The 144,179-nt window shown below is 33.1% G+C and overlaps 12 protein-coding genes, 1 long non-coding RNA gene and 1 other non-coding gene across 23 annotated transcripts in view; 10 read left to right on the top strand and 4 right to left on the bottom strand.

Annotated features, from left to right (window-relative positions):
* Window positions 1-1,474, bottom strand: part of LOC107894766 (transcription factor bHLH155) — a 6,921-nt gene extending 5,447 nt beyond the window's left edge. For all 3 annotated transcript variants that reach the window (XM_041075828.1, XM_041075829.1, XM_041075830.1), the window contains exon 1: window positions 546-1,474. In XM_041075828.1, the coding sequence (XP_040931762.1) occupies window positions 546-655 (110 nt within the window). In that variant the 5' untranslated portion in view covers window positions 656-1,474. The remainder of the gene's footprint in view (window positions 1-545) is intronic.
* Window positions 1,475-25,977: 24,503 nt separating this feature from the next.
* LOC107895078 (autophagy-related protein 9) lies at window positions 25,978-31,888 on the top strand. 6 transcript variants are annotated; one of them, XM_041075825.1, is made up of 12 exons: window positions 25,978-26,393; window positions 26,789-26,872; window positions 27,031-27,278; window positions 27,426-27,681; window positions 27,813-28,133; window positions 28,888-29,110; window positions 29,449-29,628; window positions 29,734-29,940; window positions 30,068-30,145; window positions 30,238-30,308; window positions 30,376-30,486; window positions 30,815-31,888. In XM_041075825.1, the coding sequence occupies exons 3-12, from the start codon at window positions 27,101-27,103 to the stop codon at window positions 31,641-31,643; spliced, it is 2,454 nt and encodes an 817-aa protein (XP_040931759.1). In that variant the 5' UTR covers window positions 25,978-26,393; window positions 26,789-26,872; window positions 27,031-27,100; the 3' UTR covers window positions 31,644-31,888. The 6 variants fall into 6 exon arrangements, with proteins under 6 accessions (XP_040931759.1, XP_016675955.2, XP_040931758.1 ...); XM_016820466.2 differs by lacking the exon at window positions 26,789-26,872; XM_041075824.1 differs by having other exon boundaries at window positions 25,988-26,393; window positions 26,796-26,872; window positions 27,031-27,681.
* A 462-nt stretch (window positions 31,889-32,350) lies between these two features.
* LOC107895253 (protein DOWNY MILDEW RESISTANCE 6) lies at window positions 32,351-33,832 on the top strand. Its single transcript, XM_016820573.2, has 4 exons — window positions 32,351-32,598; window positions 32,672-32,922; window positions 32,988-33,306; window positions 33,410-33,832. The coding sequence occupies exons 1-4, from the start codon at window positions 32,398-32,400 to the stop codon at window positions 33,674-33,676; spliced, it is 1,038 nt and encodes a 345-aa protein (XP_016676062.2). The 5' UTR covers window positions 32,351-32,397; the 3' UTR covers window positions 33,677-33,832.
* Window positions 33,833-48,231: 14,399 nt separating this feature from the next.
* LOC107946483 (MATH domain and coiled-coil domain-containing protein At3g58360) lies at window positions 48,232-49,953 on the top strand. The gene is made up of 6 exons (XM_016881198.2): window positions 48,232-48,423; window positions 48,520-48,649; window positions 48,738-48,907; window positions 48,988-49,273; window positions 49,352-49,518; window positions 49,594-49,953. The coding sequence occupies exons 1-6, from the start codon at window positions 48,399-48,401 to the stop codon at window positions 49,749-49,751; spliced, it is 936 nt and encodes a 311-aa protein (XP_016736687.2). The 5' UTR covers window positions 48,232-48,398; the 3' UTR covers window positions 49,752-49,953.
* A 1,280-nt stretch (window positions 49,954-51,233) lies between these two features.
* Window positions 51,234-52,107, top strand: LOC121204951 (uncharacterized). The gene is made up of 2 exons (XM_041075823.1): window positions 51,234-51,542; window positions 51,698-52,107. The coding sequence occupies exons 1-2, from the start codon at window positions 51,319-51,321 to the stop codon at window positions 51,936-51,938; spliced, it is 465 nt and encodes a 154-aa protein (XP_040931757.1). The 5' UTR covers window positions 51,234-51,318; the 3' UTR covers window positions 51,939-52,107.
* Window positions 52,108-52,407: 300 nt separating this feature from the next.
* On the top strand, window positions 52,408-60,885 carry LOC107895333 (uncharacterized). Its single transcript, XM_016820672.2, has 4 exons — window positions 52,408-52,892; window positions 52,975-53,133; window positions 60,380-60,488; window positions 60,582-60,885. The coding sequence occupies exons 1-4, from the start codon at window positions 52,557-52,559 to the stop codon at window positions 60,758-60,760; spliced, it is 783 nt and encodes a 260-aa protein (XP_016676161.1). The 5' UTR covers window positions 52,408-52,556; the 3' UTR covers window positions 60,761-60,885.
* Window positions 60,886-66,363: 5,478 nt separating this feature from the next.
* On the bottom strand, window positions 66,364-71,416 carry LOC107947316 (uncharacterized). Its single transcript, XR_005900109.1, has 6 exons — window positions 71,325-71,416; window positions 70,403-70,691; window positions 69,631-70,280; window positions 69,282-69,481; window positions 68,507-68,751; window positions 66,364-68,158 (listed from the first exon to the last, which is right to left on the bottom strand). It is a non-coding gene; the product is annotated as an uncharacterized protein (transcript).
* Window positions 71,417-71,697: 281 nt separating this feature from the next.
* On the top strand, window positions 71,698-75,009 carry LOC107895436 (probable mitochondrial import inner membrane translocase subunit TIM21). Its single transcript, XM_016820741.2, has 8 exons — window positions 71,698-71,946; window positions 72,352-72,417; window positions 72,562-72,580; window positions 73,000-73,160; window positions 73,625-73,803; window positions 73,891-73,939; window positions 74,233-74,352; window positions 74,526-75,009. The coding sequence occupies exons 1-8, from the start codon at window positions 71,833-71,835 to the stop codon at window positions 74,706-74,708; spliced, it is 891 nt and encodes a 296-aa protein (XP_016676230.1). The 5' UTR covers window positions 71,698-71,832; the 3' UTR covers window positions 74,709-75,009.
* A 9,704-nt stretch (window positions 75,010-84,713) lies between these two features.
* On the bottom strand, window positions 84,714-86,418 carry LOC107895529 (uncharacterized). 2 transcript variants are annotated; one of them, XM_016820819.2, is made up of 3 exons: window positions 85,357-86,418; window positions 85,180-85,251; window positions 84,714-85,090 (listed from the first exon to the last, which is right to left on the bottom strand). In XM_016820819.2, the coding sequence occupies exons 1-3, from the start codon at window positions 86,152-86,154 to the stop codon at window positions 85,085-85,087; spliced, it is 876 nt and encodes a 291-aa protein (XP_016676308.2). In that variant the 5' UTR covers window positions 86,155-86,418; the 3' UTR covers window positions 84,714-85,084. The 2 variants fall into 2 exon arrangements, with proteins under 2 accessions (XP_016676308.2, XP_040931756.1); XM_041075822.1 differs by having other exon boundaries at window positions 84,714-85,111; window positions 85,357-86,382.
* Window positions 86,419-94,045: 7,627 nt separating this feature from the next.
* Window positions 94,046-97,250, top strand: LOC107895611 (poly(rC)-binding protein 4). Its single transcript, XM_016820885.2, has 9 exons — window positions 94,046-94,652; window positions 94,742-94,843; window positions 95,040-95,270; window positions 95,411-95,469; window positions 95,571-95,668; window positions 95,783-95,895; window positions 96,023-96,085; window positions 96,261-96,337; window positions 96,875-97,250. Exons 1-9 carry the CDS (start codon window positions 94,323-94,325, stop codon window positions 96,885-96,887), a joined length of 1,086 nt encoding a protein of 361 aa, XP_016676374.1. The 5' UTR covers window positions 94,046-94,322; the 3' UTR covers window positions 96,888-97,250.
* A 1,683-nt stretch (window positions 97,251-98,933) lies between these two features.
* Window positions 98,934-102,449, top strand: LOC107895689 (peptidyl-prolyl cis-trans isomerase FKBP20-2, chloroplastic). 2 transcript variants are annotated; one of them, XM_016820950.2, is made up of 7 exons: window positions 98,934-99,200; window positions 100,470-100,551; window positions 100,629-100,849; window positions 101,025-101,134; window positions 101,469-101,577; window positions 101,705-101,781; window positions 102,178-102,449. In XM_016820950.2, exons 1-7 carry the CDS (start codon window positions 99,152-99,154, stop codon window positions 102,295-102,297), a joined length of 768 nt encoding a protein of 255 aa, XP_016676439.1. In that variant the 5' UTR covers window positions 98,934-99,151; the 3' UTR covers window positions 102,298-102,449. The 2 variants fall into 2 exon arrangements, with proteins under 2 accessions (XP_016676439.1, XP_016676487.1); XM_016820998.2 differs by having other exon boundaries at window positions 99,042-99,200; window positions 100,635-100,849.
* A 6,612-nt stretch (window positions 102,450-109,061) lies between these two features.
* Window positions 109,062-110,606, top strand: LOC121204950 (uncharacterized). Its single transcript, XR_005900107.1, has 2 exons — window positions 109,062-109,128; window positions 110,467-110,606. It is a non-coding gene; the product is annotated as an uncharacterized lncRNA (long non-coding RNA).
* Window positions 110,607-135,696: 25,090 nt separating this feature from the next.
* Window positions 135,697-142,982, top strand: LOC107895827 (protein ARABIDILLO 1). Its single transcript, XM_016821069.2, has 12 exons — window positions 135,697-137,796; window positions 137,947-138,105; window positions 138,192-138,272; window positions 138,398-138,529; window positions 138,955-139,082; window positions 139,553-139,640; window positions 140,228-140,322; window positions 140,589-140,652; window positions 140,750-140,925; window positions 141,812-142,033; window positions 142,358-142,442; window positions 142,565-142,982. Exons 1-12 carry the CDS (start codon window positions 136,447-136,449, stop codon window positions 142,739-142,741), a joined length of 2,757 nt encoding a protein of 918 aa, XP_016676558.2. The 5' UTR covers window positions 135,697-136,446; the 3' UTR covers window positions 142,742-142,982.
* A 19-nt stretch (window positions 142,983-143,001) lies between these two features.
* Window positions 143,002-144,179, bottom strand: part of LOC107895920 (pentatricopeptide repeat-containing protein At2g44880) — a 2,250-nt gene continuing 1,072 nt past the window's right edge. The window contains exon 1 of the mRNA XM_016821141.2: window positions 143,002-144,179. This exon is cut by the window's right edge and continues 1,072 nt beyond it. Within this exon, the coding sequence (XP_016676630.1) occupies window positions 143,200-144,179 (980 nt within the window). The 3' untranslated portion in view covers window positions 143,002-143,199.

Here is a 144,179-nt window from a genome sequence, read left to right as displayed (position 1 = left end):
GATCTCAGTATGACATTTTGGATGTTAACATCATAGGGGGGAAAAAAGAGAATCCATCCCTGAACTAATCAAATGGTATTGGCCCTTTTTTTTTCTTTCTTTCTCGATAAAAAAGGGAATTAAAAGCTAAAAAGCAAGTGTGCTAATTTCAGGAACTTCTACAACGTTGGCAACTTGAATTAAATACTAGAAATAGAGGGGTAAATGGAAGAAAACAAGCATGTGCGAATTATATCCTATGCCAATTTCCGGGGTCAAAGCCATTCCAATCCGACTTAAGAACAAGTCAACTTACAGCGAACTAAAAATAACCAAAACCTCAATTCATCTTACATAAAGAAAACTCCAAATAATTAGATGCAGATGCACAGAAACTCCAAATTAGCTGACCCCAAGGAGCGTGACAACATGTTCATACTCTTTTTTTTTTTTGCAATCTATGCTAAGAAAAAGAAATACTGCAAAATAATCAATTAAACAAATATGATGATCAACTTAAAACAAAGAACGAAAAAGAAAAAAAATGAAAGAGGAATTGTACTGACATTCGAGCACGATGCTTAAGCTTCCAAAAGACGGCGTACTTCCACTCAGTATTGAGGCAGAGACTTCTCAATAGCTGCTGCAACCGACATCCACTTGTACTGCTAGCCATCTCTATTTCCCCTCAACAAAGGATTCAACTTTTTTTTATTCTGTTCAAAAGCGCCCCTCACTCAACCTAAAAAACAGCAAATTTTCAATCAAAACCAACCCCCCACAACCTAAGTTTTTTCTCTGTTTGCAGCAAAGCCCCTAGCTTCCTCTGTAAGAACCTCTTCCAGCCTGTTTTCTCCTCAATCCCGCTCGCGGTTTAATCGACGGTCTCACCGTTGCCAACAACAGACTATCCGTTCCCATTCCCTCTCTAACCAAGAAGGAAAAGAAAAAAAGAAACAGACTAATATAACTTTCGCCGCAGAAGCCGATTACAAGATCAAACTTGTGAGATCAATCATGACACTCTCATTGCAATTAACTCCGTTTAAGCTGCTGCATTTGACCATCTTTTTTTTTTTTTTGGCTAAAGGATGAGAAACTTTTTTTTCCAGTCGTCGAATAGAGAAAATGAGAAACTATAGAGAGCGACAAAGATATTGCAGAAAGATCTAACTTATATCAGACGACATGGATTGAGGAACTCGTTGAAGATCAATTTTATCCGGTTTTTTTCAAAAATAAAATTGCGACACAAAGAAAGAAAATTAGCGCGAGATTCAGCAGGGAATTGAACTAGTAGAAGCAAAAGAAACAACAAAGAAGAGAAAAAAAAAAGAGAGATGATCAAAGCTTAAAGAACTCTTCGATTGCAGCTTTCAACAAAAATCGAACTCAAGGTCTCTGATACATTTGTCGCCATTTTTATTGGGTCAGCTTGCCTTTTTCTTTCTTTTTTCTTTTTTTTTTTTCGTTTTAAATAAATCAGCAACTTTTTTCACGAAACTGGGCGCGGCGTAACTTTATAATATCCTGCGCGTCATTGGAGCTCCTTTTATTAGTCTACGCAGTAGGCGCATTTTAGTGACTTCCACTAGGTTAATAAAGTTGTTTATTTAAAGGGTAAATTGCACCCAAGGTTATTAAACTATTAGTAAATTTATGTTTTAAATATTTAACTTTAAAAAGTTAAAAAATGGTCACTAAATAATTGGAAAATTTTCATTTAAGTCACTGAACTATTTGAAAGTCTTTATTTAAGTCACTAAGTCATTAAGTTTTTTTTTTTAAGTCCAGCTAGCTAGTTCCAAGTGACATTCAACTATTGATAGGTGAATCATTTACCCATTGACAAGTAGAATATACCCTAGTCAAAGTCGACCTGATGGTCAATTTTGGAGATTGAAGAAAAAAGTTGTTTTAATTTTGGTTCACAAATTCATGATATTCAAAGTTATATCATAAAAAAATAAACTGTAGAAGAAAAAAGGAAAGGAGAGCTTTCGATTGGCATAGGTTGTGGGAACAAAGAAAGCTATAAAATAACGATTTTAATAGGCTAGAGACTTAAATGGAAACTTTTGAATAGTTTAGTAACCATTTTAAAATTTTTTAAAATTGAATGATCAAATTGTAAATTTATTAATAGTTTAATGATCTTAGGTGCAGTATATCTTATTTAAAAGATCATTGAGGGTGTGTTTAATTCAAACTATGGTGGTAATGTAAGATTCTAAAATGATTTGGATTCCAAATATTACCTGAGCCAGATTTAATAATATAGGGATAATCTCAACATCACATCTTCCTCGAAAATAAGATTTTGGAGATTATGATGGTTTTATAACAATTTTACCTTTTTCTTTATGTTATTTATTATTATAGTTTGGCTTCTTTGGATGTGTTGTGAATAGAATATATATATATATATGTGGAAAACTAGACTAGAGGTGATCCAATTATAGGTTTTTTTTCTTTCACCTAGAATTTTTTTTTTAAATTTGTCACTTAATTATGAGTTTATTTCTTTTTGAGTCATTTAATTATGATTTTTTTTAAATTGGTTACCTTATCAATTGAGATTTTTTTTGTCTATTTCCCTTAATTGTCAATAGATATCCAACAAGAGGGTGCTAAAAAATCGGTATAATAATAAATTTAGCTATCAACTTTTACATATTATATTGATTTAGTTATAATTTTAAAAAACTAACCTTCAAATTTTACAACTAGTCTCGATTTATCCTAATTCTAAAAAATTTAAAATATATATATATAAATACATAAATATTTTTAAAAATATACAAATGATTGTTGATAAAAAATAATAATATATAAATACATATAAATATTTTAAAAATATAAAATAATAAGTTTAAATTTTATATTAATATTAAATAAAATAATTATATTGTTCCCTCTCTCTTTCCCCACCATCCCACTCAACTCTCCCCCCTTTTCACTACACCATTCTCTTTTCTTTTTCATCTACATTTCTCCCTTTGTGTTCAAATTTGCAGCACATTTCCAGCACAACATTGCCAAAACCATTTCCCTTGATCGGACTGCAAATTCAAGAACATCGGAGTGTCTTATAGAATGTGTATATATATATATATTATATACACGTGCTTTGGCTTTGTTGATTGATTTAGGGGGAGGGGGAGGGTTATTTATTTTATTTAATATTAATATAAAATTTAAATTTATTATTATATTTTTAAAAAAAATTACGTGTTTTTATATATTTCTTTAATTTTTTAGAGCTAGGATCAAATTGAGATTTTGTAAATTTTGAGGGTTATTTTTAGAAATATGACTAAATCAATATAATATATAAAAGTTGAGGGCTAAATTTTTAATTATACAAATTTTTAAATTCCCTCCCATTAGACCTTTGACGGAAATTAATGGAAATGGACAAAAAAATCTCGGTTATAAGGTGACCAATTTAAAAAATATGACCAAAAAAAAAATAAACCCATAAGTTGGTGAATATTTAAAAAATTTATAATTAGTTGCACAAAAAAATAACCCAGGATGAGTTTATCCTGTAAAATATTATGATAAAGTTTAGAAAAGATTAATGAAATATATGTAAATTATATTTTTTAAAATTGAAAAATTAAAAGTATTTTTCATAATTTTTATTATTTATATTTAATTATTTTTAAAACAATAATATATCAAGGTTTAAAAAATAAATACTCAACGTGTTATGTATTAAGACAAAAGTGAAGTCAAAAAATTAATAAAAAAAATTTAAAAACTAAAAATGTAATCTTATCATTATACTTACGAATTAACTGCTTTATGTCATCATCACATAAACCTTCCTTCAAATAATAATTTAATTATTTAAAAATAAAAGGGAAGAAAATATAAAATGTGGAATGTATTTATGAAAATATGGGGGGGGGGGTAATTGAGTACACTTCCCAACCAAATGTTATTTTGTGGCCAACAAAATGATTTCACAATGGAGAAATTTGCAATCTTATCTTTTCATTTTCATGCCCATTTTTTCTCCTTACATCTTTTAAATCAACTCCTTCAACATTTCTCCTTTTTACCACTAAAAATATTTTTATATTTAATATTATTTGAATTTTTGGAGAAGTTTTATCTTTTACAAAAGATATTTATTTATTTTTTACTTTCGAGTTTAAATTTATACAAATTATTTTAATGCATATGTATTAAATAAAATTTTCCTTTCTATTATTACACTAATAACAAACCTTATTCATATCGTAAGTTTTCAATTCTTTGTAGGACTTTCTTAAGGGTTTTGACAATTGAGAATTTAAAGAACCATAGATTTTGCTTTATATTATTTTATTGTTTTGATTATTAAGGGTAATTATGGATTTTGAAACAAATAAATACGTAATTTTAAAAAAATCGAAAATTAAATTAAAATAAAGTTTTAAGATTGATGAAATCAACAAATGGGAACGAATGGAATTTAAAAATATTATTTTGACAGTTTATAAATATAAATACATTATATTTTTTTGGGTAAACTATAAAAATAGTCAGTTTTGTTTACCTCAAATTAATTTTAATCACTTATGTTTGAAATGTTACATTTTAGTCACTTACATTATCGTTTTGTTACAAAGCAGTCACTCTACCGTTAAGCTTTGTTACCTCTCTAACAGCGGTCCTACGTGGTAGTCCAAATGAATTTTAAATGCCAACTTGGATGTCCTACATGGTAGTCCAAATTATATCGTTTTGTTACATGGATTTTATTTGCTGGGATGAAAATAAATTTTTAATTAAATAAATATAGTTTGGACTACCCTGTAGGACATCCAAGTTGGCATTTAAAACCCATTTAGACTACCACGTAAGACTAACGTTAGGGAGGTAATGGAGTTTAACGGTCGAGTGACCACTTTGTAACAAAACGATAACATAAGTGACTAAAACGTAACATTTTAAATATAAGTGACTAAAATGTAATCTGCGACAAACAAAAGTGACTATTTTGTAATTTACCCTACATTTTTTTATATAATTTTAGGTGAGATAATACAATTTAAACCTATGTTAAATGCGTATCTGAAAATAACTTTAACCATCATTTCATACAAGTTAAGATATAAATACAATATAATTATAGTATAATTATAAATATATTTTCAAGCAACTACAAAATAAATCAAACTAAGGACAAACGTACTAAGAACCAAAATAATCCGAACAAACACTTATTCATTATTAAAACCCACAAATGACAATAGCATATGGTAAAATCGGAGTCCCACTCTTAACAATTGTGTACGATAAGACTTGAACCTAAATACTTAAAGACTTATGACCTCAGTTTTTCCAATAATACCAAGGCTTCATTGAAATTTAGAAATATTATTTATAATATAATGTTGCTTTGCAATAATTATATGAAATAAAATTATATTGTATATGTCGATTGAGCCTTAACTCAATTGACACTATTGCTATTGTTGTAACAAAGAGAAAGTCAATTTAAGTGCCCTTAAATGTTTTTTTTTTCTTCAATTTAAAAGTTGAGGAGAAGTTATGGGTAGAATTAAGCTTTCTAGTTTATATAAAAACAATTATATTGATTAAATATGTCAAAATAATTTAATTATAATTTAAAATTTATTATTATAATATACATATTGTTAAATAAATTAATATATTTTAATTATATTTAACACTTTGAATAAAGAATATTATTTTACAATAAAACTATATCAAATATTATTTCTAAAATTACCACTATAAAATTCAGGGTGAAATGAAATTTAAAAAAAAAAGTCAATTAATTTTTAACTTTATTATTTTTTGTCAAATGCTCTTCTTTTAACTCCTAATATCATCTTTACAAAGATTTAAGATTGAAAGAGTTTTTAGAAAAAAAAATCACAGAGTAAATTATATTTAAAAATGACATGTTCATGTGTTTTTTAACTTGATGCACCACACCAACTAAACATCATTTTTGGAATGCCATCATATGTTTTGGCAATGCCCATCTTTAGTGATTATTGCTTGCAATTGATTTCTAATCATTTTCTTTTTTAAAAAAAAAGAAATTATTTCTGAAATTAAATAAGAGAGTCAGTCCAAAATTTACTAAATATGATGAACAAAAATACAAATTAACAAAAGAAGAAAAAATCACTAAACATTGTTGCTTTAGGCTAAAAGATATTACCCACTGTATTAACAGGCGTAATCATGATTTATTTCTATATCATTTTTATATGCATGGCATTCTAAGAACCAAATAAATAAATAAAAAGTTGTCTTTTGACAACAACTAGAATAATTGCCCCGCTCTGCATGGGGATTTTTTTTTATATTTATTAAAAGTATAACAAAAAAATAATAATATATTTAATTTTTAATTCCATTCTCTTACTTTGATTGCATTTTTCATAACTTAGTTTGAAATTGTTGGAATTTCTTAAAATTCTAATAATTCAATTTATTTGCTAGAATTTAAAACATGAGATTGAGCTATTCATCTTTTAACCAACTTGTCTGCACTGAATTATTTTTTTTTTCTAATTACTTACATATAAATTTATGAATGATTTTCATGTCAATGATTTAAAGGTAAAGTTTAATAGTGTAATTCAATTAGATTAATTATTCAAATTTTGTAAAGTATAAGGATCAATTTCTAAAAAAATTAAAGTAAAAGGGTATTAACATGAGGACAATATACAAAGGGTATTAACGTAATTCATGAATAATTTTATTAACCAATCTGTTCGAAAAAATTATAAGTGTACAAACGAATATACTACACTTAGGGCACCTGATCCAACAGTTTCTCACTTGCCCTAGTGAATTAGATGAGTCATATTCCACATTCTCATGCTCTCCACATGTTTCTCAAAACCCTCAATTAGTAGAATCTTAGTACACGGGTCCAAAAGGTTGTACTCTGATGTGACTTTTGACTTCATCCACAAATTCGTCTACCACTACCTCCCTTATGATACTTTCTATCAATGTGTTTTATCCTCATGTGGTTTCTTTGGAGTTTAGCTATATTTGCACTATTATAATGCCATAGCTTTTTTCATACCTCATATTTGACTCTTTATAGTGAAGTTAGTAGTGTAACTCTGCTTGACACTTATTCACACTATGGACCCAGTTACCCTAATTGACTCAGAATTGGGGAAAGCTAGGATTAAATTTAAAAGGACTAGTAAATTGTTGGACTCCATTGGGAAATTAGAAAATTTTAGTGCTTGAATTATGAATAGTCATATTTCAATTCCAGTTCAGTTAAATTGAAACTGATTGGTTCAAAAGTGGGAGACAAAATGATTAAGAATGGATGGTGGATGGGCCGGTCAGGACAGTGCCTAAGAAGTATATATATGGACGTGAATGGAGATAGAATTTTCTCAATTCTGTTTATAAATCTTCTCCTTCCCATAGCATCATCTTCTTCAATTGTTTTGAAGAAAGGGATGCATATGAAGAAAGTTTTACATGTCGCAACAAAGGTGTGAATTAAAGTTTGGTGATGGAGAAATTGAGGAACTGATAAACTTCCTTATCTCTCTATTTATGGACTGAAGAAAGGAGTAGAGTAAGACTCTCAAAGCTTCTAAATAATTTAAGGTATTGGGTTTTTAGGATTGACTACTATTAGATTAACCGATGAATGGTTTACATGCTTAGTTGCAAGAACGAAGGAAGCTCTAGTGTTGGAAAAGCTAAACTATCAAGGGCAAGGAAACAAAGTGTGTTTTTGCACCCTACCTTATGGTTGATAAATGATGTTGTGTGAACTTGCCAATTATTTGCAAATCGTTTAATAGTAGATAGTTGTGGAATGGTTATTTGGCATGAAGCATGCATAATGATAATTTGTGTGGTATGTATGATTATTGTATCCATGGTGTAAAAGGGAAATTATCAATGGGTTAGATAAAGTTAGGACTTGGGAAAGCGTGATTCTGTTAAATGTCGCCATATAGTGTTGCTAAGTGCACCGTGATGTGCGAAGCTACGGGCTTTGCGGAGGGGACACTATGGTGTTTGAGCATTGAGGTTAGGAAAAGTGTAATGGATAAATGGGCAAAGGAATCGAGAAACTGGAATTCCCTTAAGATTTCACTATCTGGGATTACTAGGAGCAAATCGCAATGCGCGAAGCTCCAGGCCTTGTAGAAGGAACACTTCGGTGTTCGAGCATCAAGGTGAAATATGAAACAAGTCTTTCGGAACCACTCCATGACAACGATATTTACGTTCCATAGAGCATCATCGCGACGACAGTCAACAAACTCTATGGGCTGACATCGTGATGACGATAAGGTCTTACAGAACGACACCTCAAAAGAGGTCTAACATATAAGAGCATAGTTTGACTATGACAATGGGGCATAGTATACATAAATACTAGTCTGCCAGGGAAGCTGTGAATTTTACACAGTTTAAACAGGCATGGATTAGGTTGCAGTAGAACACAATCACATACTGGTAAGCTAACAACGAGTCAGTCAAAAGATTGACTAGACAAGTAAAGGTATTTTGGGAGGAAAAAGTATGCCCAAGGCCGAATGGCCAGCAAAGTCAACCAGAGGATATTGGAAAGTAGAGATCAGACGTAACCATGAATAATTGGCAGGGTTACCAAAGGTATTCACTGCATAACCAAAGAAATCTCTTAGGGAAATAAACTGATTGGGAGAGTACAATAGTGTTGTGTGGTAAGATCTAATACTCCCAAGCAGTGAGGACATTGAAATCTAGTAAAGACTTAATTGCAGCAATTACTTGAGTAGTCGCCAAGTGTTGCCAATCAGAATTAAGGAATGTGATTAACAGAGAGTTAATCCTGAGCCAGAAGTCTTAAATCTTTGAAATTCTATATGCGAATTTCACTAAGTTCTTTTGAACTTATAAAGTTTCTGCTTGAGTGCAAGTTAGTTAAAGACTCAAAAATCTAAAAGGACCAAGCCAGATTCCCCTTGGTATTTTGTGAAGTGCGATTGCTACTATGTGTATAAAGGGGTACCCGTAGAGGCTTCGCCTCAAGGTTTAAGTTGTTTATATGTGATAACAAGTCTTTGACCAAAATTGTAAACTATTGTTGGATATAAAGTTATAAAATTATATTACTAGCTTAATACGAGTTGTACTTTCAATTGAGTTTCGAATCTTAGTTGTTTAAGTATGTAATTAAACAAAAAATAGTAATTGTGTCAAGTCATTTGGTTAGTGTAGTATCTAATACCCGGACTTGGCAATTGGGTTGGGTAGAGGGTGTTATAGAATCGATCATTACATAACATTCTAATATCTTGTCTATGCATGAAGCTTATGATAATGCTATCATTTTGTTCTTTCGATCCCTTAGGCTCCGAATGCCTATAAAAAAATTAACTTCTCCTAAGTCCTTCATAGTAAACTTTTGAGTTAACCACAATTTAACTGATAAAAATGTCCCTATATCATTTCCAATTAGTAGAATGTCATCAACATATAGAACGAGAAAGACCACCTTTCCATCCTCAATATGTTTATGAACACAATGTTCATCTAAGTTTTGCTCAAATCCAAAAGTTTTGATTGCTTGATCAAATGTTTAATTCCATGAACGATATGCTCGTTTAAGTCCATATATGGATCTAAGCAATTTGTAAACTTTACTCTTGTTTCCTTTAGTTATATATTTGGTGGGTTGCATCATATAGATGCTCTCTTAAATATAGCCATTTAAGAATGTTGTCTTGACATCCATTTTCCAAATCTCGTAATGTAGAGCTGTCGTAATAGACAACAATATGCAGACTGACTTGAGCTTAGCCATAGGAGAGGAAGTTTCTTCAGAATCCGTACCTTCTTTTTTTGAATATAACATTTTGCTACAAGTTTGGCCTTGTAAGTTTCCACTTTTCCATCTTCATTTCTTTTCTTCTTGTTTACACCCTATGGGTTTTATCCCTTCTGGTAAGTCTACAAGTACCCATATTGAGTTGGAATTCATAGAATCCATCTCGGCTTTTATAGTTATTTCCCAAAGCTTGGAATCAGCACTCTACATCACTTTATCAAATAAGAGTGTGTCATTATCTTCTTGTTCGGCAAATTCAGTGTTTAAAGTACTTTCGCCAGATTCGAAAAACTCAGGCCTGCAAGAGACCCTCCCACTGTGACGAAGCACCCTATGTTGTTTATCATTTTTAGATCTACTATTAGGAGCCGGTTCTAGGACTGTTTCTATAAGGCTTTGTATATTTCCTAAAAATTTCTCAATTAGTTTTTTACTTTGAGGTTTGCAGTTATTTATATAACTTTCCTTAAGGGAAGTAGCATTAGTTGACACTATCACAGTTTGATCTTTCGGGTTATAAAACAACTCACCCTTTATTCCTTTTGGATATCCCACAAACATGCATAATTTCATCCGTGAATCCAACTTCCTTGCATCTTTATCCAATACGTGGTATGGACATTCCTAAATCCTTAAATGATTTTAGATTTGGCTTCCTATCGTGTCACAATTTGTATGGAGTTTTTAGATGGTGCCTTAGTTGGTGCGTCATTCAGAATATAACAAGTCGTTTGTAATACATATCCTTAAAAGGAGACTGATAGCTTCAAATAACTTAACATCGAATGAATCATGTCTAAGAAAGTTTGATTTCTTCTCTCTACCACGTCATTCTATTATGGAGTGTTCGACACAGTTAATTGGGATATAATCCCATTCTTTATGAGATACCCTAATAATTCATCTGGTAAATATTCCCACCTCGATCAAATTGAAGTGCCTTCATGGGTAAACTCTTTGAATTTATCAAATGTTTCACTTTTACAGTGCATTAGGTACACATACCCACATCTAGAATTATCATCAATAAAGGTTACATAATGCTCACACCTCTTTCTTTGACGTTCATAGGGCCACATATATCAATGTACATATATTTTAAGGGTTCCATTGTCCTCATTTCATTTGCATAAAAAGATTTGTAACACGCCAAACTTGGCCTAGATGTTATGACTGAATATAGAGGAATTACATTAGTTTGTTTTAGAACTTTTGATTTAATCAAACTTGGTTATGTGTTTCAAAAGCATAAAACTTGGTGGGACTCTCACAAATGTTCAAAAAAACTTAAGTCCGAAAATACTTATTTCAATGCTAGAATTTTAATTCAATTTCGTTGGTTTCGAAAGTACCAATTTTGGATAAATCTTTTCCAGTTAATGCTAACATTTGTTAAAAACTATTTAGTTGTTTACAGAAAAACACTTAAGAGTTACTTACTTTGCATTAAAAAAATTTCAGAGTTTTATTTTTGAAAACTGGAATCCAATTTGTTAACCCGTGCAATTTTGCAGTTTAACAATCGAAAATAGCAAAAACTGATAAGCTAAACAAAAACCAAAAGACAACCCAAAAACATATTACAATCCCAAAAGTCTGGAATAATTAATTATGAAAACATATTACAAAAACTTGTTGAAAAAAACCAAACCAATGAATTCAATATAGGTGATAACAGGAGTTTGTACTTTCAAAACTGTTTATGCGTATCAATACATTCAGAATTGAAAAAATAAAGACATTCTACACGAATCTTACAATAGTACTTATACGATGTATCATGGAGGCAATAAAATGTATAATGACTTGAAATCGTTCTATTGGTGGTCGGGAATGAAAAGAGAGATCATTGAATACATAGCAAAATGTTAGGTATGTCAGCATGTTAAAGCAGAACATCAGGTTTCGTCAGGTTTATTACAACCTCTAATGATTCCTGAGTGGAAATGGAAGCGAATCATTATGGACTTTGTATTAGGATTATCATTAACATAGAGAAAGAAATATGTAGTTTGATTGATAGTGGATAAGCTGACAAAATTGGCTCATTTCATTCCTATGATAATAGACTATTCACTTGAGAAATTGGCTAAAATTTTTATCTCTGAGATTGTGAGATTTAGCTCCAAATTTTGGAGTAAACTACATGAAGCTCTAGGCACTAAGTAAAATTTTAGTACGATGTTTCACCCTTATATTGATGGACAATTAGAGTGAGTGATTCAAGTACTTAAGGATATGTTATGTTATTGTGTGATTGAATTTGAAGGCAACTGGGAAAGACTCTTATTGTTAGTGAGTTTGCTTACAATAATAGTTATAAGTCGAGCATCAAAATGGCACCTTACAAAGCTTTGTGTAACCATAAATGCCGAACTCCTCTTTGCTGGTTAGAGTTAAGTGAAAGAAAGTGGTAACATATTTGATGCGTGAGACAGAAGAGAAAGTTTGGGTTATTCAAGATTATTTGAAAGATGCTTCTAATCGACAAAATTCCTATGCTGACTTGAAAAGAAAAAATATTGAAACAACAATAAAGTCTTTCTAAAATTTTTACCTTGAAAAAGGTTCTGCGTTTTGGAAGGAAAAGGGAAGCTTTGTTTGAGGTTTATTAGACTGTATAAAATTCTCGAGAGAAGTAGGCATGTAGCTTACCGGCTTGGTCTACCTTTGGAACTGGACAATTCACAATGTTTTTCATGTTTCAATGCTAAGAAGATATCCCTCTCATGTGTTAACTCTCTATGAAATTGAGTTGCAACCTGATTTGACATATAGTGAATAACCACTTAAGATCTTAACTCTGGAAGTAAAAGAATTGAGAAATAAATGTCTAGAATTAGTGAAAGTAATATGGCATTGTCATGGTAAAAAAGAGGTTATTTGGGAGTCAGAGGAAACTATGAAATCTCAATATCCTTATCTTTTCTCAGGTAAATTTCAAGGACGAAATTCTCTAGGGGGAGTTGTAACAGCCCAATTTTTAATGTTGTCAAAAAAAGGTAGTTTCTGAACCCTATTTCCGTAAATCAAGTATATTTACGGAGTTGGTATAAAATATATTTAAGTTTGGTTTAGTAATTTTTTCAAATTAATAGTTAATTTAGGTATAGGGACTAAATTGTAAAAGTTCAATCGCTATAGATTTTTAATTGACCAAAGGCTTAGGGACTTAAATTACAATTACCAAATGCCCAAAATGGTAATTAAACCATTTTTAATGAAGTGTTAGTAGATGATGGTGGCTTAGGCATTAAAACATGATTAGAATTTTAATTAAGAAAGATTAATTAAATAAATCAAGTTTAAATCATGGTATAAAACAAAAATTAAGTGGAAAGAAAGAGAATTGTCATCTCATTTATCCTTCATACCTGAATTATTCAAAGAAAAGAAAAGAAAAGAGGAACAACAACTTAGAGCTTTAAGCATTCGATCACTATTAGGTAAGCTCAATTAAGTCAGTTTAGGTATACTTGAGAATTTTAGAAATAGATAAAATAGGAATTTTTGAGTGTTAGTATGGTAAGTAGTTAAGATCGATAAAAAATTAAAAATACTATTGAAATAAGAGAAATAAATTCGGGATATTGACTTAATTGTAAGAGAATAAAAGTATTGGGGCAAAAGTAAGAAAATTAGAAATTTGACATGATTGCATTGAATTGGAGGAAAAAGGAGGAAGGACTAGAAGTGAAATTTTACAAAAATAAAGTATGATTGGTATTATAGAGAAAGTTGGAGGATTAAATGGTAATTACTCAAACAAGATAATTATGGAAAATGTAATGATTAAGGACTAAAATGTGTAACAATATGATTGGTGGGTCATTTTGATAATTTTAATTTTAATTATTAAATTAATTAAATATTTTTATTAGAGGAAATCATTCATCTTTCTCCTACATCTCATGCCACCTCCATTTCTCCACCCTTTCAACTTTTGTTTTTATTACAAATAGGTCATTTCCACCATTTTTAAGCCTTTAAGCTTAATTTCTCCAATTTCTTTTATGAATCCTTAGTGAAATCAATAGATAAGCCTAGTATTCACCTTAGTTTCATGAAAAGAGTATCAATAATTGTCTTAGAGGATAGAGAAAATAAGAACTAGGGTTTAGTTACAAGTGCTTAAGGTAAGAATGATAAGTTTCTTCATGAAATTCATGTTAGTTTCATTTAAATAGCATAGGTATGTTATTTGATTATGATTTTAACAAGTAAATGTTATATGTTTTGATATGAAAATGAAGAAAAAGAGTAGAAAAGTGAAGGATTAGTTGGAAAAAAAAGGTAATGAAGTAGCCAAATGGTGAAGAAAGAAGAAAAGATTTCATCTAAGCCTTGGTTGTAAGTACTTCAAGAATTTTACTTTATTTAATTTTAATCTAAGTATAAATTATGTTAAAATAGGCAAATTAATTAAAATATGTTAGTATTATGTGCAAAAAAAGTAGTGATAAATATAGTTTGAATTCTAATTATGTGATAAATTGATTTGATATACTGAAATAATAGTAAAAAGGACTAAATAGTAAACTATACAAAATTTTTAAGAGAATTGAATTTCTGATGAATTGGACAATGAATGAAGTGTAAAGAATTAATGAATGTGTGAGAAGTGAAAGAGTGGTTGAATTACAAAGTATAGTAGATGTATTAAAAGCTCATTTAGACAATATGAGAACTAGTAAGATATGAATGGCATGCCACTAGAAAATTCTATGTGTGAAAATGAAAGTGACACTTCGGTGCAACTGAAATGTGACACTTCGATGCAATACTATGATTGTTCGTATATCTTATATGTTCTATTTAGTCTACAATGGGCTATACCAATGAAACATCATACGTAAAGATTTTCAATGAATCTGATAAGTGATTTAAGCCTTGTGAATTGATACTTATTTATTAGTATTGGCTTTATGAAATTATACATATCCTAACATTAATTATACTTTAAATATAAAGTTTAATTCTTGTAGTACTAATTAAGTTGTCACAAGCTTAACGTGTTATTTTCTAACGCATAGGTAAAGGTTAGACTTGAAGTGCTAGAGTGGAGAATCGACGTCATATCATCTCATCACATCGCAAGCTTGGAAGAAAGTATGGTTTGGATATTTTGGTACTAGCTATGGCATGTATATAGGTAAAGTCTAGTTGTGAATATAAGTCTTTTGGTGAACCTATTGGTAACACTTGAAACTCTTTGTTTATTTTATAATCTTAACCTTAATTAGATGAGTTTATGATGAATTATGTGAATCTTGAGTTTGGAATTGAACTTATAGGAGTGGTATGTTAATTGAATTGGCTAAAATATGATGTTTGAATAGGGTTTTAGGTGATGAAAACTGAAATAATGAAAATTTTATGAAAATAGAGTGCATGCCACGGCATTGAAATTATCACATCGCGACGGCATAAGACAGTAAGTGACGTGACAATGATATAAGACAGTAAGTGACATCACAACGTGGAACCCCCAACGTTGCAAAGTTAGCCTGAAACTTTATAAGTTTCACAACTTAGTCCCTGTTCAATCTTAGACTATTAAAAAAGTTGTCAAAAGCTCATATAAAATTTATACATTAGTTTGAATTATTTTAGATATGTATAATGATCCTAATAACTTGAATGTAATGATAAAATGAATTGAATTGTCATTGCTTCAGCAAAAAATATAGTATTTGATATTTTGACCCGATGATCGGGTCGAATATGAAGGTGTTATAGAAATGGCATATTTCAATATGAGCTGGTATAGGTAAAAGTTGGTGTTTGAATGGTTTGGATGTCAAAATCTAATGACATTGAAATGTTTAAGTTTAATTGAGGTAGTGAATGACTTGATGAGAAGTTGAACATAGATGTTGAGCTTGCTTGACATGTTTTTTTGTATGTTTTAAATCAAGTGAAGTTGGTACTTGGTGTATATATTGAAAGGACTGGTTGAAAACATTGAAATAGGTACCAAAATGTTCAGTTTGCCAAAAGCAGAGGCTACATTGCGACTCGAACTTTTGATGTTGCAATGTTGCCATTACAATAGTGACGTCGTGAAGAGTTTAGTCTTATCGTCGTAATGTGATATACTGTGATGACTACATAGTGACGAGAACCAAAGTCGTGGCGTCGATCCATATATTTTAAAATCCTTGCAATTTGGTCCTATTTCATGTTCAAGTTGACAAAAAAGCTTTCATAAGCTCGTATAAGACCCAAAAATGATTGTTTAATGCAAATGAATGTGAATAATGTTTAAACACATGTATAAATGATTATTTACTGTTTATTTGATCATAGTTGCTCTAGCAACAAATGTAGCAATCCATAACTCAAACCCGACGATTAGGTCAAGCAAAGGGTGTTACAGGTTTGCTCATTTTCGATTACACTAAATGCATGTTTAGGTTTCATAACTCAAACACTAAGTACATGTAATGTTTAGGTACATTTATCAAAACGATGTAGTTTTGTCTTTTCTTATTTGGATTTTCGGATAACTTGAATTGTGTAATTCATATTCAAGTTGAATCGAAAAACTTGATTTTTTATTTGAGTTTATCCGAATAACTCAAATAACTCAAATAACTCAAACTATTTAATTCAAAATTTAAATTTTTATCGAATTTTTTGAATCGAATTAGATTTTACTCACCCCTAATAATAGGTTGCTTTGAGGAGATAGTGGCTAATAATTGTTTGTGATTATCTTTGGTGAATGACAGAATATTAGGAAACCTTTTACGATTCGATTTAACTTGATATAGGTTATTAATTTCGACTAAGTGAAGGTGATCTTTAACCATTACATTAGTGAATTGAGGTAGCCTTTAATTATTTTGTTTATTGCATTTTCGTTCATTTTACTATTTATTGACTTCAACTTGATTTTTACTTTATTGTCTTTATATTTGTAACTTATTGAATTAGTGAGTAGTAGAAATCTGGGTTTGATCCTCAAAATACTTCTTAACAAGGATACTATATATTTGTAGTTATCGAGTGAATAAGCATTGAAGAATGTTTTGGAGTAGAAATTCCTGTGCCATCTCACCTTTCAAACCACAACTAATCTTTTTTCTATTCATCCACTACAAATAGACCTTATTAATCTTACTCATAAACTCCTCAATTTTCATAAACTACAATCATAAAATTTTGAATTAAAAATACCTTTTAAGCAAATTTCCTCCATTGTTGCATTTTGGTTTGGGTCAAATCTTTTACTTATCAATATCATCATCAAAATATTAGACCATCAATTATATTTACTTTTCCCAATTAAAGCTTTTAACTAATATTTATTTAATAACTATTGATTTTAGATGGGAAATCATATTTATTTCCGGTTGCCAATTTCATGTTTGAATTTAGTTTTCATATTTGATTTTTTAAATTTTATTTTAGTATTTAAATTAAACAATATTATATGCTCTAATGAATGATTTGTGTGCTCCAATAAAATATATATATATAGGTACTTAATTAGAAAAAAAAAGCTCAAGTATTAAATTGAATATTGGAATCAAACTTAGGTATTTATTTAGGATAAAAAAAAACTCAAGTATCAAGTTAAAAAAATTCAAGTGTCAAAATGAACATTAAAACTAAACTTAAGTACCAAATAGTATATTAACCCAAATATAGTCAACTAACTTATATCTTAAACCCTATATGATAAAGTATTGAAGAACTTCTATTAACTGGCAACTAATATTTTTAACAACTTAATTTTTTAAACACCTTTAATAACCCACAAAGAAATTTACTACATAGTATTTATTTCAAAAAAAAAGTGAAAAAAGATAAGTAGATAAGGAACTTACTTATTACTTAATAGAGAATAAATTTAATTGTTTTTTTATTTTATTTCATTTAAGATTATATTATATTTTACCAAACAATCTAATTATAATCAATGTTTAATTTTAAGTAATACACCAAACCGACTTTATAACTTAAATTCAATATTAACTCTTAAAAGAAAGTTAACTTGTAAAATAGAGAAAGAACAAGAAAAAAAAAGAGAGAATATAATTAAAATGAGATACAAAGTAATTCAAAAAAAAAGGTTAAGATAGGCATGTTGAGTTTAGCCATATAGGGTATAATAAAATATTAAAAAATAAATATATAAAAGAAATGTGACATATGAAAAATTTTTAACTCTGCTTGTGGAGTTAAAAAAGAATGTTATAAGTGTATCAAATACTACCCCATTATACATTGGTTTTATTGAGTGTTAATGAAACTCTTGAACTATTGCTAGTGATTTGATTTAGTGTTTAGAAAGAGTGACAGTGAAGTAGACACTTTCTTTGGCACCAAATTGAGAAACAATAAGCAAAATAAAAACACACAAGAATTGTTCACATAGTTCAGTTTTCCTATATCTACAGAGCCTAGTTCAGTGAGAAAAATTAACTCTCTTCAACAGTTACAACAAGTGAAACAAACCTATCACACACCATGTGACAATTTTCCTCACTTTTGAACCTCGAAGACTAATACTTTCACCCCTATGAGCTCAGTAAGTAAAATGACAATACAAACAATTTTACTAACAATTTGTACTTTAAGAAAAGTTTGTTATTTGAACAAGATAAGTGCTAAAAACTCTCTATACCATAACCTATACAAGTCTCTCCCTTAAATAGATTATGTTTGAGACTTGCTAACATAAAAAATCTATAACAATCCCATTAAAACAGTAATACAATAAATTGCTTACAATATAATAATAGTACGTAATGCAAATATAGACTCTTGGCAGCCAATCAAATAGAGTTCCAATCTAATCCAAATGTCCATAGTTAAGGGATCGACTTGGGTGACTTGTTTTGATCCAATCTTCAATACGAGTTTCTCAAGCAATATGATATTCGTGATTGAGCTAGATGTCCTTTAAATCTTCAACATAGCCCATTTAAACTGTTCAATAAATTGCCAATCAATCAAATATGCAAATTGTCACTAAACAACTCTAGTGCTAGGGAAGTGGGCACATCCCTAACACTCAATGGCTGATTTCATATTTTTTAACAGTTAATATATGCATTAGTTTATATGAATTTTCTAGACCTTTTAATCTTTCAAAATTTGATCCCACTATTCAATTTTTTTACTTTGCTTCAACCACTTAAGGGAAAATGAGCAAAATGGGGATGGATGTTGCCAAATTCACCACCGCTTGATAGTTGGCATACTTCACCCCACTATCCGCCCATTATACAATGAGTGTTTAATCTTAAATACCACTATTACATCTACGAATATTGGATAAATTCTTCATTGCCCTACCTTAATTTAAACATATTTCTTCGAAAAAGATTAAATATAAAAGTAAAACATTTTTATCCTTTTAATGGTTATATAAAGGTAAAATAGTAATATCATATAGCAAGCTAGGTGGAGCAGAGCAATCAATTACCATAATCGCTTTATACCTATGGTCCAAAAAAATTCATCCCGCCCCACATCTACTTTAAAAAAACCCATTTCATTTGAGGCTAATCGATTTAGAATATATTAGATGGTTCGAGTTTAGTTATCTCTAATCACACCATATATAAATACTAAATGTAAATTATATTTTAAGTTGTATTTTATTCTAATTATAATTATTTAAACATGTATGTCTATATTTATATTTGTAATTGTAAATTGTAAAACACCCTAGTTTATGGATGAATAATTAACCCCAACCCCAACCCCAACCCCCTCCACAAAAGAACACAATGCTTGACCATAATTAATTAAAAATTTAAAGTTTATTATTTGCCAAGATAGCTAGATTCCAAGGTTGCCTTTTATAATTTCTAATATATATATATATATTCATTTTAATTATTGGGTGAGGGGTTGGGAAACCATAATGATCCTAAGTAGATATTGTAGCCTAGCTTTTTACTAACATGTAATCTAGGGGAATGACTCGTTAGTCACCTGAGTCATTAAATATGATTTCTAGTGGCCGGTAGGATTCAGTAAATATAGTGTGAGAATTGAAAATCCATTTCAATATATAATTTATTTTTTGTTAAATTAATTTTACATTCTAGTTACATCATCGTTAAAATATATTTAATTACATATAATAATAAATTTAGTCTTCCATATTTATAAATTTTATTAATTTAATCTCACTTTTAAAAAAATTTAACAAATTTAACTTTTAATTACGATTATAGAAAACTCAAAAAATAATAAATATATTTGCACATTCTCATACACAAACGCCAATAATGTTACATATATTTAAATATGATTTAATTTCAAGTCTTAGATTTCTTGAACTTATTTCAAAGAATGCTGGGTTGAGCTCTCTCTCCAGTGAGATGATAGTTAGGCTATACAAGGAAAACGACAAGGGCTAATGGTGTGTCGTCTTTTCCTTAGTTTATTTGGGAAATTCAAAAATACACAAAACCCATACAAATTCTGACCAAAAATAGAAGAAACTCAAGAAATTTGATCAGAATATTAAAAGCAAAAACATATTCTGAAATGATTTGTGATGTACTAGACCTCTAATTAAATTTATGATACTTTAATGTTCATTTTTGGATTAAGAAAGACAAAAATTTCTATGGTTAAAGGCTATACAGCCTACAATTACAGTACTCCATAAATGGTCATTTACGATGGGTCTCATGAGACCGAACGGTGGTAATGAAGAGGGAGGTACGAGGAGGCCCCAGTCCAGTTTGGAGTTCAATTCGATGACTGACGGAGGAGATCGGGCCAAGGGAGATCCAGATTTCGACTTGGAGGTTTGTGGTTTTCTAGTGTTTACCAAGACAATCTGATCGTAGTTTTGAAGAGAGAAGAAAAAGAGTAGCCCGATGACGCCATTCAGAGACGAGATCGGACGGTGGCGGTTAGGGCTAAAGAAGGAGAAGAAGAAGAAGAGAGACGGGAGAGAAAAAGATAGGATAAATGTTAAAAAAAAGTTAAGGTTAATTAGTTAAATAAACGAAGAAAAATGAAAAAAAAAGGGGAAATAATAATGTGAGAAAAGGAGAACAAATAAAGAAAATGAAGAAAAAGGAAGGTGTTAAAATATATTAAATTGTAATAATTTCTAAATATATTTTTTATAAAAATTCTATAATTTTTTAAAATTTTATGTATTTTTATTTATATATTTTTAACTTTTAGAATCATGTTTAGATTGATATAATGTATAAATAATGTGAGTTAAATTTGTTAAATTTTTTAAAATTAGAATTAATTTAACAAAAAAAATAAACATTGAAGGTTAAATTTATTATTATATTAGGTGTCGTCAACATTCATTTTAGTAACTAAACACATTTTTAATTGTGAAGTTAGTAGAATGTGAAATTGGCTTAATAGGAATTAATTATTATTAGATCAGTGAGTTAATATAAATATAAATAATAATTATTTAATATATATAATAGTTATAATTATTTTTTACAGCATAGGTCAACAAAGTTTGCTCAAGGACTAACCCATATAAAAAATAAGTTTTAAATTTTATCCAAATTAATTTTTCGAACATCTTATTTTAGCTAAATTCTTTATATTTTGAGCAGACTTTCAGACTTGGACGAATGACCTAATCCATGAGTAGATTACCTAGCACCATCACCTTTTGCTCTTTATTTTGGTAAAAATCTTTTAACAATATTATCAATTAAAATTTAATTATTAAATAAGAAATAAAGGAATTATATTTAAAATGTGTGAAAATTAGAGAGAGGAAAAGCATAAGCTTTTTTAAGGGAAGGAAAGTAAAAAAAAAGGTCCAAAAAGCAAAAGGGAACCCTTTTGATCGCTTATCAGTAGAATGTGATATAGAGTTATAGGAGTGGTAGCCAAAAATCAAAGATGTTTATGATTTTCAGAATATTTTTTTGCTGAAAAAAGGTATTGATTTCCTACCTACCACCATGGAAGGTAGAGGATGCATGAAGACCACTTGTAATTTTGGGTAAGATTACGTGCTTTAATTCCGTGTGAAAGTACACTTCCAACTTAAAACTAATATCTTAGTGCAATACTACCATTTCCCTTTCATTTCATCTTTACCTTTTCAATTGGTCGGAAAGTTTGGTAAATCATAACAACAAAACTCATAAGTATTTTACCTATTTAATGCAGATTGGATCTTAGCTTAATTGGCATACGTATTATTAATAATGTAGAATAACATGAATTTTAGTATGCTAAAACGTATTATTCTCCTATTTATAAATTTAGAAAAATTATGAGTAATTCTAAACATTATGTAAAAAAAATTACTTTTACGATGAAAAGCATCAAAAATTGTACTAATAACAATGCTAAATAAGATCTAAACTCAAAATTAGACGAGATTATTAAAGAAAAAACCCTAAAAGTTGTAAGAAACTTTCCACATCAAGAAACCAACAAGTTGTAGTAAGGGATAGGAAAGTAACTATAGTGTCCTTTCATTCACAATAGTACTAATTAAGACAATTGTTTCTCAACCAACCCATAAGCTTTTCCTTCCTTTTTTTGTCCTACAAATGACATGACAAAATAATGACTCAGTTTTGCTGTGTTTTTTTTTGTTTTTTTTTTCATATTTGTGCACATAACAAAAAGGAAATCAAGTCCCAAAGGGGATCATTCATTCCATAGCAAGAACTAAATTAAACAAAAGGTGAATGAGTGAATGTGTTCCGGCAGATATGTGCCATCAGATAGATTGAACAACCCTAGCATCATCTGTTGTCCTTTCTCAAAACTGGCGTTGGTTTAACGACAATAATAAAATTTGACCGTAGTGAAGTTAAGAAATTGATGGGAAATAGAGCTAGGTGAAAGTCAAGCATTGACCTAATAGTCTAGTGGGGGAACACGCCAGCCAATCCAATGCACTTTGCACATATTTCTGTTTTACAGTTCACACTATAGACATCAAAATTGCACAAGTCCACTATCTGATTCCCTTTACATCTTCTTTGATTACAAATCATTCACTTCTTTGACTTTTTTCCCCTTTTTCCATTTATATTATGAGATTCGTTTTATTTAATAGGGCATCTATGTATTATAAAAATACATAAAAATTTAGGTTATAATATGCTTTTAATTTTTCTACTTTTATAAAATTCGAGATTTAATTCTTATATTTTAAAAAATTAAAAATTCAACCATATTATTTTTTTAATTTAAAAATTATAGTCCAACCATTATTATCATTAGTAGGTTTTACTTAAATTTATAAAAGTAACATGTTTATTTTTGTCAATTATATGTCATGTCACGTAAAGGTAGCCTAATTAACAAATTTTGATGGAAAATATTTATATATAATGATTGGATTGAGATTTTTAAATAAAAAAAGTAAGAGAACTTATTTTTTTATTTTTTAAGCACATGGACTAAATAAAAAATTTTGTCAAAGTAAAGAACTAACAACATATATTAACCAAAAATTTAAAATTAAATATGTTGCTATACTTTGGGGTTGGACGTTAAGTGCGGTTTATACCATATTTCAAGTGCTAAGAGTAGCAAAGGGAAGTTATCTTGTGAGAACCAATGGTAATATCTTTTGGTAGGACTGTAGGAGTGGGATCCTTTGATAGGAGAAGGATATTGGAGACGATGTTTGTGAGTTTTAGCGAACAATAGTAAATAGGGCTATAGACTCCTGCTATGATGTGACTAGTGAGAAAGGTTGTGTAGTAGTTGGGTGGTGGTAGGGAGCTATGATGTTTGGGATGCGATGGGCATTACAAAGGAGGCATTTAACAGATCTTAAGTTGAATAGGCGTGGTTCCTTAAGTGGGCAAGATCTCATGTTAATAAACCCTTGAATTGGGCAAGACTAGTGGGGTATTGGTTTAACAATTGCCCCTCCCAATCCAAAGAAAGGCTATACCTTTTTTTAAGTCAGATGTGGAAAGTTTGAAAAGGTAAAAGAGGGAGGTGAACTTCATAAAAGTAGCCTAAGGATCAAAGAAGTGATTGGAGTTGGTAAGCTTGACAAGGTGAGCTCTAATAGTAAGAGACAAAGGAAGCTAGCAGGCTCTAGTCTAATTAAGAGACCAAATTGACGAGTGATCCTAGTGAAGTGAACTTTAATCGTAAGAGACTAATGAATGAATCAACATGATGAGGTGAGCCCTAAATTAAGTGTGTGGATGATGAGGGGAGCCCTAATCTTAAGAGACTAAATGAGCCGACAAGCTTGAAATATACCCTAATAATTTTTTCTACCTTAGAAACTTCTGGGGATTGTGAACTTTATTTTAGGGTGAGTTTAGATGAGTGATTGGGTGCGGTGCAATGCAATGCGCTTAGCTTACTTTTTATCTTATGCTACAGTGTTGTTATAGTATCTAATCTCATCGCTACCACTGTTTTTATACTAACTGTAAGTAAACGTACTGTCTATCTAAACCCGACTATTTTACCAAATTGATCCAAAAAATTTTGATATTTACAAAAATGACCCAAGTTCAAAAACAATCACCAAAATGACCTGAAATGAATAATAAAATGGGATTTTGGGCACCTAATGGCCGGCATCACCTAGTATTTTGGCCCCATGATTGCCTGATGATTGTGTCAGGCTTTAAAAAATTAATTTTTTGGACTTTGGGAATCCAATGGTCAGCATCAGGATATTTTTTTTAAATCGTATCGTACTGGTATACAAAAATACTAGTATTTAAAAAAAAAATTTGGATCTGGCCTTGTAATGGCCGGCACCACACTAGTAATTTTTTTTTGGCCTTCTAATGGCCAGCAGCAGGGACTATGGTATTTTTTTTAAAATCGTATCATACTGGTATACAAAAATACCAGTATTTAAAAAAAATTAGTTCTGGTCTTGTAATGGCCGGCACCACACTAGTAATTTTTTTTTGGTTCTGGCCTTCTAATGGCCAGCCCCAGGGACTTTTTTCGTGTCCTATTGAATTTTTTTTTTACTTTTCTACACTGATTGTTGACACCAAACCAATAATTTTTTTTAAAAAAATTCTTTTTGGTTCTAGCATTCTAATGGCTCCACACTAGTAAAAAAAACATGGTTTTGACCTGCTAACGGCCGGCACCAGACTAGTAATTTTTTAAAAAAATTTTTTACTAGTGTAGTACCAACCATTAGAAGGCTAGAACCAAATTTTTTTTTACTAGTGTGGTGCCAACCATTAGAAGGGCAGAACAAAAAAAAATACTAGTGTGGTGCCGGCTATTAGAAGGACAAAATCAAAAATTTTTTTTACTAGTGTGGTGCTGGCCATTAGAATGCGAGTACCAATTTTTTTTTTACTAGTGTAGTGCCAGCCATTAGAAGGCTAGAACAAAATTTTTTTTTTACTAGTGTGGTGCCGGCCATTAGAAGGCTAGAACAAAAAAAAAATTACTGGTTTGGTGCCGGCCATCAGTGTAGAAAAGTAAAAAAAAATTGTATTGGGACACAAAAAAAGTCTCTGGTGTCGGCTATTAGTGTAGAAAAGTAAAAAAAATAAATTGCATTGGGACATGAAAAAAATCCTTGATGCTGGCTATTAGAAGGCCAGAACCAAAAAAAAAAAATTTCTAGTGTGGTGCCGGCCATTACAAGGTCAGAACCAAATTTTTTTTTAAAATACTGGTATTTTTATATACTAGTATGATACGATTTAAAAAAAAAACCTAGTGCCGGCCATTGGGTTTCCAAAGTAAAAAAATCAATTTTTTAAAGCTTGACACAACAATCATCAGGCAATCATGAAGCCAAAATACTAGGTGGTGCAGGCCATTTAGTGCCCAAAATCCTATTCTACTGTTCATTCAGATTATTTTGGTGATTATTTTTAAACTTAAATCATTTTTATAAATATCAAAATTTTTTTAACTCAGTTTGGTAAAATAGCCTCCAAACCTACATTTAATTATAGATTGGGAAACTTTGAAGCTTGGTTAAAAACCAGCCCATATACCCTCCCAACAAAATGATAATATAAAGAGCCCAACAAAAGAGTGAAGAGCCCGAGGCCCAACAAAACTTAAGTTCGTTCCAATTTGTTGGGGGAAGGCCGTTGGTGTTGTGAATCATTTGACATCTGGTCTGGGTTTTTGGTCGGCACCTGACATCTGCTCTTTCACCGGTCCCCTTTAAATTACAATTCCGTAACGAACCGAATAAAATTTAGAACTTGAATTTCATATCCACCATTATAATAAGAGAAGTTATATATTATTAGTAAGTATGGGCAATTTTTTAATATAAAAAATATACATTTGGTCTTAGGAAATTACTTTTAAAACATAAAAATATTTTATTTTATTTTTTTGGTATTTTTCATAATTAGCATAGATAATTAGAAAATATCTTAGAGGTGAAGTATTTCATTAGAGAAAAAAGTTCTGCCATTACCAAAATAATATAAAAAGTCCTTCCTTTTTCTTTTCTGCTGCTCAACCAAAGCTTTGGGCACTTAATCTACTTGTTGTTGGGGTTTTGCGTCGTTTTTTTCGCTGTTATTCTTAGTGGGTATCGGCAAAATTCGCCCTTTTTGGCTATTTTTTCCTTCTTTGAGTGATATTGGAGCTGCTCGTTGGTGGTTCGGAGGTAAATTCAGAAACTTCTTTTCCCTCGTTTATTGTAATAAATGGATGATCTTGACATGTTATTTGTTTCAGCTACTTTTATTTTTATTCTATTTTTGGAGTGTGGATAGTATTCGGGTTAACGTATGGTTTTAAATAGTTTGTTTTGATTTGAATTGATATTGGAGTCCTTGATTGACTTAAAATTCTCCAAGATTCACCTTCCCATATTTTGCTGCTAAGCAGAGTACTTTCAGTTGAACTATGAATGGGCACCTCACTTATCCGCTCAAAATTTATCTCCTTTCATGTTTTATTTTTCAATGTATTTATTCATTTATTAATCTTTTATGGTTTGTACATTATGATTTTGCATAAAGTTGCTGCTATTTTCTGATGAAGAATCTGCAATTTAAGTTTTTAGGTCCAAATTGTTGTACTTGTTGCCTGCTGGTTCATTTAAGAAAAGGTTTTGGTTTTGTTTCAAGTTACGATTAGCAGGTATTTGGACTTTCTTTCATTTGATATCAAGTTTTGTGCAGTCCTTACTGTAGTTTAGTTTCTTTTTTGGTTCAACTTCTGCATCTTTCTGTTCCTGCAAGCATGTGCATACATTCACCATCAAAAGGGAATTTGTCTAATTTTCTTCTTATGGGCAGAACCTTGCCAAAACATTTACTCACTTTGGGGAATGGACTGGCACTTTTTCTCTGCCATCAAGCTTTACAAATGATGTTCAGGGGACAAAAGGCTGCAAATGCACTTGGCATATTTAAGTGGAGATGGGGCGGTGAATCGTCTTTGACAACAGGCTTACTAGGTGATGTACCTTCTGTGATTGAGTTGTCTGACTATGGAAGAGTACTACCAAGTCCAGGTAGTGAGAGCCCTTCGGGGCTTCTGAATGGTGAGACTCTGAATGCAGAACCAATTGTTGATTTGGACTTATTCTTCGAACGTCTGTATAGCTACTACTGCGAGAAAGGGCTTTGGTGCATAATTATAAAATGGATGGTTGAACTTCTGAGTGTGGGCTTTACCATATGTTTCTCAGGGTTCTTCCTGTTATTTGTTGATTGGAATGGTCTCCGCAACGCAAAGTGTGGGATGGATGCATTTGAGTCTGGAATTAAGCCATGTGATCTTGCTAAGGAAGCTCTTCACCAGCATCCATTAACCCCTTTGACACTTTCAAAAGCTATTATTGTTGGATATTTGGGGCTATTTTCCATCTATTGGATGTTCTGTTTTTTGAGGTTTTTTGCTCAATTAAAGGATACCCTTGGCATACGCCATTTCTATTATAACAGGTAAGTTCATCCTGATAAGTTAAAGGATGCTTTGTAAGCTTTAATTTTGCATTGAGATAAAGCAGTTACGGTGGCAGTATCTTATAAACAGTTAATGATTTTATTATCATTGTTTGTATTTTATTTTGCAGTCTCCATGTTACGGATAATGAGATTCAGACCATGCCATGGGCAACAATCCTTGAAAAGGTTGTCCAGTTACAAAGTTCACAACAATTGTGCGTGGTCAAGGATCTTTCTGCTCATGATGTGGTTATGCGATTGATGCGGAAGGAGAACTACTTGATTGGAATGCTTAATAAAGGAGTGCTTGCTTTTCCTATATCAGCCTGGGTCCCAGGTGCCGGTCCAACTGTCAAATCCGGCCCTTATAGAACACAGCATTGTCTGATACTAACAAAGACACTTGAATGGACCTTAAATTGGTGTATACTGCAGAGCATGTTTGACCGGTATGTTTAATTTTACATAACATTTGACTTTCAGTTGTATGTATGTTACTTTCTTTGATAATCACTGTTATGGATATGGTTCCAACTTGTAAATTTTGCAAAACAGTCAATAGAAGCAAGTTTCGGAACTTTCCACTTTCAGACTAATGATAAAATTATTTATTTCATCATTTTTTTAAAGCATAATATTTCAATTTCAAGAATATTATATAATTCTTATTGTATGAAGAGGGGTATAATAAAGTACTTTTTCTGGGGATGTTTTAGATAGCGCTGGGAAAAATTGATGGGTTCTTTGAAACATACATTCTTGTAATCAAGACGCAATGTGTTTTCCTTTGCAGCATCTCTAACATAGTTATGTTACCTGCCGGCTGACTTTGGTGCTGTAGCTTTAAGTTTTTTTCATTTTTCTCGTGAAGTATTAACTTTTGGTAGTCCTGCTTGAGTTGGTCTTTAATGGTCAATTCATGATGTAACTGGAAAGAGTTGCATAAATTACTATTTTATTGCTTTTTTTTTTGTCTCCCATTGCTGCTTTTTTGCACCTTCTTGACTTGCAACTATTTGGAATATTTCAAAATTCTTAATAGGTTTTACACTTTTAATATTCCGACGTTTGTTGTATGATTAGGGAGAAAATATTTTATGAAGTACTTTGAGTTTCAAATGCAACTTGCTATTATTATTATTTGCAGAAAAAGAAAAACAACTAAATTTTGGGGTTTATTGCCAACTTCATTTTGGGATGCAGAAACTTTTGTGTTAGAAGGGACTTCATTTCTAATCCTAGGACATTGAAGAAAAGACTCATGGTTGTCGGGTTTGCTATGCTGCTTCTCTCTCCATTTCTTGTTATATTCATGCTGGTTTATCTCTTCTTAAGGCATGCTGAACAATTCTATAATCATCCAAGCACAGCATCATCCCGCAGATGGTCAAATTTGTCAAAGTGGATGTTTAGGGAATTCAATGAGGTATTTCATACCCCCTTATCTCCGCTTTATTTGTTAGCTAAGTCTTTTGTTTTTTTCTTTGGTGCTGTCAAGTCGAGAAGGATTTATCCACTATCTATCTTCACAAGCTTGTGTTATTACTTTTATGTAGTCATCATAAGTGTTAGTCAATTGTTTGAAGTTACTTATATTTTCTGCGAAAAAAAAATTATCATAATAAAGAAAAGTTGTTAAGAACATACTGTGAAAAACAAGATGGCACAATTGTTTCTTGAGATGGATATTTATACTTATAGATTCTCTTGTTTTCACATACTGTAGTCTGTATTTGTACATATACCGTTGTCTTTGTCTTACAGGTTGACCATTTATTCAAGCATCGGATTAATAGCAGTGTTATGCATGCTTCTGAGTACTTAAAGCGATTCCCCTCACCAATTATTTCTATCATAGCAAAGTTTATCTCATTTGTATCTGGTGGTTTTGCTGCTATCTTGATCATCATTGCCTTTCTAGAAGAGTCTTTGCTCGAGGGCCATGTAATATTTTTGAATTTCAACCGTTTCAGAGTCTTCTATTTCTTTTCAACTCTTCTATATTTCAATTTTGTTTTTTTTTTTTTACTTCTTTTCCCAAATGTGTAGATATTTGGCCGGAATTTGTTTTGGTATGCTGCTGTTTTTGGAACCATAACAGCTATAAGCCGGGCTGCTGTTACAGATGAACTTCTGGTCCTTGATCCAGAAGGAGTAATGTCTATGGTGGTTCAACATACACATTACATGCCAAAGAGATGGCGTGGCAAAGAAAACACTGAAACAGTCCGGAAAGAGTTTGAAACTCTATTTCAGGTAATCCCCCTTAATTCCTTTTTTTTGTTTTTTTTTGTTTTACCTATAATCTTCAAGTTGCATTCATAAATGATTTTGATTCTTTTTTTTAGATTTTATTTTTTATTTTTTAAATTTTCTGATGTAGTACACTGGAATGATGTTGCTAGAGGAGATGGCCTCAATTTTCCTCACTCCATTCTTGCTTCTATTTGTTGTTCCAAAGGTTCTTTTCTTTTTCATCTTTTTTTGGGTAAGTTATTTCTATTGTCATAGATCTTAGCTTTTCAACTAAAATGTTTTGTGTTGATTTTGCAGCGGGTGGATGACATTTTACAGTTCATTGCAGATTTTACTGTGGATATTGAAGGTGTTGGTCATGTTTGCAGGTACACTGTTCATTTTCTTTTAATTTACGAAATGATGTGTTTGATTGTCCCGTTTTCATTTTTGTAGTTTTAGTGCCTTTGATTTCCAAAACCACGGGAATGGCAATTATGGCTCTCCAAGCAATGCACCTCGCGCCCAGAGGAGTTCCCAAGGGAAAATGGAAAAATCGTTCTTGAGGTACGATCAATAGCAAAGATTAATTGGATTTATATACTTCCTCTATCCTAAACCCTGCACATAACATTTTGCTGTGAATAGAGTTTGAGAAACCTGAAACAGGATCACGTAAACTCTTATCCTAATTTTCTTTGTTAATATAAAGCTGACAACAAGTTTTTATTTTCATTTTAAAATGCAAATGATGAGACATAATATCCCGACTCTAATAATTCCATTTCTGCTTTAAGGGTATGGTGTTTCTTCTGTCTTTTTATTGTGCTGGATATCCCTTCTACTTTTTCCTTCTATAATAGTTCCATCTTGAATAATTCTATTCTGATTTCAGTTTCAAAAGTAGCTATCCTTCATGGGAACCAGATTCTCAAGGCAAGCAGTTCCTGTCGAATATTAGAACTTTCAGAGAGCAAAAGTTGCAAACGCAGGGAACCAGACATGCAGATTCTTTGGGTAGATTGTGGCAAGCAAGCCCTCTGAGAGGTCATGTAGATAGAAACGGACTTTTTCCAAGGGAAATGCAGCAGAATATTCCCGACACTTCCCGCGATTTGGGTTCTTTATTGCTAATTGACGCTGAACAGCAGAATCACCCATATCTTCTGGATTGGTATTATACCTCTCGAACTCGGAGAGACGCTGCTACAACAAGGCCATCTGAACCAGGTGAGCTACAGCATGAAGATTACTGGATGCCAACCAACATGACACATGATGAAGCAAGAGATGAAGAATACTGGCAGCCATACCATTATGATGGTCGGTCACGGTTGCAGTCACATCTTGATGCTTCAACATCATCTTCTTTCTTCCACGAGAGTGTACTTCAGCATCATGATACAAATGAACTACCGCACCAGGCAAGGAGCCATTGGTGGGCCAGAAGTGGTCCACATGGTATACAGCCCCAAACAAGCTTTCTCGAGCCTCCTGATTTCAACCGTTATTCTTCAGCTCAGCGGTATGATAACATGTCTGAGAGAAGTGTGGAAGAGCAAGATCAATCCCTTGACTGGAGGGATTCTCAGAGGTTATCCCGGACAACACACATGGAGGACGATCTTGAAACCGGAGGGGATATAAATCTTCATTTTGATGATGTATATAGTAGACCTCCTGAAGCTCTCACAGTAAATTTGAGGCTCCTGAGCTTAGATTGATCGAAACGAACAGAATACAAATGAGTTTCCGTTGTTGGAATAGGGTTTTATTAAAGGAAACTCTGTATTCTTTGTTGTATATAAGATTCATCATGAGATTAGATTGTAGAATGTCTCTAACTCAAATTTTAGAAGGTTACATGCTCCAATGAGCCATTTTTAGCCTTGTGATAATGTATAAACAATCTCAAGCATATTTTGATCATTCTAAAATTTCATTCAAATTCCATATATTTCTTTAAGCACATTTTTCATGTTCAAGCATATCATTCAATACCAGTCCTCCATACACTGAATCAATCACATCTCGAAAAAAAAAAAAAACCATATGCAAGTCTCTTGGCCCTGCATCAGCCAAGCTTCCATTCTAGTGGATTAATTATGGCAGTAGATCACATTCCCTTTGAAAATGAAAATCATTCGGCTGATGACGTGATCAACTATCAAGTGTCAGTCATAATCATGGGTTATATCAATATACATGTATCATTAATACCACCGGTGAAATGTGTTGAGGATTTGTCATCCAGCTATTGCAGAATCAGATTCCATCTTCCTTTTTTTTGTTGAACTTTATTTGAGCTTAGAAGACTTTTGCAGTTCAATAATGTTTTGAATATTACCATATATGTGTTCTCCCTGATTACGATGGTTCACTCATCTATTTCTCTTCATCATAAATATATATGCATTATTCAGAGAGTTATAAATACCTCTCTTCATAGCATAAAATTCACTAAGATAGAATTAAAAAATGGAGCGGCTTGTTTCAAACTGGTACAACCATCGACCTTTGCCCGAGTCTTATATTTGTCCACCAGAAACAAGGCCCGGCAAGCTCAGCATTCCCAGTGGTGACACCATTCCCGTTGTTAGCCTCGGGGAAGCTTTGATTAATCGAAGTAATACCATTCTAAATGTTCTCAGGGCTAGCCAAGAGTTCGGGTTTTTTCAGGTTTGGACGTAATTATAAATATATATATAATGGCAGTCATAGCTGTTTTTCATTTTTTGTTGCATTGAAACAGGTTGTTAACCATGGGGTTTCAGAGAAAGTATTGAATGACACAATGAATGTGGTGGAGGAGTTCTTTAAGATGCCAATGGAGGAAAAGGCAAGCCTCTACTCGGAGGATCCAAATAAAGTCTGCAGGCTTTACACAAGCAATATTAACTATGGTACTGAAAAGTATCACTTTTGGCGTGACATTCTGAAGCACCATTGTCATCCTTTAGACGACTGCATTAAACTTTGGCCTCAAAAGCCAACTCGATACAGGTAAATTTAATTAAATAAGGCCTGATGATGATCAACCGTTAAATCTTAATCCCGTTGGTTAACAGGGATGTTATAAGGACATTCTCAGTTGAAGGAAAAAAACTGGGTTTAACAATCCTGGAGTTGCTTACTGAGGGCTTAGGGCTTGAATCTGGGTACTTCAAGAAGGATCTAAGTGAAGCTATGCTATTGGTGGCTAACCATTACCCACCATGTCCAGATCCAAGCTTGACCTTGGGGTTACCTAAGCATTGTGACCCTAATCTCATTACCATCCTACTTCAAGGACATACCTTTGGACTTCAAGTCTTCAAAGATGGACAATGGATTGGTGTTCAGCCTCTGCCTAATGCTCTTGTGGTTAACATAGGCCACCAATTGCGGGTACATACTAATAGCATGCATGAGCATGGCCTGGGATTAATATGGTTGCACCATGGCATCATTTGTGAATGTAGATTAATTTGTTGATTTGGCTTTGATATAGATTGTGAGCAACAACAAGCTGAAAAGTGCCGAACATCGAGCAGTGACCAACTCCAAGGTTGCTCGAACAACTGCCGGATTATTCATCAGTTCCTCGGAAGACAGCATTATAGAACCAGCAAAATCTCTGACCAATGCAGCACAGCCTCCATTATACAGAGCTTTTCGATACAAAGAGTTCCTAAGTTACTACTTCTCCATGATGGGAGACACTGAGTTAGCTCTTCAGCCTTTTAAGTTGCCATTTAATCAAAGTGTGATTTCGTAGATTGATATGATTAAACATACAAATTACCTATTATTCTTATATGTATCTTTCATGATTTAAACTGATTCAGCTGTCAAGTATCAGTCGTGATCATGGTTTGAAATATAATTTGTAATACTATAAATGTGATAATATATGGTATGCGAGTTTGCCAGACATAGGGAATATTAATGGTATGAAAAGGACTATAGCTCTCTGATTTCATGGATGAGGTAAGCTAACAATCAATTCCAAAGCATAGCCGGAGAATTTAGTGCATGATTAAGTATGCAATATGTAAGCTATGACTGAATAATTAAAATAAAAAATAGGGTTAATTTGGGTCTAAACTTAACAATAGTTCTCACATTGGGTTGTAATATTTTTTTTTATCTATGTTAACTTCTAAACTTAGCAATTGTTCCCACATTAGGGTTTAAATCTCTTTTAGGTCCAACCTTTTTTCAAGAAAATATCTTAGACAAAAAAAATTTCAAGTCCCAATTTGTAAACAGTTGTCAAGTTGAAAGACTAATTTGGAAAAAAATTCTATGGCTCAATATGAGAAAATTGTCAATTTCAGAATAAATTTGGACAAAAAAAGTTCAAGTGAAGCATTTTCAAATTTCTGCCCAAATAATACATTAACCCTAAATATATATATATATAAAAGTTATTTTTAATATTTTTTAAACATATATTATATCATTATCTTCTATATTAAATTTCTCTTATTGAGTTGATATCACATGTAAATAAATTATCAACTGAGTTGGAAAGTGACTAAAACAACTTCTATACTTAAAAAGTAATAAATATTATCGTGAGGATATTTTAATCTTTTTGTGTATATTTTTATAAAATCTATAAACCTAAAAAAAATTCCCAAATTGAGAAACTTAAAGCCTAAAACATCCTCAAAGCCTTAATTTTATTATTTCAACTAAAGTTTTATTTTGTTTATTTATATATAAACTTTATATAAATATATTTTTACATGGAAAAATTTTACTCACGTAATGAATGTGTCATTATATTGGAAAATGTTCAGAAATTATGTCAAAATTGACATAGTGAAATTTTAAAAAAATTCTAAAATTGTTTAGAAAATTTCGTACGTAAAGGGCGTTCGAGAAAGTATTTGAACATTTCAATCAATTTGAACCAAAGTTTAATATCTTTAACCTTGATTTTCTCCACTATTCTAGAACTTTTATATTTCTAACCGATACTCCCATGAAGAACCCCTTGTGCAAATCCCTTGTATTGTCGAAGTTGAAAATCAATTTTTGGATTTAAATTATAATTGTTCGATGATTGCAATTATAATTTCTAATTTATTTAAGTGCAAAAGAAAATTACTCAAATAAGCTTTTACTAGCATGAGAATTATATAGAGAAAAATATGTAAAAAGTTTAATTTTCATTTGAAATTCTTAATTAATTAAACTAGAAAAGCTTGAACTTAAGTACGACTTACTAGAACATCGAACGACCACACCCAAGGGAGGATACTTTTTGCATGCCACAACACATATGCCTTAATGGACTTATTGGGTTGATCCAAATCCGATCCAATTTCCCAACGTTACTTCTATTAATGCGCTTAAAAATCAAGCTCATTTATTTACTTAACTAAATAATTAAATATTCCTCTAAAATTAATAATGTAATTAAGTTTAATTAAATAATTTAAATAACCTAATTCTAATTTCGTTAAAATCATGACGACATTATCGTATTAGAATTTATGTTCAAATTTACTAAACTATCTGAATATAATTAAACTTCTATAACTACATAATTTAATTTTCACTTTGGACTTAATTATTTAATTTATTCATCTAATTACATAATGATTTAAAGAAATTAAATTAATCTTAATTCATCTTCTATCTTATAAAGAAGTGGAAAGTAATTTATGCAATATATTTCTCTTTTGTCATTTTTTTCATTTTAATCAAAGTTCTTATTATGCAATCCATTCAAAGTTTTTGAGCTAGTAGAGAGGCTAGTTGGACATATATAATTAGAGCTAAAATAATTTATAATTAAGTTTTGACTCTTCATCTATAAAAGTTTATCCAATCATGGAGTCAATTTACTAAAAGTACCTTGGCTAAACTTCTCATTATATATCATTATGAAAGTAACTAAATTAAGCTTTTATCTAATGACCTTGTCATATGTGTTTTTCCTTCAGAGGAGATCTTTGATCCCTTCAGGTTAAATTCCATCACATAATTCGTTCCATTTTATCTCATGGTCACCATTGTATCTTCCCTAACGAAAATAATCATTACTTAAACTAGTAATGATAAAATCATTTATCCCAGACAAATAACCCATGACCATGTTCCACTGTCTTGAGAGCACAAGTTTTCAATATATCAAGGCACACGAGTTATACATTGGGGCATTCACTTACTCAAGATTTAGATAAGACACACTATGAACGTCACAAATGAATAAATCCATAAACAAATCTGGATAAATTAAATTAAGGTATTATCCAATCTATACTTCTATTTCTAGAAGTCAATCTACCTTCAGTTGGGCCTATTAGCGACTTAATATTCCTAACATGAGTTATTTTCTCAATCTAATTCATGGACTATGGGCAATTTAGATTACTTACTAATATAAGTTGTCTTCTCGCATTATAATTCTTGACCATATAATATAACTTAATATTATTTAGACCTTAGATAATCACCAAGTCAATATTTTCTTATCCATGTTTCTTTACATACAAAAAATCATTGAGGACAATCATATAAAGAATATGAAATAAACATGTGGTAATTTTTATTTATTCAATCAATTCAAAAAAGTTCAAGTAGATAATGACAAAATTAGCTACACCCAGGGGACAAATCTCAACAGCTAGAGATCTCATCAAGTAGGTTATGTTAAGTGGTTATAAAAGATTCCAAAAGCAACAACCTCCATGGCTGGAGCATGAGTTTATATAAATAACTTATGAGAAATTAATGAAGGCTTTAGCGTGTAACTATTTCTTTAAGGTTCTATTTTCCCCCACTATATATGTTGATGCGCAAAAGAATTACTGTAAATGAACCTTAAGGATGTTAAAAATTTTGAGCCCTTAGTGTAGTAATTTTATCATGTTTGATAGGTTACTGAAATAATATAATAGATTATTCATGGAAATAAACAAATGCTATTTATTTATATGCTAGATTGTCCTTTAATTGCTTTTGCATGAAAAACTAAATGTATAAGCAAATATTGGTTCATTGGTTATATAACGTTTAACTAATATTAAGTTACATTATATAAACGAATTATAATGTGAGAAGGCAATTTATACTAGTAGTTAATCTAAATTACCGACAGTCCATAGAATTAGATTGAGCAAATGATTTAAATAAATAGGAGACTATTATGTCGTTTATGAGTCCAATTGGAGAGATAGTTTTTCTAAGCTATCAGAGTCGGATTGATTCTTAGAAATAAAGACATAGATGTGATTGTTCAGATTAACAATACATTGGATTGGACCCAAGTTCAATTTATCCTAGATTCGTTTATGGATTTATTCACTTGTGATGTTCATAGTGTGGCTTACCTAAATTTTGAATAAGTGATAGATCATGTGTGTATAACTTATGTGTTTTGATGTATTGAAAACTTGAGCTCTCATGACAGTGGGCCAAAATTTGGTACGTTAAGTTCATGATTTGTGCATGGCATAACATTACTTACAATAGAATCATAGCTTTAATAAGAGTAAATGATATCCTCTCTTTGACATTGTATATATTATGAAAATGAAACTTGACCAAGGTCATTTGTCTTGGATAAAAGATTTTAGCATTACTAGTACGAGTAATGATCGTTTTCATTGCAGAAGATATAATTGTGACCATGAGATAAAATTGATCGAATTAGGTGAATGGTATATAATAAGGAAATTAGTCACAGTGCTTCAGTGGAATGGCTTAGTGACTAGATAACTTGTGATTAATAGAAGAAGAGTCGGGACTTTTTTAAAATTATTTAAGCCCTAATTATATATGTCCTATTTCATTTTATCTAATTGTTTGGAATGGAATAAAAGTAATTACTTAAAATTACACGTGCATTTTAATACGATTGTCTTGACTTTAATATGATTAAAATAAGACTTGTGTAAATTATTTAATTAGGTAATTAATTTTGGTTTATTTACTAAAATTAATTAAGAGCCTAAAATAGATATCCGGCCCTTAAAGTGGCTCAATTGGGGTCAATTAGGTGGGTCGACAAATATGTGGAATGCTTGTCGTTGAAGCAAATGTGGCGCAACAAGAAGTCCTTATAGGATGTTTGCCACCTATAAGGTGTTGGAAAAATTCAATTAAGAAAACAGTTTATTGTAATAGTGGAAGTTTGAAATTTAAAAAACCGAGCTAGTTTGTGATATTTATAGTAATAAACTTTTAACGAAAAGTACATGTGCTTTTTGCGAGACGAATTCGAGTCGATCCTAGCTTATAATCGATTGGCCTTCTCTACTATCCTCATACCATGAATAACGTCGAGTGTGGGCTCGAGCAACACGAAGAAACTATAGAACAAGAAACTAAATTGTTGCTTTCAGTGGGAAAGTAATTCTCTTAATAGAGAGCGATAGTAATCGTAATCCACAGAAAATAGAATTTATTTTAAGAAAATAAACTTCCACAGCTTTCTTGCAGAATAATGATATATGAAACTTATGTTAGAACCTCTACCAGTGTCATCTATTTATAGGAAAAGTGAAGAGAATTTTGGTTGAATAAGACTTACATTAATAATATTTATTTAATAAAAAACAATCTCCTACTCCAACTGGAGTAAGGGTGGACGCAAACCCATAAAAACTACTAGGGTTGTCGTCATCTTGTATAAGAGGATTTGGACCTACCATGTCTTGAGTCTAATTATATATGCTTCTTGAATTTTTAACCCAACACTTTATAATTTAATCAAACCCAATACTTGATTTTCTATTTCCCAAAATAAATATTATCCATCCTATTAATTTAATCAACTAAATTAGTTTTCAATTAAATATTTTTCTTAACCCAATTCTAAGACCATTAAAGTTATAAAAACTTTACTATAAAATAATTTATGAGAAAATATATTTAATTTCCTTATTTAACAAATTCATAATGATTAATTAATTTCATTTCATTTATTTAATTATAGTTAATTAAATAATAATTCGAAAATATTAAACTAATTCTCAAGTCATTTCTATACTTAGTGAGAAAAAAACATTCATTTGTGAATACAACTCATTTCTCTAACTTCATCATTTCCATTCATTTTTGTTCATTTGTTTCTACATACAATTCATTTCTGGTTTCAACAAGCTAACAGAGGGACTGATTGGACATATATAATTAGAGATCAAATAATTTATAATTAAATTTCAACTTTTCCCCTATTTATTATAAACTTATTTAGTCACAAAGTCATTCCACTATAGTATCGTGACTAAGTTCTCCCTAATACATACCATTACAAAAGCTACTTAATAAATGTTCATCCAATGACCTTGTCATAAGTGTGTTACCTTCATTGGATATCCTTAATCTTTTAGGGATAAATTTGTTCTCCTAATATTATCCTATTTTATCTTATGATAACCATTATATCTTCCTTATGAAAAGTCAATTACTATCAAATAGTAGTCAAGTCATTTACCACAAAGACAAACGAACTATGGCCATGTTTACTTTTCATTAATCATGTAATGCCAATGAAAAGATATCATTTACCCATTAGTTGAGCTAGGAATTCCACAATTGTGAATGATGCTACATATTGCAGAAGTCATATACTCAACACACTAGCTTTTAGTTCCTTATCTATTTGAACTTAGACTTTTACTTATATTAAAGTATACAAGTCACCCATATATAATTTAGCATCCACTCAGGATTAATGTATACCACACTATGAACGTCACAAGTGAATAAATCTATAAACATGGATCTAAGATCTATCCTACTTGGGCCATGTCTGATGTACTATCAGTCCAGTTAGTCACATTTATGTCTCTATCTTTTAGGAGTAATTCGCTTTGATGCTTAAGACAAAACATCTTCCCAATTGGACTTGATAAACTATATATTATTCTTTGAATTGGTTTACTCATTTCCAATTAAATTAAGGACATGTTTAAATTTATCTAACAATACATATTGTCTTTCTATATTACGATCCAACCACATAACATCATTTAGTATTAGTTAAATGTTAGATAACTAGTGATCCAATATTTTCTTTCATTGCTTTGCATGCAAAAACATCAAGGACAATATAAAAATGGTATTGATTTAATTAATAAATATTTTTATTAAACCAATTTGTTCAAAAAATACAAGGATACAAAATGAATATAATACACTTAAGGTACTATATCCAACATAAGGTATGTTCAACATAGGACTATTTATTTTATTAGTAATTCCAAATAATTAGAACTCTAATAAGTTCTTTATAAATATCTCACATTGGTTGAAGAGAAAAGGTTGATGATTGATGAAAATCCTTAGATTGGTGAAAACTAAAACTCTTTACTTATCAATTTGTTCATTTAGCTGTGTATGTGTAAGAAAGAGAGATTATTCGAAATCGTTCTTCTTTTCAAAGTTTTAATTCAGTACTTCTGTATGTGTTTGAAACAATGCTAACACTTTGTACGATCCGTGAGTTAGAGAGTAATGTGAAGACGGTTATACAAAGTATATTAATATAATCAATGAATTTGTTTTATTAACCAATCTGTTCAAAAAAATTATAAGTGTATATTGACGAAAATATTAAACTTAAGGAAGTAGATCCAACATTTTGGACTATCAATTATGGAAGTTCACAAAGGGGGATCGAAGAAGGAGATAATCCTTTGGAAACTACCTACTATTGGAAGTGTCTTACTAAAAGGTTCTGAAGAGGGAAAATCTTATGACACTGTCTTACAGGTACAAGTTTGCAAGGAATAGGAAGTTTATGTATCCCCCAAGCCTCTTATTCAAGTCAACAAACGAGAATATTAATAAATGGATTTGCCTTAGAAGTCAGGTTTTAAGTACAGGTTAAGTTATAAGAAGAAAATTTTGGGGTAATATAATGAGTCTTTACAAAGTTTAGTAAGAATTTGCATTGGTAATAAGACATCTTCTAGTCTACCATTAGAAGTCGTTAATTTGTATAACTTTACTAAAACCCTAAACCCTAAACACCCTAAACCTTAAACACCCCAAACCCAGCCTAGACGTTATGGCCTAATTTGGAGATGTCACAAAAAATGGGTTTACTTATGTTAAATTATTTCAGTTATTGTACTCATGTACTTTATTTCTATTTTCGAAAACGTTGATTAATTAATTTATTTACCAAAACTTATTTTTTAGCAGAAGTTTAACAAACCGATACATTTTATAAATCCAACTCGTGCTCTTAGGAAAACTTTTTTTGTGTGATAACCGTCAATTTCATGAAATAGTTTTATCAAGCATGCAGAAAAAAAAAACAAAACCAAAAATCAACAGTTGAAAATCATAAAGTCTGAAGAGTCCCAAAAATACAAACTCTCAGAATAAAACCAAAATCGTAAATAAACCATAAATTAATGACTTTAAATAGTTTACGAGCGAGTGGTCACCGCTGAGTCTCCGCCACACCGATTCGCTTAAGTCTGTGGATTACCTGTACAGAACAGACAACAGATGTGAGTTTTTGTAAACTCAGTGTGTAACCCAACAGAATTAAGCATGCAAACATATAGAATTATGTACATAGTTAGATACAAATTCAGATTTAAATTCAGATATGCAAAATCCTACCCCCATCCTCTATACACCAACTCGGACCATCCCATCACACCATGTAAGGTTAAAACACCCACCCATCCCTACACACCACGTTGTGCCATTAAGACACATATTAAAATATATTTGCAGCTAAGCTACTAGAATATAGGCGTTTAACGCCGAGCAGAATAACTCCTCCTTATATACAAATCCCACCTCAAAACAGATACAGAAAACATATACAAAAATTCAGAATAAACATGCTCAACATGCTTATATGCAGATAATAAAATAATCAAACATACATAACATTTAAATACTCAGAATAGAATATCAAACCATCAGATCCATAGTTTTAGGGTTTGGTTAGCCCTTACCAGCCCCACAGTCGATCGGAACGACCCGTGTGACCCTAGGGAAAATTTCAAATTAACACGCCCGTGTGGCCCACACGACCTAGCTCAAGAACCCACATGTCCGTGTGGGCCACACGCCCAACTCGACTTGGCCCGTGTCGCCCATATGACTACACTTGAGCAGGGGCGAAGCCAAGGGGGCTAGCATGGGCCCCGGCCCCCCCAAAAATGAAAATTTTCATTTTAGGCTGTTAATTTTTTTTTTAAAATTTTAAATTAATAAAGGTAAAATTGCACTTTAGCCCCCCTAAAATTATAAAAATTCGATTGAATCCTTTACAAATTATAAAGATATAAACTATAAAAAATTAAAATTTCATCCGGCCCCCCTAAAAATTTTTCTGGCCTCGCCCCTACACTTGAGCCACTACACGATAGTGTCTTGTGCACGACCGTGTGACCATGCCTACATCGATCACACGGTCGTGTCTCGTATATGGCCAACCACACGGATGACCACATGCTCGTGTGGCATCGACAGAATAATTTTTTGGCTTTTTTCAAAACTCATTTTTCTACATTTTGGGTACACACCTAGTACGAATTCAATGTCAAAACACTTCTGAGACCGCCAACACCTAAAATTGACCAATTAAACCCCGAATTAAACACTTAAATTGATATAATACCGAACTTCCTCGAAATAAACAAAGGCAACATTCGAGTATTCAACGCTTACCCAAATCCTCGAATGACTCCAACTACGATTCCACGAGAGATAAGTCCCCTTCTTCACAATTCGTTGCTGTCAAAACACAATTTTAAGTCCACGAATAGATTCGAGAATACGAAACACGGATTTAAAGAACAACTCCCAAATCGAGTAAAACATTAACCCTTACTTACCAACATACAACCACCTTGAATTGAACACCAAAAACAGGAGATAATTATGCCCAAATGAGGAGAAGAAAAGGAAAAAGGAGGAGAGGAAAAAAACATAGAAAGGGGAATAAGAAAACGTCAGATTCAAAATGGAGAGATTTTGGGGAAAAACTGAGTTATTTACCCAAATCCCACTACATCCACTATCATAACTACCCACTACTCAGAATTTAAATTCCATGAAAACTTTATCACAAAACCGAGTAAAAATAATACCCTCATTCGTACAGGGATTCGAACACATGACCTCCAGCACATAAACTTCCTTACCACTCGAACCAGTAGACTCATTCTGATATAAATATACAGATGATTTAATATAAGCTCACTGAACAAATATAGGGCTTGATTCCAAAAACCACAAAATTTAGCAAAGATAAGACTTGAACCCAAGACCTCATTCACACACCCAGAACACTTAACCACTGAAGCGGATAGATTTTGTGTTAAATTTTATAGAAACAAAAATAAATTATTCAGGGCGTTACAACTGAGATGTTAGACAAGGACAAATCCCAGAAGAAAATATTATTTGGAAGAATACCTCTACGTTTAAATCGTTGGATGTGTCCGCCAATGGTTAACTTAGAGAATACAAGGCATCAGTTACTCCAGAAAATCTGTGGAGCACTCAGTGATATACAGGAAGTTTAAACTCTGTGCTTTTATTCTTATTCCCTACCAACATAGAGTCTTAATAATACACTATTGTATAGAATCTCACTAAGTTCATCTGGACTTACGATTGTACTACCTTGTTGCAGGGCCTATGGATGAATCGAGGTTCGTGTAGAGGGATCAAGCCAGACATCGCCAAGTCCTTACGAATGGTGGTAGTTGTTTCATGCATATATAGAGGGGCACCCTTAGAGGCCATGCCTTGGGGATGTATTAAGTATATCCATATTAAAGTTTTAAGCCTCAGTATTTATTGTAATATTTTTTCATGCCTAATAAGGATGAAAGGTTGCAAAAACTTAGTACATGATATAATCAAAATTTAAGTTTTGAAATCAGATATCATCTATGGAATTGAGTAAGGGTTGTATAGTAGCAATGGATGTATAATTTAATATTAACTAAGGTTGTGAGTAATTGAATAGAAGCCTTCTTAAGTAAGCCAGGTTAATGGTGATACTGGGTACCGAAACCCGATGATTGATTCGGGTATAAGGTGTTACACATGCCCCACAAGAAATTGTCCATATCCTTGGCATCTCTCTAACCCTTGAAGCCTTTAGGCTTCAGAATGTCCTAACAATGATTCGAGGTACCAAGCACGCCTTCCATGGTTTTAAGTCTCGTGAGGTCCGTTTTAAGCTCTATGATTTCGCTGCACATAGCCTCTACCTAGGCTATAAGGTCTTTGTTCTTATGGGCCAAATCGCTTATCATTGCATTAAGGGCCCCTTAGAGCTCCCCCTTTAGCTCTTCCTTATGCTTTTCACAAGACTCTCTGCTACCCATCTCTAGCCCATCCATGTGACCCTAGATGTCCTCCACTTGATCAAGGACATTCACCATGGACTTTTGTACCTTTGCAAGCCTATTCTTCATAGACGACACCACATCATTTGAGTTTCCTCTTGAAATGCCTTTTTTGCCTCTTGTTGCAGCACCTTGGCTCTTCACCATGCATTACTTTTTTATAGCAAATAATGCCTCTAGATCTCAATCTTCTTCACTAATGGAAGCAACAACATTTCTCTTTAAAGGATTTTTTCTTCAACCAACGAGATCTTGTTATGTGGCCCCTTTCCCACAATTATAACACTTTCCTTCAAAATTTTTATTGTTGTCGTGGTTGTTCAAGCATCCCCCTTCACGAATGCTCATTTCACCTTAATGACCTTTTGACTTTTCATCATTTTTCTTGGACTCGACATTGTCATACTGCTTGAATTTCCTTTCGCCCTTACTAGCATAAAGTGCCTCTTCTTCATTCTTTAGCAAGACTTCTATTTTTTTGGCTAATACTTATTGACTAGCTAACAAATTTTCAAATTCGACAAGGAAGGTTAATTTTGTCTTCCTTGTATAACAATAACAAAACTCCTATATTCTAGTTTCAACCCGTGGATGATGATCCGTTTCATTCTAGTATCATCAATTGGAACTTCAAGATCCAATTCAGAAATCTCATGACATAACATTTTTACTTTGTGAAAATATTATGTTATTGACATATATTTTGTTATTGACATATTTTATTGTGTTACTGACAATAATTCACTTTCTAGAAGTTAGAGCTTCATATCATTCGTTTTATAAATCAGCTTGGCGAGTGTATCTCAAGCTTCCTTATTGACTTTTATTTTCTATTTTCTTAGTGTGCCACTTGCATCATTGGCTTCCAATTGTGTCACTTCATTACTGTTGATAACCTCCCATAGGTCTTGTCCTTGTATATAAGACATTATGCAAGTTGACCATGTATTATAGTTTTTATTTTAAGCTTCTTCATTTTGCTGACAACTTGTATGTTTGTCATCGTGTCGACAAATGATTCTTGCAATTGAATGTTAACATAGTTAAAGTAGTTTGTGAACAATGCATTAGGTAGTTTACTAAGAAAAGAGAGGTGGGTCACAGTGGACACTCTTAAGTACCAAGTCTTTCCTTAGCCAAAACCTTTCTTAGACATACAATTTCACACTACCACACTTCCTTCCAACAACTATGCAGTCAAGGATAATCTTGAAGAAGCTATGAAAATTTCATTTCTGATGCAAAAGATCAACAATGCTGCAACCAAAGAACCACTAAACTGATATTTAGCTACACCTCCCAACACTCCAAAATAAGAAAATAAATGAGGAATTTAAAGAAACCAAATAGAAAACTTAATATTTGGTTTTGGTGCAAATAATACTTACAATATAGATTTTTATAAAATCCCAAGGTCCCATTACCTTTATTTTCTAAGAAATGCGGGATATGGGTTTTTATATAAACCCATAATCCTTTTGTTGTTTGCACGTAAGTGATGTGGGCTTCATTCCCATACTAACAAAGTACTTAATTTCTAAAGACTACTCACAAAAGGTAAACTTTTTACAACATAAACAATGACAAAATATATCTTCCAATAAGTTGGTGTTGATATTCAACAATATCTTGTAATAGTTACGATTGCTAGAAAGTGAAAAACTTTACCATATAAACAGAGTTCGATACAAACTACTAGAGAATATAAGTTTGAATGTTTTTAACATGTTACATATTTTCACTATAAAATTTCATATCATAATAGTAATCTTATTATATAAGTCAATGATTTCCAATATTTTACCTTAACTAGAAAAATTAACTATGCTTCAACTAGATGAAAGTTTGTTTGACTAATGTTTGAACAATGTCATCACTATTTAAAACAAAAATTATTGTTTTTGTCTATTAATAGAACTTTTTCCATCTATAAATTTGCATTCCATCCATTTTTGTTCTTTCTTCATTTCATGATTGTTATATATGTTATATATTATATAATTCTATACCAATCATAACTACACATGTTAAAATATCATGCATATAATAAACTAGCATGCAATCTTTTATCAAAGAATTGATGCATGAGAAACCCATACTTTTTACATGTCATACTTCAATAAAAAAATAACAATTGAAATCCAATTCATGAAATAAGAGTAAAGCAATAAATTTGATGTAGATTTTCTTACTACAAAAATTTCTTTTAAATCAAAATTTAACAAAATAACTTACTTTTATGTGACTCAATTGTCAATAGCCTTCCTTATAATACCATGCTTGTTGTGCCATGCGAAGTGTGCCATGTGAAGTGTGGTGAAGCGACATGCCTTCTTTAGTCTCTTATAAATTTACAAAGATAGAACATTGAAATTGTTGATACGTGAGGTTAAATAAATAAACCTGTGAGAAATTAGTGAAGGCTTTAGGGCGTGTAACAATGCCCATTTCTTTAAGGTTCCATCGTATACTTGGGTGTGCAAAAGAGCAATTGCTAAATGAATCCCAAAAGATATAATGAAGTCTAGTGATAGTTTAAATTTGCACTAACGAAAACAATCCACTAAGCATTGATCAATGTATAACAAGAATATTAATTTCTATAAATAAATAAAAAACTTCTACATTAATTTTTTATAAAAAATTTCTGAATATAAAATCTGGTGAAATAACAAAAGGAAACTTTGTCGTCATGTTTTTTGGTTATGCCTTACGAATGATATTTAACTCCTATTGATAAAAGTTCTACTATCTAATAGGCACTATTAAGATAAGCATATATATTATGAATAAACTTTAATTTGACATAACTTTTAATATTTAAGAGGCATAATTCATCACTTGAAATAGTGATAATTTTTAGTTATTAATTCAGTGATATAACTTTTAGATCACTCATAATTTTTTTATTTATAATTATTAAAATATTTAAAACATTAAATTGGATGTGCATTTAATTGGTGTTCTTAAGTTTCTTGTATTTTTCTCAATTGAGTTTTAACTCGATTGGTATCGACATTGTTGCTAATACAGGAGGACAAGGGTTCAAGTGCGCTGAAACCTTTTATCCTCCTATTTAAGAGTGGAGGAGAGGCTATGAGTAATTCTAAACATTGTATCAAAAAGAGTAGATATGATAATAACCTAAACTGAAATTAATGTTAAAAAAAAATTATGTTGTGTTATTTTGAGAACTTTTCATTTTTGGAATTGTCTGTGTTGTGTTACATAAGATTGTTTTGCGCCATCTTGGTATTTTAACTTTTTTGTGATGGCTAGTGTGGGTTGATATAAAAAGATATTTATTTTATCTTTTTAATAAAGTACTTTCGATATGGCTTAGATAAAAAATTAATATCATATATAATAATCTTTTTAAAGAAAATATATAAAGAATTATAATAATTTCTATTTTTTTTTAAAAAGTGATTGTATATGGTAAAGAATCCTCTACATCTTGAATGGGTTTCAGAATAATCTGTCAAGAAAAAAGTTTAATTTTGAAGTCATGAATTTCTTATATTCCACATAAAAACTCATTCTTAATTACTAAGAATTTTCTTTTCTCAAAAAAGGAAAAAAAGAAACTAAGAATATTTTTGGAAGAATCTGGCACTCCAATAAAAGTTATTACCTTTTTCCATTTTGAGAGTAATGTGTGCTTATGTCAAAAAGAATATGTAACCTTTTTTTTTTTTTAATGCTCAATCCTTCAGTAAATAAATAAATAAATAAACTCAGGAGCACTAAATATTGAAAATTGTTTATTTCATTTCAGGCTTCTATACAAATAGAATCTTCATTGTTGAGTTGAGGTAAAAAACATGTTTGGAAGGCAAAGTTCTGAGATGGGTTTTCTTGCAGATAATGTAAGAATCAAACACAATCCTCGTATCAACATTACGTGTCCCCCTAACCAGTGCCTGTCTCTGAGGACAAGTATTCATATTTAACGTAAACCTGGAAACCCCACCATGGGGGATCCTAAAACGTGTTCAAAGTTTACAAGTCAAGCAAATGTTCATACATATATATTGTAGGACAATATATAATTTCTTCATCTTCCATTCATATATAAAATAAGAACTTTCTTAAAAGAAACGACAAAAAAAAAAAACCTTCACAGTGTTAATAGCTCAGCTAATGGAGGATAATCCCAAGAAACTTGGTTTGATTTCATTTTTCTTCTTCCTTGAAACTGTCTTTTTATAATATTGATTAGTAATGAAATAGACTTGTTTTTTTTCTCTTGTATGTTTTGTAGGAATCAGAAGAATAACAAGAGATTTCCCACCAGCTCATTTCTTATTTAAAGTTGAAGCCTTCTCTTTGTTGGCCAAAACAGGTGTTGAAAAGTATGAATCTGATGCTTTTGAAGCTTCGGGTTACAAATGGTATGCACACATATATATATATATTAAAGAAGTCGTAGTTTGAGAATATTGAATTAAATCTTGTATCTTGGTTTAAAAACTTGCCTAGGAGATTGTCATTGTACCCAAACGGAGACAATAAAAGCAATGGAAATGGCTTCATCTCCCTTTACTTAGTAATAGAGGAAACAGAAAATTTACCCCTAACATGGGAAGTCAATGTCAGCTTCAGGTTATTTGTGCTTGACCAGATTCGAGACAAGTACTTAACCATTGAAGGTTTCCATTCTATTATACATTTTTTTCATGATCATATACGTACATAATTCGCCACTAATTTGGTCTGGTAAACTTGGTAGATGGTGATGGAGCAGTGAAGAGATTTCACTGGATGAAAACTGAATGGGGCTTCGCTCAACTTATCTCCCTCGACTCATTTAACGACACATGCAATGGGTACCTTGTTGGTGATTGCTGCATATTTGGGGCAGAGGTATTCCCATTGGCACGCAATTGTAAATGGGAATGCCTTTCCATGGTTAAACAACCTGAAGACAACACCATAATTCTCAAGATGGATCACTTCTCCAAATTAGACAGGAAGTATTACGAATCTTCTGTTCATACAATTGGGGATTCAAAATGGTATAATCAAATTATTTCCCTCACTAAAAAAAATTGATAATATAATGGTATAATCTTGACCCCATGAACATTAAACAGGAAATTGACAGTTTACCCAAAGGGAAATGTGAAATTCAAAGGCAAAGCTCTATCAGTGTTTTTAGAGCTACTTGAAGCTAATAAGCTTCCTCCTAAGCGGAAAGTCTATGCAGAATACAAGCTACGAGTAAGGAACCAAATGAACGATAATCACATGGAATTTTCAGGTACTTTTTTAATCAAAATTTTCAAATCGAAACTCAAAATTCACCTGTAACGTTGGGTTTGTGTTGAAATTATAGTTGAACGTTGGTTCAGTGCAACAAGTGTTAACTGGGGTTACCCACAGTTCATGACGCTCAAGGTTCTTCATGATCCATCCAAAGGCTATATCGTGTGTGATAGCTTAATTGTGGAAGCAGAAATTAACCTGGTTTCTCAAGTCAAGCGTTTATCATGAATTATTTTTATTTATTTATTTATGAAAATTTAAATGGTAGTTGAAGGTGAAATTGCTGCCACTTTTATGACCAGATTTCTTCATTAGCGAGGATGATGCATTGTTACCATGTATTGCTCTTGACAACTTGGATTTTATCTGTCTATTTCTCAGCTTACCAATTTATTTATCTAATGAATAATACCAATAAAGGCTAATTTCTCAAACATGAAGTTATAGTGTTTTGTATTTTTATCAATCCACATATCAGTTTCTAAATAAAACTCGAAATAATGAATGTGGACATATTTTGGTTTAATTTCTTTTCATTTTTCAAATTTTTAATTTCTAACTTGATTTAAATCATAATCATTAAGTTTTATTTCTATCATCTTATACGAAAAATATATTATATGTATAATACTATGTCAATTTATTATTTTTACATAATATTTATAAAAAAAACATTCAAAGATTATTATTTGAGTCAGGATTAAAATTTCAAATTTTGAAATACATAAAACTAAAAATAACCAAATTGAAGAATAAGAATAAAATTCATAACTTATGCATAATATGAGACTAATAGCAAAATTTAACCCGATAAATTTAATTGTTACGGTTAAAATTTAAAAAAACAGAAGGACTAAATTTGACCAAATTAAAATATTTAGACTACATTTACAACTTACACATAATACAATGATTAATGGAAAAATTTGACCAATAAAAAAATTTATTATCAAAGTTGTGCCGTTATGATATGTACGTATTTAAATACCAAACTAAATAAGTAAAAATATAGAAATTAAGTTGATGAAATGTTACCAAAAATTCAACAAGAATACATGACATGATATAAATATTAAATAGAACTCTAAATAAAGAAGTTTATTATGAAAGTTGAGTTGCCGCATATTTAAATATCGGTGTTTAGTTTTTAATGCTGAACTATGGGGTATTCTTGATGACTTGAGAATTTTAAAAAGTCGAAAATATGACGGAGTGTTAATTAAATCTAATAGTCAGGAAGCTATCCGAGTTATTCAGGAATTCTTTTCAAAGACATCTTTCTCAGCACTTATCCGACGCATTTAACAGAACTTATTAGATATTGATCAATAGAGGCTTGAATATAGATATTGTGAAATGAATTTTAAAACCGATTATATTACTAAAATAGTTTTTGATTAGAATGAGAAGCTTCAGTTAATTGAAGATATCCCTTTAGAGTTGATACATACATATTTAAATACCGAACCAAAGAATTAAAATTATAGAAATTAAGTTGAAGCATAAAATAATATAGAAATTGAAGTCGCCGCGATAAGTACATATTTAAATGCCGATATCGAATAAATAAGTAAAATCATAGAAATGAAGTTATGAAATGTCAGTGGAAAATGTAGCAAAGTTGGTAGGATTTGGAACCGTTGCGCCCCTAAACGAAAAAACCCTACACGGATACATCTTACCTTTTAAAGCCAACGTGCCTGAACCATTGCCATTGCCCTATATATACCCACTGTTTCTCTCAATTTCCTCACACCCTTCAGATATACAGAGTTTCTTCTCCAACTAACATCCCATGGATGCACCACACTGGGCCTTGTCTTCTGATGGCAGTGGGTGGATGATATATCATCCTCAGCCGTGGATGACCCAACCGGTTGAAACCAAACCACTGGATCCTACCGCTAAGGAGTGGTCTCCTCATACCGACGGTGCTCCTGAGGAAGATCGGTGCTTGTTCATGACCTTCTCCAATGGACACCCTGTAACCGAGCAAGAAATCTCCAGATTCTTTACCCTGTAAGTATAAATAAGCCTTTAGCCATTTGTATCCAACATGGTATGTATCTTATACGGATATTATTAGATTATGTTAAATCTTTTTCATATGGAAGATATTTGAAAGTCATATTTTTATAGACCGATAACTTCGAAATGATTTGTTTTTGGTGCAGTCATTATGGGGATTGCGTGGAGAGGGTGTACGTGCATTGGCCGCAGCACAAGGATTCTGAAGGGAACAATATAACAACACCGCAGTTTGGAAAGGTTGTATTCAAGACAAGTTGGATTCCATTAGTGATGACACTGTGTGGAAAGAGGCAAATCAAGTTCATGCTGGATGGGAAGACGCTTTGGTGCAAGATGTTTGACCCCCAAAAGGCTCAAGCTTTTAAGAGGAATGGGGCTTCTTGATTTCTTTAATTGTGTTTTTCGTACTTTGGTTATCATCTGTTTTACAATGGCATTGTTGCATGCCATTTAAGATTTTCCATAAATTTTGAAGACAAAAAACCATATGAATCCTCTTCTTTAGAGGCAGACATTTTTATTTTGTTATTATATATGTGGTTTGTTTTTCTTTTCCTTCATTGTTTTCGCACCAATAATGAAATTCAATAATCCAAACTTAATTAAGTTTTCAGTTGATCTCACACATCAAATTTATAAAAACTGAATTTAATTAGTTGAATCGAGTTTATAAAATAAATAATCGATCGATCTATAAATCGATACGCATCAAATTAAATAAAATTTTATAAATTATTTAATAATTTCAATATGAAATAGGATTTGCGTTTAAAAAAAAAACTAGACTAAGCATGAGAAAATTTCTCATTTTATATGAAATAATATTTTATTTGAAGATCTAAAAAAACGGACATTTTCAATGCACCCATCTCCAACGTTGTAACACCTGCATTTTTATTTTGAGGAAATAAAAATATAGGATGGCAATTGTTCTAATGGTGCTCGCTCTGCCTTGCAAATTCCAATCTCCACGCCATTCATTGCAGAATTCTAAATCATTCCATGGCTTCGACTGAGACGGAGACAACAACGTTTTACCAAAACGTCGTCGTAATGAGGCACGGCGACCGCAAGGATAACTTCGATCCCACGTGGATAAAAACGGCGGAGAGGCCGTGGGACCCTCCGCTTGTAGACAACGGCATGGCTAGGGCTTTCCGAACCGGTCGAACTTTTCGCACCATCCTACCCTTCCAGATCCACCGAGTCTTCGTCTCCCCTTTTATCCGCTGCGTCCAAACCGCATCAGAGGTCGTCGCCGCCTTGTGCGCCGTCGATGTCGAGGCCAATGCCAAGTCATCAACCGACGTCATAAAATTCGACCCATCAAAAGTCAAGGTCAGACCAATTTACATAGAAAAACGATTCCTTCTTTTTTTTTTTTTTGTTTCTGCAAAGCTTTTTGTTGTAATTTTTACAGGTTTCTATTGAGTGTGGTTTGTGTGAGATGTTAAACAAAGAAGCGATTAGGGTTGACGTAGCGCCGAAAGATGGAAACTTCGGTTTCGATATTCCACTGCTTGAGAATATGTTCCCGATTGGGACGTTGGATCCTAGTCTTGAAAGAGTTTACGGAAAGGTAGTAATCGTGTTGGATTTTCATCTTTATCCATTGCCTAACAATTTAAGAATTTTGTCAATGTAGTTTGCTTTTTTTTTCCTCGGCAAGTCGACATGATCCGGTTTATCGTAATTTTTTCTAACTACGTATTTTCATTTTCATCATTCATCGTTATATTATTCAAAAGTTTTAAGTTAAATCATTAAAAAAAATAGGGTGAAAGCATTATGAACACTTTTTTTTCTCTTTTATAGTTGAGTTTTATAATTTAATTTTAGACATTATGAATTTATGAATTAAAATTCAAATAGTTTTTTCTTTGATCTCCGACACTGTTCATAAGATCAATTTGGATATAAGATATATTATTCTACTCGCCAATGGGTGTTAATCCATTATATTGATTGTTAAATCGTTGTTAGGAGCTCATTGGTAGAATTTAAAAGAAAATTTAACAATCTAATCATATAAATAAAAACTTTTAAATAGTTTAGTGACTTAAATGAAAATTTTCAAATAATTTAGTGACTAAATTGTAATTTATTTTAATCAAGTGGCCAAAATGAAAATTTACTCTTAGTTTAGTGATTAATAGTGTAGTTTAATCTAATTTTTCTAGTGTTACTTTTAGAGATTGGTAAAAAAAATTCAAACATGAGCCAATTTGATAGATAGTTTTTTTTTTTCATTTGGTTTCGAGATGAGTCAAGATTAGTATAGTTCTTCAATGAATTGGGTCGAATTGTGTTTAGGAAAAAAAGACTTGGCCCAACCCGAGATAATAATCAAAATACTTTCATTATATATAACATTAGTTTAAATTATTAGTATTTGGTATACTGGTACTTTTTTTATTTCACAAGCAACCTTAAAAATTTGTTTTTATTTTTCAGAATATTTTTTCTTCTTTTTTTCCATATTTTTATATCCCTATAGAACACTTGCTAACCCCTGACTCTATTTGTCGAAGCCAAGAGGGTCAAAGAGAATGAAAAGTAGTCAGTGAAGTGTTTCTATGTTGTGGTTCGCATAGGATGCGAGACTATCCAGAGTGATCTAAGTTATCCGCAGTCACTAAAGAAGATAGAATGGAGCTAGAGAGAGGCTTTAAAGCTTGGATTAATGATATTTAATTATGCAAAAGTCAAGAGGGATTGCAAGCAGAAAGGATTGATGTATATGGACATCAACATCACAGGTCAAAGAAAGAGTGCTCTTATTGATACGGAGGAATCAAGCTTGTTCATATCAGAGAAAGTTGTGAGTAAGCTTGATCTCTCAATTAGTAAACTGACTAAGAGGATCAAGTTGGTCCCAATTGTGGGAGTAGCACAAGGAATTGAGGTACAAGTTGGTTAATAAAAAGATAATAAAGGTTTTGAGGTCGTTCACTTGGATGATTTCGACTTTGTTCTTAGCTTGAATTTCCTTGATAATATTAATGCTTTATTAGTTCTTTTTTTCTATTGTATATGTATCTTGGATTCCCGAAAACAATAATGTGTTGTATTGGTGAGTCAAGACATAAGGGGTGGAATCAATGTATTGTTGGCAATCCAGCTAGTTAAAGATGTTTTGTGTTGTAGGAATATTGACAAGCTTTTGAGGTCATTCACTTGGATGATTTCAACTTCGTTCTTGGCTTAAATTTCCTTGATAATATTAATGTTTTATTAGTTCTTTTTGTTGATTGTATATGTATCTTGGATACCTGACAACAATAATGTGTTGTATTGGTGAGTCGAGACATAAGGGGTGGAATCAATGTATTGTTGACAATCCAGCTAGTTAAGGATGTTTCGTGTTGTGGGAATATTGAGTTAGTAGGTCACAATGTTATCAAGACCCTATTGGAAATGCTATAGGGATAGAAAACTTATATGAAGTCTGTTGAGTTATCAGTGGGGCTACTACCTATGAGAGAAGTGAGTTGTCCATAAGACTTTGAGAGAAGAGTAATTATGCAAATTGGGCAGTCGTATTGAGTAAATGCTATGAGCGAGGTACATCTCAAACACTTTTCTAGTGTTTTAAATTATGATTTATCGTTAGCTTGGCAAAGACACAGGGGCACTTTCAAATTTCTGAAGCAGGTAAGCCGAGGGGTTTACAAACCAGAGTTAGTAGCTATACTTAAAGTTAACCCGCTATTAAATGTGAGTGTGCTAAAGTCTTTTTATGTGGATAAAGAGGATCTCAATCGAGGCAAGTCACAATAGAGGCAAGTAAGAGCGGTGACTTCTCACAATCGAGATTACAAAATAAGAAAACAGTTTGAGTTAGGGGGCAGCAGAGACATAAGCTGAGGTAAATATTTCAAGGGGAGGAACTACTCGATAGAAAGATTATTTGGGAATCAACTGAGGCATCAAGACGAGTTAAACCACTATGATCCCGAAGACACAATAAGGCGTCGCAAGAATGGGCGGGCGAGGATGTCACAGGCCATGGATCAAAACTCATGACAAATACATACGGAACGTCCCATAGAGATTAACTGATCAAATGGGGCTCATTTAATCTACTTGAACCGGCCTCATTCGTGAAACACATGAAGAAACCCATCTAATTCAAGCCTTGGTAACCCAAAGCAACACTCCAATAAAATTAAAATTAGAGTTACCAACACAATTATTGTAAATCCTAAGGGATAAAAATGTTTATAGTTTAAATCCCTCTGAACTATCATTTTGTAGATAGGCATAAATCTCAATCCTTGATGAGTATTTACTCAAATACTTCGTGTACACTATTTTTCTGTGGCTTTTCTGTTTGTTCGTGGTTTCTTTTTTTTTTAGTTTGCTTTCACTTTATTTGTGGTGCCTTAGAGGATTTCTACGAGAATTTTCATTTTTTGAGACTAAGGTTGAATTAGGCAGATTTGAACTCAAGAAATCACCTAAGGTTGCGCGGTTTGTCAGAATAAAGTTCTAGCCCCGTGATACTAGCATAAAAATGAATGATGTTTGTTTATTTCTATGAATAATCAATTTGACTATTTCAGTAATTTAAAATATGATAAAATTACTACACTAAGTACATAAATTTCCTAACACTTTTTTATTTTTATGGCGATGACCAATCAATAGGAAGTGCACTAAATTGATTTAATTAATATTTTCCTTAATGGAAAGCTAGAGGAGGAAGTTTTTATGTGGTAACCTTCAAGATTTAATTTGTTCGCACCTCATGGTTCTATATCAGCGTCCAAGCTTCTGCAAGATATTTATGGGTTGTGGCAGGCTCCACGTAATTGGTTTTTAACATTGCGTAACGACTTGTTGGAGCTTGGATTTTGTCAATCTAAAATTGATGTTTCATTATTTTCTAAGTTTGGTGATGGTTATTTGACCTATCTTGTGGTTTATGTTGATGATGTTTCGGTTATAGGGAGTTCTTTTGTCGAAGTTGTTGATGTTATTACCAAGTTAAGTGCCAAGTTTTCTCTCAAAGGCTTGGAACTACTCAATCATTTCCCTGGAACTGAAGTGAAAAAGAATGATGGTTGTTTGTTACTCGCACAACAAAAGTATATCTATGATCTATTACTTCGAACCAAGATGGATGGTGCCACATCTTGTTCTATTCCGATGGCTACTTTTATAAAACATATTAAACATGTGGGCTGAGCTATTGATGATGTACAAGGTTTTCCTAGTTTTGTAGAGGCATTACAGTATATTTATCATACTAGGCCTGATATTGTGTTAGTATCTCAAGGTTGCAGCTATTTTTAAAATAATAAGACTAAGTCTTAGGGGGATTTATTAGCTTGTTAGTAGGAGGAGGAGTTGTTAGCTTGTTAGTAACAATTTGAATTTATTTCTTGTTAAGGTTGTTATTTAGGACTTGTATATAAGGGCTGCTTTGAATGATCCCTTCATTCATATTTTGTTCTATACTTCAATTAGTTCTTTGCTAAACCAACAGTGGTATCGATAGTCATTTTTCTTGAGGGACTTGTGAGAAAACTTTTGTGAGAGTTCTGAGAAAAAAATTTTGAGAGATACACTTGTGAGTTTTTTTTTGAGGAAAATAGAATTAGGATCGAGTAACCTGTCCATCTTAGCCCCACCTATGTTTGATGGAGAGAATTATCAAGCATGGGCCGTGAGAATGCAAGCATACATGGAGGGTTGTGATTATTGGAAAGCTATCGAGGAAGACTATGAGGTGAGTCTACTTCCTAATAATCCAACTATGAATCAGATCAAAATGCACAATGAGAGAACTACTAGGAAGGCTAAGGCAAGGTCTTGTCTTTATGCTTCGGTTTCGCCAGCCATATTCAATAGAATTATGGCTTTTGGATCAGCGAAAGAAATATGAGACTACCTCAAAGTTCAGTATCAAGGAGATGAGAGGATCAAGAGCATGAAAGTGTTGAACTTGATCAGAGAATTCGAGAGGCTACAAATGAAGGAGTTTGAGTCAATCAAAGAATACTTTGACAAGCTGATAGATATTGCCAACAAGGTAAGAGTTCTTAGAGCTAATATCTCTGATTCTAGACTGGTGCAGAAAATACTTGTCTCCGTGCCTGAGAAATATGAAGCAACAATTACCTCTTTTAAGAACAATAAAGACTTGACTCAATTGAGAGTAGTGGAGTTGATTAGTGCTTTACAAGCACAAGAGCAGAGGAGGCTAATGAGGCAGGAAGGAAGCATAGAAAGAAGTATAGAAAGAACATTGAAGGCTAAGATGCAACAAGGCGAAAAAGGAGAGGAACGGAAGTGGAATGGGAAAAAGAGTGATTGTAATAGTGGTTCAGAAACTATTGCAAAAGGTAATAGTACTGAAAATTATAATAAGTATTCTTCATGTAAGTATTATGGAAAACAGAATCATCCCCATTTTAGGTGTTAGAGAAGGCCAGATATGAAATGCAGAAGGTGTAACTTGATGGGGCACATTCAGAGGTTTTGCAAGGAATCGAGAAATCAGCAGCAGGGTGAAGTACATGATACAGTTGAAGAAGAAGAGGATTATTTGTTTGTCGTCTCTTGCTTCTCATCAAGCATTTTATGTGATAGTTGGTTAATTGATAGTGGTTATACCAATCACATGACTTATGATGAGAAGCTGTTTAAAGACCTTGACAGGTCATTGAAGTCGAAAGTCAAGATAGGAAATGAAGAATACCTAGAAGTGAAAGGAAGAGGCACAGTAGCAATAGAGAGCTGTGCTGGAACTAAGTTAATTTCAGATGTTCTGTTTGTACCTGAGATTGATCAAAACTTGTTGAGTGTGGGTCAATTGGTAGACAAGAGATTCAATGTGATGTTCGAAGAGGGAATGTGTCTGATCCTTGGCTCTAGTGGCAATGAATTGTTTAGGATCAAGATGCAGAAGAAGAGATTCTCATTGAATCCATTTGAAGAGGAGCAAGTGGCATCCAAGTATCAGGAAGATAATCCTATCGTGCAAGAACAACTGCAAATCAAGTGTTTTGAGAATGAGGAGTTGCATACAAAGGTAACTCTCTTGGAGCATCAGGTGACATATCTCTCTGATAACTATCATCTTTTGCACATGAAATATGTGAAGAACATGCTGAGGAGCCATGGAAAAAGAATCTATCTCCGGAGATCAAGAGTAATGTGCAACTCTTAGAAGAGAATAGTGGGTTATGTTTCCAAAATCAAAAGCCGACTGAAGAAGCTTCATATGCGAAAGAATTGACATCTGTAAATGTTGTTGAGTTTAAGAATTTAGTTGGTGAGGTGATTAAGCTTTCAATGCAAAATACAAAATTGAAAAAGGAATTATTAGTTGCGAGAAGATTGGTTAATCAAACAATAAATCGTATCAATCGCAAGTATAGTCATAACATAAGATCTTGGAAGAAGGGAAAGCATTCTGGCCACTATTATGACTTTTCTAGAGCAACTTGTGATGATTTTGAATTATGGAATTTTGATTTAGATGGCATTGTATGCTAAGAAACAATTAGAGGCAACTCTTGAAGCTACACTAGTCGAGAAGGAATTCATAGAAGACGAATATTGAAGAAACTGGTTTTCAGAGATCAAATGACCGATATTTTACTACATTTTTCATGTTAGTCATTTTGAGTTTCTTAAGAATAAATTTGGTGTCTGCAACACTTAAGTTAGGAGGAGAATGTTAGTATCTCAAGGCTGCAGCTATTTTTAAAATAATAAGACTAAGTCTTAGGGGATTTGTTAGCTTGTTAGTAGGAGGAGGAGTTGTTAGCTTGTTAGTAGCAATTTGAATTTATTTCTTGTTGAGGTTGTTACTTGGGACTTGTATATAAGGGTTGCTTTGTTAATCAATTATATGATCCCTTCATTCATATTTTGTTCTATACTTCAATTAGTTCTTTGCTAAACCAACATATTGCCTTTAATGTGAATAATGCAGTGCAGTTTATACATTAACCGTTGGATACACATTTGGTTGCAGTAAAATGTATTTTGAGGTCTTTGAAGAGCACCATTGGTCATAGCTTGCTTATTGCACCAGGGGAGGTATCTCATCTTTTAGCCTTTTCTGATGTTGATTGGAGTAGTAACATTGATTATTGAGGTTCAACATCTAGATACTATGTTTTCTTGGGTTCTAATTTTATTTCTTGGAGTTCAAAAAAGCATAAGACTATATTCTAGTCTACTATGGAAGCAGAGTATCATAGTATTACTGACACTACTTTTGAGGTTCTTTAAGTGCACACAGTTCTTAAAGATCTCAGGGTTTCAGTTATAGGCATTCTAACTATCTGCTGTGGTAACCCCAACACCATTGCAATGAGTGTTAAGTTGGTGTACCATGCTTGCAACAAACATGTGGTTCAAGACATACATTTTGTGTGAAAGAGAGTGAATAGTAAGACTTTACAAGTGAATTATGTGCTAGCAGGTTTTCAGGTTACAAATATTTTAACTAAGCCATTAGTATCATCCACTTTTTTTGGGCAAAAGAAAAAGTTGTGAGTGTTTTCTTTGGAAGAGTTATCCAGTACTTAAAAGGAGGAAGTGAATAACTAGTTGTTAGTAGGTTATTAATTAGTTGTATATTGTACTTAGAGTATAAATACGTGTGTTGATACTAGTAAAAAATAAGACTGATGGTTGTTCTATCTCTCTAAAAAGTTTTTTTTTTTGTTATATTTTCTCTAGTCTATGGTCTTCTTCAATTGCATTGCTTTTGTTTCATGTTCATGCATTTTTTAGTCTTTCCAGCATAGTTGGATGCAACTTGATATGTCTAATTCAACATCTTTTGTCTAAAAAATTCACAGATGCCACAATGGGAAGAAACGGTGGATGAATCTAGAAGTAGATATAAACAAATTATTAAGGCATTGGCTGATAAATACCCCTCTGAGAACTTGCTATTAGTCACACATGGTAAGCTTCATCCTCTATATACCAAACATAATTATAGTGATTTCATTGCTTCTAAATGTTTGAGTCCTATTTGTTGTTTGTGTCATATGGTAGGCGAAGGAGTTGGAGTTTCGATATCTGGGTTCTTGGAGCACACAACAGTGGTTGAAGTAGAATATTGTGGTTATGCAGAGTTAAAAAGAATAATGACATGCAAAAATGGGTCAACCACTGCTGGAAACTTTTTGGTGCTTACAAAAAGTGGCCAGAGTGGGATTACTTATTTTGATTAAAGAATGTTTCAACAAATAATCAATTCTTCTTTCATGAAAATCTTGTCTTTTTTACTTCCCTTGCATGACAATGAACCGATGCCTTTCTTTTCTTTGGATGATGATATTGATTCAATTTTGCTAAAGTTGGTGTCTCAATTTGAATATGTACTTTAATCTGCCCAGCAAATTAGCGTGTTGCTCAAAAAGTGTTTATAATTAGGGTAATAAGAAGAGGTAAGCCTCAAACACTTAGAAATAACAATGATATACAATGAACAAATTCCTCTGGCTCTACTTGGTATCTCACTCATATCTTTATTTTATTTTCAAAGAGTTGTAATTGGTTTAATTTGATAAAATATTTGCCTCAAAATTAATTCTGAACATAATTACATATTTCATAAAATAAATCCCTAATTCACATAACCCCTGAAATCTATAAACAAATTGAAGAAAACCTAAATTCAATGCCAAAAAACATAAATCTTGCTTAAGAGAAACTTATGACAATGAAAACAGAGATATGCACTAAGATAAGAAAATGGAGCTATAAACAAAAATAGCAATGAAAAATGAAGAATGTAAGAGTTAATTATTACAGTAGAAAGAGGGAGAAAAAACAAAATCAAAATCCCAAAGGAGCAAAGGAGCAAAGCTTCGAAGATTTAGTTCCATCATCTCTAAAGGCTTCAAAATCCCCAAAAGAAAAAGCAATTTTACACAGTCCAATTTGATTCCATTATCCTCCTCTTATTACAAGGCTTTAAAGGCAAGAAAACGAACCCAACAGAAGAATTAACTTCCCCGTTAAGATCGGTAAATTTCAAACACAAAAGGCAAGATCAAATGCAATAGGTTTCACAATTGGATTTGTTGTAAAGGCTCAATAAAATGCTCCTACTTGAAGAGAAAATAAAGATATGAAGGGAAAAAAAATAGATAGATGGAAACATAATGAAACTACGAGGAGAAAGAAAAAATAAAAAAAGGAGATTATTTTTTTTAAACTTAGTTATGCTATGTGGCATATAATTATTGGTGGGCAAGGTGACGCAAAATAGAGACTGAGGATTTTTATTCGAAATACAAGGGACAAAAATTTGCTTTCTGGTTTAAGACAAAAACTTCATTGTGTTTGATTTACTGAAGTCAACAAGCAAAAGATGTGGAGCAATGGGGTTGTCAGTTTCATGAACCAAATCATCTATTTTTCACTCTCTTGTTAACCGTCATCCACTGGTGCAAAACACTAGTGAAAATGTAAGGATCCTCAAAACCCAGTCAAAGGGTTTGTTTGGTAGAGTGGGAAGAAGATTAGAAATAAAATTGAAAAGATTGAAAGAAAAGTAGGAAAAATGAAAAAATTAAAGAAAGAAACAATTTTCTTTACTTAGTAGAGTTGAAAAATGAGAGGAAAAAAATTAAACTTTTGAAAGAAAATGCATAATTTTGAACCTAACATACACAATCATCTCTTCTATTTTCTTTCTTAATTTTATTTTTCTTTCTACGCTTCCATTTTCTCTTTTCATCCTTTTACTTTTTCATTTAACCGTCTTGGCTTTCTAAAGAGAAGGTGGGTATAATTAGGGTTGTGGAGTTTTAAGGGAGAAATTTCGATTGAGCCTTAACATAATATCACACTAAAAAACAGAAATTTTCAATGCATGATGGTGAGCAAGGCTGACTCTCATTCCTTTATTGATGAACTAAACTCTAGAGCCTAAAAATTGACAAAAAAAAGAATTAAGTTTATCAAGAAAACTTTAATTGATTCTATATAATTTTGAGCAATTGGTTGGATCACAGTATTACAATTAAATTTATTATGTACAAAGAAAGAAATAAGGAATCCATGAAAGATGAAAATGTGTGTCTATTGTTTTCTAGAGCCAGCACTGGTTATAGAGTCAATGGTATCCTCTTCCAAAACAATTTCCATATCAACATCGCCATTCTAATTATTAATCACCTGTTTGTAAATTTCTTATTACCAAATGTTCCATCTTCAATACTTTTTAAGCTCGGATTTAATTGTATTCTCGCTAGGATCATATACTTCTGGAGTACTGCATCTTTGTTGAATGACTTTGGAATGTTTCTAAGTGTTTAGCCATACAGCATTAACCGCCTTTGCTTTATAACCAAGACTAGCAATAATTCTCATATTGACATTATCTACATCTGATGGTAAACTGGTATCAGTAGAATGATTCCTACTTGTTGGAGTCTTTGAGAAAACTTGTTGTAAAAAAAATAAAAGCAAGAATAAAGTAGAAATATTTTTTTTTATGGAAAGTGTATGTTTCATTGAACTGAAAAAATAATGCTTATATAGAGAGAAAAATTCAACAACTAATGACTAAAAATAAGCAACTAAAAAATTCATAATCAATAAATCTCTAAAAATTAACAACAAACTGAAAAAGACTAAAAATAGCTAAATTATTTTTACTGCAATAGCTTAGGCAAGTCTTCAACACTCCTCATTCCTTCAGTACTTTAATGCAATTGAACCTTCCTTTTATACATCTCTAAGAAAGAATAATTTAATATTGAAATGCTAGGTTTTCCAATGAAATACGAGATTATTTGATATAACAATAGTTGCTTGATTATCTACTAACACTTTTGTGCACTTTCCTACTATAAATTCAAATCAAGTAACACTTTTCTAAGTCATAAGGCTTGATTTGCGGCAGTTGTTGCTGCAATAAACTCAACTTCAGTTGTAAATTGTACCACACTTTCTTGCTTTTTGGAACACCAAGAAAATACCCCTGAACCAAGATTAAAATAATAACCAAAAGTGTTCTTCATATCATTTGATGAACCAGCCCAATCACTGTCAAAATATGCTTGCAGCATGTACTTTTGACTTGCATAGAACTTGATTCTGAAATTCAGCGTTCCTTAACATATCTCATCACCCTTTTAGTTGCTCTAAAATGGGTGTTAGTTTTACAATTTGTGAATCTAGATAAAAGACTTACAGTATGTAAAATGTTAGGTCTAGTAGTTATAAGATACATGAGAGAGCCAACCATTCTTCTGTAAAAAGTCTCGTCCACTCTTTCAGCTTCATCATTCTTGCTCAACTTTTCCTTCTGACATGCTAGAGTAGTTGTTTTTTTACAGTTTTCCATTCTGAACTTTTTCAAAATCTCACTTGCGTATTTCTTTTGACAGATGAAAATTTCATTTTGCTTTTGCTTGATTTCTATTCCAAGAAAATAAACCATTACTCCCAGGTCTGTCATCTCAAAAGTATGTTGCATATCTCTTTTATGCCATCAATCCTGATGTACTAGGCTCTAAGCACCTGCTTTAGTCCGTACAAAGATTTCTTGAGTTAATACACTTCATCTTCACAACCTTAGACTGAAATTCCTTCAAGTTGCTCAACATAAATCTTCTTCTCAAGAAATTCATTCAAGAATGCAGATTTAGCGTCTATGTAAAACACTTTCCAAACCTTTTGTGCAGTTATATGCAATAATAATCTCAAGGTTTCTAATCTAGCAACAGATGCAAAAGTATCAAAAAAATTGACAACAGAGATTTGTGTTTGTTTGGTAAAGTCATTCACATTCAACTTGGTTTTAAAAATCCACGTCACTTCAATGAATTTTCTATCTTCTGGTCTTTTCACAAGTTTCCAAGTTTGATTCTTCTCAAGCATGATGATTTCTTCCTTCATTGCAGCTATCTATTTAGGATCCTTTTCTGCTTCCCAAAAATTTGTTGGCTCAAAGATGGCCTATTTGCACCTGTGTTGTAACCCACAAAGATTTTGACTTCTATCTTTTTGTCCAGCTTATCTCTTTTGATTTATGGCATACAAACATCCAAACACCTTGAGATTTTTTAAAGAAGGTTTATAAACATATCGGACTTCAAATAGTGCCTTTCTTTCCACTACTTTTGTTGGAAGCCTGTTGAGTAGAAAGACGGCAGGATGTGCAACTTCTGCCCAGTACTCTTTACACTTCTCAAATAATAAACATCTAATCATCTTTTTTATGGTACGATTCTTCCTCTCACTAACTCTATTCTCTTGTGGAGTATATGAAAAAGTGAGTTGGTGTTCAATCCCAACTTCTTCCCAAAACAAATTGAATTGATCAAATGTGTACCTCTTGTCATTATTAGACTTTAAAGCTTGAATCTTAAAGCCACTTCAAGTTTCAACCCATTGCTTAAATTTCCAGAACATACCAGCAACATCTAACTTAAATTTAAGGAAATAAATCAAGCACATCCTAGTATAGTCGTCAATAAAAACTATGTAATACTTACTCCCTTTGAGTGATGTGAGATCCGGCTTGGTCTGTGTGTATTAATTTTAGTTTTTCGGTAGCTTTCTAGGTTGCTTTTTTGAATGGAAGTCTTGCTAGCTTACCAAATTGACAAGTTTTCCAATTTGGTATATTAGCTTCAAGGTAAGGCAGACTCTGAACCAAATCCTTCTTTCATAGGTTTATTACAGCAACATGATTGAAAAGCCTAAACCTTTTGTGCTACACTTCTGCATTGATCTTAGCTACAACACAGGCTTTTTGCTTCTGCTCTAAATAATCCAAAGTAAATCTCTTTCCCTTCATCATTATTTTGAATACATCCTTACCTTCTGCATACTTGATTTGGCAATGATTGATGCCAAAAATAACTTTAAAGCCCTTTTCAAGCAACTAACCAACACTTTACAAATTTTGATTTATATTAGGTAGAAATAACACATTATTGATTAGCTTTGTACCTAAAGGGCATCTAATTGCCACAGTGTTTCGCCTTAACAGCAACATAATCTCCATTATAAATTTGTTCTTTGGAAATTATCGAAGTATCTAACTCCCCGAAAAAATCACGATCAAATGTTATATGGTTTGTGTAACCACTGTCAATAAGTCATTTGTCACTAGATTTACTAGTTGCAAAACAAGTTGCAACAAAAAAGTTGCTCATCCTCTTCTTGATTAACTACCAATGCAACTTCTTTTTGCTGAAAGTTGTTTTTGCAAATCTTTTGATGATGTCTTATCTTTTGACATTTCTCACACTATTGATCTGGCTTTTGCCAACATTTGAATGGTGGATGACCTTTCTTTCCACAATGCTTGCAAAGAGGAAAATTAAATTCCGTTTCCCTGTTGATTTTAGGAGAATCAAAACCTGAGTTGTCCTTCTAGCATTTCTTTTTTCTTCTTTCCTTTGTCTCCAGGGCAATCAACTCTTAGACCAAATCATCTTACTTCTCGCTGGTTCAAGGATAGTTGCCCCACACATTCTCCCTTGTCAAGACCACCCATTGGTGCAAACACTAATGAAAAAGCAAGGATCCTCAAAATTAGCCGAAGGATCTTGGCTTTCTAAGATTAAGGAGAGGTACAATTGGGGTTGTGGGATCTGAGGGAAAAAGTAATTTGTGGTAGAGCCTCAGCATAATATCACACTACTTCATATTCAGAAGATCTGGAACTTACTCCATTTTAATAGTCTCCAGGTTCTCAATGTAGGATGGTGAGCCAGACTGACACTCATTCGTCCATTGATGAACCGTACTTTGGAGCCTAACAATTTGACAGAAAAGATTAACTTTATCATGCCATAAGAAAACTGTGTACCATGAAAAAAAAATTCTGATTGATGCTATAATTTAAAGCAACTGGCTGAATCACAAAATTACAATTAAATTTATTGAGCATGTACAAAGAAAGAAATAAGGAATTGATGAGCTATCTTTCTATTGTTTGTGAGAACCAGCACTGATTGTAAAGTCAATGGCAGCCTCTTCTGAAACAATTTCCATATCAACAGCACCATTTTGATCATTAGTCACCGATTCATGAATTTCCTTACTATCACATCTTCCATCTTCAACACTTTCAGAATTAGTTGTAGAAGGTTCCTTGTTGCTAAGAAGTTCCTTGTCACCAGAATCATCTGTTTCACGAGCTGCAACTTCAGTAGATGGTTGACCATCACCATTAGGTGTTGTTGTTAAATGATTTTGGGATGTTTCCAAGAATTCAGCCATACTGCTATCGACTACCTTTGCTTCATGACCAAGATCAGCAACAATTTCCAAATTAACATGATCCTCTGATGTATCAGTAGAACAATTCTTGCTTGTGTTCTCATTCTCACTTTCTAACACCACCGATATATCCAGATTCAGAACACCTGAGGGTTCAGCAGTATCAAGCACTTGTGGCTTCAAAGTACAGCACAAGGATGGGGATGACACTGAAGGTTCAATATACTTTCTGCCCAAATGATCTTGATTTGTCACTGTGCATGGCTTTGAAAGCTGTTCTGTTTGGGGAACTTCATCTGGTTGTGGCTCAACAGCCATTGCACTTTCGTGACAATTTATGTTAAATATTTCTTCTTCACATTCGTTATCTCTTAAGGCATCGTCTTTGGGAAGTGAATAACCATCCATATTAGGGACCTTGTTAATAAAAGCACTGTCTCCATGCCCTGGAAAGGCATTACCAGCTAGAATTTCCCGATTAAGAGATGGTAATTCAGGTCGACAAATACTGGAGGGTGGGTCAACATCCATCTCAGAACCAAATATTCCTTCTCCAGCAGTCTCACCGTTTATACCAACTCCCTGATCAACCGATTCACTGCCCAAATCACTTGCAATACCAGCCAGAGACTCAGAGCAATCTCCGTAACCATATTTATGATTAGGCAATATGTTCCTGTTCACACAGTGATCCTCATCAGCTAATCCTCTATTTTGTTTAGCAGAAGATACTGGTGCACTTTCTTGCTCAATAGCATCCTTAGTTTGTTCCTGAACATGACCAACTAGTGAATTTAACTGTTTCTGCACAAAAATTGCTAAAGAAACAGCATGATCACGGATCAAAGAATCATGAGGTGGGCAATGTAGCATATCAATCAATGCCTTGTTGTACTGAAATATGGTGACAGAAGGTGAAATAGACCCTTTTTCACGATAGACCTTTATAACCTTGAGGACATGCTCACAAAGGTAGCCCATCTCTGCCCAGGAACAATCACAGATCCCAAACTGAGACCCAGGGTTCCAAACAACATAAACTGTATCTCGATCAAGCTGATCGGTCACTTTTGCAAATCTCCTCTCACTGGCCACATCAGAATCAGGAATCTTCAATGCCTTCCTCCAAGATGTTAAACCACTTACCCACTCATCCTTCCAATATCGTGCAAAATCGTCTTTCCCCGAATATTCATCCAGCCAAAAGTACGAATGCACTTTTGTACCCAACTTATCAACCAGCCAATCAGTACGTTGGTAGACAGCAGGATCCTTCTCATTCAACAATCGGAGCTTCAGTTGATTATGGTAAAATTCCATTGCCGCACAAGTCTCCAGGCTTGCAAGTGGAAGCGTTTTAAGGGCAGAGACCCAAGTCCCTGAAACAATGAGAAAGTTATAATTTCTTTCCCCACAAGTTAAAAGGCTTTCACAACGGGAAAAAGTGCCTTCATCTGTTAGTGAAATATAAATCTCTGTTCACTCAATACAATAACCGTCTGACAATCTGTTTTCAATTACAATTATATACTCTGCATCTGTGTTTTATGGACTGGAAAATATAGAGAGATGATATGGACTAAAAAAAATGGAAACAAATTTGAAAGTGCAACATTATATTCAGAAGAAATAGTTCAACGAGGTGGCTCCCTACTGATAATTTAAAACAAGAATTCGGGAACAGGTGTAAACCAGATAAGAAAGAAAAGGTAAATGCAGCAACGAACCTATTCTAGGATACCAGACTGCTTTGAAGTAATCCATAAAATCCAAGCAATCAACAAAATCTTCCATGAATTTCTCAAACAAATCAACATTTCCACATCCTCTGCAAATATCATCAACTGTCTGCCCAAGTCGTCTTGATATCTCAACGCGCATCTCTGTCTCTGAACATCTCTTCACTAAGTTTTTATGCCATGCATGGCGGACCCTCCAAAAGGATATCAATACAGTACACTCAAAAACATCCCTGAATACAATGCAAAGAAAGATAGTGTGACATGGAGCACATTCCATCTATCTATAAAATAGAGCAAAAATCGTACCCTTCTCCATGCTTGAATGGCATAACCATTATAATATGCCACTAAAGAAGCTCACCTAATCAAGCTAAACTAGGTTCCTCCTAGTTTAAATCAAAAGAAAATGGAAAAAATCAAACCCCTCAGCTTGTTCCACATTTGTTAGAATTCAGCACAGGAACTCCAAGGCTAGAGAAGACATAGGAGAAAAAACCAAGCAAGGAGCTGATGAACAAAATATACAATCTTGAATTAAAAGGCATCTCATCAGATGCCTGGATTTAGCAAGGGAGTAGCTATTCTAGTGCTAGAAATCAGTGGGTCCTAAGTCCTAAATCTAATAACTAAAAGAGGACTATTGAAGAAATCATATGAGCTCAAGCTCCTCAGTCCTCACCTAACACAATAGACAATGGAACAATATTCTTCTAAATATAGTAATGTAAAATCAGCTCAGACAAAGGACTTCAAAGCAAACCTGACTGTATGAACATCAATAGAAGGATCGTCCACAATAAACCCAGCCAACTTCCAAGTAGGATCTTTAGTGCGAACCCTGTTGTATAGAGCCCTCATCCATCTATGAGCATCTACACTAGCAAATCTTGGGGTTATTATCCAAGCTACCGGGATTGCTTTCTTGTCTGAATTGAAGACAATGACACTATGTATAGGATACTGAAAATAAATCATAGAGAGAACAGTTAGATTCAAAGACATTAGAAGAAGTCATGGACTGATAATGACAGCGACAATTAGAGGATTGAGTCATACAACTTAAGAGGTAAGTGGTTGGGAAAAGGCAAAGAAAGGGAAAAGAGACAAACCTTAAGTTTATTTGTTGCAAACCTTGAATCAGAGATAATGAGACTGTGATTTCCAAATCGAATCATTTGTTGCAACTGCCACTCAGTTTGAATGCCCAAGATAAAAGGGTCTGAATCAGTGAAATCCTTGTAAAAAATACACAATTCTGGTGGCTTTCAACCCACATGCTTACACTGACTGCATCATCTGCATCCAACTCGTATGTAGAACGTCTAATGCTCCTCTCCTGTCTTCGAACATACCTGTGGGTCAAAAGGTCATCACGGTTGTATGGACCACCCTGTTTCTCTACAGATTCATTGTGCCGCTGCATTATGGTCTCCACAGACACACCAACATGCAATAAAGATAAAACACGGAGGCGCAAATCCTCTGAGATGTACGGTGCAAACATAGCACGTGTGCCTGCTGCCTTTTTGTCCTGTGGTCCATGGCATGGCAACCCTTTCTTATCTACATGCTTATCCTGGTTATATATTATCAGTGCTACTGACGGTTCAGCAATTAAGCGTTTTACAATAAAGTGACAGGTGCAGCCTCTTTTGTATTAGGTCGACCAGCATTTGTCTTCTTAGGAATGTATGTGTTCCGGCTGGGACGAACAAGACCCCCTTTCCTATGGTCATCAGGACCAAATGAACACCAATACCTACAAGAACAGTGTAAATTTAAACAAACAGATCATGGTGCAAGACCATTGAGCACAAGCTATCAAAAGATTAAAAAAAAAAAACTAAAAGGAAAACATGGAAGAAAAGAAGCAGAACCTACAGAATATATTCAAGAATACCATCAACCTTTGGCTTGTAAGGTGCCTTTGGCGACCTCCGCCTTCTTGCTTCAACATGAAATCTAGTTGGACAATCTTTGTTAGAGGATTCACCCCTAACAAAGTCATCCACTCTAGCAAAAGGGATCAAAGCAACTCTATCTATATTGTCACGCCAACCTTCCACCTTTGACCATACAATATCATGAGCAGAGAACTCCAAGGTTGGTGGGTTTTGTACCGGAAGAGACAGAATCTCATCCCATCTAGCCATCTACATTAGAAGAACCACTGATTACACTACTTATCAGCAAAGGTTTTGCAAACTAGGGCAAAACCCCACTTATCAAATAATAAACCCAAGTTGCCACAACCCCTTTTCCCCAACGCCCACGAGAAAGCCATTCAAATAATAGAAAACATCAAAAATACCACATCTTATTTATATAAGTTGTTCGTATTCATAGGTCACAGCCAAAATGCAAACAAGAAAACAGAAACCTGGAGCAAGAATAAGACTTAACTCAGGCGGCTTCAACCAAATTTCAGTGAACTTGAGGCACAATAGAATAAAATACACACACACACACACACACACACAGAAAAGGTATCGATATCGATAAGTATCCTCCGAGGTTCTCTACTATCAAAATAGAAAAGCCATTCAATTAGCCTCTTCAAGAGCAAAGGTTTTAAATTTTTAATGCCCCAACACTCAAAAGCTTTCCATTAATTCATTCCACCTCTATCATTACTCCCAGGAAACCAAAGAAACCTTAAAAAGCTCCAGCTTTTGCAGGTCACTTTGCTGAACTGAAAGTACAATAACATGACAAACCATATTTTTAGATACTGTTAAGCTTTATTTAGGAATATGGTAGATACATAATTATATGCACAGAAATTAAGGCAAGGGATGGTTACCTGACAAAGGCAGCTAAAACAAGCCCCTTTGTTTCCTCTCTGTCCTCCTTAATCAGACTACAGACGCAAGGAGAGAGGGAGGAAAATGAAATGCCTATTATGCGCCGTGATTAAAATTTTATATTTTGCAGTAGAGAAAACCCTTTTTATCTCTCATAATTACTCTTCGACCCCTCTATGTTATCAATGTTTGTTCATATATCCTTCTTGATACTGGGCCTTGAGGGAGGTTTTTTTTATCTATTTGTGGCGACTATTGGGCTCGTAAAAACACAGGCGGCCTTGGGTGGCATTTTCCTAGAATAAAACCTCAACGGCTGGGGTTTTCTCCTTTCCCCGAATTGCATCCCGCTGTATTGTCCTTACTGGCTAATACGTTTTAAATTGATTTTGTTTTGTTGGGGTTTGGGTTTTTTCTTGTTTTGATTTATTGTTCATTGGTAATTCAAAAAGAAAGTGTTTTTTCATAGAGTTGTAGAAGAAAAGGTTTAAGCTTGTATAGTTGAAGATGCAGAACATTAGGCGGTCTATAATATCTAGTAGGAGCAGATGGAGTGGTTCCTTCAGATCATTTGTGGAATCTAAGCTTTATTTGGATGATTTTGCATCAGCTGGTAAAAGGGTACGATGGTGTATTCCCACTATTCCTTGCTTTGTATGGGTAGTTTTTCTTTACGGACGTTACTGTTCTTTCATTTTGCTTTTTTGAGGTCTTTCTTTTTTGCTTGCCTACTGAATATATTGACTCTTTTTATGTGTGATATTAGCTGACAAAGTAGTTTGCTATGGTGAGTTTTTATATGAAATGTAGGGATATAGTAACATAAGTTCTATAGTAGCGAGTACTTATTAGTAAAACAAAAGGGTCTATGACCCAATCAACTTTATTGGAACTTCTTCTGCTTTTATGACTTGGTTAATATGATTGCATTATATTTTTTTGATAATCTTTTAAGAGTATTTCTTAGATATGATGAATCTGTATCAGTTGCTAAACCATTTGCTGATGACTTGCTGATTACTGCAGTTTTCAGCGGTGGGGAATTCTAATTTTACAAGACAGTATGTGACAGGTGCCAATAATATGTCAAAGGTGAGGCAGTAGTTCTTATTCTATTAACATTTTTTTCTCTAAATTTCTGTTGGGTGCAGAGTAAGTGCTTTATGTGTTTGTGTGTGTTCCTCTCTACATTAGCTGCAAAGTGCAAACTAAATGCCTTTTTCTTTCATTTTGCAGGGTGTACTTGGAGCTACTGGTTAGTTATTTCTCATATATGTTTATCTTTCAACATTTATGTTTAATTTATTACTGTTTTAGCCAATTTGTGATACCTTTATAATGATATTTTGGACTCTTTTTGGAAGGGAACCCCCCCCCCTTTCTCAGTTTCATCTAATTTTTCTGAAAGTTATGGCCTATGGGATTCTTGTATTAGTGATGCTGATAAAGCAGAACTTTACAGTTATTATCACTGTCCATTTTGGTATCCATAATGCTGAAATTCCATGTTGGCCTAACCTTCTTTTCATTATTTCGTTGCATAGAATAGTGCATCATGCATAAGTGACCTACTTTGTGGAGTGCATAAAAGGTTTATGTCAAGTTGGATTAGCATAAGATTAACTATTACCTTCTTTTTTCTCATATGTTTTATTTGACAATAATGTCCAACAGGCATTCCTCTTCCATTTAGAGGACACTGTGGTAGAGATTGTATAGTTCGCTTTCAAGCATCAGTCCCTCACATAGAAAATCATGGATCGAAGATCATCTCTACTTGCTTTGCTAGATCCTTTGCATCAAGAACCTCAAAGCAATCAAAAGAAACATCTGAGGTTTAGATCTTAACTTCAATTTTTGGCCTTTTGTGTTCTCATCTCTATTAGTTTAAATGATTGATAAATATAGTTTTCATGTTGCTTGCTTAGTTTGTTATTCTGATATGTGAATAAACGCATGTTTTATCCACTTCTATGGTGAGGCTATCAATACCTTAATGCTGAAAGGATGCTAAAGGGAATGTTTTGAAAAGTGTGCAGGATTTATCATCATCCTTCTTTCCTAATTGAGCATGAAATGACTTGCATTACTTCATCATACTTCGGTTATTGCATAGCAATAAAGGTTAAACAAAATATTGAAGTTTATTTTATATTAAGTAAATCCATTATCTGAGTTGTACTCATCAAATGTTATGCTGATCAATATATAATTGCTGCATCTTTTGTTCTCTGGCCTTTATGGTTACTTCATACTTCACATCAGTTGGGCTGAGTTGTTGTCTTTATCCCTTCGGCAGACTAGAAAAGAATTATCTAATGTTGAGGATCCATTTGATGCTCCTACATATAATATCCCAGACAAGCCTGTGACGTTTACGGAGGGAGCTAGCTACAGTCTGATCATCCTTGTTGGGCTTGGGATTGCAGCTGCTGCAGGATATGCTGTCTTCAAGGAGTTGATATTTCAACCAAAAGAGTAAGTGTCAAATGCCTAGTTGGTGATTGGGTTACTAAGTTTCTCCCTCTGTTATTTGCACCCTAATTCAAAACTATGGTTTTATAGGTATAAGATATTCAACCAAGCTCTAGAAAGAATTCAGAACGAAAGCCAGGTTTGTGAAAAATAGTTATTCTGAAGCATGAGCATCAAAATGAGATGTTAGGGGCCCTATTTTGGATGAATTTGACATATATTAGCTTCATAAACTATAAGTATGTTTCTGTTTTTCTTAGATGCAGCAATAGTGCATGTTTCTGTTTTTCTTAGATGCATCAATTCGTGCCCTGAGGCTTGAGACGGTTCAACAGACAGCCATGTTTTATATGACTCTAAGCATTTTGAAGTACCAATTAGGGGTGGTCATTGTAATTCTATGTCACATGGGATTACATTTGTTTCTGTCAGGTTAGGGTGAGAATTGGACATCCTATTACCGGCTATGGTCAAGAAACTAGAAATCGTGCTGCCCGCCAACGTATTCCAAACAGGATATACACGGACGAAAATGGTGTAGAGCATGTGGAGGTCATTCTCTAATCTTTAGTAGTTTATCGAAAAAAGAGTTTCGTATTTGTTAGCTGCTTATAAGCAACTTTGTATTACTGCAATTTTTTAGCGTCCTAGATCACTCGTATGCAAATTTTGATCTGGTGATTGCATCCCATTATAAAATAAAAAAAATAAAAAACAAAAAACAGGTTAATTTCTATATTCGTGGACCCCATGGAGCCGGGAAAGTATTTGCAGAAATGTTCAAAGACAAAACAGACAACAAATGGAAGTATACGTACTTGATAGTTCAGATCAATTCCCCTTCACGGGCAGAACTAATGCTGGAGTCTTATTTACCGGCAGCTGAGATGAGGTCTTCCACAAACTAACATGGGATTGAACAATTTTCTGGATGTTGAGCTTTGTTTTTGTGTCCCTCATTTAATCATAGTCATCTCTAGTTGCCCTCTACTGGAATGAGGTAAAAAAAAAAAAGTGTTTGGGGATTTTATAGATTTGATTGAGAATTGTTTGTCCATTCTCCTTCTAATTGTGAATGGAGTTAGGTTTTTGTTATTCATTTTAACTTTACCCCTTAGTGATGGTGGATGCATGGCATGGATTGATTCTATACAAGTTACAGTGAATAATATACCAGCAGTGCAGCCCCTCCCCATGTTTCGGATATTATTTGATGGATTTGTCTTATTCTTACCAGATTCACAGCCTCGTAATTTGCTGTACCGAGCTAAACATTTACTGTCAGAAAATGGCAATACCAGTCATTACAACTTGAAGCTTATGTTTCTGGTATATTCTCTGTGGAACATGTTAGATGAAGTCAACTGCCATAAGAAACAATTCCCATTGATTTTTTCTTCAAAAATCTGTCCAACTCTCCTAATAATTTAGTTATTGAAAATGAGTCGCATACACTAAAGGGCAAAGTTACAATAAAAGACGGTAAATAATTCAATTCAATTATTTATACAAAAACGGATTCATTTGAAGCTTCATTTTTATATATGCATTAGTGAAAAGAGGAAGCCGGAAGTATGGAGCACTGAACGTAACAACTAGAATATGATTGAAAATAAAGTTAAAAAAGTTTAGCAATTAATACGAATAATGAAATAGATGCCATTTTATCACTTGTCTTCCTCCTCCTGCAACCTTTCCCACACCCAGACTACTGCTTCCTCAATTGGGTTGGAGCTTGGAAGGAACATGCCACTTCTATAAATGATATGATCATATCTGCTCCGCCCACTATCACTTATTTTTATCCAAAGTTTATGTTTGACATGAAAATTAAATCACAGTTATTGATGATATTTGCTACTAGGTACATGTCTACAAGATAAAACTAACAATGCTTAGAAACAAAGCCAATAATGTAACGCCCTAACCCGTATCCGTTGCCGGAATAGAGTTACAGAGTATTTCCGAAATTTACAAATCAAATAACAGACATTTCATGTCTTCTAGCATTCATATCAGAAACCAATCAAAATCAATTATATTGTCCCTTATAAGAACCCTCGAAGCTCAAAATATACATTAGAAACAAGTCGGGACTTGATCGGGTACTCAAAAAATTTTTCAGAAAACATCAAAATTTTTCTGAGGTGCAGGGGACGCAAGCCCGTGTCTCAGGCCATGTGGGCTTACGAAATAGGGGCACACAACCGTGTCCCAACTTGTGTCCAAACTTGTGAGCTCTCTGACTTGGGTCACACGGCTAAGCCACACGCCCATGTGTTAAGTCGTCTGAACAATTTGAGCATACTGACTTGAGTCACACAGCCAAGCCACACGCCCGTGTGCTAGGCTATGTGAGCATTCTGTTTTGTGCAAATTCAGGAGACATGGGACACACGGCCATGTCACCTAGTCGTGTGTCACACACGGTTGAGACACACGCCCGTGTCTCTACCCATGTGGACGAAAATATGCCATTTTACAAGCCAAATTTTTCACCCAATTTTGTGTCAACCTACAATCAACATTATACATATCAACAAGCCAAAATTAGGCATCCAAAACAAGCCAAAATAAGTGGCTAAACTGAACAAATTACATATAGACCACATTAAACAAAATACCTATACATTCCATTATAACCAAAATCAAAACATTTGAAAGCACCGATAGAACCGATGGATAGTGTGATATAACTCTTACAAGCTTCCAACCCAATCGAGTTTCTAATAATCTAAAAAGTAAAGGAAAACAACTACGTAAACAATGAATGCTTAGTAAACTCGTATAAACTTTAATCATATCAATCAAATTCATTACGAAATTTACACTTACCAAGAATAAACATTTACTGATACCACACGATTCAAGAAACCATATTCAACAACTCACAAAATGAGTAAATCCATAGCATCACTTATACATATTATCCCAAGTATAGTGGAGTTTTAAACAATTTTATATTCTTCCAAATTTCTCTATTCTCATTTGTATTTCTTTACTTATCACACCTATTCCATATGCATAACACACAAGTCTTAAGCATATCATACCACCATAGCAACAAGTTAGTGCATGCAAACACAGCCCTTTTAAATTAATCACATGATAAGTCATTTCATAACAAATTGTATAACTTAAAACTTACCACTCTTTCATGAGTACAAGTATATTTTCATTTGAGCACTTACCATTTCAATGCATCTTATAATTAAACATATTGCCATTCAACCAACAGCTTGGCACTTGCCTAAGCATCAAACAACAACACTTGTTAGCGTACTTGAACATATTTCATATAATTTCAACATCGTTAACCTTATAATCTCAACATGTCACACTTGAGTTTATTACTCGTCTCAACTTACATAATTTTCATGTATCAACATATCAAAATATTGATATATATATATACACATATCATGATACATATCATTCTCTTACCATTTCTTCATATACATATATCATCCAAGAAAACTACCAATATTTTACCATTCGAAGAACAACTTACGGATTTGAGTTCATCGACTCGAAAGCTAAACAGAAACTCATAAGAGCTAAACAGAAACTCATAAGAGTTGAATAGAAGCTCGTAAGAGCTAAACCAAAACTCATAAGAGTTGAACAGAAGCTCGTAAGTGCTGAACAAAAATTCGTATGAGTTAAACAAAAGCTCATAAGAGCTAAATAGAAAGTAAAACACGAGAGTTCGCAACAAATGCTGAACCCCGGTTTACTTGGGTAATTTGTCAATATCTTCCTCCAATGCCGTCAATGCGTCAAATCACAATTGTACTCAAATCCCGCGTTCAATCCAAACTGAGTATTAAATTCGATAATATTTTTCCAACAATAATTCAATTCCAATAATAGAACACACATATATATATTACCAATTACCAATTAACATTCACTTTAATCAAAATTATACAGAATACAGTTCATACGAACTTACCTGGATAAATTGTAGAAATACCAAGATTTAGGGGCATTTTAAAATTTTTTCATTTTCCTCGATTTTCCACTCAACCTTGATATAAATTAATAATTTCATTCAATATATTAATTTAGACAATAAAACAATTCATTTAATGCAATTTTGGTCTTTTTGATATTTTTACAAAATTACTCCTAAAATTTTACTTTTATTCAATTTAATCCATGAGTCCAAAACATGCAAATTAACCATTTTTATTGCAAATCCATGCTAGCTAAATATTCATGGCATTCATTATAGCCCGTTTTTGCAATAATTTCATGAAAAATCCTTGTATTTTTACTAACTTAACAAATTAATTCTTAATCAAAAAATTCATCAAAATCACTTAACAAAATACTTTTAAATAACAACTAATATCTCAAATTTATCATTTAGCATAAAAAATCATATAGATTCATCAATAGAAACATCCAAAATCTTTAACAAAATCAAAAATTAAAGTAAGATTGAATTGGAGTTAATTACAACAATCTCAAAAACATAAAAATTATAAAAAAAAAAGCAAAAATTGAACTCAAATAAGGCAAAAATATTAAAAACAAGCTTGAGCTCTCTCCCTTGTGTTTTTTAACAGAAAATTGGAGAAGAAAAACCTAGAACCTTTTAAATTTCAATTTGTCTTATTTAATTTCAATATAATTACAATATTGCCATTATTTCTTTTTATTTTATTATTTTTTATTCATATGCCGTCTCATCCATTAATTTAGGCATATTTATCATTTAAGTCTCTCCTTATTTATCAATCAAACCATTTAGTCATATTATTATAATTAACAAGTTTTACACCTTTTTCAATTTAATTCTTTTTAATTAATTAACGGTCGAAACGTTAAAATTTTTCAACAAAACTTTAATACTACCTTAATAACACTCCATAAAATATTTATAAAAATATTTACAACTCAATTTATAGAAATGATGTCCCGATACCTCATTTTTTAAAATCACTTGAATTAGGATTTTATCACTCGAACCTAATAATTCATTATAAGACATAAATTATTAATTAAAAAAAATTTAAACCATATTTGACTAGTAAATATTAAATAATAAAATTTACGAGTTTATTCGCCGAATTTAATCACCTCGAATCACTATTTCCAACACCACTAAAAATCGAGCTATTACAAACAATATATATTATATTATATATATGATAATTGATAACAATACTTGCCGTGCCGACCACCATTTACTACAAACATCGTTTGGAATGGCAACTTTCCCCACCACAAATTTCTTTCATTTACAACCAACATACAGCAGTAAAAAGTTGAAACCTGGACCACTTTTTCAAGTGGGAAATACATGACCTAAGCTTCATATTTTACTACCCACTCTTCTTCCCATCATTGCCTAAAAGAAAAGCAGCCGCAGCAGCGGCATCCAAGTATTCACTGCACTACAGAGACCAGATATATACCAGAATGTAGCACTGTTAGTTGCATCAGATCGCATCTACATATAGTAAGCATGCCAGGTAGTCCAAGATAGTCGGTCCTTTGCTGGGAACCAGCCAGGATGCTACCAAACAGCAGGGAGCAGTTTGGTGTTTGATCCACATCTACAATGCTAACAATTATCCCTTTCTGTTAGTCTGCCAACACATATTCTGCTGGAAACTGAAAATTTGACACTAAGTGGAATAAACACAATATAAATCTTACCCACCAAAATAGAAAGCAGGAACCAGAACCGAGCATGATACCTGCCATGTTGTCATCAAAACGCATGTGCTCGTGAAAAATTTTCAAGAAGGTGAGAACAATCGAGGTAATGCCATTCAGTTAGGCTCAAGCTTTAAACAGCACAACTCAGCATTTTTCAATGGAACACTGAAGCAATTAAAACACAGTAGAAAAAACATAAATTCTACGGCACTTAATGATCTTCCTTTCATATGAGCTGAGAATCTAACCTGAAACAGCTTTGCATTCAATGTTCCCAGCCAGATGCATGTATAAGTCATGGTTCACCAGAGATTTCCAGTAGAAATATCAAAATAACAGATCAAACCATCATTTATCTGAGAAAAAACACATCCTAACAAATTTAAGGCCCATGCTCTGCTAGAATATGTGTGCATGCGCGCGTGTGCTCGTGCAAGTTTTGCTGGCTTGAGAAGGAACTAACAGCAGGTACAGCTGGCAACCACACAGCAAATCAGATAAATTTAAATAATAAAAATAAAACCTCATTATATGCCCAATTAATATGTGTGCTATAGTAGGATTAGCATTCATAGAGTTTCCAAAGTGAAGCTTGTCATGAGGTGACCAAAAGCAGTTTTTTCTTTAGATGGAAACATAAACACCAGATACACATGTAAGGCATTGAGGTCAATCACAGAAGTCTAACCAAACTCTTTAGTCTCGGACACTAATATTTTCCATGAAATTCCAAGCCTAAGCAGTCATTCACATCTTGCAATTACACACAAACAAATTTCCCACATTTCAAATAGGCAATTAAAGAATGCCAATATTTTCACAAGAGCATCAGGCCGATTATTTGGCTTGTGGGCTACCATACAGACAAGAAGGTGTGCCTTCTTGAGCTGATCAGAAACACACATCTGAGAAAAAACAGTAAAACTTCCAAGTAGGGGAGGTAAACAAGTAAACTAATTGAGCTTGACATGTTTCTAAGATCTGGTCAATAGTGATAATCGGATCACTTTTACTTTTCAGAAATGCAATTTCAAAGCAAGAGCTAAACTCAGTGATAAAAGATTTTAAGTCACGCAATGCAAAGCTTCAATGACAAGCAAGTCATGCTGATCGATCAATTGTATCAAGAAATAAGGGTGAGACATCTAGCTCACAATCTCTTCAACAAAAATGGTGCACAAGAAAAAGAACTTTTTCTTTTATAGTTCATTTAACAATTGAACTTCATCTCAAGCCAATCATAAGCCAGTGAATTAACCTTTTTCCATCATGTAAGTTTGCTTTCAACAGCATGTAAGAATATAAAGATACAATGCATGCAAGCGGATAGAAGGGCATTATAGTCAACGTTTCAGCCTATCCATAGGCACAAACGGCCACTGACACATGTTCACTCGCACTAAAGATAAAATAGAAAGAACAAGCAAAACTACTTTCACTTTTCACAGGCACGCATCTTGCCTTCAATGGCCGCTAGCATGTGTTTAACGAGATAAAACCAGAGAACAAACGGAACTACTTACTTTTACTAGATAACCACAGTTTCCTCAATAAATTGAAGCCAGTAAACTAACTGTTTTTGCTTCAACAAAAGTACATTTAAGAAGAAAGAAGGAAATGGAGATTCCAATGTTGCAAATCAATCATAACCATAGATTCCTACCATATATGATTCCATATACTCTCATCAAGCAATCTGTATTCTTAACATAACAGACAGTAGCTTGAGCATGGTCACGTGCTCATAAGTACTTAGTCCATCAATTACTATCACATGATCGGAACTACTCAAACTGTTAATTGCTAACACGTGCTCAATACTCGATCATTAATTTCAAAAAAGTGCTCAGAACTACTCAATCCATTAATTACTAACATGTGCTCAGAGCTACACAATCAGTTGATTAGAAGCACGTGTTCATATCTACTTAATCGGTCAATAACTAACGAAGCTCAAAACTACCCTCCAATAATTACTAACATGTTTCACCAATCAATCGTCAGTGAACTAGTACAGTTTATCTGAGCGGTGCATATGGAAAGAACAAAATGAGAAAGAAACACATGCACGACAAACAAGAGTATGCATCCCGAACTTTCTGGATCAGTAAACAGTTATTATGCTCTAACATTTAACCAGTTCCATGAGCAACTAACAAGTACTGATAGTTCAAGGATAGTAGCTCAAGCATGGTCATGTGCTCATAACTACTTAATCCATCAATTACTACCACGTGATCTGAACTACTCAAACTGTTAATTGCTAACACGTGATCAGTACTTGACCATTAATTTCTAAAAGGTGCTTGGAACTACTCAATCCGTTACTTAATAACAGCGCTCAGAGCTACATAATCAGTTGACTACAAGCACGTGTTCATACCTACTTAATCGTTTGATTACCAACACGTGGTCATATCTACTTAATCGATCAATGACTAACAAAGCTCATAACTACTATCCAATAATTACTAACACGTTTCTCCAATCAATCAACTGTCAGATAACTAGTACTCTGAGCGGTGCAAATTGGAAAGAAACAAAATGAGAAAGAAACACGTGCACATCAAAAACAAGTATTCATCCCGAGCTGTCTGGATCTGTAAACACTTATAATGCTTTAACATTTAACCAGTTCCAATAATTACTAACAAGTTTCACCAATCAATCAACTGTCAGTGAACTAGTACAGTTTATCTGAGAAGTGCATATGGAAAGAACAAAATGAGAAAGAAACACATGCACGACAAACAAAAGCATGCATCCCGAACTTTCCGGATCAGTAAACAGTTATTATGCTTTAACATTTAACCAGTTCCATGAGAAACTATAACAAGTACTGATAGTCCAAGGATAGTAGCTCAAGCGTGGTCACGTGCTCATAACTACTTAATCCATCAATTACTACCACGTGATGTTAATTGCTAACACATGCTCAGTACTTAACCGTTAATTTCTAAAAGGCGCTTGGAACTACTCAATCCGTTACTTAATAACAACGCTCAGAGCTGCACAATCAGTTGATTACAAGCACATGCTCATATCTACTTAATCGGTTGATTACCAACACGTGGTCATATCTACTTAATCGATCAATGACTAACAAAGCTCATAACTACTATCCAATAGTTACTAACACGTTTCTCCAATCAATCAACTGTCAGATAACTAGTACTCTGAGCGGTGCATATTGGAAAGAACAAAATGAGAAAGAAACATGTGCACATCAAAAACAATTATTCATCCCGAGCTTTCAGGATCTGTAAACACTTATAATGCTTTAACATTTAACCAGTTCCAATAATTACTAACAAGTTTCACCAATCAATCAACTGTCAGTGAACTAGTACAGTTTATCTGAGCAGTGCATATGGAAAGAACAAAATGAGAAAGAAACACATGCACGACAAACAAAAGCATGCATCCCGAACTTTCCGGATCAGTAAACAGTTATTATGCTTTAACATTTAACCAGTTCCATGAGCAACTATAACAAGTACTGATAGTCCAAGGATAGTAGCTCAAGCGTTGTCACTTGCTCATAACTACTTAATCCATCAATTACTACCACGTGATGTTAATTGCTAACACGTGCTCTGTACTTAACCATTAATTTCTAAAAGGCGCTTGGAACTACTCAATCCGTTACTTAATAACAGCGCTCAGAGCTACACAATCAGTTGATTACAAGCACATGTTCATATCTACTTAATCGGTTGATTACCAACACGTGGTCATATCTACTTAATCGATCAATGACTAACAAAGCTCATAACTACTATCCAATAATTACTAACACGTTTCTCCAATCAATCAACTGTCAGATAACTAGTACTCTGAGCGGTGCATATTGGAAAGAACAAAATGAGAAAGAAACACGTGCACATCAAAAACAAGTATTCATCCCGAGCTTTCTGGATCTGTAAACACTTATAATGCTTTAACGTTTAACCAGTTCCAATAATTACTAACAAGTTTCACCAATCAATCAACTGTCAGTGAACTAGTACAGTTTATCTGAGCAGTGCATATGGAAAGAACAAAATGAGAAAGAAACAAATGCACGACAAACAAAAGCATGCATCCCGAACTTTCCGGATCAGTAAACAGTTATTATGCTTTAACGTTTAACCAGTTCCATGAGAAACTATAACAAGTACTGATAGTCCAAAGATGGTAGCTCAAGCATGGTCACGTGCTCATAACTACTTAATCCATCAATTACTACCACGTGATGTTAATTGCTAACACGTGCTCAGTACTTAACCGTTAATTTCTAAAAGGCGCTTGGAACTACTCAATCCGTTACTTAATAACAGCGCTCAGAGCTACACAATCAGTTGATTACAAGCACATGTTCATATCTACTTAATCGGTTGATTACCAACACGTGGTCATATCTACTTAATCGATCAATGACTAACAAAGCTCATAACTACTATCCAATAATTACTAACACGTTTCTCCAATCAATCAACTGTCAGATAACTAGTACTTTGAGCGGTGCATATTGGAAAGAACAAAATGAGAAAGAAACACGTGCACATCAAAAACAAGTATTCATCCCGAGCTTTCTGGATCTGTAAACACTTATAATGCTTTAACATTTAACCAGTTCCAATAATTACTAACAAGTTTCACCAATCAATCAACTGTCAGTGAACTAGTACAGTTTATCTGAGCAGTGCATATGGAAAGAACAAAATGAGAAAGAGACACATGCACGACAAACAAAAGCATGCATCCCGAACTTTCCGGATCGGTAAACAGTCATTATGCTTTAACATTTAACCAGTTCCATGAGCAACTATAACAACTACTGATAGTCCAAGGATAGTAGCTCAAGCATGGTCACATGCTCATAACTACTTAATCCGTCAATTACTACCACGTGATGTTAATTGCTAACACGTGCTCAGTACTTAACCGTTAATTTCTAAAAGACGCTTGGAACTACTCAATCCGTTACTTAATAACATGCGCTCGGAGCTACACAATCAGTTGATTACAAGCACGTGTTCATATCTACTTAATCGGTTGATTACCAACACGTGGTCATATCTACTTAATCGATCAATGACTAACAAAGCTCATAACTACTATCCAATAATTACTAACACGTCTCTCCAATCAATCAACTGTCAGATAACTAGTAATCTGAGCGGTGCATATTGGAAAGAACAAAATGAGAAAGAAACACATGCACATCAAAAACAAGTATTCATCCCGAACTTTCTGGATCTGTAAACACTTATAATGCTTTAACATTTAACCAGTTCCATAAACAGCTAACAAGTACTGATAGTCTAAGGATCTAAACGATCTACCGGAAAAAACGGTTTCCTTTTACATAATCTGACAAAAGGTTAAAACCCTATTATGAGTCTGATAAGTCATATTTACAATCTGTAGCTATTCATAACAAGATTCATAATATACTGTCTCCAGCCATCCCAGTAACCTCTTCTTGGATTAGACAAAAAGGCACAAGAACAAGATACATTTGTTACCCTTTCATCTCTACAAGCTCAATCTACAACTGCAAAAAAAGGTGTTTAGCAGTCACTCTTATCCCCACCCTCCAGAAGCACTGGTTTTAGCAGCACTCCATCTAACCCTGCAATCACAAAAATCAAACCTTAACCCGGAATCAGTTAAGCACGTAATTAAAAAGATTAAACATTTTGAATAGCCAAACCATCAGACCTTTAGAGGAGGCTCGGGGACTCTGTAGCTATCAGGCGTTATGGAAGATAACCACAATCCAGGAAACACGCACTGTACAGGATTCAAAAAATAGAAAAGAAAAGAATACGAATTTAGGAAAGAAAAAGAAAATCCATAATTCAGAAGAAAAGATAATGAAGCAAATCAAAAGCTTACATCAAGTTGTTTCTGAACATTCTTGGCTCGCTTTTTTGGCCTTCTAGAAGCCTTTGAACCGGTCATGGCAAAGATATCCTCATCAATTTCTTCCCTAGTAAGCGAAATTGAGAACTTCTGTTTTTTTGCCTTCTTCTCAGCTGGTTTGGACTCGGTTACATTCCTAGACCGACTCGACTCTGGCCTCTGAGTTTTGTTGTCGTGAGCCGAAGTCACCATCTTCGGCGCACCTCCATTTTGATTCCGAGGCTTTGATATCGGCTTCCTAGGCCTCAGATTCCACGTCTTGGGAACAAACTCCTCAACGTCTTCCACATTCAAGTTCTGATCTCCTACGTCTACGACCTCCTCAACAGGTTTCTGATTCTTCGTTCGCAAACGTATGTAGATCTTCGATCTACCTTCCGGTGGAGCAACTTTCTTCCCCAAGCTGTCACTATCAACCAGAGAATCAGGACCGTTGATAACTTTCTTCTCCGATTTTCCAGTCTTATGATCAAGAGAAGAACCAGAAGAAGCTCCGTTATTGAAAGGAGGTTCCCGCACTGTATTCCCCTTCCGGTTATTGTCGGAGTCGGTATCGGTATCGCTGCGCTGAGGAGATTTCTGAGAGGAATCAGCGAGCTTTCGAAGGCGTTGATTGTTACTGTGGTTCATGGCCCATTTGAGGTCATGTAATTGAAAGTTATGAAGAGGCTGAGATTTCAAGGTCGAAGAAGAAGCCATCACCACACCTTCGGTTTCGGTTACGGTTTCGTTCGAGTTATTTCTCGTTTCTGAGATTGAATGAAAGACCATTGATTGATAAAACAGAGAAAAAAGGAATTCTCCGTCCTTTATCGGACTGAGAAGAAATGAAACGCTACAAAAAGAAAAAAGGGAAATTTGAGAGAAGAGAGAGAAATAGAGAAATGGAGGACAAAGTGAAAGAGTGTTGTTTGAGGCTTTTATTGTGAAGAAAGGAGAAGGAAGAAGGAAGAAGAAAAAGGGCAGTTACGATACTCTCCAACTACAAACAAAACAATGGAAGAAAACAAAGATTTATTTTCTTTTGGTTTTCCGGTTTTATCCTTTAGTGTTTTTCTTATTACCTTTTATGTGTGAAACCGGTTGAGTCGAGTGTGGTCTGTTCTGTCGTTGGCCCACAATTTAGACGCTAATATTTTTTAATTTGTTTGAGCTTTTTTTTAACATTTATATCTGTTAAAAATGTAATGTGTCTTAACATTTGTATTTTTAATTATATTTCATTTTAAATCTTTAAATTATCTCTTCTGATCCATCGGGTGAGTATATTATTGTTCACAAAGTAAATTATATTATTTTGATTATATATTTATACCGTTTACATATAAATAAAAATAAATATACATAATGAAATTTAAACTTAAAATACTATTTATTATTTTATTTTTATATCATGCTTGTATCATATTTTAAATATTATTTAAAAATTATATTTTTTATTTTTTATTTACTTAAGTTTTTAATTAAAATATTTTAAAATTTTATCAAATAATATCTAAAAATTATAAAATAAAGTCTATTTTAATAAAATAAATCCAAAAATCAAAGACCCTAAATAAATATAAAAATGACATAAATTAAATTAAATCGAATAGAATTAATACAAACAGATTAAACCAAACTAAACTTACCCACACATGATATATTTTCAAAATTCAAATGAAAATTTCGCTCAATTCACGTTCTCTAGTAATCAAATTAACTAGTACTCCAACAATCAATATTTTCTAGTTATTTAAATTTGATTTAAAAAAATTATATTTTCTAGTTATTTAAATTTGATTAAAAGAATTTTAATTAAATTATGTTAATGTAAAATCAAGTTATTCTAATATTTCGATGCTTATATTAAATAAATTGACAGCTTATTAAATTTTTTTAATTAAAATTTAAAAAATTAAGTTAAATTCGGGCACAAATATAAATAACTGAATTTATATTTTTATTAAATCAACAAATTATATCTGAGTATGAATATAAATAATTAGCTCCTTATTTCTATATATAAAACTGAGGAGAATTTTTTTTATTTTTCACTAAATTATTAAATCTACATTTAAAAATAATTATAATATTTAATTTAAAATTATTAATATAATAAAATAGAAGTTGAGATAATTATATATTAATTTTAAAAAAGAGTTATTACTTGAATAAAAAAAATTGTGACAATTATAATTATAATTTATCTTAAAAAAAATTTACCTTAAAAAAAATGTCCCTTTACATTGATACCTAAAGTAAAACTATATTTTATGTTGAATTTGCTAAAAACACTTTAAATATTATTATAATATTTAAATTATTTAATATAATTAAAATGAGGAGAAATGAATGTAAAATATAATAAAAATAGATCTGGAAAATTTTAGAAAAAAACAAAAATGGTTAGAAAAGGTTACAAACTTCGATGGTATCATAAATATATTTGGCATGTTTACACAAATGATAATTATTGTGATTATTTATTGAGAATCTGGCTTTAAATTTTTAGCTTTATTTGGACTATTATTTTTTAGCATCCTACTCAGCATTCATAAATATAATTTTCAATGTCAGATAACTCAACTTTACCACTCATGTGAATAACAATAAATATTCCAGATATTGAATAATAATAATGTAAATTTTAATTTGCTTGCCATACTTTATATTTTATTTTTAAAATCGTCAAAAATTGAAAGATTTTCCAAAGAAAAAAGAAAAAGGTGTTGGTGGTGAAGAAAAAAAAACCAAAGGGGCTTTTAAATAGAAGCTAAACCATAGAAAATCCCGGGTGTACCTACTCAATATTTGCATAATAATGTTTTGCATGAAGCACACGTGTCCTCTTTTAAGATTCTTTGAACAGATTTTGACACAACCCACAATCTTTTCCGAAAATCAGCAAATATAACATTTTAATTCTTATTTTAAAATGTAAAAAAAGGAAATTTTCAGTTTATTTTTGTAAATTCCACCAGTATTATTTTAAGCAATGTTTTTAGATTTTGTCTGATAATCAAATAAATTTGTTCCTCAAAAATAATACAAATAATTAACTTAACAATCCAACTAATCATAGTTGGTTACAGGTCTACACACATTGATAATTTCAAAATTCTTGACACCTTAATTTTACTATTGAAATTAAATCTTTAAATTTTAAAACAAACACAAATACAATTTGATATTAATATTAATATAAAATTTAATTTTATTATTATATTTTTTTAACATATTTATGCCTTCGAATTTTTTAAAAATATAGGATCAAATTGAGATTATTTATAAATTTTAAAGTTTTTTTTAAATTTTGACTAAATTGATATAATATATACAAATTAAGGGCTAAATTTATTATTATCTTAATTTTTTAATTGACACGTCAGCTTGCCGTTTGTAATTTTAACAAGAATAACTAAAATAGTCAAATTATGTAATATGAATGCTTTTTTTTTTTGGGTGCTTGGAATGAATTGTTTTATAATTAAATAATTTACCCTAAAAAAAAACTCCACATGACATCTTGGTATGTTGCTCTTTCTTCATCAATTTAAAAATGATTAATTAGCATATTTAAAAAGAAACATGATTAATTAACATCTTTTAATATTTGTAGTTTGAAATTTTATTTATTTATTTCAAAATTAAATATAAGCTAAAATGTTTATTATAATAAAAATAATAATTTACTTTTAAATTTATAATCGATGGTGGACCTCTATCCTAAAATGTATTGATTTTTTTTTAAATTCAACGAGTTAAAGTTGTTGAGGCGGATTGACTCCTTCGAATTTTGAAAGAAGTTTTCGAAGCGTCGTTAGTTAAGTAATCGACGTTGTCCTCAACAACTAAAGGTATTATCCCTATGTCGCAGCATAAAAGCTATATATGCCTTAGTTGGTGGTTTGAATCCTAGCACGCACATTCACCATGATTGTAATTGTGCACAACACTAAAGTTTCTCTATTGGGCTATTGCTGATCATATTTCCACTAAATGAGGCGTCCTCCTCCATGAATTGTTCACGACTCTCCACAGAGATTGAGGACAAAATCCCAAGTGGTACCATGGTTGCAAGGTAAATACTACATATGCCTTGATTGGTGGTTTAAATCTTCGCACGCACGTTCTCCATGATTATTATTGTGCATAATACTAACACTTTTATTTGGAGCTCTTGCAGGCCGTATCTTTATCAATCCAGGCGCCCCCTTCTATGAATCATACAACGGATCTCCACAAAGGTTGTGGACAAAACTTCGGCACAATAACAAACAATTGATTGTTGAGGGCTACATTGGCTACCTGACGGATAACACTTTAAAGACCTTTATCGGAGGAGTTAATCCCTCTTAAGATATCAAATTGAATATTGAAGCCAAATTTAGGTACCAAATAGTATATTAATTCTTTTTTGTTATACTTAAATTTAAAATTTTTAAAATTTATATTTTATTTTGACATAAATTAATCATTTTATTTTTATTTTATTATTAATTAGTTTAAATAGGTAATAAAGTTAACCATTTAATTTTAAAATGTTGAAGTGATTTTTTTAAATCTCTCTATGCTCATTACGTTGAAATGATATTTTTTAATGTTAAAAAGTATGTTTTAAAAAAATTTTGTGTCAACATTTCGAATAGAATATTCAAATGAATTAATTATTTAGATTAATTAACGATATTATAAAAATAAAAATTATATTATATTAAATTAATATAATATAGTAAAGGCTTAATGGTATCATAAGTTCTTAATATATTTTGAAAAAAATTAATGGTAAACTACACCCAAAGTCACAGAATAAAAATTTTCGATTGGTGCAGGTGATGCGAATAAAAAAAGGCTATACAACAATTATTTTAACAACTTAATGACTTAAATGAAAACTTTTGAATATCTCAATGACCATTTTGTAATTTTTTAAAATTAAATGACCAAAATATAAACTTAATAATAATTTAATAAAATTGAGTATAATTTACCTAAAATTCAATTAAGCACCCTAATATATACGTATCAATATATGGTAACAAATCAATTGATATATAAGGTAAAATATTATTTTGTATGGTAAAATATAGATATATACTGCAACATATCAATTTATACGGTAATATAAATTTTGATTTCATAAAATATATATAGAAACATATTAACTTTAATTTGCACTAAATACATGGGGTCAAATATATATGGTAATATTTATTGCAAATTTAATATATTCTACATATACTTTTCCATGTATATGATAATATATTTTGGCTTCATAAAATATATATGGAATCATTTCTCAAAAAAATATATATGGAAATATATTAATTTTAATATATAAAAACATATATGGTAATTCGCAAGTTATTCGTTAAAGTTAAAATGCTTGTTCGAAATAAAGGATTTGGAAAAAAAATTTTAAAAAAAAATTGTGTTTGGAGAAAAATATTAGGTCCACTCAAATATATCTTGAGCTTGGCCTTCATTCGTGGTCAGGGCCTTGTTGATTTCACATTTTTATAATATGTTTTTATTTTTAGGATAAATATCAAAACTATACATGAACTATAGTTTAATGTACAAATGTATGCATAAACTTTGATTTTGTACAATTTTATACATAAATTTTTTATTTGATCTAATTCTTGTAATTTATTAACACAATTATTGATATAACATTATTTTATGATTATATATTGCATACGTAAATAATTATATTATCCAATATAAAAATAAATTGATGTATTTATTTCTTTAAATGTGTATGATTAAATCAAAATTAAAGTTTCAAATATATATTTGAACAACAATTAGAGTTTCAAGTGTATAATTGTACCAAATTAAAGTTCATGTATACAATTGCACATTAAATCAAAGTTCATGTACAATTTTGAGATTTATCCCTTTATTTTTTTAGTATAGGCTTAATCGACAAATTGATCCCTAAAGTATACTCATTTTTCTACTTTGGTACTTAAATTTTTTTTGTCCTAATTTGATACCTAAAGTATCAATTTCTTCTATTTTTGTCCATTTTGTAACGACTATTAAAAAATTGGGCAACTTTGGTCAATGGAAAAGAGCCACGTGGCATGTTTTGCCCAATGAAAAATGTCACGTGACAATTAGGTTAATTTAAAACAATAACATTAAATTTAAACTTAAAAAAATATAAAAATATAATATTAAATATTTAAATATTAAAAAATAATTTTAACTTTGACTGATTGTTGATTACCTGTAGACTGGCATTGACCGAGTCTTAACTGATCATTGACAGACCACGTGGCACTATTAGAATACTGTACGTGTCTTTTGTAAAAATTATATATATATTATATTGATTCCTAATTTTTATTTTTTGATACAATGTTTAGAATTACTTATAGCCCTCCTCAACTCTTAAATAAAGGATATTACGTTTCAACGCACTTAAACTAATACTCTCCTGCACTGGCAACAATGTCGATGCCAATTGAATTAAGACTCAATTGGCATTATTTTGAATTTTTTAAATTAATAATTATATATTTTAGAATTCTATAAAAAATTATTTTAAACTTTTTTTAAAAGTTATACATATAATATATGATTATTTATATTTTTAACCAATATAGTATATATAATATTTAAAAAAAAAACATGTAGCATGTTCTAATAATGCCGTGTCGCCAGTCAATGTTGGTCAATGGTCGATCAAGGCACTCAATGATCAGTCAACATCAACTAATGCTCGACCAATGATTGATCAATGCTGATCAATTATTAGTCAATGCCGGTCAACATCATGTCAACACTGGTCAATAGTCGGTCAAAGTCAAAAGTGTTTATTAACAGAGAATGACAATGATCCGTTTATTCGAAACACAATTACAATTTCGGTCTAGAGTTTATTGCTATAAATATCACAAATCAAGTCGGTTTCAAAAGTTTTTTTTTCATTGTGCAAGAAAACTGTTTTCAAACCATATTTTTTCCAACACCATCGTGGTGTAAACTATCAATGACACATTCACATGCTTGATATCGAGATTGACTAATAATTCGGATGAGATACATTGTTGAATTCTCAGATCAGAATATGGTGTTTATTCAAGTTATAGTATGAAATAATAAAGTTTATTATTTAGTTAATATTAATTTTGAAATCCTTACATAAATATTATATAATTAAAAAATGTAAAAAACTAATCTAGGCTTCCGATCGTTGGCCTAACAGTAACTGGATATCTTCGAGCTCTTCTAGTAGTCCCACATAACTCGGGCTATGGTTCCCCCTATTCAAATAATATTTTTTTTCAAAAATCGGCCTAATTAAATAATATTATGATAATTATATTATAGAATTAATTTTACCCTGTTATGAGTGAGAAAGTATAATGATAGTCAGCTTGGGGACGTAAAAATGGTAGTCTAAACCATGCCCATGACTGCAAAAAGAGTAAACAACCACCAATTTTAATTTTTTGTGGTTGTGTCGCCTGACACATCTCTCGGTACAATGTTGCCAACACAACTGACCCCAAACTAAGTAGATCCACTTCTTTTAAGTCGATGAGTTGTAGCAGACACCTTAAATGTACAAGAGTTCGAGATTTATTAGGCATTAGAACACCTCCAATTAACCTCAGGATGTAAGCTTGGGTGTGTCGTTCTCTTTCAAGGGGACTCGAACTCTCATGGAGATTTTGGAAATTTTCTTCCAACCATTTCATCTTTACCGACTGCCGAAAAACTTGTTTGACACCTTACCTAACAGTTGCTCTCAAATGCCACTCCAATCGTCAACAAACACTAATCTCATAACGACTAGCCTATCCACCGATAAATCAAGCTGTAATTGTACATCCTCGAGTGTGATTGTACACCCATCGTATGTAAAATGAAAAGTGAGTGACTCGAGTCTCTATCTTTCCACCAATACTTTGATAAGTGTGGGGTCCAATTTACACCCTTGAACATACAAGACACGTGTCAGAATCTTACATCTTCCAAATAGGGTTCAATCATACGTGATGGCCTCGAAAATAGATTGTGTATATGTCTCCAAAATCCGAGCTTCGGCCTAATTATAAAAAAAAATCTTTTTAACAACTTAATAATAAACTTAAATAAAATTATAAAAGTTAGAAATATTTTGTTACCTTTTACAACTGGAATGCGAAGATGTGGTTGTCATCGAAATGAATAAGAGTATTTACCATTCCCAAAATTAAGTTAACACAAATAAAAATCGAAAAACAGAATCAAATCAAGACGAACTTGAGAGAATTTAAATTTAAATTTTATAATTAAAATATTGAGAGACTCAAAAATTTTGAAAAAATTAGATTTGAATGAAAAAAATGAGGAAAAGATTTGAGTTTATATAAAAATAAAACTAGCTGCTTTTTTATGACAGATAAAAATTCGACTATTGGAGAGATTATTGTTGGATGAAAATACGTCCAACTCTTTTTTCAAAATCGATCTATTCCATTAAATATATAAATCATTTTAATCTGACATTTTTTTTGCTAATTTAGCCGTCAAATAAATAGTAATAGCAAGAATATTAAAAAAAAATGAACAATATTAAACCATTGACACGTGGCGTAAAGCCAATTATGACAACAAGCCAAAAATTTCAAATGTAAGTAAAAATCTAGCTATAATATACACGAATGAGACATTAGATTTCAAAAAAGAAGTCATATATGCATTATTTTTATTTTTATTTAAGAAGAAGAAGAAGAAGAAAGAGAGTGAAATTAGGTGAAAGATTTGTGTTGCGGGTTGTGGCTCGGTGCTCGTGACTTGTTGTGATCCGAGTCTGAAGTTCCAAATGCCCTTTTAGCGGGGTATATATGTAAATCCACACTCTGAAACGATTAAAGCCCTTGACTTCCAAGCTTCTTACGGATTCGTTCTTTTCTCTTTTTCCATTTTCTTGCTCTGGTTTTGCCGAACCAACGGCGATGGCTCAGCCTGGTGAATTCCCTGTAAACCCCCCAATGCGACCCGCCTCCCAAATCGATGTTCAACCTCTCACCGCTGTCCAATCCCAGCCTATTCCCCCAAAAGACCTTTTATCCACTGCCAAGCGCCGTCGCGACGAAGATGACCCCACGGCCGCCTACGATACAGGCGAATCGGCTCCCAAACGACAGGCCAAAGCCCAGGACGTCATTTTCCGAATCGTTGTTCCTTCGAGGCAGATCGGTAAAGTCATCGGCAAAGGAGGTCATAGAATCCAAAAGATTCGTGAAGACACCAAGGCCACCATCAAGATTGCCGATGCAATCGTCGTAAGTTTAGGAATATCATGAATTTTGTTGTATTTCCTTTTCTCACTTAATTATTCCTTTACCCATACTTTTGTATTTGTTAATGTCAGCGACATGAAGAACGTGTCATCATTATAAGCTCTAAAGATTGTGAGAACATGGTTTCTGATGCGGAAAATGCACTTCAACAAATAGCTACCTTAATCCTAAAGGTAACCCTTTTTTTCTCTATAATCTCTCAGTTATTTATTTTATTGCCAGTTTAACTTTGGTGATAACTGATAAACAAAGATGATGAATTTCAAGACACAATTACACGCAAATTTTTGTTTTATTGTTAATTCTTCATCGGGTTTATTGTTGTTTTTTGAACTGTGGATGTTTTGCTTGGATTGTATTTCTTAATAGGAAGATGATGGTAGTGCGGAGGCAGCAAAGGTAGGTGCTGTCAGTGCGGGACATGTTGCTGCAAATACAATAAGACTTTTGATTGCTGGGTCGCAAGCAGGCGGCTTAATTGGGATGTCCGGTCAAAACATTGAGAAACTGAGGACTTCCTCAGGAGCCTCAATCACAATTCTTGCTCCAAACCAGCTGCCATTGTGTGCATCGGCTCATGAATCTGATCGAGTTGTTCAGGTTAGATTTTACATGGTTGAAGCTTAATGAGATAAGCTTGCAAATTTTATTTTTTAAAATATTTGAATCCTATCTTTATATTGCTATACTGTTTGTTTGTTCTGATGGCTGGATTATGATTGAATTCTTATTGGCAACAGATATCAGGCGATGTTCCTGCTGTATTGAAGGCTCTGGCTGAGATTGGTTATCAACTCAGGTATAAGTTGAGTTTTGCTTGAGTTTAGTTCCTAAATACGATGAACTAGTTATCATGCTTGAAGATGAAATATTCAAAACTTTTGTTGGATCCTTGTTCAGGGAAAACCCACCACGTCAAGTGATTTCCATTAGTCCAGCATATAATTTTAACTTGCTTCGCCCAACCCTTCCACAGCCATTTGTGGACCCAACTTCAGGTTATTCAATATTTTACGTTACTTATTTTTAGCTTTCAACCGCTACATTATGTGGCTATCAAGTTTTAATATTTTCTTATAACCACATCATCTTTAGGACAACCACTCTTGCAGCTGATTATGTAACTTTCGAGATGGTGGTTTCGGAGACATATATTGGTGGATTGATTGGAAGATGTGGCTCCAATATTTCAAGGATCAGAATCGAGTCTGGAGCAACCATAAAGGTAGGCAGATGGCTTGTTCTAACTTTCTCTGTGGATTCAATCTTTAGTTATTCTTGGTCAAGTATCCATGTTTACGAATTAGGAGTGACTTTCTTGAGTTCTAAATACATTAGTTCTACTGTTGCAGGTTTATGGCGGGAAAGGAGAGCAAAATGTGAGGCATATTCAGTTCAGTGGTAGTTCTCAGCAGGTAATTTTTTTTATAAAGGCTGGAAGATTCGGCATTTTTTACCCCAAAGATTTGTTGAGATATGCGGAGGTTGTTGACATACTAAGATTGCATGTTAAAACCAGAATAAAAGCTCTGCTCAGCTGGATTTGTTTGTCATGTTTCTCATCTTGTTTTAATTATGGATGTCCCTTAGGTTGCCTTAGCAAAGCAGAGGGTTGATGAATGCATATATTCTCAGATGATTCAACAAGCTGGTACTCAACCACCAGGGTAATTTTTCCTACTATATTTGTCTTTCCATCTTGTCATTTGGTTGGGAATATATTTAACAATTAACACAAAGAAACACTCTTACATGATAATCATTAAAACTCTGTTTCTATATGTCATTGTTTGCAGATTTAGTTTACAGTATCCATGCACACTTATGAAACTTGGGCATGTATAATGAGCACATTAGTGCTCAAAACTGGGTTTTAGGCTTTTAGCACCAAAGTGGTACAATATTGCCTGATAATCCATTAAACACCAAGTATTTCATCTCAACATGTGTTTAAGTAGAGTCTGTATTTGAGGAAGTTGCTTATCATGGTATCATGTTCATTATAGGTATAATCTATGGTCTTTACTATCTGTACTATTGATACATTATCTTATTTGTCGTTATGTTTGACTATTAGATGTTCCTTTGATGACAAAATCTTATGATGTAAAAGTTTTAAAGATTGTGCAATTTGTGTCTGCTTGTTTAGATACATATCCAAAGGTTTTCTGGTTCTTCGCTAAGCTAACACATATATCTCTCAGTTTGCAGATGTAATGAAGGTGCAACTGAATATCTTTGGGATCATTAACAGTTGAAGGCTAGTATTGTCTCAATGTTGTTTCACCTTCTGACCTTGTAGCTAAGATTGCAAAGTCATTAAATATTGGGTGGCTTTTGTTTCTTCATGGATGAACAAGTGATTTGCCAGATTATAATTTGCTGTTTTTCACATATAGAGCAGGCTTGTATTCTACTAATTATTGAAACTAGAAGCGGTGGTGGATGAAGGTTGAAAGATCATAACATCGAAATTGACATAACATGATTAGAAAGTCGGAATGGTTCATCATAACTGCTTTGGTTGTCAATATTTTTGCTTCAAAATTTATCTATTCCCTCTTCCTTTTGAACACAATAGTTTTGGATTTATATACTATATATACATATATGTACGAGCCTTTGTGTGAAGTGTTTAGTATAATTATTCTTTTTAGTGGTTCATTCCATTGCTATCTCTTGCAACTGTTTGGAGGCTGCTGCTGTAAATTAGTCATGCTGCCGATAGACCCAAAGAACCCTTAGATCCGTTGGATTCACGGCCACCTCATAGTCTCAAGCCATCAGTGTGCTGTGAAAAGCCTTTAAATTCTTCCTTTCACGGACAATAACAAAAAGTCTCTTTTCAAGCCGCATCCAGAAAAGAGCAAATGAAAATTACGTTTTCAAAAGATCAAACTGTTGCCACGTCTCGGACATGCCTCATCAACTGCCAGAGCAAAACGCTCCGTGACAAGTTGTCTCTTTACTTTTTTTAAAGTGTTAATAACAAATTGGAGCACTTTTATCAGGAGCTGCAGTAGTAAAAGTTTTTTCAGCTTCAGCTTAGAAATTTCCTTTAACAAAATATACAAGGATTTGCTAATATTTTTAAGGATATATCAATATTTCTAGAAATATTGATAAGTTTTTTTTTTAGCTCACCTCAGAAGTTCGCAATCCAATAAATTGCTTTTGAATTTAACATTGCTTTTTTAAAGGGTTGCTAAACAAGTGTTTCTGAACTCAAAACATAAAAGTTTTTAGGAAAAATACTTTGAATCAAATGTCGGTATTTAACTCTTATTTACAATCTAAATTCAACTGAGACTCTGCCTAAATATCTCTAGATTATCCTAGCTTCTTTAGAACTCATAATAGTAGTTCTCAACACTTCCATGTGAACTGGTTCTTTTTGGTCTCCTAATAGCAACTCTTGACATTTTCGTGTGAATTACTTTCCAAGGTCTTTCTCCAAATCTGACATCAATGATTTTAGATTTGTTGACACTGAGTATCAGCAAGGGTAAAACAAAGAGGAGATGGTAGTGATGACAAGGAGGTTGGTTCACCTGTGATAGGTGGAGAGTTGGAGTAAGGAAGTAGGGGGAGGGGAAAAGAAAGGGAGATAAGGAGAGGAAGAGGCGACTGTATGTTAAGGTGTATTGCTAGGGTTGCTAAAGAAGGAGAGGATCTCTTTATTGTTGTGTCTTGGGGTATTTATAAGTGGGGAGTTTCTTATCTAGTTATGTTACGTCACCGATAATCTCAGAGTATAGAAAACATATAGTCAACCAAGTGGCGAGGCCATTAATGCACTGGTTGTCATCAAATGTAGTACGACTCTAACATTTCCTTTATTGAAGTAGTATGTGATAGGCTTCAGTGGTCACATAGTGATCTTTTCTTGATGAGTGCGTACCTGCTAATAGAATTATAAATAGCATACACAATTCAATGCTGGAAAGCAATTTAAAGGGACCAACGATAAAATTAAACCCAAATTTGGTTTGCTAGACCTCAGACAGGATGGAATTTCACTTGCTTGTTAATTGTGACTTATTGAAACGTACGAGACATTGGTCCCAACACTATTATATCATGTGAGTTGCTCCTTGAGATTTAATGTTATGCTATTAGCATCTGTGTTGATTCTTTTGCTCTCCTGCTATTAATCTTTTACAACTCCCTTTTGTGCTTTTTTTATTAATTATATATAAGATATTTTATAATAGCCATTTTAGACCCTTTTATTATTAGAATTTGTGGGTATGACGATGGAAATTCAGTTGATTGAAAAGTTAAAACGATTTCATAGTGGAAAAAGGATGAAAACAAGAAAACACACTAAATCGAACATATAATAAACCTTTTGCGGTGATGAGAGAAATATTAAGAAAATGCAGGGGTTGATTTGATAATTTGGCATTTTAGTCACAACTGAGGATAACATGACTGCTATGGGCAAAACGGCTACTCGAGTCTAGCCCGGAAAACAAGCCATGCCCATGATTCTCTCAACTCCTCTTCTGTCTGAACCATCGTTTCTCTGTAAGTACCTAACATCCATTTACATTTACATTATCTCTACAGAAACATGTCTGAGAAAGATGGAATTGTTCATGTTGTTCTTGAAAAAGATTTTTGCTTTCCATTTTTCTGGGTTTTTCTAATTTGACCTTTTAAATAATTTCTTAGTTCTTTCTCCCCTTCAAATGGACTCAGAAGAACTTGTGTTGACGAGTTAAGTGGAAAGTAGTTGACCTTTGAGGTGATTCTGGAAAGAACACGCACGTATATATATATATATGTATATATGTATTTATGTTGATAATAATAACTTAACCACTCAACGTGCCTGGAAACAACACTGTATTTGATTTGATTAATCTTTGTCAGTCTTTTCCTAATTTAAAGATGACTGCTCAGTCCATATTATTACTGTGTTTATTGGAAGGAATTTCTTACTTATTTAGAATATGCTTACTATGTCCTGCAGTGATTCCGATAATTGAATTTATTCATTTACTAGTGATACTAGTGACCTTGTTAATCAAGGCCCCCCAGTAATTTTCCTTAATTCCATAAAGCCTGAATCTAACAACTTTAGAAGCATTAGTGCTAGAATGGCAAACAGTCCAATAAAGCCATTATGGCAACTAAGGCATGCCTGGGGATATGAAACTGAAATCAAATTAACCTGTGACAAGCAGCCTTGTCTAGTTTGTGCCTGGTCTCCTGCCAGGTAAAAGCAACCGATTAGGTGTTACCAATAGCCCCTGCAAACTATTTCTCCATTCTGATGCTTAATGAGAAGGGATATGATAGCTATTCCCCCAGCTAGCATTTTGTGTTGGCGAAACCTGTGGAATACTTCTATCCTTTAAAACATAAGAATGTATCCGTGCCACCCAAGTAGACACCTTGTGTGTAAACTGCCCAAAGGCTCCTCAATATGCAAGCTTCGTTCCATGCAGATTAATCCTTGATAGCCAATCTCCATTCAGACATGCGATAAGATGACAGATACACTGCCAACAGACTCTAGTCACTTTCACAGAAACCCTCTTTTCCAATCTGGAAGAAACTTGAGCATAATTGGGTGATCTTCTTGATAGCTAATTGAATGGTGGTGCCTTTCAGTTTATTTTGATCTTTGAACTGTTATCTACAATGGATCTTGACAACTCTTGCCTAAAGATGCTTGTATATTTCAAGAATTTCTTTTCTCAATCAAGCAATGAACTCTGATGTTTTCTATGCTTTACTGTTTTTATATTAGCATATCTTGTTCGTACTTCTTGACATATTACATTTCAGCATATGCCAGGGTAGGAATTGTTTCCACTCAAAGGAAGAAAACTGCAATTTTCTGCTCGAGTCACAGCTTAAAAGACAATGGGTGAGGCAGCTTTATAATCTCTTTCTTTGCTTTGTTTTAAATATTGCTTAGGTCCTTACCCTCAGCATTTTGTTTAGAGCCAGTCTGCAGAGTGGATGCGTATTGCATAGGAAGGAAAACTTGAGCCGTAGGTTTCTTCTTTTCGTTTTAGTCTCATCAGGCTTGTCTCCGACCTTGCCTTCTTCTGGAAAGACCAAGAGCAAGAACCCGTATGATGAAAAACGCTTGCTAGAACAGAATAAACAGAGACAGAAAGAGAACAACGCTCCCGAAGACTTCCCAAATTTCATCAGAGAAGGTTTGTGTTGCAACGATAGGAAGTCAAACTGACTTTTAATATCTAGCAGGATGAACTCCATCTTCAAATATTCATCCATTTCTGGTGTTTGAGATTCTTTCCGCATCTGTTATTCTCTCTTTTTTGTTTTGCAAATCATTTCTAACCACCTCTAGTTTTTAAACATTTGATTCAGGCTTTGAGGTTAAGGTTGTAACTTCAGAAGATTACAGAAAGAGTGATTCAGGGCTTATATACCGGGATTATGAAGTTGGTAAAGGTGATTGCCCAAAGGCTGGTCAACAGGTTTTTTCTTTCATTGTCTTTCAACAATCTCTTCCTCTCCATTATTTGTGTTAGGATACCTTAATAAATTTTCATCATACGATGGGATTGTTATCGACCTGTACCTCGTTATCTTGGCACGTATCTTGGCTCATTCATTAAGAGAAATAGAATACTTTTGGTCTCAACATTCTTCTTTCTGCAAAAAATGATCAAGTCCACAGTGGCTTCTCTCTAAAATCTTTTCTTGCTGTAGCACCTAGGCTACTTTAATCAAGCACATTTTACTATTGCGGCTACCTCGTTTATTACTGCTATATCCATTTATGCCTGCCATCTATAAAATGGTTTTCAGGTCACCTTTCACTATATTGGTTATAATGAGTCCGGTCGGCGCATTGATAGCACCTATTTACAAGGTGCTCCTGCCAGAATCCGCATGGGAACTAATGCAGTGGTTCCAGGTGAATAGATTATAAATCTGACCTTCATGACTATCTGATAGTGGCAGTTTGCCCCTGCAAAATATAAACAATAAATTGTGCAACCAAATGTGCACGTAGAAATGATTGAAATAGATGATACATGCAGGATTTGAGGAAGGAATTCGGGCCATGAGGCCAGGGGGGAAGAGAAGGATAATCATTCCTCCGGAGCTTGGACCTCCGGTTAGTGATTCCTGTTTCTTATTTCTGCTTATTTTAGCATGATGGGTACTGATATTACTCCTTCAATATGCTTCTGCCCACTGTATTATGCTTCTGAACATTAAACAGCAATTGCTTACGAAAAAAACTACGAAGTCGTTTCTTAGCATGCAGGGTCAGCTACATAGGTTATTGTATTATGTTAGGATCATATGTTCATTAAGCTGAATAAAGTGAGGTCCTTCTTGAGAGTTTAAATTCCCTTTTATTAGTGGGAAGAACAAAGACTGACCGAAAAACTCTGTTGAGAAAACTGTAATAATTAATGTGTTTCAGTGTTTAAATCCCCTTTTATGCTTTGGGTTGAATCAATTTGGATTAATCTTGATTCATAGGAAAGTATGCTTCCCTGTGCAGGTGGGACCTTCAACGTTTTTCAGCTCGAAACAATTCGAAGTATTCGATATAGAGTTACTCAGCATACAGAACTGTCAAAGGAGAACCATAGCTTTTTATTCAGATGTTGTATGCAATTGAGTGATTGGGAAAAATCTTAAGTCCTTAAAACAGGCCTCTTTTGAAAAGTTTATTATGTAATATATCATGAGTTTTTCTTAACAAGAACTAATCCCCATGCTTGTTTCTAGTGTTAATTAAGAAGATTAACTAAAAGAATGCATTTGGGAATATCATTGAATTGTTTGGATTACAATCTGGTCAGCACTTCCTCGAATCGAGACTCCATTATCGTCAATATACGGGTAACTTTACGGTGAAAATTGAATTATAAAGTTTAGCGGCAACAACATTATGTTGTGAGGAATCCTCAATTATCAAAGAAAAAAAAAACACATATCAAGTATGTTCTTTGTTTTTCTAATTACAAGTTTTATTCATTGTATTATAAACTGTCATTTTAAATATTTTATTCTATTAAAAGATTTTGCTTAAATGACTTTATTGTTAAATTAGTTAAACTTTTTGTTTGGTACTTACGATACAAAGTTCAAACTTTGTCTTTAATATTGCAAAGATAAAAATGAATTTATTTTGATAATAAGATTTACCATGATTATAAATAAAAAAAATAGAGCTGGCAGGCCCTCAAAAATTTCGAATATGAGGCAGGTCCAATTTAAAATTGATAGATCTGAAATGATATTTGCAAGCAAAACCAAGCAATGCTTAAGAGCATTGTCAACTACTTTACACATTGGTGATGAATTGGCACTTGTTAAGAGCATGGTGTGCAAATTTCAAGTAAAACTGAATTAATTCGGTTAAACGATCGAATTCGGTTAATCGATCGATTAACCAAATTAATTTTGTTGGGGTCGGCTAATAATTTTTTAGAAGTTCGGTTAACGGTTAATTCGGTTCGAAAATGGTTAATTAACCAAATTAATCAAAAATTTATATTTTTTATATACATTTAGCATATATTAAATTCGGTTAATTTTTTTATATATTTTATACTTGTTTTAACCAAAAAACAAAAAAAATATAAATTTTGGTAATTCGGTTAACTGACCGAATTAACCGAAAAAGTTCAGTTCGATTAATTTTTTTTTGCAAAAATTTTGGTTTGGTTAACGGTTAAGGGTTTAAAAGGGTCAGTTAATTCGGTTAATAGTAGTTCGGGTCGGTTAACCGATTGAACACCCCTTGAGCAAAGTAAGAAAACAATGAACACTCAAAATGTTTACGCAGTTTAGTTTCCCTACGTCTACCAGGCCTTGTCCAAAGTGATAAATCACTATCTTGGCATCTTGTACAAGAAGTGATTACATTTATTAACACGCACTAGATTAGAACCTCTTTTTTGTAACTAAGAGCTAGACAAACTCTCCTCTATGTTTTTCCCCTAAAAACTTCGACAAAAATCAAGTAGTACACTTGATTTTGCACTCAATGCACCCACAATAAATTTTCCTCAATGAACAAGAATAAGAGCTCGCTAATTTGTATATCACTTATACAAGTCTCCTCAATATATAAGGAATCGAGACTTAGTAACATACTATATCAATTATAATCAATTTTCCTAATAAAAACAACAAGATAATCAGCACTAGAATTTCTTCAATGAGTCTAGGACAAGTCTTCAAATCTTCAAGATATAATTTCAAGTTTACCCTATTCGACCAATCTCTTCAAAGTAGGGAAGTCGATTTCCTTAGTTCGATCTAAACCAATTTTCAGGATATATTGCTATAAAATATTTGGATATCATAGATGGGCTTGCACACGTTCAGATTATCAATAAAGATCAATGCTCGAGGATTTTGTTACTAAATTTTTCCAACACAAAAAAATATGACAAGTTTTTGAGCTGAGCAGTGCCAGGCACCAGTGGGCACTTCTCAAAAACAACCATAACAATCTCCCCATTTAAACAAAACCATAATAGGAGAACATATACAACAAATGAAACATGTATCCCCCCTAAGAAACTCTCCTAACCAAACAGTCTCAAAGACTAATATAATCAAGTAAATAAACAATTAATGCTTTTGAAAAAATAATTGCATTAATAATCAAGATACTTAGTGTAACACCTTTCCCCGATCCAATTGCTAGATTTGAGTTACAAGATGCTACAGTCGTTTCTGGAGCAACTACGAACAAATAAAACTCAAATTAAACATAATAACAATTTCAGTTCATAATCACCATATTCAACCTTTCTTGGGTCTTATATGAGTCTATGTATGCTCTAGAATTAGCCTAGAATTGAACAAGGACCAATTTACAACAATTTTAATATTTTAAAACAATGTTGCACCATAAGGGGTTTCCTCGTCGTGACACGTCACGATGTGACATGCTGACTTGCCTTGTTGTGATGATGGGGTTCTTCGTAACGTTGTGGCCTAGAGTCCAGGTCTCGTTGCGATGAACATTGCTTGACATCGCGACTTGAATTATGTTTTTGGCATAAAATAGGCATTTTGATACCTAATTCAAGCCATCAACAACATTAACTCATTTGGTGCCTAATTGCACCTTTGTTTTTACACGAAATCAACCAAAATACATTCTATAACAATCATTTAACCATTTCCAAAATCAATAAATCCAATACGCCTCAATTTGGCACCATTTAATACCAATTCAACTTATTCAAACATTACTTATACAATCATGTTTTTAAACCATTCAAAACAACATTTAATCATACCATATTAAGCTTAATTATGTTATTCAAAATGTCATACACAAAATCATACAATTACAAAATTAAACATATACAAAACTTGACATTAGTTTTCTCAAATCAAGCATTAACCAAAATTTCAAGCCAAACTAACATTTTTAAGTTAATAAAGCAACACCTATGTACATGCCACAAAACTGAGTCTAAAACGGTCCAAAGACTACCAAAATTGATGATCTGCAAGGAAAAGGAAAAGTAATGGGTAAGCATAACGAATGCTTAGTAAGTCAATATGAAATTTACTTAACTTACCTTGACATTTATAATAATTTAGCAATTGAAACACATTGGTACCAACATGACATCTTTTGGCAACCTTATAATTTCATGTACAATTCAATCACACAATCACTATGTTGGTTCATTTGCATATCAAACCATAATATCAAAATCATATATATAACCATTTCATATCATAACATATACTATTAAACTATGCTCAATTTATAAATATCAAAATTTCCAATCCACGATCAATCATTGCATTTTCGCTTTTAATTACTGTTTTCATTTTTGTTTCACTCGAAAAACTGTAGCAAATGAACTTGGATACATGAGAATAATTTGCACACACGAGTTGTCATAATTGGGCTGTTAACACTAGCTTCAGACCAGTGTTGCTCATACGAGCTTAGTTCAATGCTTCTAACACTAGTTTCAGAGAATCCGTAACATATGCTAGATCTCAAGCCATCTTATTAATCATTGATCAAACACCCTTTTTCATTCTTTTAGATTGAACCATTTACTTTTTCCATTTGGACCTTGATGGTATAACATTCGTATCCTAATTGTTTATTAAGTTCACATAGGCGCTGTTACTATTTTCGTACCATTTCAAATATTGTAATATCATAATATACATATCATTCAATACTATAACCATTTCACATTCATTCAATACATTGTATCTGTATATATTCAGAATAACTATATTTTTTTTACTTTACGATTTAATCCTTTAGATGCCAATATTATCAAATTACAATTACCCTAAACTAATAGACATTATAATATAATTCAAACATAACACAAATAACATAGTAAGTTTCATATAAATTTACTTTACAAAAACAATAACAAACAAAACATCGAGGACTAATTCACAATTTTGCCTTTTTTTAATTATCCTCTGATTGATTCAAATCCCAATCTATACGATAGTTCATTTCAATTTATAAATCCTAATTACCTTATAACATCCTATTATATGCTTATGTCAATTCAATTTCATTTTTCAAATGTTCCCTAAACTTTTTCATTTTATTCCTTAAAACTTAAATTGCAATATCTTTCAAATTTGAGCCTCTATTTCGAAACCGATCTCAATTTCATCCTTCTACAGTCCTTTATTATCTATAATTATAGAAATTTAGCATCAATATTTAAATTTATGCATTTAGTCTATATGCTTAAAAATTAACAATTAACCTTTATAAACTAGTCCTTTTTCATATCTAAGCTTAAAATCTAACAAATTAACACCAATTTCATCAAGTATTCATCAATAAAAACTTTTGAAAACTTCAACAGTTTTATACATCGGTACATGAGTTAGCTAAATCAAGCTCCCTGGACCACAAAAACATAAATATTACAAAAAACAAACTCAAATTACCTATTCTATTTGTGATCGAAAGTTGAAATGCTCCAAAACCTATTTCCTTCTTTTTGATTTGTGATGATGAGGATGAAGCATATGTTTTTGTTTTATTATTTATACTAAGATTAAAATATAATTTATTATAATTAACCTAGTTAACATTTAATTAACTAACACTCATCTCACTTAACTAATTTTGGTGGATAATAGTTGTCCACCACCACTGTGTGATATAATAATGAATGTCCAATTGCTTAGTTGGTCTTCAATTAATTACAAATCCATAGTGATTAATTTTTACCACTTTTATAATTTAGTTCTTGTACCTTAATTAACTATTCGATTAACAAAATTAGTAGACCAAACTTTAATTAAACTTTTTACTAACATTATAAATATTTAATATTTATGAACTTGAATATAAAAAATGGGGTTCTCAAACCATCGTTTCTGACACCACTGAAAAATGAGTTGTTACACTTAGAATTATATTATAGTAAGTTAATTTGAGCAATAGTTCACAAAATAACCACCAAAGTAATTATAATCCATCAAAAGCAACCCCAAATAATAATTGTAATGAAGTTTGTAGAAAAACAACCAAAACAATAGCAGAAAACAAGAAAACAAAAATAGCTCCGATCTCTAAGCTCCACCCCCTTTTGATCAATAACTTTGCCAAAGATGTACTGTAGTTGTTTGACCAGCAAATTATTCTTCAAGGCTTTAACTCGACGCATATTTTATTGAAGTTTTTGAATAGCTATTTCTTGAGAAGTGATCTTAGCATCAGGGTTTTGTAGCATTCTTTGCTCAAAGGCTGAAAGATGCCCAGAAATGCTAGTCTCAGTGCCAACTGTCACAAGCACTATTGTTCCAAGACCAACTTCATTTGCAAGCACAAATCTTAGATTTGCCTTAGTATGCTCCCTTCTATCCATTTGTATAAGAACTTCAATTTTTTGGGCATCTTCACAAATTTTTTAGTGGCATTGACAAGCTTAGAGCTTTGTTTATAAAGAATCTAAAAAATTAAAGAAGAGGAAAGAAGACATTGCTTGGGGTAAATTCTCTCAGTATGCTTGATTTATTAGAATATAAACTCCCCCAAATTGAACTGAATTATATCACATATTTTTCTCAGAAATGTTGCCATCTTTTTGGTAATTATATTCCTTTGTTTGTTAAGAATCCAGTTCATGGTTGCAATGGAAAAGAGGCTAGTATAGGTAGGTGGATGCTTGAAGTTTAGTTGCCTGTGGCCAAGTGAGATGAACGCCATTAGTGATAGTCTTGGCCATGGGGTCAAAAGACTTATTAAACTTAAAATTAGAGGAGCAATAATGAAGTAAGAGCTTTTTAATTTGAGATGTACCAACATTATGTCATTTCCCTCTGACATAGGCCTTGTGATATAGTTTTCTACTAGGCTTGTTAACATAATTTAGAAGATTTGCATAGAATTCATGAACAACCTTTTTTTACATAAGGTTGTATAAAACTTAAAAATAGGAGAAGATCATTCTTCTTAAGGATAACTATAATAACCCTAAACCGAATCCGTCACTAGAACAGGATTACAGAGCCTTACTGGAATTTTCAAATCATTTATAGATAATTCATGTCAAATACTATATATTTACCAAAATTATTTATAACGTCCCTTAAATGGACCCTTGAGGCCCAATACGAGTATTAGAATTGAATCGGGACTAAATTAGGAACTTAAATTTTTTTCATAAAAGTTCAAAATTTTTTCTAGGTACAAGGGTCACATGCCCGTGTGGTCCCATGACATGCCCATACTCCAGGCCGTGTCTTTCCTCGTGTAACTCCCTGACTTGGGTCATACGGCTAACCACACGCCCGTGTGCTAGGCCGTGTGGCCAATTTCATTTTCCTAAAATTAGGTACAGTTTTCACACGGAAAAGCCATACACCCGTGTTGTAACACCCTGAATTTGGGCCTAGAAGTTTTGGGCCTTGAGCATGGGAGCGGTTGAAGGCAGCTTATAATATTTTGTTGTGCATGTAAATTTCGTTAATGAAGGCTTGTTTTAGTGGTTAAGTGTGCTGAGAAGTGTTGGAGAAGTCCTGGGTTCAAGCCTAGACTCTAGCAAAAATTTTGGTTTAAGGTGAATCAAACCCTGGGTGTAGTAGGTAGGCCTTAAGAATATTGTTGGAGAAATTGTGCCACAAAAAGCCTTGTGGTCTAGTGGCAAAGTAGCGCCACATAAGAGGCAGGAAGGTGGCGTCATAGAGTTGGCAAGGAGGTCCAGGGTTCGAAACTCATGGCAATCAAAGAGCATTGATTTTGCTAACAGGGGGCGGTAAGAGTTGGTGTTGAATTTAAACTCTGATGATGGAGGGATCCCACATCGGGAAGCTAACATAAGAGTGGATGCGAAGCTGGCTTTAAATAGAGAGAACCATGAGGAGAGTAAAGGTACCTTTCTTGGCTGATCCCTTTCGCTTTATGGCGTGCTCGTTTGGGTTGGGCGTTGGCTAAGAGTGCTCGGAGCGCGAATTAACTCCAGTCTCCTATCAGGTGTGTATTTCTCACTACTCCAGCTGTAGGATGGCTACTTCCGGCCGAAATGGGTCATGTGGGCCCAATTGGATAAGTTGTTTGATTGTGTAGTAAATATTGGACTAGGCTAGGTGAATTTCATATATGTGGCTAGATTTGGGCTAAAAGGGCCACACGAGCGTGTGGGCCCATTTGGGCCAAGAATGGGCTTTAGGCCCATTCGTATTGTTATCCCTGTTTAGAATACTTTAGTTTACCAAATTACAAAAGTACCCCCGATTTACAGAATTATCGTTTTACCCTTAATTAGTAAAATTACCAAAATACCCTTGGTTTGTAAAATTACCAAAATACCCCTAGTTTGTGAAATTACCAAATACCCCTGATTTATGAAATTACTAAAATACCCTCAACTTGTAAAATTACCAAAATACCTTTGGTTTACAAAATTACCAAAATACCCCTGGTTTGTAAAATTACCAAAATACCCCTATAGGGTAGAATTACTGAAATACCCCTGTAGGGTAGAGTTACTGAAATACCCCTGTAGGGTAGAATTACTGAAATATCCTTGTAGGGTAGAGTTACTGAAATACCCCTATAGGGTAGAATTACTGAAATACCCCTATAGGATAGAAATACCGAAATACCCCTATAGGGTAGAATTATCGAGATAACCTTGTGGGGTAAAATTACCATTTTGCCCCTAGGGTGTTAAATGACTGTTTTGCCCTTATGGGCAAGTGACTAACTTGGACTGTGTGGTTGACGGATGTGATTATGAATATGATGTATGAGATATTGTTATACATGATAGGACATGATATGCACATGATATGTTATGATATGCACATGATATGCTATGATATATTCAATATACGCATGGGTTGGGTTTTATATAAATGGAGGAAGTGCAAAAAGGGCTTTGCCCCAGTTATTAAAAGAGGCTAGGCCTCCAGTTATATGATAAAGCAGCTATGCTTCCAGTGGAGAGTTTGGTTGGGTGGGTTGAGTTATTCCCCACATGGAGAGCTTGGTTAGTACGGATGGAGAGTAGCAGATGGTGGGTTGAGTAGTCTCCCCAAATGGGCTTGCATACATCCATTGGTATTACATGTGATATTGAAATGGGCCTATGGGCCATACCATTTACAGTAAAGGCTTCGGTCTAGTGATATGATTTATGAAAAGGCTCCGGCCCAGTAACCGTTAAACGAAAGGCTTCGGCCCAGTATATGTCGAGACTGAATAGGGCTTTGGCCCAGTTTGTACTGATACCGTGTTATTCACTGTTTGTTTGTTATTGGGATTACACACTGAGTTTTCGTAAACTCACCCCGTTTATTAACCTTTCAGGTAATTTTCAGCCTTAGACGAATCGGAGTTGCGAGGGGCTCGAAGATGGCCACACTACTGTTTCTATTTCTTTTAATTGCAATTAGATTTCGTTTTGGGTTTTTTTATGTAATAAGGCCATTGGTGGGTTTTAAGTTTTATTTTGGATTGTGCTTTCTTATACTAAACTGCTAGTCTAGGAAAACTCGAAATTTCAAAATGGCATGATTTTTTTAAGGAATACGAGCTTCCAACATCAAAGTTTTCAAAATGCTTCCGCGATTTTAAATGAGGTAATATACCAAAGGCAAACAAATTGGTAAACATTTTGATGGGAACTGTGGTTTAATAATAAATTTAGATTCAGTAATAGATTTTCACTGGAAAGATCAAATTTGAAAAATGGTTTGATGTGACGCACCAGATTTGGCCATAACGTCTAGGCCGGGTTTGGGGTGTTACACGTGTACTCGGTCGTGTGCTTCACACTGCTGAGACACCTGCCCGTGTCTCTGACTGTGTGCTCAATTCTGAGCATTTTGTTTCTAAATTTTAAGATGCAGGGGACACACGACTAGACTATACGCCCATGTGCATGGCCGTGTATCATACACGGCTGAGACACACGTCTGTGTCTCTGCCCGTGTAGACAAAAATAGACTATTTAAAGGCCACTTTTCTCACCCTTTTCACAATCAACCTGCATACAGTATTCTCATATATCAATATAAGCCAATCAAACAACCAATACAAACCAAAATCTACATGCTATATAAACCTTAAGATGCATAACAAAATCTACCAGAGTTATCTGGATAGTGTGAACTGATGTGTTGATCTGATCCTCTAAACTTCTTGAAAATCTACAAAGAACATTGAACAACTAAAGTAAGCTTAGTGAAGCTTGGTAAGTTCGTTGGCTTTAAACATAAATCTTACCGAACATACAAAAACAACTCATTTAAATAAAACATTCACTATACATTTCCTGCCAATCTCAACTTCAGTTTATGAATTCACTTATTTCATACCAGAATCAGCACTATCATTGAATCATCAACCATTAGTATCAAATATCACATACCGAATTATCAACCTTTGTCAGACTAATGAACATCTTATGGATATGAGTACATCGTAAACAGAAGCTCGAGGGCTGAACAAAAGTACATAAGTCCTAACGAAAAACCATAAGAGTTGAACAGAAGCTCATAAGAGTTGAACAAAAACCCAGGTGGGTTAAACTGAAACTCGTAAGAGTTGAACTGAAACCCATTAGGGTTAAACTGAAGCTCAAAAGAACTAAACTGAAACCCAAAAGCGTTAATCTGAAACTCATATGAGTTAACTAAAGCTCATGTGAGCTAAATGAAAAGCAATCATAAAAGTCCGCAATAAATGCTGAAACTCGATTTACTTTGGTAATTTGCCGTCAATTCCTCTTTTGCCAAACGATTGTACTCAATCCGGCGTTCCATCCTTTTCAAACGTTTCAATTCAATTTTCATAATTTCAATAATATTTTATTTTCAATAATAGATATGAATAAATATATATAATACCATTCATCAATTTAACAAATAACATTAAAAATTTAACCATACGAACTTACCTAGACTAGTTTGTAAAATTTGTTGTAGCTTAATAACTATTCAGATGAATTTTTTCCTCGATTTTCTTTGAATTTAGTGGGTTCCTTCGCCGTATTATAATTTTAACCCTATCACATAAGGGAAACATGAGTAAAATAAAATAAACCTAAATACTCTTTGTTTGATCATGTTAAGCTACCTTGTCAGGGTGGCGGACTCCACCCGATCCTTCGAGCTACCTAGTTCACCATAAGACCACATCTAGTCGAACTCTCTACGTGACCATAATCCAGGTACCTCGCCATATTAGTGACACCTATCCTCATCTCTTATCTATCATTACTTACCTATTTCCTCTTAAATGGGGTATTTATTAACCTATGTCTGACCTGGCTATTTGCTAGCTTCCTACCATGAGCCCTTATGAAAGTTTTTCAACTATCCACCCAAAGATTCTTAGAGCATACCTTAATTGGAAAACTTGATTATATCAGTCATTGTCAGACTCTTTCTATCGACTCATTGACGTTTCTGTATTGTGTTGACCTACAATATGACTCACCATTCTAGCGAACCTATCTTCGTCCTACCTTATTGTTTACAGTAGGGATTACTTCTGGTAATCCACCTTTTACACCAGCCCTTACTTAGGTTTTCACTCGTTTCATACTCGAGGGTTGATCTTACTTGTTAGACTAGCAGGTTGGCATCTATACATGTATACAAGCTTACCATCCATACTTAGGCCAACTCCTACACTACTTATCTTTCTTTAATTCCTATCTGGTTTTCACTTATACCTTGTTGACTTTCACGTTACCCTTATCGCATTCAACATTTTGGCGGATACCTTATAATTCGCTTGTCTTACTTATGTTTTCTTTCAACTTTTCTTCCACCTACATGGATCCTCATGATTGGTACATAAGCTTATACTCCCCACTTAAGGTTCTAGTGTACCTTCTACATCTATTCCATGGTGAACCCTAGGGTTGTCGTAGCTGAACTATAGTCTTATACCTTTCTTTGTTGCTTTTTGCATTCCCTTAGACTTACCTTGTATTTACTGTCTTGGCAGACTTACCTCGTGTTTGCTGTCTCGATGGACTTACTCTGATTTGTGTTTTCTATTCCAGCGAACTTACTCTATTTCGTGTTTACTGTCCTGGTGGACTTTATCTTTATGGATGCCATAGAGTTTTTCATCCATAATCTTACTCATCATCCTTGGTTTCCAAAACATCTTTCATCTATGGTCTTACATCGTATATCTTATACCTTGTACCCTACTGCCATGGCATCTTTTATCCATGGTTTTACACTACGTACTTCATACCAGACTTTCATAGCCTCTTTTATCTATGGTCTTACACCATATATCGTTATCACGATGTTGTTTCGAGGGATAATTCGATACCACTGTCACGATAAATACCATTTTATTGTTTCATTTTGTGAATCCTGCTTCTATTACCTCATTTATTCCACTTAACTTTGATGGTCAAACACTGTAGTGTTCTCTCCGTAAGGCCCGGAGCTTGGCCGAGGCAGTAATTGATTGATTCACTCCCATTTTTCTATCCTAACTTCATCTATCCCCTTAAGGTTTATCCCACAGACATGCAATGCATGCTCATACAAACATGGCATACAGAACCTAACGATAGGTCTGGAGTCTAGAACTCGCCTGAATCCTTATCGTTTCCATAGCTTATTCTTTCTTTCAAACACTAGAGCTTCCATTCTTTAGGTAGTAGCTTACAACAAAAAATCATGGGTTATACTCGATATCTTAATCTAAACTCATTTTTCCAGAAACATGCAAAACTTTTAAAATGGTTTTGATGTCCATAACTTTATCTTGCATACACAGAAAAGTTAAGAACCTTACTCACTTGCTGGTTTCCCTACTTTTCCTACTCTATCCGCATGAAGTTTGGTCCATGTAAAACCTTCCATAACTGCTCCTTCTTTGAGCTACCGAAGAAGATAAAGAACAGGAGAAATTGGAATAATGTCAGGAAGAAAATCATCTTTGGGAGCAATTTTCCAGCTATTTATATCCTTTCCCATGCTATCACCAACCTTATGAGAATAGTCCATTGCTAATTTTTATGTCTCCCACTAAGGAATTGCCCGGTTCCATTCTAACCAAACTAGATTTGATTTTTAACCATGTCCAATCCAGTTTCTAGCTTTTCCATTTCTCCAAATATAGGCTGCTAGCTTGCGGTGTCTTTCAATTTAGTTTCATAGTCATTTTAAATTTTCAAGTTATTAAAAATCCGGGTGTTACAACACCTTATATGAGATTTAAGGTGTAAGAACATAGCGCGGCTATGACAACTAATAGAGTTTGTGGGGACATAAAACATGGGATAGTCCGCCAAGAAATTAAACATGGGTCTATACTGAGTAAAACTATATCTCAACTATGGCGTCAGGTAAAGTCTGCCAAAAAGATGTACATGAAAGTTGATAGGACACATTAATGGAGATCAAGGTACGACTCACATGAAATAATATGCATAAACGAGACAAATCAAAGATTCTAAAACATGTAAAGATAATGAAAAACGGATAGAAAAGCATGAAGTTGTAGGTAAGCCTCTTAACAAGGATTAACTATGTTAAGTTATATGAGAACCTGTAGATATTAGGCCGTAGGTCTTGCGCAAGTAAACCCAAATTAGGGGTTATAATAGATGATCAAGCGAAACATAATCTAAAGAGGTCTGTGGAAAAAATGTAGCAAGAGACAGATAAGTCTGCGAGGTCCATATAGAGGTAGTTATTACCCGAATGGTCTAACTATTAGAGTCAATTAGGAATCTCTAGAGAAGAAAAATGTTGACTAGAACTAGTTAACACTGGTTAGACCATACAAAGCTAACAAGAGAAGGAATCCGCCAAGGACTACTTGGGACGGGTAATCCACTAAGAATAAGTGGTAGGATACAGTTTGATAGAAACTAGATGCTAATTCCAGTTATCCGAAAATTGGAATGAGATCATCCAAAAGACTTAGACTAGTCTGTAAGGGTAAGGTTCTTAAATTTAGTTGAATATTAGTGAAATATAGCCAGTGGTAGGCAATGAACCTGTTTTCAAGAGTGTGAGGTAGCTTGGTTAAGGTACAAAAGAATCTGGGATGAGGCTAAATCAAGCCAAGTCTATAAAGAAATCGTGTCAAGAAATGGGGCGTCTCTGTCTAAGTTAGGGAATAAGTTCATCAACGGCGAACTATGAGAAGTGGTTGGACGATGACCATGCCGATGAGATCTGTTGAAGGCCAAGAATAGACAATGAGTTGGAAATTTTTGATTAAAAAAATATTTCCTAAAAGTTTATGAAAGAGTGATGTGCACTATTTTCATAGAATCTCACTGAGTTCAATTGAACTTAAGAAATTGCTACTTATTTGTAAGAAAAAAGGTTTAACCTGGGAATCGAGGGGAAGGACCAAACCAGACACCACTAGTTTGAAGGGTGAACGTAGATGTCGTTCATGTGTATAAAGGGGAAAATTCCTAGAGGCTACGTCTCAAGGATTAAATAAGATATTTTCGTGATATAAGATGAAGCCTGAATTATATATATGTACTACCATTTCTGTTACTGTAATGTAATTGTAAGAAATGTGAAGTTAGATTGAGAATGATTATTTTTACTGAAGCAAAATCTTATAATTCATCAAATTCAAAATATTCAAACAAGTCAGTTTAGAAGTCTTATTATGTTATTCAATTTGATTCTTACATTCGGTACTCGAACCTGTGGATCAGGTCGGGTATAAGGTGTTACAGGTTGTGTGCAAAACTAAGTGATCATATCTAAAGTACTCACACGGATGTGTGGCCAACCCGAGTGAAATTTGAGAATTGTGTGGACCATAAAATAACTTACCTGGTCATACGATCATGTCACCAGCCCGTGCGGAGATACAGAACCGTGTGCTAGACCATGTACAACAAAAATGTTCCTTTAAATATAACTTATCAATTCAACCATTCCAAAACTTACACCAACACTACTAACCAATATTACACCTATTCAAAACATGCCAAAACACACTCTAAACCATAGCCTTAATAAACTAACCAATATGCCTCAATGACACTAGTTCACAACAAAACTTTTCAAACTATCACACATGGTTTTGGTACCAAAGCATAGCATTAAAATACTTCAATTCAACATCCCAAAATGAATCATTCAAACCTCTCAATACTTACCAAACATACCAAGCATATACAATTCAAACTTCATTTCATTTTAAACAATGAAAACCTTATTTGTACTACCACACCAAAGCATGCTCATATACCATACTTTTACCGCTTCAAAGTATCAAAACATATCATTTAGAACCTACTCAAAGTACTACATAACGCATACGTTTACATGGCTTAACTAGCCTAAATTCATAACAAGAGAACTAGCTTAAAAGCATTAAGTCTAACACATGTACATCTATCCATTTACACCTATTGACATTCCACTTATAATCGAGCTAAAATGATTAAAAGTCTACCGAGTCGCTAGGTGGATAGTGTGAGCTCCGACTTGATCCAGTCGGTTGTACAGTTTCTGACAATCCACAAGAAAGAAAACATGACAAAGGTAAGCATACTTAATGCTTAGTAAGTTCATAAAAAAATTAACACAACTTACCCGACATTAACATAACTCAAGAATTGAACACACACAAACATATAAGTATGAAACATGGTATTCCTTGATACCCTATGCAAATCCACCATCCAACAAGGTTAGTTCCATCACAATTTAAACATAGAATATAATCCATACCTTTATATCATATACATACTAATCATATTTGATTCATGTAACAAATATTTTCATAATTAAACCATTTTACCATTTCCAATCGCTCGAAGAACTATAGCAAAATAACCACGGATACTCTAGATAGAGTTGCTCACACGAGCTGTGAATATAAGTCCTCACATGAGCTGTGAATATGGGCCTACTCACACGAGCTATTGGTCGGGATGATAACTTTACTCGATGCTACTCACACGAGCTGTGAAGGATCCACAACACATACTAGACCTTAGTCATCGGTAAAACATCTAAGACCAACACCGAATACCTTATACACCCTAATGATATGTCATTTGTATCCTAGTTTTTCACTAAGCTCGTATGGGCATCAATTCATATTCATGCCATTTTAGTACTTCAAACATCATCATATCATTCTCATATTCATTCACAGTCATCAATTATACCTTATTTTACAATTTAGTCTCTCCAATACTCAAAATCATTATTACATAACAATTCAATTACAAAAATATACATACCATACCAAGATGAAAACCAAAAATCAAAATAAATGTTATAAGAACTTACCTAACCAAGAATGACAACAAATATGAAGCCAAGGACTATTCTGCAAGTTTTCATTTTCTACATTTATCTTCCGGTTGTTTTAATTTTTGATTTATATAATAATTCATTTCAAAATTTTAGCTCCAAATACATTAAAACCCCTATTACTATGCATATGAAAACTTAATTCCATTTTTCATAATTTCATTAAAATTTTGCATTTTATTCAATTTAGTTCCTAAAATCGAAACAATTATAACTTACACATTTAAACCCCGATTTTCAATCTAATTTCAATCTTATCCTTAAACAACTATCAAGTACCTATATTCATAAAAAAGTTCATTTCATCTTAGTCCCTAAACTCAAAACTAACAAATATCACTTTACAAATTAGTCCTACTTACATCTAAACTTAACATGCAACAATATACCACCAAGAAATTCCACAAATCATCAATGGTAATATTAAAAAAAATAAAAAAATTCACGAAATAACCCTTGGGTTAGCTAAATCAAGCTCTCAGGATTCTAAAAACATAAAAATTACAAGAAATAGATTAAAAATGACTTACCAATTTTGAAGAAAAGCTTGGCCAAAAGATTTGTCTTTCTCTTCAGTGGATTAACGGTAGAGGAGGGTGAAAAGATAATGAAAAATAACCATTATTCTTTTTGTTTCACTTTTATATATTTTATTTTAATTAAAATAATAATATTAACATTGTTTTAACATATATTCACTAATAAATCATGCATTATCCATCCACCATACTTCAATTGTAGTTAACTTCCACTTAAACCCTTGTACAATCACTTTTTAAGCCTTTTAACTAATAAAAATCTATAGTGATTAAATTTTATAATTTTTACGATTTAGTCCTTGTATCCTAATCAACCAAATTACCAAACCAAAATTTAATATAACGTTAATTAGACTTGTAAATATTAATAAATAATATTGACTAGATCGTTAGAAAACGAGGTTCCAAAACCATTGAAAACAAGTTGTTAGAAAGGGTATGTTAGGCTTTTTGGTACGGGCCACACATTTAAGATATAACTTTTTTACGGGTAAATCATCATTAGATCCTATCTTAGAAGAAGAATTTGAGACTAGACTGGATCATCTTCTTTTGGGAGAAAAAGGGAACAATAGTGCTTTCCCTTTGTCAATAACAACTTTTCCTTTAGCTTTTTAGTGAAGTTGTTTAATCTTTTTGTTGAGCAGTGATCGTGTTTTTCTGTAACCGACTGGGCCAACATCATTTTTAGGACCAGTGGTCAATCTTGTTAGAACGAATTCTCTTCAACACCCTTAAATGTTTCCTTAGTAGCAAGGTTTTCATCAACAATAGGATTAGCAATATGATTGGCAATGTTGGTCACATAATCACTAAACAGAGATGAAGGGCTAGTTTCTAACTCATTAATTGAAGGATTAGCAAAAATATCAAGAGAAAAGATAAATCAAGGTTACCTTGTTGAATGGTGACCTGAATGAGTGATTTAATACGATCAAGAAGCATTGGCTCATGTTCAAGATCAAAAGGGTTTGCTAGTAGATCGTCAATTTTAACAATGTCCATCAAATATCTGTAGAAGATTCCATTTCATGGTTAGATTTTACAAGCCCTTTCTCACTTTCTCATTGATATTCTTTATTGGGGGTATTTTTGATTTTATCAACTTGATCGTCTCTCGAAACATGATTGGGTAATTGTATTGGGAAATGTGCCTATATTGTAGTAAACATGTAACTGTTTTCTATTTATTTGAACGATGAATAAATAAATAAATAAATTTAATTTCACATTTCACTATTATGTCTTTTGTATTTTCTGTCTTTTGTATTTTGTATGCATAGCAAAATTGTGATAATCAAATATTAGTTCATTGATTGTCTAAGTTCAAACTAAAGATAAGTGGCATTGTGAGAATGTTTACATTACGAGAAAGACAACTTACTTTAGTAGATAATCTAAATAAGTCTGTAATCTTGTAAAACAATCAAAGTAAGCATTTGCTTCAAATACTGAGAAGGATTATTATATCGTCTATAATTCCAATTAGGGAGATGACTCTTGGTTATCGGAGCAGTTGACTCTATGAGTAGAGACATAGATGTATTCATTGGTAGAATGATATATTAAACTGGACCCAAGATGAATTAATTTTGAATTCGTTTGTGAATCAATTCACTTGTTACGTTCATGGCGTGGTTTACCTAAATCCTAAGTTAGTCACTAATCATGTGTATGCAACTCATGTTAGGTACATGACTTGTGTATGACATGGCTTTACTAGCAACAGTGGAATTCATAGCTCAATTAAAGAGTTGATGATATCCTCTCATTGACATTGTGTGGATTGATAAATATAGAATGTGACCACGAATTGTTAGTTCTTGAACTAGTAATATATCACAGTCATTTGTTGATAGTGATCATATTAATCATTAAAAAGACATAATGGTGACAATGAGATAAAATAGGATTGTATTAAGTGAACGGATTTAACTCAAAGGAATCAAGGAATCATATGAGGGTAACACACACATGACGAGGTCATTGGACAAAGCAGTTGGATGAATTGCTTTCGTAAAGAGTATACAATAAAGAGTTTTCAATCATGATACTCATTATGGACTAACTCCATGATTAAGTAATTGCGAATTATCAGAACAATGCTTCTGGACATAATTGCAATCACTAGAGCCTAATTTTATATGTCCGATTGGTCCCTCCACTAGTTCAACAAAAGCTTGATTAAACTGCACTTGAATCAGAAGAAAATTTTACGACTTTGAGAATAATTTAATTGAGTTGATTTATTTGATGTGGAATTAAATTAGGTGGTCGTAATAATTGTTCAACTAGAGAATTTGATTAATGAATTTTCTTGAAAAATTGATTTAGAAAATCTAAGTGATTTTTAGAAAAATTAATTTTGATCAAGTAAAATTAAATTAATCAAATCAATTAAAATTAATATGATATTTTTGGAAGTTAATTTTCAAATCAGACAATTGGCCCAATGGGTAATTGAACTTGAAAATTGGACCTGAGATCGTAAATTAGCCCTGGAAGCCCAAAATTGAGACCAAGACCCAAAAACTGATCGAACTGGGCCTAGTATATGAAACCAAGCCATGTTCCAACTGGTGGCTAGACCGGACTAGTTAGGTCGTCAGTAACCCGGACCGAACCGACAGCGGTCGAAGTGGTTTTGGGTTCCATAAAGGTGTCGTACCTACATCACTGGACATGACAGTGCCGGTGGCTGTGACGGCGGCACCCTAATGGCCTGTGGCGGTTGGTTGTCGGTGGTGGAAGAGTTACACTCTTATTGAGACTCTACTAGAGAATTTGATTTCAGGTTAACTATTCCAAATATAATATTATTTTAATAGTTTAATATTAAATTAATAAATTTAATATTAAAGTGATTATCTAATATTAAATTTAACTTAATGTTTATCTTGTAGATAAATATTATATTGTTTTAATAAGAGATAATATTAAATTAATATAATATTTATCAAGATAAATATTATAATAATTTAATATTAAAGTGATTAAGTTCAATCATAATTGAACTCTCTAAACTCTCCCCCTATAAAGAGAGCATTGAGTCATTATTTACATACACTTGAGTTCAAGAGAAAGTTATAGAGAGAAAATTCTCTACAGAGATTATTCCAGAAAATTTCTAGAGATATTTTTTTGATTTACAACTTGACCAAAAAGTTTAGAGAAATTGCAAAATTACCTCACTTGTAATTTTTGTGAAAATTTCTTTGATTCGAAGTGAGCCCACACTCAGCAGACGTGAGCTTGAGGATTGCAGAGAAGACTACTCGGTCGAAATGCTCATTCTAGACGAATCGAAAAGGTACAATTTTAATTAAGTGTTTTTTACTTTAGACATCACAACTGATGCATCGTTGAAAGCACCAAAAATATCTTATTCCCTTTAAAATAGTAAAAATAACAGTAAATGGGAAGTAGGGTCGAATTCTTAGGGACCGAATTGTACTAATGCTCGTTCCTTGAAATCCTAGACAATTTTTTGGCTAAGAAAACCTGCGTTCCTGAAAAATAAAAAAAAAAGACAGAATTAAGAATTTCAAAATAAAATAAAAACATAATTTAAAGTTGAATTGAAATTACGAAATCAAATAAATTGCTAAAATTAAAATGGAGAATATAAAAATAAAAAGAGTTTGGGAAAAGAGAGAGTTTTATGTGGCGAGATTCCAACCTCTGGTTGTCTCGATCCGCCTTGGGTTCAATCTTTAGTTTTTAAGTAACCCTTCTCGAGTAGGATAAGCTAGTTATAGTGGAAGAGGATGCCTAAGACCACCAGCTCCAAGAATTTAGACTTTAAATTTGGCGGAACCTGACTCTAGCCAATAATCGCTTTTGTGGGACTATCTTCTGCTAGATCATCACTTTCCAATGGAAAATACCACGCCGTTTTGTCTCTTGGATTCGCCAACCTCTGACGCAGAAAGCCAATGAACCGACTGTGCAACCTTCCCAAAACGTACAAAGCGGTTGTTCCTTGCACAAGTTGAAAATATCACCTATTAAGGGACATAGACGGAAGCGTCAGCCCCGTGATGTGGAGAAGCAATGAATACCCTGTTGAGAAGGCTAAGCGCGGATTCTAAGCCTCATGAACCTTTTTGGGGAATTTCGACAACCTTCGGCTAGACTGGTTTAGTGACTCATGATTTTTGGGAAATATGGAGAGAACAAAAGATAGAGTTTTTGAGAGAGGGAGTGTTTACAGAAAAAAAAGAGATGTCAAATATGAGCCACTCCATCCCCTATTTATAGTACTAGAAAACCGAGCTTATTCCTAATTAAATTCTCAAAGATAAATACAAATAAATAAACATAATTAATGATAAATAAAGATAAATGAAAATAAATCCTAAAATTAAATCTAAATGAAAATCCTTAATAATTATCCTAATATAATTGAAATTAAAATAGAGTTTTGTGCTATAAAATCTCTTCTTTTGTATTTTTACCCCAAAAGTCTTCCATACTTTGCATTTTCGGCACTATTTCTCATCTACTTTGCATGCTGGCCCAATTCATCTTTAATTTCACACTTTTTGCCCCCAAATTTCCTTTTATCTTCAATTAAGTCCTTACAAGACAAAGAACCATAAAATAGCCCAAATTTGTAGGACATACTCAAAATAAACATGCAATTAGCACATAAAAATATGATGTTCTAGAGTATTATCAACAACCAAGATCTTGTTTTGGAAAAAAAATTAAAACTCTGGTTTTTCCTTATATTTATTTTTTACTGCGTTTTCCAACAAATTAAGCCTCTCTTTTAGATGAATGTGCTTCACTAGTGCTAGTAGCAGTGCCAATTGGTTGTGGCATTGGTGTATTAGTAGAGGGCTATTCCATTTATTGTGCATATTAAGATTTCTCATTTTCTTCATATGTGATCTTAGCTTGAGCCATAGATGTAACACTCTATACCCGGCCTGATCGCCAAGCCCAAATATCAAGATGCCAAACCATCGTCTCATGTCATACTCATAGTAAATTGTCTCATTATTAAGAAATCATCATCTTTATTAGTGATCTTATAAATTTTTAGTCAAACATATATTAATAATCATTAGAACATGCCAAACATACTTTTAAATAAACTTATAGTAATTATTGAACATGCATTAGGATCACTTAACAAAATTTCCAAGACAATCACGTAGGTATCGATACTAGAACATGGGTATTGATATTTTCCTTTCATAGTATCGATACCGCATGGAAAATCAGTACCGAATCAACATTTTGTTTCTCGTCTAAAATCAAAACACAACAAAATTTCGGTACAATTGAAAAAGTATCAATAAAATTACCTCGAGTATCAATACTCGTGATAGGATATTGATACTAATTTATGATTCTGACTTCTTACATATTTCGAAATCACAGAGGTATCGTTTTTACAAAATAAATATCGATACTTCTACTACAGATCAGAAAAATATAACATTTTTAAGCATATAAGTCATTCCAACTTGTACCAATTCATCATGCTATCATATCATCATCAAATAAATACCAAAACGTCCGTAGTATTAGTCTCAAATATCGAAAGTAAGTTCGAGCAATAATCAACATAATACGAAATGAATCTCATAAACTTAGGAACAAATAATCTATGGAAGCATCCAAAACATCATGGTAAATACCAATAAAAGTCTACCACATTGCCTTATTCCCAAAACATAAACAAATAACAATAACACCTACGAAATCACGGAAATGGACTTGCTTGGATCACCCCTTAGAGCCACACCTCTCACACTGTCACTTAACTGCTTTGCAAGGGCTTAAAAGGATTGGGTGAGCTTAACAAGCTTAGTAAATGGCTAGAACAACCATCATGCAAACAATTAATCAAGCATTAACAAAACAACCATATAGCACAACCTTAACAGTTCCAACTCTAGTGTCATATTGTACTCACTCATGCATTATTTACTAGTTCATTTATATGGTAATCATATTCAGTTTTAAGCATGTATCACATTACACATATAACCACATAAAATTTAAGCATATATCGCAATACTCATATCACATAACATTTAAACATATATCACAATACTCATATAATCACATAACATTCAAGCATATATCACAATACTTAAAAACATGTTTATAGATAAATTGGTGCTTGAGCTATGAAATGTAAAAGTGTGCACTATCACCACTTATCGGATACATGGATCTCCAACACACCACATAGATTCATAGAGTCAAACATGTCCCAAAAGTGAAGTATAAAGCTAACACTCTCCTTATTTCCCCTCACATGTCCCGTTGAATGGAGCTTAGCTCACATTCCCTTATCCCTCCAACATGTCCCAGTGCCTCAACGCCCCAAATCACTGTACATATAGGTGAGTACTCACAATCTTATGGAAAGTCAACTATATCCAACAGTTTTAAGATCACAATGCCAAAAAATCTAAAATCAAACACATATCACTTACCTATTGTTCGTGCACTGTCACTGCATATTTGTATTTTTAGCAAAACACTGTCATTAACATTTAACATATACATAACATGTATACATTTGCACTTTCACAACAGTTATCATAACCACATATCACAGGTTATAACATCTCATCTTAATTTACATATTCACAAACGCATAAGCACATAGTTTACAAGATAACATAGGTATGAGAAAGCTTACACTCAAAATTTAGAGTAAGGGTTTAGGCTACTATTAAATTCCCAAACAATGCATTGAATCATGTCCACAAGCAATTATTCCAAACACTCACCAATTACGTTTTCGCTAAAAAGCCAAATAACTAACTTTTCTTTGCCTTTATCTCTACTTGTAGAAGGTCCTATCGATTGCAACGCTTCAACAAAGTAAATCACAAAACAACACAATCAACATTCAGCCAAAGACTCACATCAAATAATCCAAAAGCACAAGCCTAAGCTAGGTTCTCTTTTGATTGAAACCTTCGACATAGAAAACTTAAAATTCTAATATCTCGGTCTATACTTAATCTTTTAGTCTAAAACCGATTTTGTTCATCTATTGAATCACCTATGACTAATTCTCAACCTTTAAATTACACAAAACTACTCAATTCATGGTATTGAAATTTTCCTATGTACAATAGGCATTTTTCATGAAAACTCATTAAAACCTTAGAAATATTTAACGAAACTTTAAAGTAAGTTTAGAAACCTTATAATCATGTCAAAACTAATTGAAAAACACTTTGAAACCACATTTTACCCAAAATCCCAAAATCCACCATTAACGACCAAATTTTTTACTTTTATTTAAAACATGCAATTTAATAGCTAAAAATTTCCATTTAAAAGACCATATATTATTTAAAACTAATTAGGAATTGAATCATTACCTTAACTGACGAAAAACCAAGCGTTTGATCGAAAACCTGAAAAACCTAAAGCTTGACAATGGAGAAAACAATGATGTTTTTGGGTGTTTCTCTTAACTTCTAAGGTTTATGACTTGGAGGATGATAGAAATCAAATGAATTTAAGTTTGGAAAAGAAAATTGAATGGAAGAGTTAGGAGAACAAATGGACGACAAGAACAAGTTATGGAGAAGAACTAATGTGAAAATAAAACTATAAATGAGGTTTTTACATTGGATTTAAAAATCTGGTCTAACTGCCTCTTAAAACCTCTAAGTTTTAACTCTTTTACAAATCAGTCCTATTTTCAAAATTAAAGGTATTTAAAACTCATTTTCTGAAATTGATTTAATTTTCTAAAAAGCATAATAAAAAACATTACCGATATACCATGTCACAAAATTCTGAACTCTAAGGTTTTAAATTCCTAAATTACCTCTAAAACTCCTAGGCCCTATTTTGGGGTGTTACAATAAAGATAAAAAATAAAAAAAAACTTCTAGAAACAATAAAGATTGAGAGTAAGAGCAACTGTAATTACAATAACTTTAAAGGACTAGGTTACTCAAAAATCGAAGATAAGTGGTTGTGTTAAGATTCAAATCAAACAAGGTATATACATAAAGTAGTTTCCTTGTAGCATCGCCTCTAATAAATTTCCCTCCAAAATACAAAAAGTAACTCTTCATCGAAGAACTTTCCCTCTAAAAATAACGATAGTGTGTGTGAATGAACTAGTTGTAAATACCAATATTCAAAACACGAAAACGACATTAGATGTAGCATCCATTACTTTTTTGTCCATTAATATCTAATAATTTTATGTAGCACCCATTTATAAAATATGTGAGTTAACTTGTCAATGGTTATCAAGCATGTATTATATAATAATAGTAATAAAAGTAATGGAGGGGAATTAGATAAAAAGGCTAATTTCACTTTGTTTTGGAAAATCAATTAGAAAAATATTGTGAAAAAATGTTTCTGAAAAATGTGGTCATTGTTATAAATAAATGATATAAAAAATTAAAATATCTAGTTCAGTTATAATATAACGAAAAAAATAATTTAATGATATTCAAATTAATTATGATAGATGAATTTTCCATTTAAATACTTTTTAAGTAATTAATAAAGTTTATTTGTAAAATTTAATTTAAATATTTAAATCACATTTTAAATATTAAATCGCATATAAACACGACTCTTATAAATATAAATCTTTCATAAGTAATGAAATAATTGACTCAAATGAAAAATATTATTCCTTTCCCATGTCTTTATTATTACCATGATGTAATGTTTGTATTATTTTGATATTAATAAATATTTAATTTATATTATGATTTATTATTATATTTTATGATAACTTATTATTAATAATATGATATATAAAATATAAATTTTAAGTATTTTTAATAAATTAATACAAAATGTGTAATAATTTTAATATATAAACCACATTTATAATTTATATAATTAATAGAAATAAAAGGATAATTTATATCGAGGGCAAATTATCAATAAAAGCCCATTTTTTTTAAATTTACCGAAATGGGCCAGGTCAGAAATTATTTACCGGAATGGGCCAGTTTTTACAAAACGCGTCCACGTCAGCGCGTTGTCAGGGGAAAAAGCAGGAAAACGCTTCCTCAAGGAAGCGCTTTGCCTACGTGGACAGAAAACGCTTCTTTGAGGGGGCGCTTTCTGTCCATGTAGGCAAAACACTTCCTTGAGGAAGCATTTTCCCCGTGTTTGAATAGTAGCAACGGCTACTTTTTTTACCGTTGGTAACCCCCCCAACGGTCCAAAAAAAAAACTATAAAACCCCCCACCCCTTTTATTTTTTTCACACTTAAATCCTTTCAATCTTCAATCTTTCAATATTCTCTCAAATTTCTCTCAAATCTCTCAAATTTATCTTAAATTCCTCTCAAAACTCTCGTTAATTTTTTTTCAAAAAAGCTCTAATTTTATTTTTTTCTAAATTTATTTTTTAAAATAAAAAAAATTTGATCGTGTTAGCAATGGCCGGAGAATTAATTCGCTTCGATGATAAACACATATCCGTCAAACAAATAGTGCTGCTAAACGAAAAATACTGCCGCTAAATGAAAATATGGCTCTCGCACAACTGATGTTATCGGTAAATGACATGTTCCTTTCAGAACAGAATTTATACATTCGGCCAGGTTTGAGGTCATGTGACCATATCGTAAGCCGCCGTCTTATGCTTGTGTCCACTGTTCGAAAGGTATATTACATAGGTAGTCATGACCCTCTTCGTTAACTGAATGGAAAACTGCCAACATCTCATGAAAACGGTCCTTAATTATCTCATACCCTGCCAATATAAGTTGCTAGCGAAAATTACATACCACTTTTCCATTTAAAATAAATTCAATATTCCAAACGAAATTATATTAATAGAGATAAAGTTAAATAACCATGTTGGTTACTTGTCGTTTTTCAGTTGTAGAGTGAAATTGCCCGTGGTAGTTGGACGCAACGTGCCTTAGGCAATACTGATGGTGTGTGTGATGCCACATGCTTCCCTGACGCGCAATTGCGGCTAGTATTCCGGTGCCCCGATCTGATATGACACAGATATTAGGTTGGGGGCAAACATGCCTCCTTAGCCTAGAAAGAAAGAAATCCCAGTCATCAGCTGACTCCCCTAGTGTTATTGCAAACGCAATTAGAAGGATTCTCCCACTGCTATCTTGTGCCATAGCTGGTAATAGCTGATGGGTATATCTACCATACATAAAGGTACTGTCAATTTGTACCAATGGCTTACAATATGCAAATGCGTCTCGGCATTGCTTAAAGCTCCAGAAGAGACGCTTAAATACTTGGCATCCACGGAGCAATCGGTCGTTGTAGTATGCAGGTTCTATTTGAAGGTCTGTTATGCAACCTGGGACGTATCTCTCTAGCACTTGACACCACTGCCATATTTCATTATATGAAGCGTCTCACCCACTATGCATCTTCTCCAAAGCCTTCTGCTTAGCTATCCAAGTCTTGGGGTAAGAGGGCGTGTACCCCATTTGGTTACGAATATTGGCAATTAAGACTGGCACTAAAGTCTTAGGATTTGCCTTCACCGTGGGTAGTATTAAGCTAGCTAACATAGCTGAATCCATCTTGGGATGATCTTGTGAAATACCTGTCAACGAAGTACGTTAAATAATGTAACATTTAATAACAATATTATTCAAAAACCTTAAATGCTGTACCTGCAGCACATGTTTGTGGACCTTTATACTTTTTTTATCTCCCACAACCCTGTCATTTTCCTTAACGAGGCGTAGATTTTCCATGAACAACTTCCGTCTTGCACTGCACACTTCGCCTCAAACTTATCGGATTTAGATTTAATCACGTGGTAGTTAACACCGTTATTGATGCTATGTTGTTTCAATGCACCAAGAAAACTATCCTTATTGGAAAACTCCTTACCAACTTCAAATTCACTTTAATCCAATAACGAACTTGTATGATCACGCGTTCTGTATGGTAGATCTGGAAACTCCAATGCATCATCTGCAGATAGATCAACATTATGCATGTGGGCTGGAGGCGAGTATGCCCTGAATCGTGGATCTTCATCTTCATCTGAACCCCCTTTAACATCTTCAGGTTCAGTTGGAATAGGCTCCGGTTCAGAAAATAATCCAACTTCTGTACCATCACGGTCAGGCTCTCGAGGTGGATCCACATCGGACTCATCATCTAACCCACCATCATCTACGACGTATGAGGTCCCCTCACCGGTGGACGTCATGGGGAGTACATCGTCCCTTCTTTTGGGCATTTCATAACGTCCCCAATTGGATGTAGATTGCCAAGCACTATAAGTTGACGTCATTCCCCAGTATGTATTTCCAGCATCAAACATCGACCCACCTAGGTGCATGTCCTATCCACTAACAGAGTGTCGTGCAGGGGTTGTGTATTCCATACTGCTACCAAAAATCGCCGGTTCCGTGTTATGTAACCCACTAACGGAGTGTTGGGCAGGGGTCGTGTATTCCTTTCGAACAGCAGCCGCAAATATATCATTTGGCGATGCAAATTGTACATATAACTCAATATATGGTGCTCCACTAGCAAGATGAGTCTGCACCATTGCCTCTAAGCTACGAGCACCTTTGATGTCGAACGAGTCATATGTTACTGGATCAATAGAAGCACAAAATCGATACCTAATAGACAACACTTTCGTTGGCGTCGTTCCGTATTTTTTACGCCTAATCCTTTTACGAAGTTCTATCAAATCTATGTTCTGGTTAAATACCAGTCGTATTGTATTCTCCGAAAAAAAACAACACCGTTCTCTGCGTGACGAACTTCACCATCATAGTAAATAACAACACTAATGCGTTCACTCATCTTTAATTTTTATCCTTCTTAGCCTCTCTATTTTTTTTTGCTGTAAGTTATGCAACCTGAGGACAAAATTTGGCTCATTTATAGCCCAAGTTATTTCAGAAACCATTGTAGCAAAAGAACGTCCACATGGGAGTTTCTTTCAGTACTTTTGCTAAAAATGCATCTTGCTTGAAGCATTTTTGACACTATTTATGCAGACACGTCTTCTCAAAATTATTTTTTCAGAGACCACTGTAGCAAAAGAGCATCCACGTGAGAGCTTCTTCCAGTAATTTTGCTGAAAATGCATCCTGCTTGAAGCGTTTTTACCACTATTTGCGCAGACACATCTTCTCAAAATTATTTTTTCAGAGACTACTGTAGCAAAAGAGCGTCCACGTGGAAGCTTCTTTCAGTACTTTTGCTGACAATGCATCCTGCTTGAAGCGTTTTTTACACTATTTGCACAGACACGTCTTCTCAAAATTATTTTTTCAGATACTACTGTAGCAAAAGAGCGTCCACGTGGGAGCTTCTTTCAGTACTTTTGCTGACAATGCATCCTGCTTGAAGTGTTTTTGACACTATTTGCATAGACACGTCTTCTCAAATTTATTTTTTCAGAGACTACTGTAGCAAAAGAACGTTCACGTAGAAGCTTTTTTAGATTAACAAATAATTTAATTAAGTTATCCTAAACCCCAAACCCTAATTTATTTGATTTTTTTCTTAAATACCCTAAAACCCTAAAATCCTAATCTAATTTTTTTAAAATTTATAATTAATTTACTCAAGTAACCCTAAACCCTAATTTATTTAATTTTTTCCTTAAAAACCATAAACACTAAACCATAATCTAATTTTTAAAATTAGTAATTAATTTAATTAACAAACACTAAACCCTAATTTATTTAATTTTTTTTCTTAAAACCCTAAAATTTAAAAACCCAAAATTCCCAAAACCTAACCCTAATTGCAGAAAACCCTAATAAAACACGGGAAAAACACTTCATCAAGGAAGCGCTTTGCTTACGTGGATAGAAAGCGCGCCCTCAAGGAAGCGTTTTCTGTCCACGTAGGCAAAGCGCTTCCTTGAGGAAGCGTTTTCCTGCTTTTTCCCCTGACAACGCGCTGACGTAGACGCGTTTTGTAAAAATTGGCCCATTCCGGTAAATAATTTCTGACCTGACCCATTTCGGTAAAATTAAAAAAAAAAGGGGCTTTTGTTGGTAATTTGCTCTTATATCGACACCCAACAAGTTAAAAAAAAATTTCAATTTTTTATTTGGCTTAAAAAGTCATTTTGGAAATCTGATTTGACTTGAAATGCTATCATTTTAAATCATGAAAGTTAGGGTGATAAATTTTGAATTATAAAATTTTGAGATTTCAAAATATAAAGATTATTATGTATTAATTTATAATTTTATTATTTTTGAAGGGATTAAATTTATTATTATAAATTTTAAAATATTAAAAAAGTAATGCAAAAACCACCTCAATTAATTAAATATATAATAAAAAGAATAAATATCAAAATTATACATGAACATTGATACAATTTTTAATATTATATATCAACTTTAATTTGGTACATTTGTATACATCAAGTTTTAATTTTGGTTGAATTTTCACATTTCACTAACCCTATTATCTATGTGGTACAATTTTTCATTAAATCATGTGTAAATTGTCGACATAACATTTTATTAGATTAAATTGTTTCCTCCTAGATTAAAAAAATAAGCACACTTGAGAAAAGGGTTTTTTATTTCTCCTATTTTTTTAATCTAGGTGGAAATAATTTAAATTTGCTTATTTGTTCTTTAACCTAATAAAAGGTCATATAAGCAATATACATATGACTTAACGGAAATTTGTACCATAGAGATAATGTGGTTAGTGAAATGTGAAAATTGAATCAAAATTAAAGTTTGATGTATACAAATGCATTAAATTAAAGTTAATGTATAACATTACAAATTATATTAAAGTTCATGTATAATTTTGATATTTATCCCTGAAAAATGTAAATTAGAACATAAAAATAGGGGTGTAGCTAGGGGGTTGGCAGTAGAGGTGTGCATGGGCCGGGCTACCCGACCCGGCCCGAAGGCCCGCTCGAAAAATGAAAGGGTTTGGGTAAAAATATAGGCCCGAAATATGGGTTTGGGCAAAAAAATGAAGCCCGTTTAGAAAATGGGCTGGGCTCGGGTAAATTTTTTTTTGCCCGGGCCCGGCCTGAATTATATACTATATATATATATATTATTTTTAATCAAATTTACATTTTATTTTCAATTTTAATATAATCACTTTTTATTATATTTTTAATTTGTGTATTGTTTTAAGAATTGTTTTAGTATAATTTTTTATTTGTTTTTAAATTTTATTTTTAATATATATATATCAACAAGAACACTTTACTGCTTATAAATTTCCTCATTGGTGAAGAATACTTTGTCAAGGTAAATGATATAAATTTGCTCTTGCTTGTTTACGTTTTGGAACTTATAGTATTACTGAGTGGTCTGTTATATAAAATACTAGTCTATTATGTGAAAATTTTTTGTTTTCCATATAAACAAACTATTATGATGTTGAAATTGTTCATTACAATGAAGATTAGGCATGTTGTAATGCGTAGAATGTATTTGTTTGTAAAAAAGTAAATTACAAAGGATCAGATTATGCACTAGCTGGTTAGCATCAGGCTCTAAAACTTGTTTACCTATACTTGATGAAAGTTTGGTCCATGATCAGCCAACTTGAATGAGGTTGTGAGGGCTAGGCAATCGAGCCTGTGATGTAAAATCTATATATTATGTGGGTTTCCATTTCCATAACATGGAAAAAATCTCTTTTTATCTTTTAATTGAATTTGGCATTTTGTTGTTTTAAGCAGTAAAGAGTTCTTGTTGTTTTATATATATATATATATATATATATATTATTTTTAATCATATTTATATTTTATTTTCAATTTTAATATAATCATGTTTTTAAATGTATTTGATTTATTATATTTTAAAATTTTTATTTAATGAAATAAGCTAAAAAAAAAATTTAATATGAGCAGGGCCAGGCTCGGGCTTGACAATTTTATTTTGGGCCGGGCTTGGACAAATTTTTAGGCCCATATTTAGGCCCGGGCCCGAGCCTAGAAAGTGGGCCTAAATTTTTGTCTGGGCCCGACCCAAACCCGGCCCGGCTCGGCCCATGCACACCTCTAGTTGGCAGGGTCCCGAGACTCTTAAAATGGAAAATTTTTATTTTGGTCCCTTTAAATTTTATAAAAATTTAAATTAGTAAAGGTAAAATTACACTTTGGCCCCCTCTAAAAATGATAAAAATTTGATTTAATCCTTTAAAAATTATAAAGATATAGATATTAAAATGGTGAAATTACATTTTTACCATCGTAAAAATATACAATTTAATTTCAGCCTCCTAAAAAATTTTTCTGACTTCGTCTTTGCATAAAACCAAATATATTATTTGAAAATCATATATAAGTTTTTGAGGAGTACAAGCACAAATAATATACTAGATTTTTTCATACCCATGATGTGGGTGAAATGAAATATTTTATGTTACAAATATTTTCTTTTAAAATTTGTTTAATAAAGAATATAGACGGAGTAATGACAAACTTGTATTTTAAAAATGGTATAAAAGTATAAAAAAACAAGTATGCCATCATAATAATATTAATTATAATTTAAACTAAAGGGGTATTTTGTAATTTTATAATTGAGTTGGTGACTTGGTTAAGGATTAACCAACTCAGTGAAAATTTTAAGGGTTAATTACACCAACAGCCCCCGAACTTTGGGGTAGCTGACAAAATAGTCACTTAGGTTTCATTTCAGTTACTCAACTTTTGAAAAGTTACAAAACAGTCCTTTTTGCCGTTTTCTGTCACAGACGTCACAACAAAGTGACATGGCAACTGACAGCGTCATTGGTGTAAAAAAACTATCCAGCTAGCTAGATACTCTCACTTTAATAGCCCTACCAGCACCATTTTAAGGTTAGAGAAAAAGAAAAAGAAGAAGAGAGAAGAAGAAGAAGGAGAAGAGGAAAAATGGAGATGCCCTGTATGTAGACCTAATGACCCTCCATTCATTGTATCTCATATTCAACCTCAAGCTCCTCACTTATTTCCTTTCACCTTCTCATTCACTCAACCACCAACAAGATTCTCCTTTCAAAGAACTATACCAGGACTTTTTTTTCTGCTATGGCAATTTAGAAGCGAAGTTAATCACCCAATTATTTGCTTTGGATGAAGAACACTAAGAATATTGGCTAAGAAGTCAAAAGATATAAAAAAAATTAACAGTTCTACAAAGCTCTTCTCTCCCCAAATTGTTCCTAAAAACTAATGTGGTTGATTGCTGATAACAAAGAGATAGAGGCGTTTAAAAAAAAACAGAACCTAAGAAAATATTTTCTCCAAAACAGTTCAGACAAATATTATAACCTTTTTTGCCATATATGCTCGTTGGAAATTCAGATTTTAGAAACAAAAAGCCAATGACACAATTCTTCATTTTTTTTAGGTAAATTACACCAATAATCACCCAACTGTTGGTGTAATTTACCCTATAATAAATTATCCCCAAGCAAAAAAACCAATCATACCCTAAACCCTTATACCCTGTTAATCGATTATTGAATCAATTTCTAACCCTAAACCCTTCTTAACTAATTCTCGAATTAGTTTCAACCCTAAACCAACCTAAATCACAATCGAAATTTCCCCAAATCGATTTTTTCCCCAAATCCCTTTAATCCTAATATGTTTCTAATTTTTTACCCTTAAACCCATAACCCTTCAATTTTTTTCCCTAAACTCGCCCCAAACCAAGACCCATCAGCCTCTTCACCAATGTGACAAGTTAACTTGCCACATCAGCTGGTTAACTTGCCATGTCAGCATCCCGTTAACACCCTAACGGAAACTGTTAATCAGTGACTATTTTGTCACTTTTTTATAATGTTAGTGACTGTTTCGTAACTTTTTGAAAGTTGAGTAATTGAAATGAAACCTAGGTGACTGTCTTGTCAGCTACCCCAAAGTTGGGTGACTGTTGGTGAATTTACCCAAATTTTAAATATAAGTAATAAGATTATAACAAATATGGAAAGAAAAAAAATGTCATCATAATAATATTAGATGATAATTTAAAACAAGTGATATTTTTATGATTTCACAACTGAGTTGTAACCCGTTAAGGGTGACACTAACTCAGTAAAATACTTAAATATAAGTATTAGATTAGATATTATATCTATAATTTAAACAATACAAACACAATAAGTTGAAAACTAGTTCATAGATACAAATAATACATATTATAAAACACAATAAATTGAAAAACTATAATATATATGAGCTATATTATAATAATCGGGATAAACTTACATCACATATAGTGAGACATAAATTCAAAATAAATTTAAGAGAGAACTCATACATCATATTTACGTATTATAAGACTCAATACTTGAGACATCAATGTTAAATCTCAATTTTACCATTAGAATGAAATGGAATCGAATCTCTTAGAATTATGCATAGAAAATATTATTTAATGTTTTGGTACACAAAAATAATTTGAATTGATGGTCGAACCGATCAAGTTATTAGTTCATTGGAAACTAAATAAATTATTAAAAATAAAAAAATTGATTCGACTAGTTAATTAATCTGTTCGAATCGATTTTTGACCAACCAATTATCCGTTCAACTGTTTCAAATACTATAATATAAATACTATTCAATTAAATGAACATGCATACTAGAGTTATGTATAGGAGTACAAATAAGACCAAAATGATATGTTGACACCAATTAACGACTAATATAAGAAACTCAATAAAGTATGTTGACTGTAACGTAACGACAATAAAATTTACATTCTGCAATGGAATGAGGACTCAATATATGTGTTTGCATATGTGTATATATCTCCATTGATGTATAAAAGGGGGAAAAAAAGAAAAAAGAAGAAAAACCTCTTGTCTGCCCAGCCCATGATTTGTTCATCTTAATATAATGCTGTAAAAATTTGTCGCTACAATTTTTCCCATTATCCTTCTCTATCTCTCTTCCTTGCGTGCCTAACACAAAATGGAAATTATTAACCAACAGAGTTGTAGACACATGGCTTGAGGGATGGTTCATTTCTTTGCCTATTTTTCGTGCTTTCATTGAAGCTTCTTTCAATGCCATCCGATAAAAAAAGAAAAAGAAAAAGGGCTTAGTGATTTAATCTGAAAGTTACGAGATTTTTAATGGTTCACCCACGTACCCAGAAGGCCCTGGAATCTCGTATGTTTGAGAAGAGACGTTCGATTTCCTTCCCTGCAATGCATTTATCATTCAAGATGTTATTTGGTTGTTGAGTTTGTCGATTGTTGTAAATTATCAAAATTCAAGATTTGTTGCGTGTGACATACATACAATATTCGATTGCTGGTTAGAGGGTTAGGGTTTTTGAGGCCAAAGACTGTTGCTTTTTTCTGTCTTCTATGCTTCTTTAGTGGTTTTATGAATTGGGTATTTGTGTTTGAAGCGTTTGTGTATTTTAGTTCCTTGTTTGTGCATCGAGTGGTTATAGTCTTATAGGGTTAAGTTGCTTCGAGGTTGCAACTTGCAAGGATTTCGGCATCTGAAGTTGTTATTAGATTGATCAAAAGATATGAGTCGTAGGGTGCGGCGCAAGGTGGCAAATAAAGGGAAGGATGGCGTTGTCTCACTAAGTTGCTATGAAACCGGAGTTGAGGATTTAGGTACTGAGAGAAATGGGGTTGTTGATTGGACAATCTTACCTGATGATACAGTGATTCACTTATTTTCGCGGCTGAATTATCGTGATCGGGCGAGTTTGTCATCGACTTGTAGGGCATGGAGGGTTTTGGCTGCTTCTCAATGTTTATGGAGTTCATTGGATGTCCGTGCTCATAAATTTGATACTACAATGGCTACTTCACTTGCCCCCAGGTGTATAAATCTTCAAAAGATAAAGTTTCGAGGGGCAGAGTCTGCTGATGCAGTAATTCATCTTCAATCTAAGAACTTGTGTGAAATAAATGGTGATTACTGCAGGAAAATAACTGATGCCACTCTATCTGTGATTGTTGCTCGACATGAGGCTCTGGAAAGTATTCAGCTCGGTCCAGACTTTTGTGAAAGGATCACTGGTGATGCTATAAAAGCAATAGCTTTTTGCTGTCCAAAGCTGAAGAAACTTCGGTTATCTGGAATAAAGGATGTTTTTGCCGATGCAATCAACGCTTTGGCTAAGCACTGTCCTAATCTGATTGACATTGGGTTCCTTGATTGTTTGAATGTTGATGAGGCAGCCTTGGGAAATATTTTATCTGTCCGGTTTCTCTCTGTTGCAGGGTCGTCAAATATGAACTGGAGTGTGGTTTCACATCTATGGCACAAGCTGCCTAAATTGATCGGGTTGGATGTTTCAAGAACTGATATTGGTTCAACTGATGTTTCTAGATTACTATTCTCATCCCAGAGCTTGAAGGTTTTGTGTGCTTTAAATTGTCCGGTTCTTGAAGAGGACACTAGTGTTAGCACAATTAAAACCAAAGGGAAATTGTTGCTTTCTCTTTTTTCAGATATTTTTATCGAACTATCTTCTTTATTTGCCGACACCACAAAAAAAGGGAGGAACGTGCTTTTAGATTGGAGGTGCTCAAAGAAAAAAGATAAAAACTTGATTGAGATCATGACTTGGCTTGAATGGATCCTATCTCATACACTTTTGCGTACTGCTGAGAGCAATCCGCAAGGTCTTGATGATTTCTGGCTTAAGCAAGGAGCGGCACTGTTGCTCAGCTTAATGCAGAGCTCACAAGAGGATGTTCAAGAAAGGGCAGCCACTGGACTTGCGACTTTTGTTGTTATTGATGATGAAAATGCTAGCATAGATTGCAGAAGGGCTGAAGCAGTTATGCTAGATGGTGGCATCCGACTTCTTCTGAACCTAGCGAAATGTTGGCGGGAAGGGCTACAATCTGAGGCTGCAAAGGTTTTTATATATATATGTATATATTATTTTGAAAAATTATGGTTTTATCCTCACAGTAACAACTACATCATATTCCTTCCTTTTATCTGATTTTCTCTACTGCCTATAGGATTATTCGATATAGTTGATTTGGACTTTTGGATGGTGTAGGCTATAGCTAACTTGTCAGTGAATGCAAATGTTGCAAAAGCTGTGGCTGAAGAAGGAGGAATTAATATCCTTGCTTTGTTGGCGAGGTCCATGAACAGGATGGTAGCTGAGGAGGCTGCTGGAGGGCTATGGAACCTTTCTGTCGGGGAAGAGCACAAGGTTTGTACTATCAGCACCTTTTCTCATACCTGGGAACATAATCTTTTGATCTCTAGTTCTAATCACTTTCTTTTTTAACAATTTAGGCTGCAATTGCTGAAGCTGGTGGAGTCAAAGCTTTGGTTGACCTTATATTCAAATGGTCTTCTGGTTGTGATGGAGTTCTTGTATGTTTCTCTTTATGCAATGTATTTGGTTTGTGTGCTATTTTTCAATACCATGTGAGCATCAGCACACGGTTTCAGGCTTATACTTCATTGGTTGGATCGTGATTTCCTTTTTCCGTTTTCAGGAGCATGCAGCTGGTGCCTTGGCAAATTTGGCAGCCGATGATAAATGTAGTACGGAAGTTGCCATTGCAGGAGGTGTGCATGCATTGGTGATGCTTGCTTGTAGTTGCAAGTTTGAAGGAGTGCAAGAACAGGTGCTGTTACTTTCACGATTAAGAAGCGCACCTTTGACTCTGCATGATATATGCCCTAAAGTTCCATTGAATTGTTTTGATTAGAAATTATTAGAGTTATCTGATTTTTCTTTGTTACAACACCTAGTCTCAACAACTCTGAAATTGATACCACAGTATCTAGAGTATTTTGTCACATTGTTCTAGATTGTTGAAAACTTTGTTAGTACCCTTATCAATGCCATACTGCACTTCTTTGATGCTAAGCATCCTATCATGTGCAAATGCTAATTATGCAATGCATTCATCTCTCTGGTAGTCATGGAATTAGGAAAGCTTCTAAATTCAATATTCCATTTTTTTCCTTTTCAGCATTCTAGTATTAGTTGTGTACAAGTACTGCATGTTTGTTGCGAGTTGTTTAATGTCATGTCTAAAAATACTAGGCTGCTCGGGCCTTAGCAAATTTGGCTGCTCATGGTGATAGCAACAGTAACAATGCTGCTGTAGGACAAGAGGCTGGTGCTCTTGAAGCACTAGTTCAGCTTACTCGTTCTCCTCATGAAGGTGTCAGGTAATTTAACTTACATGTTTCTTCTGGCTCTTTGATATCTTAAATGCTTTCATTTCCGCATCTTTAGTGTAAGTGCATTTTCTCATTATAATTTTTGCTGTATTTGGCAGCATAGAACTGATGCTTTAGAATTGATTTTGGCTGGAGCTGAAAGCTTTTCTGTCCTAGGTTTTCATTGATTGTTCCCTCTAGTTCCATCAGATTCCTGTCCAAAGTTCTGATTCTCTTCTGCTGAACATGTTGCTATCTCTATACAACTTTTTAGATGCTTTTGCCTGTACATAGGGTCACTGTTCATCTCGTGGACCGACAATATTGTTTCAGCTCTCTTCCTTTTTCGTGCTGATGTACAATAATAAATCCTGTCTATAATCATAGACCTTAGGTTCTTTTTTCTCCATGCACAAAATTATGTTGTGTTTCCTTAATAGGTTTGTTTTAATGTATATGATATCTGCTGATTGAAACAGGCAAGAAGCTGCTGGTGCATTGTGGAATTTATCATTTGACGACAGAAATCGAGAAGCAATTGCAGCTGGTGGTGGTATTGAGGCCTTGGTATAATTTTCTTTTTTTTTTTTTTAGCCCCTATTTTTTTCTCCATCTAAGCAGGGCTAGTCTTGGTTACCATTATGTGAAACAAAAAGTGGATAATTGTTGGTGGTCCATTTAAAGGCTTCCAAATATCCAGTAACTTGGTGTACAGATTACATAAATTTTGCTTGGGCAAATTGTTCTCCATAGACTTAAATTATGTTTACTGCAGTAATTCCTTAATTTACCTTTATATGTTTAAATGTGGAGTGGATGTGTCTTAGTCATCTGAAGCTTTCTCTTTCATGTATGCCTGGATTCCAATAGACATATTTGATGTTTCATTCCTTTCCCTTGTTTTGGTGAGATGGTGCAAAAGTCTGAATCCTGAAATAATATTAACCACTACAGTGAAGTGCTATGGAAATTGATTAATTTTAATTGAAGATTAGTTGAATTATGCTCTTGGCTTCATGATATTCTCTGGTAGAGCCAATCGGAATAAAATTTTTGTCGTGATACTAATATGTGCTTCATTTGTTAAAGAGCTCATTACATCTTAAGGGTATTGATTTTTTCTCTAAATTTCTTTTATTATTATTTTTGCGCAGGTTACTCTAGCCCAATCCTGTTCAAATGCTTCCCCAGGTCTTCAAGAGAGGGCAGCTGGTGCTCTTTGGGGATTGTCAGTGTCAGAAGCCAACAGGTATTGCAGTTTTTGATTCTGTATGTGGACATGACTTACGAGGAAGTTGGCAATAATTATCATGATTACCACTACCAAAGCTTCATGATAAGACATGGAAGTTTTTTACTGGATAATAGGCTGAACTGTATTAAAGAATTTCTTAATGTTAACGGCACAACTGCATTTTTCTTCTAGTTCATACATTATTCAATAAGATATTCTCATTTTGTGATGCCATAGCTAATAGGCAGAATATTGATGCTATTTGTATCGTTCTTTGTCAGCATTGCTATTGGACAAGAAGGTGGTGTTGCACCTCTGATTGCTCTTGCTCGCTCTGATGCTGAAGTAAGCATTTTCATAATCCCGCGCTCATAGTTTGTGCATAATCTATTTTTGTTTCGGTGGAATCTTAGTTGATCTTAACTTTTGCTTTCACTTTCAGGATGTTCATGAAACTGCAGCAGGGGCTCTTTGGAACCTTGCTTTTAACCATAGTAATGCTCTTCGGATAGTTGAAGAAGGTGGGGTTCCTGCACTTGTTCATCTTTGTTTGACATCAGAATCAAAGATGGCATGCTTCATGGCTGCATTGGCACTGGCATACATGTTTGATGGAAGGTAATCGTTGCTATCCTTAATTGCATAAAGTTTAACTAACATATCTTTCTCTATTTTCTGTCTAGATTGTTTTCAGGACCTTGTAGTGTTAAGTTTACTTGTATGCTGATCACTATAATATGTAATTGATATTATATTGTTGTAGTGTTCCTTATCATGATGAAGTTTAAGGTTAAAGACCATTTTTAACAAAGGCTGAAAGCTGGAATTTATCTCTATCCTTATAACAGCTTAAAAACAGAGCAAATCAGTAAAGTTATATATGGATAAAAATTATATGTTTCTATTCATAGATCTTTCAGTTAAGTTCAGAGAAAAAAAAGACAATAGCTTTGTTACAGGTTTTGTTAGAGCCTGATGTGGATGCTGACCATTATTCCTACCTAAGTAATGAGTTAAGATCAATTAGAACTTGTGGAAGCTACATTCACATTTTATGGAGTGTAAACAGTGATAGTTAAATTTTGGTTTTTACCTTCAAATCTTGGGGCATATGTGGTTTTCCTTTATATATCCTCCTTGGTTGAATAAGAGGTGCACATTAAAGATTAAGCCAACCGATTAATTAAACTTATAGAGTAATTCTTACTGAAACACTCTTTGATAGATTGAATTGAAATTTTAGATGACATTGGCAATAGTGACTTTAAAGGGTATTAAATAGTTTTCTTTTCAGAAATTACTTTCTGAGAGTTGCTATCTGGTAGAAGATAAATCGAAGCGCCAGAATGATGAATATCCTGATAGATGAGGTTGATATGACCAAGCAGTTGGTGGTTTATTATGCATTGCAAGATATCATAACATGTTAATATCCATGTATCTTGTTAAATAATATCCATAGCCATCTTGGTAATATTTTTTCTCTGAATGATATTTTAAGCAGAACTGATGAGTTTACACCAATGGTCACATCATCAGAAAGCAGTTTAAAGAGTGTGAGCATGGATGGGCCCAGAAGACTGGCTTTGAAGCATATCGAAGCTTTTATTCTCAGATTCTCCGATGCACAAGCATTTGCAGCAGCAGCTGTTTCATCAGCTCCAGCAGCATTGGCACAAGTAACTGAAAAAGCTCGCATTCAAGAAGCAGGGCATCTAAGATGCAGGTCTGCCTTTTCTCTGTTTGTATTGCAGAAGCATCTGTACTTTCGGGATAATTATGTTCTTAATTAAATGAAGTTACAAAAAGATAACCCCAGTATGATATCTGTCTACGTTTGTGCGACACTCGATAAAATAACCAGTTCAGTGAGTTTGCTGCTCACTTACCAAATTTTCTTTATTAAAATCCTGTTCCAGCTATTCTTTAGTGCCTGGAATTCATTAATCATGTTGAATAGTGGTGGTCGCTTTTTTATGCTAGCCCTCTCTCCTTCATGTCATGCTTGCTTTATTGTCACCTCCCCGAATTAACTTTTTATATTCCTTAGTGGGGCTGAAATTGGAAGATTTGTCTCCATGCTTCGAAACTCATCTTCAATACTCAAGTCATGTGCTGTTTTTGCTCTACTCCAGGTAATTTATATCTATGATTTCCTTCTTAAGCATAATATATATTGCTAAAATATTACTCCCAAGGGATTTTTACATGTTCCTTTGTCGGTTATTATATATATAATTTTATTCGATAATTGCAGTTTACCATCCCTGGTGGTCGACATGCAGTGCACCATGCTAGCCTTATGCAGGGTGCTGGAGCGGCAAGGGTTCTACGTTCTGCAGCCGCAGCAGCAAATGCTCCTATTGAGGCTAAAATCTTTGCACGAATCGTACTCCGAAACCTTGAGCACCACCAAGTAGAACATTCCATCTAATTCAGGAACCACCTTAGTGTTAGCCAAGGGTTTCAGATGCCACTGTAACATTTCAAATATACGAAGTCTGTTCAATATTTTCATACTTTTAGGATTGAATAAATTTACTTTCTCCTTCCCTGCAACTAATCTTTGCATGAGGATTTGTAAGCATGTAACTCATCATTTGTCTTTGTATTAATTGGAACAATTATGTAATTTATGCCGTTATGAAAACTTAAAATTATTTGAAACCAAATAATTTAAATGTTAAAATTGAATTATCGCAAATGATTCGAATTATAAGTGACTCAAATTGCAGATGGGGATTTGTCTTGATCAAAATTCAACTCGATTGGCCTAGTTGAGAGCTCTAATCTCATGCACAGAACATCATTAGCTAATGAAATTATTCCCTGTAGTTGCTTTAGCTTTGAGCTTTGCCCAAGCATCATTAGAAAAAGAAAACATTCTTCGACTTAAGCAGCTTCCATCTCTGGTTGTCCCCTCATGTGCATCCGCAACTGCAGCAACACAGACTGTATCAATTCCCATTGAGGATGCAGTTTATCTGCAGATACAAACTCCAAAACCCTCCTATCAACCTCAATAAGACTGCAGCCAGCCTCTTTTCTAGCCCCATTCCTTCTCATCTCTCTCCTAATTTCTTCTACATCTTCCCATCTTTTCTCAGCGGCATACAAATTCCTTAACATCACGTAACTGCCGTGATTAGTTGGCTCCATATGGACCAACTTATTTAGCACTCTCTCTGCTCTTTCAACATTATTCAAGGACCAGTATGCAAATAGGAGTGAAGTGAGAATTATTGCATTGGCTTCATATGGCATACTTTCTATCAGCTTCTCTGCTTCCTCCACACATCCCGCCCTCCCTAACAGATCAACCATACAACCATAATGCTCGATTTTCGGGGTGAGCCTGAAATCTGCCATTGCTTTAAACCACCTCTTACCTTCCTTCACCAGACCACCATGGTTACAAGCAGACAAAACACCAATCATGGTCACATCATTTGGCACGATTCTTCGATTCTGCATTTCCAAAAATACACCCAATGCTTCTTTGGCACACCCATTTACAGCATATCCATTTATTAAAGCATTCCATGAAGCTATTTCTCTTTCTGGCATCTCATCAAAAACTTTTTTCGCTTTATTTATGTCTCCGCATTTTGCATACATATCAACAAGTGCTGTACATACATTGGTTGCTCTATCAAGTTTCTTCCTCTGAACAAAATGGTGAACCCATTCACCCAATTCAAGAGCACCCAAATCAGCAATAGGTGGAAGAATGCTCACAATGGTAACTTTATCTGGCTCAAACAATGTGGTCGATTGCAGTTCATGAAACAATTTCAATGCTTCATGAGGTTGCCTATTCTGACAGTACCCAGCAATCATTGCATTCCAAGATACTAGGTTTTTTTCGGGCA

The sequence above is a fragment of the Gossypium hirsutum genome, chromosome A08 (genome assembly GCF_007990345.1).
Source record: "Gossypium hirsutum isolate 1008001.06 chromosome A08, Gossypium_hirsutum_v2.1, whole genome shotgun sequence".
In the NCBI taxonomy this organism is placed as follows: domain Eukaryota; kingdom Viridiplantae; phylum Streptophyta; class Magnoliopsida; order Malvales; family Malvaceae; genus Gossypium; species Gossypium hirsutum.
Note: the sequence above shows the minus strand (reverse complement) of the source record. Positions and strands in the feature narration are given on the sequence as shown.

Bases quoted from the DNA above. Each gene is read 5' to 3' on its own strand.
- LOC107895078 (XM_016820323.2), top strand. From the start codon at position 27,101: ATGATGTTCAGGGGACAAAAGGCTGCAAATGCACTTGGCATATTTAAG. The intron at 30,309-30,375 runs GTACACTGTTCA...TCATTTTTGTAG, and splicing joins GGTGTTGGTCATGTTTGCAG to TTTTAGTGCCTTTGATTTCC. The intron at 30,487-30,814 runs GTACGATCAATA...TTCTGATTTCAG, and splicing joins ATGGAAAAATCGTTCTTGAG to TTTCAAAAGTAGCTATCCTT.
- LOC107895253 (XM_016820573.2), top strand. From the start codon at position 32,398: ATGGAGCGGCTTGTTTCAAACTGGTACAACCATCGACCTTTGCCCGAG. The intron at 32,599-32,671 runs GTTTGGACGTAA...GCATTGAAACAG, and splicing joins AAGAGTTCGGGTTTTTTCAG to GTTGTTAACCATGGGGTTTC. The intron at 33,307-33,409 runs GTACATACTAAT...GCTTTGATATAG, and splicing joins ACATAGGCCACCAATTGCGG to ATTGTGAGCAACAACAAGCT.
- LOC107946483 (XM_016881198.2), top strand. From the start codon at position 48,399: ATGGAGGATAATCCCAAGAAACTTG. The intron at 48,424-48,519 runs GTTTGATTTCAT...TATGTTTTGTAG, and splicing joins GGATAATCCCAAGAAACTTG to GAATCAGAAGAATAACAAGA. The intron at 49,274-49,351 runs GTATAATCAAAT...AACATTAAACAG, and splicing joins ACAATTGGGGATTCAAAATG to GAAATTGACAGTTTACCCAA.
- LOC121204951 (XM_041075823.1), top strand. From the start codon at position 51,319: ATGGATGCACCACACTGGGCCTTGTCTTCTGATGGCAGTGGGTGGATG. The intron at 51,543-51,697 runs GTAAGTATAAAT...TTTTTGGTGCAG, and splicing joins ATCTCCAGATTCTTTACCCT to TCATTATGGGGATTGCGTGG.
- LOC107895333 (XM_016820672.2), top strand. From the start codon at position 52,557: ATGGCTTCGACTGAGACGGAGACAACAACGTTTTACCAAAACGTCGTC. The intron at 52,893-52,974 runs GTCAGACCAATT...TAATTTTTACAG, and splicing joins TCGACCCATCAAAAGTCAAG to GTTTCTATTGAGTGTGGTTT. The intron at 60,489-60,581 runs GTAAGCTTCATC...GTCATATGGTAG, and splicing joins CTTGCTATTAGTCACACATG to GCGAAGGAGTTGGAGTTTCG.
- LOC107895436 (XM_016820741.2), top strand. From the start codon at position 71,833: ATGCAGAACATTAGGCGGTCTATAATATCTAGTAGGAGCAGATGGAGT. The intron at 73,804-73,890 runs GTAAGTGTCAAA...ATGGTTTTATAG, and splicing joins TTGATATTTCAACCAAAAGA to GTATAAGATATTCAACCAAG. The intron at 74,353-74,525 runs GTCATTCTCTAA...AACAAAAAACAG, and splicing joins ATGGTGTAGAGCATGTGGAG to GTTAATTTCTATATTCGTGG.
- LOC107895529 (XM_016820819.2), bottom strand. From the start codon at position 86,154: ATGGTCTTTCATTCAATCTCAGAAACGAGAAATAACTCGAACGAAACC. The intron at 85,252-85,356 runs GTAAGCTTTTGA...AATCCTGTACAG, and splicing joins ATGTTCAGAAACAACTTGAT to TGCGTGTTTCCTGGATTGTG.
- LOC107895611 (XM_016820885.2), top strand. From the start codon at position 94,323: ATGGCTCAGCCTGGTGAATTCCCTGTAAACCCCCCAATGCGACCCGCC. The intron at 94,653-94,741 runs GTAAGTTTAGGA...TGTTAATGTCAG, and splicing joins AGATTGCCGATGCAATCGTC to CGACATGAAGAACGTGTCAT. The intron at 96,086-96,260 runs GTAATTTTTTTT...GATGTCCCTTAG, and splicing joins TCAGTGGTAGTTCTCAGCAG to GTTGCCTTAGCAAAGCAGAG.
- LOC107895689 (XM_016820950.2), top strand. From the start codon at position 99,152: ATGCCCATGATTCTCTCAACTCCTCTTCTGTCTGAACCATCGTTTCTC. The intron at 100,552-100,628 runs GTGAGGCAGCTT...CATTTTGTTTAG, and splicing joins CACAGCTTAAAAGACAATGG to AGCCAGTCTGCAGAGTGGAT. The intron at 101,782-102,177 runs GTTAGTGATTCC...TTCCCTGTGCAG, and splicing joins CTCCGGAGCTTGGACCTCCG to GTGGGACCTTCAACGTTTTT.
- LOC107895827 (XM_016821069.2), top strand. From the start codon at position 136,447: ATGAGTCGTAGGGTGCGGCGCAAGGTGGCAAATAAAGGGAAGGATGGC. The intron at 140,323-140,588 runs GTATTGCAGTTT...GTTCTTTGTCAG, and splicing joins TCAGTGTCAGAAGCCAACAG to CATTGCTATTGGACAAGAAG. The intron at 140,653-140,749 runs GTAAGCATTTTC...TTTCACTTTCAG, and splicing joins TTGCTCGCTCTGATGCTGAA to GATGTTCATGAAACTGCAGC.